This window comes from Microcebus murinus, unplaced genomic scaffold, assembly GCF_040939455.1.
Source record: "Microcebus murinus isolate Inina unplaced genomic scaffold, M.murinus_Inina_mat1.0 scaf006_hap2_Mmur4.0, whole genome shotgun sequence".
Classification (NCBI taxonomy): domain Eukaryota; kingdom Metazoa; phylum Chordata; class Mammalia; order Primates; family Cheirogaleidae; genus Microcebus; species Microcebus murinus.
The window spans coordinates 1-103,176 of record NW_027438952.1 but is presented as its reverse complement, the minus strand read 5'-3'; the positions used below and the strand labels follow the sequence as shown (position 1 = coordinate 103,176).

General features: G+C 63.2%; 26 non-coding genes across 26 annotated transcripts; all 26 read left to right on the top strand.

The window, feature by feature from the left end:
* Nucleotides 1-2,925: 2,925 nt before the first annotated feature.
* LOC142866543 (5S ribosomal RNA) lies at nt 2,926-3,044 on the top strand. Its single transcript, XR_012916505.1, has one exon. It is a non-coding gene; the product is annotated as a 5S ribosomal RNA (ribosomal RNA).
* Nucleotides 3,045-6,833: 3,789 nt separating this feature from the next.
* On the top strand, nt 6,834-6,952 carry LOC142866532 (5S ribosomal RNA). The gene has a single exon (XR_012916504.1). It is a non-coding gene; the product is annotated as a 5S ribosomal RNA (ribosomal RNA).
* Nucleotides 6,953-10,746: 3,794 nt separating this feature from the next.
* On the top strand, nt 10,747-10,865 carry LOC142866517 (5S ribosomal RNA). The gene has a single exon (XR_012916498.1). It is a non-coding gene; the product is annotated as a 5S ribosomal RNA (ribosomal RNA).
* A 3,795-nt stretch (nt 10,866-14,660) lies between these two features.
* Nucleotides 14,661-14,779, top strand: LOC142866520 (5S ribosomal RNA). Its single transcript, XR_012916501.1, has one exon. It is a non-coding gene; the product is annotated as a 5S ribosomal RNA (ribosomal RNA).
* A 3,795-nt stretch (nt 14,780-18,574) lies between these two features.
* On the top strand, nt 18,575-18,693 carry LOC142866509 (5S ribosomal RNA). Its single transcript, XR_012916490.1, has one exon. It is a non-coding gene; the product is annotated as a 5S ribosomal RNA (ribosomal RNA).
* Nucleotides 18,694-22,481: 3,788 nt separating this feature from the next.
* Nucleotides 22,482-22,600, top strand: LOC142866498 (5S ribosomal RNA). Its single transcript, XR_012916479.1, has one exon. It is a non-coding gene; the product is annotated as a 5S ribosomal RNA (ribosomal RNA).
* A 3,794-nt stretch (nt 22,601-26,394) lies between these two features.
* LOC142866487 (5S ribosomal RNA) lies at nt 26,395-26,513 on the top strand. Its single transcript, XR_012916468.1, has one exon. It is a non-coding gene; the product is annotated as a 5S ribosomal RNA (ribosomal RNA).
* Nucleotides 26,514-30,307: 3,794 nt separating this feature from the next.
* On the top strand, nt 30,308-30,426 carry LOC142866476 (5S ribosomal RNA). Its single transcript, XR_012916457.1, has one exon. It is a non-coding gene; the product is annotated as a 5S ribosomal RNA (ribosomal RNA).
* Nucleotides 30,427-34,214: 3,788 nt separating this feature from the next.
* LOC142866465 (5S ribosomal RNA) lies at nt 34,215-34,333 on the top strand. Its single transcript, XR_012916446.1, has one exon. It is a non-coding gene; the product is annotated as a 5S ribosomal RNA (ribosomal RNA).
* Nucleotides 34,334-38,106: 3,773 nt separating this feature from the next.
* Nucleotides 38,107-38,225, top strand: LOC142866434 (5S ribosomal RNA). The gene has a single exon (XR_012916415.1). It is a non-coding gene; the product is annotated as a 5S ribosomal RNA (ribosomal RNA).
* A 3,785-nt stretch (nt 38,226-42,010) lies between these two features.
* Nucleotides 42,011-42,129, top strand: LOC142866433 (5S ribosomal RNA). The gene has a single exon (XR_012916414.1). It is a non-coding gene; the product is annotated as a 5S ribosomal RNA (ribosomal RNA).
* A 3,791-nt stretch (nt 42,130-45,920) lies between these two features.
* LOC142866431 (5S ribosomal RNA) lies at nt 45,921-46,039 on the top strand. Its single transcript, XR_012916412.1, has one exon. It is a non-coding gene; the product is annotated as a 5S ribosomal RNA (ribosomal RNA).
* Nucleotides 46,040-49,833: 3,794 nt separating this feature from the next.
* On the top strand, nt 49,834-49,952 carry LOC142866454 (5S ribosomal RNA). The gene has a single exon (XR_012916435.1). It is a non-coding gene; the product is annotated as a 5S ribosomal RNA (ribosomal RNA).
* Nucleotides 49,953-53,738: 3,786 nt separating this feature from the next.
* Nucleotides 53,739-53,857, top strand: LOC142866516 (5S ribosomal RNA). The gene has a single exon (XR_012916497.1). It is a non-coding gene; the product is annotated as a 5S ribosomal RNA (ribosomal RNA).
* Nucleotides 53,858-57,647: 3,790 nt separating this feature from the next.
* LOC142866443 (5S ribosomal RNA) lies at nt 57,648-57,766 on the top strand. The gene has a single exon (XR_012916424.1). It is a non-coding gene; the product is annotated as a 5S ribosomal RNA (ribosomal RNA).
* Nucleotides 57,767-61,564: 3,798 nt separating this feature from the next.
* LOC142866432 (5S ribosomal RNA) lies at nt 61,565-61,683 on the top strand. The gene has a single exon (XR_012916413.1). It is a non-coding gene; the product is annotated as a 5S ribosomal RNA (ribosomal RNA).
* Nucleotides 61,684-65,475: 3,792 nt separating this feature from the next.
* Nucleotides 65,476-65,594, top strand: LOC142866430 (5S ribosomal RNA). Its single transcript, XR_012916411.1, has one exon. It is a non-coding gene; the product is annotated as a 5S ribosomal RNA (ribosomal RNA).
* Nucleotides 65,595-69,375: 3,781 nt separating this feature from the next.
* On the top strand, nt 69,376-69,494 carry LOC142866429 (5S ribosomal RNA). Its single transcript, XR_012916409.1, has one exon. It is a non-coding gene; the product is annotated as a 5S ribosomal RNA (ribosomal RNA).
* Nucleotides 69,495-73,275: 3,781 nt separating this feature from the next.
* LOC142866428 (5S ribosomal RNA) lies at nt 73,276-73,394 on the top strand. The gene has a single exon (XR_012916408.1). It is a non-coding gene; the product is annotated as a 5S ribosomal RNA (ribosomal RNA).
* Nucleotides 73,395-77,186: 3,792 nt separating this feature from the next.
* Nucleotides 77,187-77,305, top strand: LOC142866420 (5S ribosomal RNA). The gene has a single exon (XR_012916401.1). It is a non-coding gene; the product is annotated as a 5S ribosomal RNA (ribosomal RNA).
* A 3,786-nt stretch (nt 77,306-81,091) lies between these two features.
* Nucleotides 81,092-81,210, top strand: LOC142866515 (5S ribosomal RNA). Its single transcript, XR_012916496.1, has one exon. It is a non-coding gene; the product is annotated as a 5S ribosomal RNA (ribosomal RNA).
* Nucleotides 81,211-84,995: 3,785 nt separating this feature from the next.
* LOC142866712 (5S ribosomal RNA) lies at nt 84,996-85,114 on the top strand. The gene has a single exon (XR_012916540.1). It is a non-coding gene; the product is annotated as a 5S ribosomal RNA (ribosomal RNA).
* A 3,797-nt stretch (nt 85,115-88,911) lies between these two features.
* Nucleotides 88,912-89,030, top strand: LOC142866701 (5S ribosomal RNA). Its single transcript, XR_012916529.1, has one exon. It is a non-coding gene; the product is annotated as a 5S ribosomal RNA (ribosomal RNA).
* Nucleotides 89,031-92,816: 3,786 nt separating this feature from the next.
* On the top strand, nt 92,817-92,935 carry LOC142866639 (5S ribosomal RNA). The gene has a single exon (XR_012916516.1). It is a non-coding gene; the product is annotated as a 5S ribosomal RNA (ribosomal RNA).
* Nucleotides 92,936-96,728: 3,793 nt separating this feature from the next.
* LOC142866526 (5S ribosomal RNA) lies at nt 96,729-96,847 on the top strand. The gene has a single exon (XR_012916503.1). It is a non-coding gene; the product is annotated as a 5S ribosomal RNA (ribosomal RNA).
* A 3,779-nt stretch (nt 96,848-100,626) lies between these two features.
* Nucleotides 100,627-100,745, top strand: LOC142866414 (5S ribosomal RNA). Its single transcript, XR_012916395.1, has one exon. It is a non-coding gene; the product is annotated as a 5S ribosomal RNA (ribosomal RNA).
* Nucleotides 100,746-103,176: the final 2,431 nt, after the last annotated feature.

The following is a 103,176-nucleotide window of genomic DNA, read 5'->3' as shown; positions in this document are numbered from 1 at the left end:
GGCCTCCCAGAGAGCTAGGATTACAGGCGTGAGCCACCGCGCCCGGCCCCCCCTGTGTTCTTATTCATATACCTCTCATGTTGTTCCAGCGTATTGTGGGGGTACCAATGTTAAGGTCGGGTGCCTTGCCCTCTCCAAGCCTCCCCCCTCGGGTCAGAGCTTCAAGTGCGCCCATCCCCCAGTCGGTGCGCACCCACCCCATGCCTAATGGATGTGTATGCCCCTCCCCTCCCCCCACCCGCCCGCCCGACACCCACCCGATGAAGGTGATTCCTCTCTGTCCACTTAGGCGTCCATCCGTTCGTACCAATTTGCTGGTGAGCGCGCTCACGTGGTGCTCGTGTGTCCATTCTTGGGATACCTGGCCTACTGGAACGGGTTCCAGCTCTGGCCAGGAGAACACGAGAGGCGCCCTCTCACCGCTGCTCCTCACAGCCGAATGGCACTCCGTGGTGTCCACGCGCCACATTTTATTGATGCACTCCTGGATGGATGGGCACTCGGGTCGCTTCCACGTCTTTGGGATTGTGAATTGTGCCCTAACTGTAACCCTAACCCTTACCCAGCCCGTCTCCTCTGCCCCTGCCTGACGCACTCCTCCCCGGCCAGGCCCGTCACTGTCCTGGGCCCCCGCCTGACCGGCTCCTCCCCGCCCGGCCGGTCACCGTCCTCTGCCCCTGCCTGACACGCTCCTTCCCGCCCGGCCTCTCACCGTCCTCGGCCCCTGCCTGACCGGCTCCTCCGTCGCCTGGGCCTTCCAAGGGCTTGGTGTGGATGCTGCTTTCAGGAAGCCCTCCAGAAACCCGGCAGCAGGGTGGCCGCAGCAGTCTCCAGCAGCCGTCCCTAAGTCGCGTGAGTGCGGGGGACGTGCCCCCGCTGTGCCGCGGGGGCCCAGCCTGGTGTCTTCCCTGAGGCCCTGCGGCTGCCGGCTGGGCTGCGGCTCCCCGCAAGGGGAGAGCCGCGGAGGTGGGGACCGCCTCCTGATGGGGACGTACACGCAGCTCTCCACGTCGGATTCCGGGGCTCTCTGTCCTGCCCGAAGGCCCAGCTGGCCTGCGGGTCCTTAGAGTGGCAAAAACCTCCGAAAACTGAGACTGAGGGTCCGGTGGGTGTCTGCACTTTTGTGCTGGGCACCCCAGGGAGGCCCGGGGGCTGGCTGGACAACGCGGTCTGCTCGGCCAGGGGGGGGGGGTTGGAGGAGCAACTGATGCCCTTTGCACTTTGGGTAGCAAGAGTCTGAGGTGTCTCTGAGCCCTGTGCCCTGTGGGGGCGGGGCGGGGGGGAGGAGGAGGAGGAGGAGGAGGAGGAGGAGGTGGGAAGGGCCGGGGCCTGCAGTCCTGTTCCCGGGGTGGCACGGCAAGTGGCTTCTTCCACAGGCTGCTTGGCCTGGGCTCCCTGCACCTGGGCCTTTGGAGGACCGGCCCTGTGCTTGCCAACACTTCCTGCAGGGACCCAGAGCTGGGAGGTGGCATCTCTCAGCCCTGGGTCGGGCAGAGCCCCAGCGGGCCATGCCCACAACCTCTCTCAGCACCGGTCCCCCAGAAGGCTCCTTTGGGACCAGGATTCTCTTGGGGTGACTCTTTAAGGTCTGGCCCCTGGATGGAGGGGCACCAGGAGTAGAGGAGCAGGAAGGGGAAGGGGGTGGCCATGCGAGGGGACACTTTGAGGCCAAGTCCCAGCTTCAGCCTGATCCTCCTGGGAACCCCGCTCTGAGACAAGGAGCCGGGCTTCGCATTCCCACAGCAGCCAGTCGTGGGCTGAGGACACCTGGGGCGTTGGGAACTCCCTGGCTTCTCCTTGGTTTAACATCTAGAGCTGCTTGTGAATCGCGCCACCACACACACCCGAGCGCAGGTGTCTTCCGCACAGACTGCGGGCCTCGCTCTTCTGAATGCCGCTGGCTCGCCACCCACCCACGGGTGAACCTGGTCAGGGTGCTTTCTCTCAGGGGCAGACTCTTTTCCGGGCGGGCTACCGGTGTCTCTGTTTGCTCGTTTCTTTCTTCCATTTCGGGAAAGTCTTCCTTGCTGGGTGTGGAAATCTCCTATGCCTTCCCTCGCCTATTCTGTCAGCTTTAAAATTCTCTTTCAGTTGCCACCCTCACAGATGGATTAGGAAACTCTTTCCGGTGCACTCATTAGTGAAATGACCTCCAGGAAGCTGGAATCCAATATCTAATGGCCGATTTTTAGCGAGTCCACACGCCAGGGTGGTCGGGGTCCAATGCAGCCCCGGCCAGGCCCAGGCCCCTTGGACTGGGCCACAGGAGGACACGGAGGAGGGTCCCGGCCCCCACGAAGCGGTGCCGGCAGTTCTCCACGGGCTTGGGCGTTTTCCAGAGGTAGGAGATGGAGGGGACTGATTTCTTCAGCACCCCCCAAACCACGCCACCCCACCCCACCCATGGGACACATCCCCAGAGAGAGACGCCCCATACACTGGCTGTGCCCCAGCCCTGGCCCGGGGGAATAGGCGGCAGCCCACCCACAGGGCGAGGGGGGGGCACAGCTGAAAGGGGTTGTGGGGGAGGGCGGCCCCTGGCTGGGGTCAAAGGGCGAGCGTCCCGCGCGTGCGCAGTCAGCGGCAGCGACGCGCTGGGGGTGGGCAGCGGGTAGGTGAAGGAGGCCGGGCGAGGAGACGAGGGGGGCTGGGAGGGCTCCACCTTGGCGAGTCCAGCCGTGGAGGCGCATCTTGTGTGAGTGTGAGTGAGTGTGAGTGTGTGTGTGTGTGTATAGAGAGACAGCCCCCCACCCCGCCCCGCCCCGCCCCGCCCATCACCCCCGTCGCTGGGAGCCCGCGGGACCCGGCCGGCGAACTCAACCGGCCCGGCCCGGCCCGGCCCGGCGCGGGGCCTGGGGCGGGAGGCGGCGGCGGGGAAGCCCAGAGAGGCTCGGCTTCTCGAGCGGGGCAGGGGCGCCCTCCGCCGTCTAGGGCCACACCACCCTGAACGCGCCCGATCTCGTCTGGTCTCGGAAGCTAAGCAGGGTCGGGCCTGGTTAGTACTTGGATGGGAGACCGCCTGGGAATACCGGGTGCCACAGGCTGCTGCTTTTTTTTTTTTTTTTCTTGCCTCTTGTTCTGTCCCCTTTCTGGGAGCGAGGCGGCGGCCCGGGGTGGGGGTCACCCCCACCCTCAGCGCCCGCGCGGTGCCTGGCGCCCCAGCCCGCACCGGGGGGCCTCCTCTTGTCCCAAGCCGCGACACCGCGGCCACGCGGCAGCATGCGTGGCATCTGGACTGTCAGGTCTCAGACCAAAGGTCTGCTCTGTGGGAACCGACACGCTGGAGGAAACCTTGAGAGTCTGAGAGGGGAGGGAGTTCCAGAAGAAGGCCAGGATGTCATTTTGAGGGAGTATGTGACCAGAACTCGTCCCGTTGCTTTTGGGGTTCTATGGGCTACACGCAGGAATCTTTGGTGGTGGCACCTGATGTTGGGGGATCCGGAGTCACACCCAGACCTGCTCCACAGGCCTCCTTTTACTTTTCTCTTCGGATTCATTATTTTTAAAAAGTGTCTCTTACCTCTAGGATTGCATTTTCTTTTCTCTCTCTTTTCAAGCAGATGATGGGAGTACAAGTATTCAGGTGACATGTGTTGCCCGTGCCGCCCTCCCCCCTGTGTTCTTTTTTTTTTTTTTTTTTGAGACAGAGTCTCGTTTTGCTGCCCAGGCTAGAGTGAGTGCCATGGCGTCAGCCTAGCTCACAGCAACCTCAATCTCCGGGCTCAAGCAATCCTGCTGCCTCAGCCTCCCGAGTAGTTGGGACTACAGGCATGCACCACCATGCCCGGCTGTGTTTTTCTATATATATTAGTTGGCCAATTAATTTCTTTCTATTTTTAGTAGAGACGGGGTCTCGCTCTTGCTCAGGCTGGTTTCGAACTCCTGACCTGGAGCAATCCGCCCGCCTCGGCCTCCCAGAGAGCTAGGATTACAGGCGTGAGCCACCGCGCCCGGCCCCCCCTGTGTTCTTATTCATATACCTCTCATGTTGTTCCAGCGTATTGTGGGGGTACCAATGTTAAGGTCGGGTGCCTTGCCCTCTCCAAGCCTCCCCCCTCGGGTCAGAGCTTCAAGTGCGCCCATCCCCCAGTCGGTGCGCACCCACCCCATGCCTAATGGATGTGTATGCCCCTCCCCTCCCCCCACCCGCCCGCCCGACACCCACCCGATGAAGGTGATTCCTCTCTGTCCACTTAGGCGTCCATCCGTTCGTACCAATTTGCTGGTGAGCGCGCTCACGTGGTGCTCGTGTGTCCATTCTTGGGATACCTGGCCTACTGGAACGGGTTCCAGCTCTGGCCAGGAGAACACGAGAGGCGCCCTCTCACCGCTGCTCCTCACAGCCGAATGGCACTCCGTGGTGTCCACGCGCCACATTTTATTGATGCACTCCTGGATGGATGGGCACTCGGGTCGCTTCCACGTCTTTGGGATTGTGAATTGTGCCCTAACTGTAACCCTAACCCTTACCCAGCCCGTCTCCTCTGCCCCTGCCTGACGCACTCCTCCCCGGCCAGGCCCGTCACTGTCCTGGGCCCCCGCCTGACCGGCTCCTCCCCGCCCGGCCGGTCACCGTCCTCTGCCCCTGCCTGACACGCTCCTTCCCGCCCGGCCTCTCACCGTCCTCGGCCCCTGCCTGACCGGCTCCTCCGTCGCCTGGGCCTTCCAAGGGCTTGGTGTGGATGCTGCTTCCAGGAAGCCCTCCAGAAACCCGGCAGCAGGGTGGCCGCAGCAGTCTCCAGCAGCCGTCCCTAAGTCGCGTGAGTGCGGGGGACGTGCCCCCGCTGTGCCGCGGGGGCCCAGCCTGGTGTCTTCCCTGAGGCCCTGCGGCTGCCGGCTGGGCTGCGGCTCCCCGCAAGGGGAGAGCCGCGGAGGTGGGGACCGCCTCCTGATGGGGACGTACACGCAGCTCTCCACGTCGGATTCCGGGGCTCTCTGTCCTGCCCGAAGGCCCAGCTGGCCTGCGGGTCCTTAGAGTGGCAAAAACCTCCGAAAACTGAGACTGAGGGTCCGGTGGGTGTCTGCACTTTTGTGCTGGGCACCCCAGGGAGGCCCGGGGGCTGGCTGGACAACGCGGTCTGCTCGGCCAGGGGGGGGGGGTTGGAGGAGCAACTGATGCCCTTTGCACTTTGGGTAGCAAGAGTCTGAGGTGTCTCTGAGCCCTGTGCCCTGTGGGGGCGGGGCGGGGGGGAGGAGGAGGAGGAGGAGGAGGAGGAGGAGGTGGGAAGGGCCGGGGCCTGCAGTCCTGTTCCCGGGGTGGCACGGCAAGTGGCTTCTTCCACAGGCTGCTTGGCCTGGGCTCCCTGCACCTGGGCCTTTGGAGGACCGGCCCTGTGCTTGCCAACACTTCCTGCAGGGACCCAGAGCTGGGAGGTGGCATCTCTCAGCCCTGGGTCGGGCAGAGCCCCAGCGGGCCATGCCCACAACCTCTCTCAGCACCGGTCCCCCAGAAGGCTCCTTTGGGACCAGGATTCTCTTGGGGTGACTCTTTAAGGTCTGGCCCCTGGATGGAGGGGCACCAGGAGTAGAGGAGCAGGAAGGGGAAGGGGGTGGCCATGCGAGGGGACACTTTGAGGCCAAGTCCCAGCTTCAGCCTGATCCTCCTGGGAACCCCGCTCTGAGACAAGGAGCCGGGCTTCGCATTCCCACAGCAGCCAGTCGTGGGCTGAGGACACCTGGGGCGTTGGGAACTCCCTGGCTTCTCCTTGGTTTAACATCTAGAGCTGCTTGTGAATCGCGCCACCACACACACCCGAGCGCAGGTGTCTTCCGCACAGACTGCGGGCCTCGCTCTTCTGAATGCCGCTGGCTCGCCACCCACCCACGGGTGAACCTGGTCAGGGTGCTTTCTCTCAGGGGCAGACTCTTTTCCGGGCGGGCTACCGGTGTCTCTGTTTGCTCGTTTCTTTCTTCCATTTCGGGAAAGTCTTCCTTGCTGGGTGTGGAAATCTCCTATGCCTTCCCTCGCCTATTCTGTCAGCTTTAAAATTCTCTTTCAGTTGCCACCCTCACAGATGGATTAGGAAACTCTTTCCGGTGCACTCATTAGTGAAATGACCTCCAGGAAGCTGGAATCCAATATCTAATGGCCGATTTTTAGCGAGTCCACACGCCAGGGTGGTCGGGGTCCAATGCAGCCCCGGCCAGGCCCAGGCCCCTTGGACTGGGCCACAGGAGGACACGGAGGAGGGTCCCGGCCCCCACGAAGCGGTGCCGGCAGTTCTCCACGGGCTTGGGCGTTTTCCAGAGGTAGGAGATGGAGGGGACTGATTTCTTCAGCACCCCCCAAACCACGCCACCCCACCCCACCCATGGGACACATCCCCAGAGAGAGACGCCCCATACACTGGCTGTGCCCCAGCCCTGGCCCGGGGGAATAGGCGGCAGCCCACCCACAGGGCGAGGGGGGGGCACAGCTGAAAGGGGTTGTGGGGGAGGGCGGCCCCTGGCTGGGGTCAAAGGGCGAGCGTCCCGCGCGTGCGCAGTCAGCGGCAGCGACGCGCTGGGGGTGGGCAGCGGGTAGGTGAAGGAGGCCGGGCGAGGAGACGAGGGGGGCTGGGAGGGCTCCACCTTGGCGAGTCCAGCCGTGGAGGCGCATCTTGTGTGAGTGTGAGTGAGTGTGAGTGTGTGTGTGTGTGTATAGAGAGACAGCCCCCCACCCCGCCCCGCCCCGCCCCGCCCATCACCCCCGTCGCTGGGAGCCCGCGGGACCCGGCCGGCGAACTCAACCGGCCCGGCCCGGCCCGGCCCGGCGCGGGGCCTGGGGCGGGAGGCGGCGGCGGGGAAGCCCAGAGAGGCTCGGCTTCTCGAGCGGGGCAGGGGCGCCCTCCGCCGTCTAGGGCCACACCACCCTGAACGCGCCCGATCTCGTCTGGTCTCGGAAGCTAAGCAGGGTCGGGCCTGGTTAGTACTTGGATGGGAGACCGCCTGGGAATACCGGGTGCCACAGGCTGCTGCTTTTTTTTTTTTTTTTCTTGCCTCTTGTTCTGTCCCCTTTCTGGGAGCGAGGCGGCGGCCCGGGGTGGGGGTCACCCCCACCCTCAGCGCCCGCGCGGTGCCTGGCGCCCCAGCCCGCACCGGGGGGCCTCCTCTTGTCCCAAGCCGCGACACCGCGGCCACGCGGCAGCATGCGTGGCATCTGGACTGTCAGGTCTCAGACCAAAGGTCTGCTCTGTGGGAACCGACACGCTGGAGGAAACCTTGAGAGTCTGAGAGGGGAGGGAGTTCCAGAAGAAGGCCAGGATGTCATTTTGAGGGAGTATGTGACCAGAACTCGTCCCGTTGCTTTTGGGGTTCTATGGGCTACACGCAGGAATCTTTGGTGGTGGCACCTGATGTTGGGGGATCCGGAGTCACACCCAGACCTGCTCCACAGGCCTCCTTTTACTTTTCTCTTCGGATTCATTATTTTTAAAAAGTGTCTCTTACCTCTAGGATTGCATTTTCTTTTCTCTCTCTTTTGAAGCAGATGATGGGAGTACAAGTATTCAGGTGACATGTGTTGCCCGTGCCGCCCTCCCCCCTGTGTTCTTTTTTTTTTTTTTTTTTGAGACAGAGTCTCGTTTTGCTGCCCAGGCTAGAGTGAGTGCCATGGCGTCAGCCTAGCTCACAGCAACCTCAATCTCCGGGCTCAAGCAATCCTGCTGCCTCAGCCTCCCGAGTAGTTGGGACTACAGGCATGCACCACCACGCCCGGCTGTGTTTTTCTATATATATTAGTTGGCCAATTAATTTCTTTCTATTTTTAGTAGAGACGGGGTCTCGCTCTTGCTCAGGCTGGTTTCGAACTCCTGACCTGGAGCAATCCGCCCGCCTCGGCCTCCCAGAGAGCTAGGATTACAGGCGTGAGCCACCGCGCCCGGCCCCCCCTGTGTTCTTATTCATATACCTCTCATGTTGTTCCAGCGTATTGTGGGGGTACCAATGTTAAGGTCGGGTGCCTTGCCCTCTCCAAGCCTCCCCCCTCGGGTCAGAGCTTCAAGTGCGCCCATCCCCCAGTCGGTGCGCACCCACCCCATGCCTAATGGATGTGTATGCCCCTCCCCTCCCCCCACCCGCCCGCCCGACACCCACCCGATGAAGGTGATTCCTCTCTGTCCACTTAGGCGTCCATCCGTTCGTACCAATTTGCTGGTGAGCGCGCTCACGTGGTGCTCGTGTGTCCATTCTTGGGATACCTGGCCTACTGGAACGGGTTCCAGCTCTGGCCAGGAGAACACGAGAGGCGCCCTCTCACCGCTGCTCCTCACAGCCGAATGGCACTCCGTGGTGTCCACGCGCCACATTTTATTGATGCACTCCTGGATGGATGGGCACTCGGGTCGCTTCCACGTCTTTGGGATTGTGAATTGTGCCCTAACTGTAACCCTAACCCTTACCCAGCCCGTCTCCTCTGCCCCTGCCTGACGCACTCCTCCCCGGCCAGGCCCGTCACTGTCCTGGGCCCCCGCCTGACCGGCTCCTCCCCGCCCGGCCGGTCACCGTCCTCTGCCCCTGCCTGACACGCTCCTTCCCGCCCGGCCTCTCACCGTCCTCGGCCCCTGCCTGACCGGCTCCTCCGTCGCCTGGGCCTTCCAAGGGCTTGGTGTGGATGCTGCTTCCAGGAAGCCCTCCAGAAACCCGGCAGCAGGGTGGCCGCAGCAGTCTCCAGCAGCCGTCCCTAAGTCGCGTGAGTGCGGGGGACGTGCCCCCGCTGTGCCGCGGGGGCCCAGCCTGGTGTCTTCCCTGAGGCCCTGCGGCTGCCGGCTGGGCTGCGGCTCCCCGCAAGGGGAGAGCCGCGGAGGTGGGGACCGCCTCCTGATGGGGACGTACACGCAGCTCTCCACGTCGGATTCCGGGGCTCTCTGTCCTGCCCGAAGGCCCAGCTGGCCTGCGGGTCCTTAGAGTGGCAAAAACCTCCGAAAACTGAGACTGAGGGTCCGGTGGGTGTCTGCACTTTTGTGCTGGGCACCCCAGGGAGGCCCGGGGGCTGGCTGGACAACGCGGTCTGCTCGGCCGGGGGGGGGGGGTTGGAGGAGCAACTGATGCCCTTTGCACTTTGGGTAGCAAGAGTCTGAGGTGTCTCTGAGCCCTGTGCCCTGTGGGGGCGGGGCGGGGGGGAGGAGGAGGAGGAGGAGGAGGAGGAGGAGGTGGGAAGGGCCGGGGCCTGCAGTCCTGTTCCCGGGGTGGCACGGCAAGTGGCTTCTTCCACAGGCTGCTTGGCCTGGGCTCCCTGCACCTGGGCCTTTGGAGGACCGGCCCTGTGCTTGCCAACACTTCCTGCAGGGACCCAGAGCTGGGAGGTGGCATCTCTCAGCCCTGGGTCGGGCAGAGCCCCAGCGGGCCATGCCCACAACCTCTCTCAGCACCGGTCCCCCAGAAGGCTCCTTTGGGACCAGGATTCTCTTGGGGTGACTCTTTAAGGTCTGGCCCCTGGATGGAGGGGCACCAGGAGTAGAGGAGCAGGAAGGGGAAGGGGGTGGCCATGCGAGGGGACACTTTGAGGCCAAGTCCCAGCTTCAGCCTGATCCTCCTGGGAACCCCGCTCTGAGACAAGGAGCCGGGCTTCGCATTCCCACAGCAGCCAGTCGTGGGCTGAGGACACCTGGGGCGTTGGGAACTCCCTGGCTTCTCCTTGGTTTAACATCTAGAGCTGCTTGTGAATCGCGCCGCCACACACACCCGAGCGCAGGTGTCTTCCGCACAGACTGCGGGCCTCGCTCTTCTGAATGCCGCTGGCTCGCCACCCACCCACGGGTGAACCTGGTCAGGGTGCTTTCTCTCAGGGGCAGACTCTTTTCCGGGCGGGCTACCGGTGTCTCTGTTTGCTCGTTTCTTTCTTCCATTTCGGGAAAGTCTTCCTTGCTGGGTGTGGAAATCTCCTATGCCTTCCCTCGCCTATTCTGTCAGCTTTAAAATTCTCTTTCAGTTGCCACCCTCACAGATGGATTAGGAAACTCTTTCCGGTGCACTCATTAGTGAAATGACCTCCAGGAAGCTGGAATCCAATATCTAATGGCCGATTTTTAGCGAGTCCACACGCCAGGGTGGTCGGGGTCCAATGCAGCCCCGGCCAGGCCCAGGCCCCTTGGACTGGGCCACAGGAGGACACGGAGGAGGGTCCCGGCCCCCACGAAGCGGTGCCGGCAGTTCTCCACGGGCTTGGGCGTTTTCCAGAGGTAGGAGATGGAGGGGACTGATTTCTTCAGCACCCCCCAAACCATGCCACCCCACCCCACCCATGGGACACATCCCCAGAGAGAGACGCCCCATACACTGGCTGTGCCCCAGCCCTGGCCCGGGGGAATAGGCGGCAGCCCACCCACAGGGCGAGGGGGGGGCACAGCTGAAAGGGGTTGTGGGGGAGGGCGGCCCCTGGCTGGGGTCAAAGGGCGAGCGTCCCGCGCGTGCGCAGTCAGCGGCAGCGACGCGCTGGGGGTGGGCAGCGGGTAGGTGAAGGAGGCCGGGCGAGGAGACGAGGGGGGCTGGGAGGGCTCCACCTTGGCGAGTCCAGCCGTGGAGGCGCATCTTGTGTGAGTGTGAGTGAGTGTGAGTGTGTGTGTGTGTGTATAGAGAGACAGCCCCCCACCCCGCCCCGCCCCGCCCCGCCCCGCCCATCACCCCCGTCCCTGGGAGCCCGCGGGACCCGGCCGGCGAACTCAACCGGCCCGGCCCGGCCCGGCCCGGCGCGGGGCCTGGGGCGGGAGGCGGCGGCGGGGAAGCCCAGAGAGGCTCGGCTTCTCGAGCGGGGCAGGGGCGCCCTCCGCCTTCTAGGGCCACACCACCCTGAACGCGCCCGATCTCGTCTGGTCTCGGAAGCTAAGCAGGGTCGGGCCTGGTTAGTACTTGGATGGGAGACCGCCTGGGAATACCGGGTGCCACAGGCTGCTGCTTTTTTTTTTTTTTTTTCTTGCCTCTTGTTCTGTCCCCTTTCTGGGAGCGAGGCGGCGGCCCGGGGTGGGGGTCACCCCCACCCTCAGCGCCCGCGCGGTGCCTGGCGCCCCAGCCCGCACCGGGGGGCCTCCTCTTGTCCCAAGCCGCGACACCGCGGCCACGCGGCAGCATGCGTGGCATCTGGACTGTCAGGTCTCAGACCAAAGGTCTGCTCTGTGGGAACCGACACGCTGGAGGAAACCTTGAGAGTCTGAGAGGGGAGGGAGTTCCAGAAGAAGGCCAGGATGTCATTTTGAGGGAGTATGTGACCAGAACTCGTCCCGTTGCTTTTGGGGTTCTATGGGCTACACGCAGGAATCTTTGGTGGTGGCACCTGATGTTGGGGGATCCGGAGTCACACCCAGACCTGCTCCACAGGCCTCCTTTTACTTTTCTCTTCGGATTCATTATTTTTAAAAAGTGTCTCTTACCTCTAGGATTGCATTTTCTTTTCTCTCTCTTTTCAAGCAGATGATGGGAGTACAAGTATTCAGGTGACATGTGTTGCCCGTGCCGCCCTCCCCCCTGTGTTCTTTTTTTTTTTTTTTTTTGAGACAGAGTCTCGTTTTGCTGCCCAGGCTAGAGTGAGTGCCATGGCGTCAGCCTAGCTCACAGCAACCTCAATCTCCGGGCTCAAGCAATCCTGCTGCCTCAGCCTCCCGAGTAGTTGGGACTACAGGCATGCACCACCACGCCCGGCTGTGTTTTTCTATATATATTAGTTGGCCAATTAATTTCTTTCTATTTTTAGTAGAGACGGGGTCTCGCTCTTGCTCAGGCTGGTTTCGAACTCCTGACCTGGAGCAATCCGCCCGCCTCGGCCTCCCAGAGAGCTAGGATTACAGGCGTGAGCCACCGCGCCCGGCCCCCCCTGTGTTCTTATTCATATACCTCTCATGTTGTTCCAGCGTATTGTGGGGGTACCAATGTTAAGGTCGGGTGCCTTGCCCTCTCCAAGCCTCCCCCCTCGGGTCAGAGCTTCAAGTGCGCCCATCCCCCAGTCGGTGCGCACCCACCCCATGCCTAATGGATGTGTATGCCCCTCCCCTCCCCCCACCCGCCCGCCCGACACCCACCCGATGAAGGTGATTCCTCTCTGTCCACTTAGGCGTCCATCCGTTCGTACCAATTTGCTGGTGAGCGCGCTCACGTGGTGCTCGTGTGTCCATTCTTGGGATACCTGGCCTACTGGAACGGGTTCCAGCTCTGGCCAGGAGAACACGAGAGGCGCCCTCTCACCGCTGCTCCTCACAGCCGAATGGCACTCCGTGGTGTCCACGCGCCACATTTTATTGATGCACTCCTGGATGGATGGGCACTCGGGTCGCTTCCACGTCTTTGGGATTGTGAATTGTGCCCTAACTGTAACCCTAACCCTTACCCAGCCCGTCTCCTCTGCCCCTGCCTGACGCACTCCTCCCCGGCCAGGCCCGTCACTGTCCTGGGCCCCCGCCTGACCGGCTCCTCCCCGCCCGGCCGGTCACCGTCCTCTGCCCCTGCCTGACACGCTCCTTCCCGCCCGGCCTCTCACCGTCCTCGGCCCCTGCCTGACCGGCTCCTCCGTCGCCTGGGCCTTCCAAGGGCTTGGTGTGGATGCTGCTTCCAGGAAGCCCTCCAGAAACCCGGCAGCAGGGTGGCCGCAGCAGTCTCCAGCAGCCGTCCCTAAGTCGCGTGAGTGCGGGGGACGTGCCCCCGCTGTGCCGCGGGGGCCCAGCCTGGTGTCTTCCCTGAGGCCCTGCGGCTGCCGGCTGGGCTGCGGCTCCCCGCAAGGGGAGAGCCGCGGAGGTGGGGACCGCCTCCTGATGGGGACGTACACGCAGCTCTCCACGTCGGATTCCGGGGCTCTCTGTCCTGCCCGAAGGCCCAGCTGGCCTGCGGGTCCTTAGAGTGGCAAAAACCTCCGAAAACTGAGACTGAGGGTCCGGTGGGTGTCTGCACTTTTGTGCTGGGCACCCCAGGGAGGCCCGGGGGCTGGCTGGACAACGCGGTCTGCTCGGCCGGGGGGGGGGGGTTGGAGGAGCAACTGATGCCCTTTGCACTTTGGGTAGCAAGAGTCTGAGGTGTCTCTGAGCCCTGTGCCCTGTGGGGGCGGGGCGGGGGGGAGGAGGAGGAGGAGGAGGAGGAGGAGGAGGTGGGAAGGGCCGGGGCCTGCAGTCCTGTTCCCGGGGTGGCACGGCAAGTGGCTTCTTCCACAGGCTGCTTGGCCTGGGCTCCCTGCACCTGGGCCTTTGGAGGACCGGCCCTGTGCTTGCCAACACTTCCTGCAGGGACCCAGAGCTGGGAGGTGGCATCTCTCAGCCCTGGGTCGGGCAGAGCCCCAGCGGGCCATGCCCACAACCTCTCTCAGCACCGGTCCCCCAGAAGGCTCCTTTGGGACCAGGATTCTCTTGCGGTGACTCTTTAAGGTCTGGCCCCTGGATGGAGGGGCACCAGGAGTAGAGGAGCAGGAAGGGGAAGGGGGTGGCCATGCGAGGGGACACTTTGAGGCCAAGTCCCAGCTTCAGCCTGATCCTCCTGGGAACCCCGCTCTGAGACAAGGAGCCGGGCTTCGCATTCCCACAGCAGCCAGTCGTGGGCTGAGGACACCTGGGGCGTTGGGAACTCCCTGGCTTCTCCTTGGTTTAACATCTAGAGCTGCTTGTGAATCGCGCCGCCACACACACCCGAGCGCAGGTGTCTTCCGCACAGACTGCGGGCCTCGCTCTTCTGAATGCCGCTGGCTCGCCACCCACCCACGGGTGAACCTGGTCAGGGTGCTTTCTCTCAGGGGCAGACTCTTTTCCGGGCGGGCTACCGGTGTCTCTGTTTGCTCGTTTCTTTCTTCCATTTCGGGAAAGTCTTCCTTGCTGGGTGTGGAAATCTCCTATGCCTTCCCTCGCCTATTCTGTCAGCTTTAAAATTCTCTTTCAGTTGCCACCCTCACAGATGGATTAGGAAACTCTTTCCGGTGCACTCATTAGTGAAATGACCTCCAGGAAGCTGGAATCCAATATCTAATGGCCGATTTTTAGCGAGTCCACACGCCAGGGTGGTCGGGGTCCAATGCAGCCCCGGCCAGGCCCAGGCCCCTTGGACTGGGCCACAGGAGGACACGGAGGAGGGTCCCGGCCCCCACGAAGCGGTGCCGGCAGTTCTCCACGGGCTTGGGCGTTTTCCAGAGGTAGGAGATGGAGGGGACTGATTTCTTCAGCACCCCCCAAACCACGCCACCCCACCCCACCCATGGGACACATCCCCAGAGAGAGACGCCCCATACACTGGCTGTGCCCCAGCCCTGGCCCGGGGGAATAGGCGGCAGCCCACCCACAGGGCGAGGGGGGGGCACAGCTGAAAGGGGTTGTGGGGGAGGGCGGCCCCTGGCTGGGGTCAAAGGGCGAGCGTCCCGCGCGTGCGCAGTCAGCGGCAGCGACGCGCTGGGGGTGGGCAGCGGGTAGGTGAAGGAGGCCGGGCGAGGAGACGAGGGGGGCTGGGAGGGCTCCACCTTGGCGAGTCCAGCCGTGGAGGCGCATCTTGTGTGAGTGTGAGTGAGTGTGAGTGTGTGTGTGTGTGTATAGAGAGACAGCCCCCCACCCCGCCCCGCCCCGCCCCGCCCCGCCCATCACCCCCGTCCCTGGGAGCCCGCGGGACCCGGCCGGCGAACTCAACCGGCCCGGCCCGGCCCGGCCCGGCGCGGGGCCTGGGGCGGGAGGCGGCGGCGGGGAAGCCCAGAGAGGCTCGGCTTCTCGAGCGGGGCAGGGGCGCCCTCCGCCGTCTAGGGCCACACCACCCTGAACGCGCCCGATCTCGTCTGGTCTCGGAAGCTAAGCAGGGTCGGGCCTGGTTAGTACTTGGATGGGAGACCGCCTGGGAATACCGGGTGCCACAGGCTGCTGCTTTTTTTTTTTTTTTTCTTGCCTCTTGTTCTGTCCCCTTTCTGGGAGCGAGGCGGCGGCCCGGGGTGGGGGTCACCCCCACCCTCAGCGCCCGCGCGGTGCCTGGCGCCCCAGCCCGCACCGGGGGGCCTCCTCTTGTCCCAAGCCGCGACACCGCGGCCACGCGGCAGCATGCGTGGCATCTGGACTGTCAGGTCTCAGACCAAAGGTCTGCTCTGTGGGAACCGACACGCTGGAGGAAACCTTGAGAGTCTGAGAGGGGAGGGAGTTCCAGAAGAAGGCCAGGATGTCATTTTGAGGGAGTATGTGACCAGAACTCGTCCCGTTGCTTTTGGGGTTCTATGGGCTACACGCAGGAATCTTTGGTGGTGGCACCTGATGTTGGGGGATCCGGAGTCACACCCAGACCTGCTCCACAGGCCTCCTTTTACTTTTCTCTTCGGATTCATTATTTTTAAAAAGTGTCTCTTACCTCTAGGATTGCATTTTCTTTTCTCTCTCTTTTCAAGCAGATGATGGGAGTACAAGTATTCAGGTGACATGTGTTGCCCGTGCCGCCCTCCCCCCTGTGTTCTTTTTTTTTTTTTTTTTTGAGACAGAGTCTCGTTTTGCTGCCCAGGCTAGAGTGAGTGCCATGGCGTCAGCCTAGCTCACAGCAACCTCAATCTCCGGGCTCAAGCAATCCTGCTGCCTCAGCCTCCCGAGTAGTTGGGACTACAGGCATGCACCACCACGCCCGGCTGTGTTTTTCTATATATATTAGTTGGCCAATTAATTTCTTTCTATTTTTAGTAGAGACGGGGTCTCGCTCTTGCTCAGGCTGGTTTCGAACTCCTGACCTGGAGCAATCCGCCCGCCTCGGCCTCCCAGAGAGCTAGGATTACAGGCGTGAGCCACCGCGCCCGGCCCCCCCTGTGTTCTTATTCATATACCTCTCATGTTGTTCCAGCGTATTGTGGGGGTACCAATGTTAAGGTCGGGTGCCTTGCCCTCTCCAAGCCTCCCCCCTCGGGTCAGAGCTTCAAGTGCGCCCATCCCCCAGTCGGTGCGCACCCACCCCATGCCTAATGGATGTGTATGCCCCTCCCCTCCCCCCACCCGCCCGCCCGACACCCACCCGATGAAGGTGATTCCTCTCTGTCCACTTAGGCGTCCATCCGTTCGTACCAATTTGCTGGTGAGCGCGCTCACGTGGTGCTCGTGTGTCCATTCTTGGGATACCTGGCCTACTGGAACGGGTTCCAGCTCTGGCCAGGAGAACACGAGAGGCGCCCTCTCACCGCTGCTCCTCACAGCCGAATGGCACTCCGTGGTGTCCACGCGCCACATTTTATTGATGCACTCCTGGATGGATGGGCACTCGGGTCGCTTCCACGTCTTTGGGATTGTGAATTGTGCCCTAACTGTAACCCTAACCCTTACCCAGCCCGTCTCCTCTGCCCCTGCCTGACGCACTCCTCCCCGGCCAGGCCCGTCACTGTCCTGGGCCCCCGCCTGACCGGCTCCTCCCCGCCCGGCCGGTCACCGTCCTCTGCCCCTGCCTGACACGCTCCTTCCCGCCCGGCCTCTCACCGTCCTCGGCCCCTGCCTGACCGGCTCCTCCGTCGCCTGGGCCTTCCAAGGGCTTGGTGTGGATGCTGCTTCCAGGAAGCCCTCCAGAAACCCGGCAGCAGGGTGGCCGCAGCAGTCTCCAGCAGCCGTCCCTAAGTCGCGTGAGTGCGGGGGACGTGCCCCCGCTGTGCCGCGGGGGCCCAGCCTGGTGTCTTCCCTGAGGCCCTGCGGCTGCCGGCTGGGCTGCGGCTCCCCGCAAGGGGAGAGCCGCGGAGGTGGGGACCGCCTCCTGATGGGGACGTACACGCAGCTCTCCACGTCGGATTCCGGGGCTCTCTGTCCTGCCCGAAGGCCCAGCTGGCCTGCGGGTCCTTAGAGTGGCAAAAACCTCCGAAAACTGAGACTGAGGGTCCGGTGGGTGTCTGCACTTTTGTGCTGGGCACCCCAGGGAGGCCCGGGGGCTGGCTGGACAACGCGGTCTGCTCGGCCGGGGGGGGGGGGGTTGGAGGAGCAACTGATGCCCTTTGCACTTTGGGTAGCAAGAGTCTGAGGTGTCTCTGAGCCCTGTGCCCTGTGGGGGCGGGGCGGGGGGGAGGAGGAGGAGGAGGAGGAGGAGGAGGAGGTGGGAAGGGCCGGGGCCTGCAGTCCTGTTCCCGGGGTGGCACGGCAAGTGGCTTCTTCCACAGGCTGCTTGGCCTGGGCTCCCTGCACCTGGGCCTTTGGAGGACCGGCCCTGTGCTTGCCAACACTTCCTGCAGGGACCCAGAGCTGGGAGGTGGCATCTCTCAGCCCTGGGTCGGGCAGAGCCCCAGCGGGCCATGCCCACAACCTCTCTCAGCACCGGTCCCCCAGAAGGCTCCTTTGGGACCAGGATTCTCTTGCGGTGACTCTTTAAGGTCTGGCCCCTGGATGGAGGGGCACCAGGAGTAGAGGAGCAGGAAGGGGAAGGGGGTGGCCATGCGAGGGGACACTTTGAGGCCAAGTCCCAGCTTCAGCCTGATCCTCCTGGGAACCCCGCTCTGAGACAAGGAGCCGGGCTTCGCATTCCCACAGCAGCCAGTCGTGGGCTGAGGACACCTGGGGCGTTGGGAACTCCCTGGCTTCTCCTTGGTTTAACATCTAGAGCTGCTTGTGAATCGCGCCGCCACACACACCCGAGCGCAGGTGTCTTCCGCACAGACTGCGGGCCTCGCTCTTCTGAATGCCGCTGGCTCGCCACCCACCCACGGGTGAACCTGGTCAGGGTGCTTTCTCTCAGGGGCAGACTCTTTTCCGGGCGGGCTACCGGTGTCTCTGTTTGCTCGTTTCTTTCTTCCATTTCGGGAAAGTCTTCCTTGCTGGGTGTGGAAATCTCCTATGCCTTCCCTCGCCTATTCTGTCAGCTTTAAAATTCTCTTTCAGTTGCCACCCTCACAGATGGATTAGGAAACTCTTTCCGGTGCACTCATTAGTGAAATGACCTCCAGGAAGCTGGAATCCAATATCTAATGGCCGATTTTTAGCGAGTCCACACGCCAGGGTGGTCGGGGTCCAATGCAGCCCCGGCCAGGCCCAGGCCCCTTGGACTGGGCCACAGGAGGACACGGAGGAGGGTCCCGGCCCCCACGAAGCGGTGCCGGCAGTTCTCCACGGGCTTGGGCGTTTTCCAGAGGTAGGAGATGGAGGGGACTGATTTCTTCAGCACCCCCCAAACCACGCCACCCCACCCCACCCATGGGACACATCCCCAGAGAGAGACGCCCCATACACTGGCTGTGCCCCAGCCCTGGCCCGGGGGAATAGGCGGCAGCCCACCCACAGGGCGAGGGGGGGGCACAGCTGAAAGGGGTTGTGGGGGAGGGCGGCCCCTGGCTGGGGTCAAAGGGCGAGCGTCCCGCGCGTGCGCAGTCAGCGGCAGCGACGCGCTGGGGGTGGGCAGCGGGTAGGTGAAGGAGGCCGGGCGAGGAGACGAGGGGGGCTGGGAGGGCTCCACCTTGGCGAGTCCAGCCGTGGAGGCGCATCTTGTGTGAGTGTGAGTGAGTGTGAGTGTGTGTGTGTGTGTATAGAGAGACAGCCCCCCACCCCGCCCCGCCCCGCCCCGCCCCGCCCATCACCCCCGTCCCTGGGAGCCCGCGGGACCCGGCCGGCGAACTCAACCGGCCCGGCCCGGCCCGGCCCGGCGCGGGGCCTGGGGCGGGAGGCGGCGGCGGGGAAGCCCAGAGAGGCTCGGCTTCTCGAGCGGGGCAGGGGCGCCCTCCGCCGTCTAGGGCCACACCACCCTGAACGCGCCCGATCTCGTCTGGTCTCGGAAGCTAAGCAGGGTCGGGCCTGGTTAGTACTTGGATGGGAGACCGCCTGGGAATACCGGGTGCCACAGGCTGCTGCTTTTTTTTTTTTTTTTCTTGCCTCTTGTTCTGTCCCCTTTCTGGGAGCGAGGCGGCGGCCCGGGGTGGGGGTCACCCCCACCCTCAGCGCCCGCGCGGTGCCTGGCGCCCCAGCCCGCACCGGGGGGCCTCCTCTTGTCCCAAGCCGCGACACCGCGGCCACGCGGCAGCATGCGTGGCATCTGGACTGTCAGGTCTCAGACCAAAGGTCTGCTCTGTGGGAACCGACACGCTGGAGGAAACCTTGAGAGTCTGAGAGGGGAGGGAGTTCCAGAAGAAGGCCAGGATGTCATTTTGAGGGAGTATGTGACCAGAACTCGTCCCGTTGCTTTTGGGGTTCTATGGGCTACACGCAGGAATCTTTGGTGGTGGCACCTGATGTTGGGGGATCCGGAGTCACACCCAGACCTGCTCCACAGGCCTCCTTTTACTTTTCTCTTCGGATTCATTATTTTTAAAAAGTGTCTCTTACCTCTAGGATTGCATTTTCTTTTCTCTCTCTTTTCAAGCAGATGATGGGAGTACAAGTATTCAGGTGACATGTGTTGCCCGTGCCGCCCTCCCCCCTGTGTTCTTTTTTTTTTTTTTTTTTGAGACAGAGTCTCGTTTTGCTGCCCAGGCTAGAGTGAGTGCCATGGCGTCAGCCTAGCTCACAGCAACCTCAATCTCCGGGCTCAAGCAATCCTGCTGCCTCAGCCTCCCGAGTAGTTGGGACTACAGGCATGCACCACCACGCCCGGCTGTGTTTTTCTATATATATTAGTTGGCCAATTAATTTCTCTCTATTTTTAGTAGAGACGGGGTCTCGCTCTTGCTCAGGCTGGTTTCGAACTCCTGACCTGGAGCAATCCGCCCGCCTCGGCCTCCCAGAGAGCTAGGATTACAGGCGTGAGCCACCGCGCCCGGCCCCCCCTGTGTTCTTATTCATATACCTCTCATGTTGTTCCAGCGTATTGTGGGGGTACCAATGTTAAGGTCGGGTGCCTTGCCCTCTCCAAGCCTCCCCCCTCGGGTCAGAGCTTCAAGTGCGCCCATCCCCCAGTCGGTGCGCACCCACCCCATGCCTAATGGATGTGTATGCCCCTCCCCTCCCCCCACCCGCCCGCCCGACACCCACCCGATGAAGGTGATTCCTCTCTGTCCACTTAGGCGTCCATCCGTTCGTACCAATTTGCTGGTGAGCGCGCTCACGTGGTGCTCGTGTGTCCATTCTTGGGATACCTGGCCTACTGGAACGGGTTCCAGCTCTGGCCAGGAGAACACGAGAGGCGCCCTCTCACCGCTGCTCCTCACAGCCGAATGGCACTCCGTGGTGTCCACGCGCCACATTTTATTGATGCACTCCTGGATGGATGGGCACTCGGGTCGCTTCCACGTCTTTGGGATTGTGAATTGTGCCCTAACTGTAACCCTAACCCTTACCCAGCCCGTCTCCTCTGCCCCTGCCTGACGCACTCCTCCCCGGCCAGGCCCGTCACTGTCCTGGGCCCCCGCCTGACCGGCTCCTCCCCGCCCGGCCGGTCACCGTCCTCTGCCCCTGCCTGACACGCTCCTTCCCGCCCGGCCTCTCACCGTCCTCGGCCCCTGCCTGACCGGCTCCTCCGTCGCCTGGGCCTTCCAAGGGCTTGGTGTGGATGCTGCTTCCAGGAAGCCCTCCAGAAACCCGGCAGCAGGGTGGCCGCAGCAGTCTCCAGCAGCCGTCCCTAAGTCGCGTGAGTGCGGGGGACGTGCCCCCGCTGTGCCGCGGGGGCCCAGCCTGGTGTCTTCCCTGAGGCCCTGCGGCTGCCGGCTGGGCTGCGGCTCCCCGCAAGGGGAGAGCCGCGGAGGTGGGGACCGCCTCCTGATGGGGACTTACACGCAGCTCTCCACGTCGGATTCCGGGGCTCTCTGTCCTGCCCGAAGGCCCAGCTGGCCTGCGGGTCCTTAGAGTGGCAAAAACCTCCGAAAACTGAGACTGAGGGTCCGGTGGGTGTCTGCACTTTTGTGCTGGGCACCCCAGGGAGGCCCGGGGGCTGGCTGGACAACGCGGTCTGCTCGGCCGGGGGGGGGGGTTGGAGGAGCAACTGATGCCCTTTGCACTTTGGGTAGCAAGAGTCTGAGGTGTCTCTGAGCCCTGTGCCCTGTGGGGGCGGGGCGGGGGGGAGGAGGAGGAGGAGGAGGAGGAGGAGGAGGTGGGAAGGGCCGGGGCCTGCAGTCCTGTTCCCGGGGTGGCACGGCAAGTGGCTTCTTCCACAGGCTGCTTGGCCTGGGCTCCCTGCACCTGGGCCTTTGGAGGACCGGCCCTGTGCTTGCCAACACTTCCTGCAGGGACCCAGAGCTGGGAGGTGGCATCTCTCAGCCCTGGGTCGGGCAGAGCCCCAGCGGGCCATGCCCACAACCTCTCTCAGCACCGGTCCCCCAGAAGGCTCCTTTGGGACCAGGATTCTCTTGCGGTGACTCTTTAAGGTCTGGCCCCTGGATGGAGGGGCACCAGGAGTAGAGGAGCAGGAAGGGGAAGGGGGTGGCCATGCGAGGGGACACTTTGAGGCCAAGTCCCAGCTTCAGCCTGATCCTCCTGGGAACCCCGCTCTGAGACAAGGAGCCGGGCTTCGCATTCCCACAGCAGCCAGTCGTGGGCTGAGGACACCTGGGGCGTTGGGAACTCCCTGGCTTCTCCTTGGTTTAACATCTAGAGCTGCTTGTGAATCGCGCCGCCACACACACCCGAGCGCAGGTGTCTTCCGCACAGACTGCGGGCCTCGCTCTTCTGAATGCCGCTGGCTCGCCACCCACCCACGGGTGAACCTGGTCAGGGTGCTTTCTCTCAGGGGCAGACTCTTTTCCGGGCGGGCTACCGGTGTCTCTGTTTGCTCGTTTCTTTCTTCCATTTCGGGAAAGTCTTCCTTGCTGGGTGTGGAAATCTCCTATGCCTTCCCTCGCCTATTCTGTCAGCTTTAAAATTCTCTTTCAGTTGCCACCCTCACAGATGGATTAGGAAACTCTTTCCGGTGCACTCATTAGTGAAATGACCTCCAGGAAGCTGGAATCCAATATCTAATGGCCGATTTTTAGCGAGTCCACACGCCAGGGTGGTCGGGGTCCAATGCAGCCCCGGCCAGGCCCAGGCCCCTTGGACTGGGCCACAGGAGGACACGGAGGAGGGTCCCGGCCCCCACGAAGCGGTGCCGGCAGTTCTCCACGGGCTTGGGCGTTTTCCAGAGGTAGGAGATGGAGGGGACTGATTTCTTCAGCACCCCCCAAACCACGCCACCCCACCCCACCCATGGGACACATCCCCAGAGAGAGACGCCCCATACACTGGCTGTGCCCCAGCCCTGGCCCGGGGGAATAGGCGGCAGCCCACCCACAGGGCGAGGGGGGGGCACAGCTGAAAGGGGTTGTGGGGGAGGGCGGCCCCTGGCTGGGGTCAAAGGGCGAGCGTCCCGCGCGTGCGCAGTCAGCGGCAGCGACGCGCTGGGGGTGGGCAGCGGGTAGGTGAAGGAGGCCGGGCGAGGAGACGAGGGGGGCTGGGAGGGCTCCACCTTGGCGAGTCCAGCCGTGGAGGCGCATCTTGTGTGAGTGTGAGTGAGTGTGAGTGTGTGTGTGTGTGTATAGAGAGACAGCCCCCCACCCCGCCCCGCCCCGCCCCGCCCATCACCCCCGTCGCTGGGAGCCCGCGGGACCCGGCCGGCGAACTCAACCGGCCCGGCCCGGCCCGGCCCGGCGCGGGGCCTGGGGCGGGAGGCGGCGGCGGGGAAGCCCAGAGAGGCTCGGCTTCTCGAGCGGGGCAGGGGCGCCCTCCGCCGTCTAGGGCCACACCACCCTGAACGCGCCCGATCTCGTCTGGTCTCGGAAGCTAAGCAGGGTCGGGCCTGGTTAGTACTTGGATGGGAGACCGCCTGGGAATACCGGGTGCCACAGGCTGCTGCTTTTTTTTTTTTTTTTTCTTGCCTCTTGTTCTGTCCCCTTTCTGGGAGCGAGGCGGCGGCCCGGGGTGGGGGTCACCCCCACCCTCAGCGCCCGCGCGGTGCCTGGCGCCCCAGCCCGCACCGGGGGGCCTCCTCTTGTCCCAAGCCGCGACACCGCGGCCACGCGGCAGCATGCGTGGCATCTGGACTGTCAGGTCTCAGACCAAAGGTCTGCTCTGTGGGAACCGACACGCTGGAGGAAACCTTGAGAGTCTGAGAGGGGAGGGAGTTCCAGAAGAAGGCCAGGATGTCATTTTGAGGGAGTATGTGACCAGAACTCGTCCCGTTGCTTTTGGGGTTCTATGGGCTACACGCAGGAATCTTTGGTGGTGGCACCTGATGTTGGGGGATCCGGAGTCACACCCAGACCTGCTCCACAGGCCTCCTTTTACTTTTCTCTTCGGATTCATTATTTTTAAAAAGTGTCTCTTACCTCTAGGATTGCATTTTCTTTTCTCTCTCTTTTCAAGCAGATGATGGGAGTACAAGTATTCAGGTGACATGTGTTGCCCGTGCCGCCCTCCCCCCTGTGTTCTTTTTTTTTTTTTTTTTTGAGACAGAGTCTCGTTTTGCTGCCCAGGCTAGAGTGAGTGCCATGGCGTCAGCCTAGCTCACAGCAACCTCAATCTCCGGGCTCAAGCAATCCTGCTGCCTCAGCCTCCCGAGTAGTTGGGACTACAGGCATGCACCACCACGCCCGGCTGTGTTTTTCTATATATATTAGTTGGCCAATTAATTTCTTTCTATTTTTAGTAGAGACGGGGTCTCGCTCTTGCTCAGGCTGGTTTCGAACTCCTGACCTGGAGCAATCCGCCCGCCTCGGCCTCCCAGAGAGCTAGGATTACAGGCGTGAGCCACCGCGCCCGGCCCCCCCTGTGTTCTTATTCATATACCTCTCATGTTGTTCCAGCGTATTGTGGGGGTACCAATGTTAAGGTCGGGTGCCTTGCCCTCTCCAAGCCTCCCCCCTCGGGTCAGAGCTTCAAGTGCGCCCATCCCCCAGTCGGTGCGCACCCACCCCATGCCTAATGGATGTGTATGCCCCTCCCCTCCCCCCACCCGCCCGCCCGACACCCACCCGATGAAGGTGATTCCTCTCTGTCCACTTAGGCGTCCATCCGTTCGTACCAATTTGCTGGTGAGCGCGCTCACGTGGTGCTCGTGTGTCCATTCTTGGGATACCTGGCCTACTGGAACGGGTTCCAGCTCTGGCCAGGAGAACACGAGAGGCGCCCTCTCACCGCTGCTCCTCACAGCCGAATGGCACTCCGTGGTGTCCACGCGCCACATTTTATTGATGCACTCCTGGATGGATGGGCACTCGGGTCGCTTCCACGTCTTTGGGATTGTGAATTGTGCCCTAACTGTAACCCTAACCCTTACCCAGCCCGTCTCCTCTGCCCCTGCCTGACGCACTCCTCCCCGGCCAGGCCCGTCACTGTCCTGGGCCCCCGCCTGACCGGCTCCTCCCCGCCCGGCCGGTCACCGTCCTCTGCCCCTGCCTGACACGCTCCTTCCCGCCCGGCCTCTCACCGTCCTCGGCCCCTGCCTGACCGGCTCCTCCGTCGCCTGGGCCTTCCAAGGGCTTGGTGTGGATGCTGCTTCCAGGAAGCCCTCCAGAAACCCGGCAGCAGGGTGGCCGCAGCAGTCTCCAGCAGCCGTCCCTAAGTCGCGTGAGTGCGGGGGACGTGCCCCCGCTGTGCCGCGGGGGCCCAGCCTGGTGTCTTCCCTGAGGCCCTGCGGCTGCCGGCTGGGCTGCGGCTCCCCGCAAGGGGAGAGCCGCGGAGGTGGGGACCGCCTCCTGATGGGGACGTACACGCAGCTCTCCACGTCGGATTCCGGGGCTCTCTGTCCTGCCCGAAGGCCCAGCTGGCCTGCGGGTCCTTAGAGTGGCAAAAACCTCCGAAAACTGAGACTGAGGGTCCGGTGGGTGTCTGCACTTTTGTGCTGGGCACCCCAGGGAGGCCCGGGGGCTGGCTGGACAACGCGGTCTGCTCGGCCGGGGGGGGGGGTTGGAGGAGCAACTGATGCCCTTTGCACTTTGGGTAGCAAGAGTCTGAGGTGTCTCTGAGCCCTGTGCCCTGTGGGGGCGGGGCGGGGGGGAGGAGGAGGAGGAGGAGGAGGAGGAGGAGGTGGGAAGGGCCGGGGCCTGCAGTCCTGTTCCCGGGGTGGCACGGCAAGTGGCTTCTTCCACAGGCTGCTTGGCCTGGGCTCCCTGCACCTGGGCCTTTGGAGGACCGGCCCTGTGCTTGCCAACACTTCCTGCAGGGACCCAGAGCTGGGAGGTGGCATCTCTCAGCCCTGGGTCGGGCAGAGCCCCAGCGGGCCATGCCCACAACCTCTCTCAGCACCGGTCCCCCAGAAGGCTCCTTTGGGACCAGGATTCTCTTGCGGTGACTCTTTAAGGTCTGGCCCCTGGATGGAGGGGCACCAGGAGTAGAGGAGCAGGAAGGGGAAGGGGGTGGCCATGCGAGGGGACACTTTGAGGCCAAGTCCCAGCTTCAGCCTGATCCTCCTGGGAACCCCGCTCTGAGACAAGGAGCCGGGCTTCGCATTCCCACAGCAGCCAGTCGTGGGCTGAGGACACCTGGGGCGTTGGGAACTCCCTGGCTTCTCCTTGGTTTAACATCTAGAGCTGCTTGTGAATCGCGCCGCCACACACACCCGAGCGCAGGTGTCTTCCGCACAGACTGCGGGCCTCGCTCTTCTGAATGCCGCTGGCTCGCCACCCACCCACGGGTGAACCTGGTCAGGGTGCTTTCTCTCAGGGGCAGACTCTTTTCCGGGCGGGCTACCGGTGTCTCTGTTTGCTCGTTTCTTTCTTCCATTTCGGGAAAGTCTTCCTTGCTGGGTGTGGAAATCTCCTATGCCTTCCCTCGCCTATTCTGTCAGCTTTAAAATTCTCTTTCAGTTGCCACCCTCACAGATGGATTAGGAAACTCTTTCCGGTGCACTCATTAGTGAAATGACCTCCAGGAAGCTGGAATCCAATATCTAATGGCCGATTTTTAGCGAGTCCACACGCCAGGGTGGTCGGGGTCCAATGCAGCCCCGGCCAGGCCCAGGCCCCTTGGACTGGGCCACAGGAGGACACGGAGGAGGGTCCCGGCCCCCACGAAGCGGTGCCGGCAGTTCTCCACGGGCTTGGGCGTTTTCCAGAGGTAGGAGATGGAGGGGACTGATTTCTTCAGCACCCCCCAAACCACGCCACCCCACCCCACCCATGGGACACATCCCCAGAGAGAGACGCCCCATACACTGGCTGTGCCCCAGCCCTGGCCCGGGGGAATAGGCGGCAGCCCACCCACAGGGCGAGGGGGGGGCACAGCTGAAAGGGGTTGTGGGGGAGGGCGGCCCCTGGCTGGGGTCAAAGGGCGAGCGTCCCGCGCGTGCGCAGTCAGCGGCAGCGACGCGCTGGGGGTGGGCAGCGGGTAGGTGAAGGAGGCCGGGCGAGGAGACGAGGGGGGCTGGGAGGGCTCCACCTTGGCGAGTCCAGCCGTGGAGGCGCATCTTGTGTGAGTGTGAGTGAGTGTGAGTGTGTGTGTGTGTGTATAGAGAGACAGCCCCCCACCCCGCCCCGCCCCGCCCCGCCCCGCCCATCACCCCCGTCCCTGGGAGCCCGCGGGACCCGGCCGGCGAACTCAACCGGCCCGGCCCGGCCCGGCCCGGCGCGGGGCCTGGGGCGGGAGGCGGCGGCGGGGAAGCCCAGAGAGGCTCGGCTTCTCGAGCGGGGCAGGGGCGCCCTCCGCCGTCTAGGGCCACACCACCCTGAACGCGCCCGATCTCGTCTGGTCTCGGAAGCTAAGCAGGGTCGGGCCTGGTTAGTACTTGGATGGGAGACCGCCTGGGAATACCGGGTGCCACAGGCTGCTGCTTTTTTTTTTTTTTTTCTTGCCTCTTGTTCTGTCCCCTTTCTGGGAGCGAGGCGGCGGCCCGGGGTGGGGGTCACCCCCACCCTCAGCGCCCGCGCGGTGCCTGGCGCCCCAGCCCGCACCGGGGGGCCTCCTCTTGTCCCAAGCCGCGACACCGCGGCCACGCGGCAGCATGCGTGGCATCTGGACTGTCAGGTCTCAGACCAAAGGTCTGCTCTGTGGGAACCGACACGCTGGAGGAAACCTTGAGAGTCTGAGAGGGGAGGGAGTTCCAGAAGAAGGCCAGGATGTCATTTTGAGGGAGTATGTGACCAGAACTCGTCCCGTTGCTTTTGGGGTTCTATGGGCTACACGCAGGAATCTTTGGTGGTGGCACCTGATGTTGGGGGATCCGGAGTCACACCCAGACCTGCTCCACAGGCCTCCTTTTACTTTTCTCTTCGGATTCATTATTTTTAAAAAGTGTCTCTTACCTCTAGGATTGCATTTTCTTTTCTCTCTCTTTTCAAGCAGATGATGGGAGTACAAGTATTCAGGTGACATGTGTTGCCCGTGCCGCCCTCCCCCCTGTGTTCTTTTTTTTTTTTTTTTTTGAGACAGAGTCTCGTTTTGCTGCCCAGGCTAGAGTGAGTGCCATGGCGTCAGCCTAGCTCACAGCAACCTCAATCTCCGGGCTCAAGCAATCCTGCTGCCTCAGCCTCCCGAGTAGTTGGGACTACAGGCATGCACCACCACGCCCGGCTGTGTTTTTCTATATATATTAGTTGGCCAATTAATTTCTTTCTATTTTTAGTAGAGACGGGGTCTCGCTCTTGCTCAGGCTGGTTTCGAACTCCTGACCTGGAGCAATCCGCCCGCCTCGGCCTCCCAGAGAGCTAGGATTACAGGCGTGAGCCACCGCGCCCGGCCCCCCCTGTGTTCTTATTCATATACCTCTCATGTTGTTCCAGCGTATTGTGGGGGTACCAATGTTAAGGTCGGGTGCCTTGCCCTCTCCAAGCCTCCCCCCTCGGGTCAGAGCTTCAAGTGCGCCCATCCCCCAGTCGGTGCGCACCCACCCCATGCCTAATGGATGTGTATGCCCCTCCCCTCCCCCCACCCGCCCGCCCGACACCCACCCGATGAAGGTGATTCCTCTCTGTCCACTTAGGCGTCCATCCGTTCGTACCAATTTGCTGGTGAGCGCGCTCACGTGGTGCTCGTGTGTCCATTCTTGGGATACCTGGCCTACTGGAACGGGTTCCAGCTCTGGCCAGGAGAACACGAGAGGCGCCCTCTCACCGCTGCTCCTCACAGCCGAATGGCACTCCGTGGTGTCCACGCGCCACATTTTATTGATGCACTCCTGGATGGATGGGCACTCGGGTCGCTTCCACGTCTTTGGGATTGTGAATTGTGCCCTAACTGTAACCCTAACCCTTACCCAGCCCGTCTCCTCTGCCCCTGCCTGACGCACTCCTCCCCGGCCAGGCCCGTCACTGTCCTGGGCCCCCGCCTGACCGGCTCCTCCCCGCCCGGCCGGTCACCGTCCTCTGCCCCTGCCTGACACGCTCCTTCCCGCCCGGCCTCTCACCGTCCTCGGCCCCTGCCTGACCGGCTCCTCCGTCGCCTGGGCCTTCCAAGGGCTTGGTGTGGATGCTGCTTCCAGGAAGCCCTCCAGAAACCCGGCAGCAGGGTGGCCGCAGCAGTCTCCAGCAGCCGTCCCTAAGTCGCGTGAGTGCGGGGGACGTGCCCCCGCTGTGCCGCGGGGGCCCAGCCTGGTGTCTTCCCTGAGGCCCTGCGGCTGCCGGCTGGGCTGCGGCTCCCCGCAAGGGGAGAGCCGCGGAGGTGGGGACCGCCTCCTGATGGGGACGTACACGCAGCTCTCCACGTCGGATTCCGGGGCTCTCTGTCCTGCCCGAAGGCCCAGCTGGCCTGCGGGTCCTTAGAGTGGCAAAAACCTCCGAAAACTGAGACTGAGGGTCCGGTGGGTGTCTGCACTTTTGTGCTGGGCACCCCAGGGAGGCCCGGGGGCTGGCTGGACAACGCGGTCTGCTCGGCCGGGGGGGGGGGGTTGGAGGAGCAACTGATGCCCTTTGCACTTTGGGTAGGAAGAGTCTGAGGTGTCTCTGAGCCCTGTGCCCTGTGGGGGCGGGGCGGGGGGGAGGAGGAGGAGGAGGAGGAGGAGGAGGAGGTGGGAAGGGCCGGGGCCTGCAGTCCTGTTCCCGGGGTGGCACGGCAAGTGGCTTCTTCCACAGGCTGCTTGGCCTGGGCTCCCTGCACCTGGGCCTTTGGAGGACCGGCCCTGTGCTTGCCAACACTTCCTGCAGGGACCCAGAGCTGGGAGGTGGCATCTCTCAGCCCTGGGTCGGGCAGAGCCCCAGCGGGCCATGCCCACAACCTCTCTCAGCACCGGTCCCCCAGAAGGCTCCTTTGGGACCAGGATTCTCTTGCGGTGACTCTTTAAGGTCTGGCCCCTGGATGGAGGGGCACCAGGAGTAGAGGAGCAGGAAGGGGAAGGGGGTGGCCATGCGAGGGGACACTTTGAGGCCAAGTCCCAGCTTCAGCCTGATCCTCCTGGGAACCCCGCTCTGAGACAAGGAGCCGGGCTTCGCATTCCCACAGCAGCCAGTCGTGGGCTGAGGACACCTGGGGCGTTGGGAACTCCCTGGCTTCTCCTTGGTTTAACATCTAGAGCTGCTTGTGAATCGCGCCGCCACACACACCCGAGCGCAGGTGTCTTCCGCACAGACTGCGGGCCTCGCTCTTCTGAATGCCGCTGGCTCGCCACCCACCCACGGGTGAACCTGGTCAGGGTGCTTTCTCTCAGGGGCAGACTCTTTTCCGGGCGGGCTACCGGTGTCTCTGTTTGCTCGTTTCTTTCTTCCATTTCGGGAAAGTCTTCCTTGCTGGGTGTGGAAATCTCCTATGCCTTCCCTCGCCTATTCTGTCAGCTTTAAAATTCTCTTTCAGTTGCCACCCTCACAGATGGATTAGGAAACTCTTTCCGGTGCACTCATTAGTGAAATGACCTCCAGGAAGCTGGAATCCAATATCTAATGGCCGATTTTTAGCGAGTCCACACGCCAGGGTGGTCGGGGTCCAATGCAGCCCCGGCCAGGCCCAGGCCCCTTGGACTGGGCCACAGGAGGACACGGAGGAGGGTCCCGGCCCCCACGAAGCGGTGCCGGCAGTTCTCCACGGGCTTGGGCGTTTTCCAGAGGTAGGAGATGGAGGGGACTGATTTCTTCAGCACCCCCCAAACCACGCCACCCCACCCCACCCATGGGACACATCCCCAGAGAGAGACGCCCCATACACTGGCTGTGCCCCAGCCCTGGCCCGGGGGAATAGGCGGCAGCCCACCCACAGGGCGAGGGGGGGGCACAGCTGAAAGGGGTTGTGGGGGAGGGCGGCCCCTGGCTGGGGTCAAAGGGCGAGCGTCCCGCGCGTGCGCAGTCAGCGGCAGCGACGCGCTGGGGGTGGGCAGCGGGTAGGTGAAGGAGGCCGGGCGAGGAGACGAGGGGGGCTGGGAGGGCTCCACCTTGGCGAGTCCAGCCGTGGAGGCGCATCTTGTGTGAGTGTGAGTGAGTGTGAGTGTGTGTGTGTGTGTATAGAGAGACAGCCCCCCACCCCGCCCCGCCCCGCCCCGCCCCGCCCATCACCCCCGTCCCTGGGAGCCCGCGGGACCCGGCCGGCGAACTCAACCGGCCCGGCCCGGCCCGGCCCGGCGCGGGGCCTGGGGCGGGAGGCGGCGGCGGGGAAGCCCAGAGAGGCTCGGCTTCTCGAGCGGGGCAGGGGCGCCCTCCGCCGTCTAGGGCCACACCACCCTGAACGCGCCCGATCTCGTCTGGTCTCGGAAGCTAAGCAGGGTCGGGCCTGGTTAGTACTTGGATGGGAGACCGCCTGGGAATACCGGGTGCCACAGGCTGCTGCTTTTTTTTTTTTTTTTCTTGCCTCTTGTTCTGTCCCCTTTCTGGGAGCGAGGCGGCGGCCCGGGGTGGGGGTCACCCCCACCCTCAGCGCCCGCGCGGTGCCTGGCGCCCCAGCCCGCACCGGGGGGCCTCCTCTTGTCCCAAGCCGCGACACCGCGGCCACGCGGCAGCATGCGTGGCATCTGGACTGTCAGGTCTCAGACCAAAGGTCTGCTCTGTGGGAACCGACACGCTGGAGGAAACCTTGAGAGTCTGAGAGGGGAGGGAGTTCCAGAAGAAGGCCAGGATGTCATTTTGAGGGAGTATGTGACCAGAACTCGTCCCGTTGCTTTTGGGGTTCTATGGGCTACACGCAGGAATCTTTGGTGGTGGCACCTGATGTTGGGGGATCCGGAGTCACACCCAGACCTGCTCCACAGGCCTCCTTTTACTTTTCTCTTCGGATTCATTATTTTTAAAAAGTGTCTCTTACCTCTAGGATTGCATTTTCTTTTCTCTCTCTTTTCAAGCAGATGATGGGAGTACAAGTATTCAGGTGACATGTGTTGCCCGTGCCGCCCTCCCCCCTGTGTTCTTTTTTTTTTTTTTTTTTGAGACAGAGTCTCGTTTTGCTGCCCAGGCTAGAGTGAGTGCCATGGCGTCAGCCTAGCTCACAGCAACCTCAATCTCCGGGCTCAAGCAATCCTGCTGCCTCAGCCTCCCGAGTAGTTGGGACTACAGGCATGCACCACCACGCCCGGCTGTGTTTTTCTATATATATTAGTTGGCCAATTAATTTCTCTCTATTTTTAGTAGAGACGGGGTCTCGCTCTTGCTCAGGCTGGTTTCGAACTCCTGACCTGGAGCAATCCGCCCGCCTCGGCCTCCCAGAGAGCTAGGATTACAGGCGTGAGCCACCGCGCCCGGCCCCCCCTGTGTTCTTATTCATATACCTCTCATGTTGTTCCAGCGTATTGTGGGGGTACCAATGTTAAGGTCGGGTGCCTTGCCCTCTCCAAGCCTCCCCCCTCGGGTCAGAGCTTCAAGTGCGCCCATCCCCCAGTCGGTGCGCACCCACCCCATGCCTAATGGATGTGTATGCCCCTCCCCTCCCCCCACCCGCCCGCCCGACACCCACCCGATGAAGGTGATTCCTCTCTGTCCACTTAGGCGTCCATCCGTTCGTACCAATTTGCTGGTGAGCGCGCTCACGTGGTGCTCGTGTGTCCATTCTTGGGATACCTGGCCTACTGGAACGGGTTCCAGCTCTGGCCAGGAGAACACGAGAGGCGCCCTCTCACCGCTGCTCCTCACAGCCGAATGGCACTCCGTGGTGTCCACGCGCCACATTTTATTGATGCACTCCTGGATGGATGGGCACTCGGGTCGCTTCCACGTCTTTGGGATTGTGAATTGTGCCCTAACTGTAACCCTAACCCTTACCCAGCCCGTCTCCTCTGCCCCTGCCTGACGCACTCCTCCCCGGCCAGGCCCGTCACTGTCCTGGGCCCCCGCCTGACCGGCTCCTCCCCGCCCGGCCGGTCACCGTCCTCTGCCCCTGCCTGACACGCTCCTTCCCGCCCGGCCTCTCACCGTCCTCGGCCCCTGCCTGACCGGCTCCTCCGTCGCCTGGGCCTTCCAAGGGCTTGGTGTGGATGCTGCTTCCAGGAAGCCCTCCAGAAACCCGGCAGCAGGGTGGCCGCAGCAGTCTCCAGCAGCCGTCCCTAAGTCGCGTGAGTGCGGGGGACGTGCCCCCGCTGTGCCGCGGGGGCCCAGCCTGGTGTCTTCCCTGAGGCCCTGCGGCTGCCGGCTGGGCTGCGGCTCCCCGCAAGGGGAGAGCCGCGGAGGTGGGGACCGCCTCCTGATGGGGACTTACACGCAGCTCTCCACGTCGGATTCCGGGGCTCTCTGTCCTGCCCGAAGGCCCAGCTGGCCTGCGGGTCCTTAGAGTGGCAAAAACCTCCGAAAACTGAGACTGAGGGTCCGGTGGGTGTCTGCACTTTTGTGCTGGGCACCCCAGGGAGGCCCGGGGGCTGGCTGGACAACGCGGTCTGCTCGGCCAGGGGGGGGGGTTGGAGGAGCAACTGATGCCCTTTGCACTTTGGGTAGCAAGAGTCTGAGGTGTCTCTGAGCCCTGTGCCCTGTGGGGGCGGGGCGGGGGGGAGGAGGAGGAGGAGGAGGAGGAGGAGGAGGTGGGAAGGGCCGGGGCCTGCAGTCCTGTTCCCGGGGTGGCACGGCAAGTGGCTTCTTCCACAGGCTGCTTGGCCTGGGCTCCCTGCACCTGGGCCTTTGGAGGACCGGCCCTGTGCTTGCCAACACTTCCTGCAGGGACCCAGAGCTGGGAGGTGGCATCTCTCAGCCCTGGGTCGGGCAGAGCCCCAGCGGGCCATGCCCACAACCTCTCTCAGCACCGGTCCCCCAGAAGGCTCCTTTGGGACCAGGATTCTCTTGCGGTGACTCTTTAAGGTCTGGCCCCTGGATGGAGGGGCACCAGGAGTAGAGGAGCAGGAAGGGGAAGGGGGTGGCCATGCGAGGGGACACTTTGAGGCCAAGTCCCAGCTTCAGCCTGATCCTCCTGGGAACCCCGCTCTGAGACAAGGAGCCGGGCTTCGCATTCCCACAGCAGCCAGTCGTGGGCTGAGGACACCTGGGGCGTTGGGAACTCCCTGGCTTCTCCTTGGTTTAACATCTAGAGCTGCTTGTGAATCGCGCCGCCACACACACCCGAGCGCAGGTGTCTTCCGCACAGACTGCGGGCCTCGCTCTTCTGAATGCCGCTGGCTCGCCACCCACCCACGGGTGAACCTGGTCAGGGTGCTTTCTCTCAGGGGCAGACTCTTTTCCGGGCGGGCTACCGGTGTCTCTGTTTGCTCGTTTCTTTCTTCCATTTCGGGAAAGTCTTCCTTGCTGGGTGTGGAAATCTCCTATGCCTTCCCTCGCCTATTCTGTCAGCTTTAAAATTCTCTTTCAGTTGCCACCCTCACAGATGGATTAGGAAACTCTTTCCGGTGCACTCATTAGTGAAATGACCTCCAGGAAGCTGGAATCCAATATCTAATGGCCGATTTTTAGCGAGTCCACACGCCAGGGTGGTCGGGGTCCAATGCAGCCCCGGCCAGGCCCAGGCCCCTTGGACTGGGCCACAGGAGGACACGGAGGAGGGTCCCGGCCCCCACGAAGCGGTGCCGGCAGTTCTCCACGGGCTTGGGCGTTTTCCAGAGGTAGGAGATGGAGGGGACTGATTTCTTCAGCACCCCCCAAACCACGCCACCCCACCCCACCCATGGGACACATCCCCAGAGAGAGACGCCCCATACACTGGCTGTGCCCCAGCCCTGGCCCGGGGGAATAGGCGGCAGCCCACCCACAGGGCGAGGGGGGGGCACAGCTGAAAGGGGTTGTGGGGGAGGGCGGCCCCTGGCTGGGGTCAAAGGGCGAGCGTCCCGCGCGTGCGCAGTCAGCGGCAGCGACGCGCTGGGGGTGGGCAGCGGGTAGGTGAAGGAGGCCGGGCGAGGAGACGAGGGGGGCTGGGAGGGCTCCACCTTGGCGAGTCCAGCCGTGGAGGCGCATCTTGTGTGAGTGTGAGTGAGTGTGAGTGTGTGTGTGTGTGTATAGAGAGACAGCCCCCCACCCCGCCCCGCCCCGCCCCGCCCATCACCCCCGTCGCTGGGAGCCCGCGGGACCCGGCCGGCGAACTCAACCGGCCCGGCCCGGCCCGGCCCGGCGCGGGGCCTGGGGCGGGAGGCGGCGGCGGGGAAGCCCAGAGAGGCTCGGCTTCTCGAGCGGGGCAGGGGCGCCCTCCGCCGTCTAGGGCCACACCACCCTGAACGCGCCCGATCTCGTCTGGTCTCGGAAGCTAAGCAGGGTCGGGCCTGGTTAGTACTTGGATGGGAGACCGCCTGGGAATACCGGGTGCCACAGGCTGCTGCTTTTTTTTTTTTTTTTCTTGCCTCTTGTTCTGTCCCCTTTCTGGGAGCGAGGCGGCGGCCCGGGGTGGGGGTCACCCCCACCCTCAGCGCCCGCGCGGTGCCTGGCGCCCCAGCCCGCACCGGGGGGCCTCCTCTTGTCCCAAGCCGCGACACCGCGGCCACGCGGCAGCATGCGTGGCATCTGGACTGTCAGGTCTCAGACCAAAGGTCTGCTCTGTGGGAACCGACACGCTGGAGGAAACCTTGAGAGTCTGAGAGGGGAGGGAGTTCCAGAAGAAGGCCAGGATGTCATTTTGAGGGAGTATGTGACCAGAACTCGTCCCGTTGCTTTTGGGGTTCTATGGGCTACACGCAGGAATCTTTGGTGGTGGCACCTGATGTTGGGGGATCCGGAGTCACACCCAGACCTGCTCCACAGGCCTCCTTTTACTTTTCTCTTCGGATTCATTATTTTTAAAAAGTGTCTCTTACCTCTAGGATTGCATTTTCTTTTCTCTCTCTTTTCAAGCAGATGATGGGAGTACAAGTATTCAGGTGACATGTGTTGCCCGTGCCGCCCTCCCCCCTGTGTTCTTTTTTTTTTTTTTTTTTGAGACAGAGTCTCGTTTTGCTGCCCAGGCTAGAGTGAGTGCCATGGCGTCAGCCTAGCTCACAGCAACCTCAATCTCCGGGCTCAAGCAATCCTGCTGCCTCAGCCTCCCGAGTAGTTGGGACTACAGGCATGCACCACCACGCCCGGCTGTGTTTTTCTATATATATTAGTTGGCCAATTAATTTCTTTCTATTTTTAGTAGAGACGGGGTCTCGCTCTTGCTCAGGCTGGTTTCGAACTCCTGACCTGGAGCAATCCGCCCGCCTCGGCCTCCCAGAGAGCTAGGATTACAGGCGTGAGCCACCGCGCCCGGCCCCCCCTGTGTTCTTATTCATATACCTCTCATGTTGTTCCAGCGTATTGTGGGGGTACCAATGTTAAGGTCGGGTGCCTTGCCCTCTCCAAGCCTCCCCCCTCGGGTCAGAGCTTCAAGTGCGCCCATCCCCCAGTCGGTGCGCACCCACCCCATGCCTAATGGATGTGTATGCCCCTCCCCTCCCCCCACCCGCCCGCCCGACACCCACCCGATGAAGGTGATTCCTCTCTGTCCACTTAGGCGTCCATCCGTTCGTACCAATTTGCTGGTGAGCGCGCTCACGTGGTGCTCGTGTGTCCATTCTTGGGATACCTGGCCTACTGGAACGGGTTCCAGCTCTGGCCAGGAGAACACGAGAGGCGCCCTCTCACCGCTGCTCCTCACAGCCGAATGGCACTCCGTGGTGTCCACGCGCCACATTTTATTGATGCACTCCTGGATGGATGGGCACTCGGGTCGCTTCCACGTCTTTGGGATTGTGAATTGTGCCCTAACTGTAACCCTAACCCTTACCCAGCCCGTCTCCTCTGCCCCTGCCTGACGCACTCCTCCCCGGCCAGGCCCGTCACTGTCCTGGGCCCCCGCCTGACCGGCTCCTCCCCGCCCGGCCGGTCACCGTCCTCTGCCCCTGCCTGACACGCTCCTTCCCGCCCGGCCTCTCACCGTCCTCGGCCCCTGCCTGACCGGCTCCTCCGTCGCCTGGGCCTTCCAAGGGCTTGGTGTGGATGCTGCTTCCAGGAAGCCCTCCAGAAACCCGGCAGCAGGGTGGCCGCAGCAGTCTCCAGCAGCCGTCCCTAAGTCGCGTGAGTGCGGGGGACGTGCCCCCGCTGTGCCGCGGGGGCCCAGCCTGGTGTCTTCCCTGAGGCCCTGCGGCTGCCGGCTGGGCTGCGGCTCCCCGCAAGGGGAGAGCCGCGGAGGTGGGGACCGCCTCCTGATGGGGACGTACACGCAGCTCTCCACGTCGGATTCCGGGGCTCTCTGTCCTGCCCGAAGGCCCAGCTGGCCTGCGGGTCCTTAGAGTGGCAAAAACCTCCGAAAACTGAGACTGAGGGTCCGGTGGGTGTCTGCACTTTTGTGCTGGGCACCCCAGGGAGGCCCGGGGGCTGGCTGGACAACGCGGTCTGCTCGGCCGGGGGGGGGGGTTGGAGGAGCAACTGATGCCCTTTGCACTTTGGGTAGCAAGAGTCTGAGGTGTCTCTGAGCCCTGTGCCCTGTGGGGGCGGGGCGGGGGGGAGGAGGAGGAGGAGGAGGAGGAGGAGGAGGTGGGAAGGGCCGGGGCCTGCAGTCCTGTTCCCGGGGTGGCACGGCAAGTGGCTTCTTCCACAGGCTGCTTGGCCTGGGCTCCCTGCACCTGGGCCTTTGGAGGACCGGCCCTGTGCTTGCCAACACTTCCTGCAGGGACCCAGAGCTGGGAGGTGGCATCTCTCAGCCCTGGGTCGGGCAGAGCCCCAGCGGGCCATGCCCACAACCTCTCTCAGCACCGGTCCCCCAGAAGGCTCCTTTGGGACCAGGATTCTCTTGCGGTGACTCTTTAAGGTCTGGCCCCTGGATGGAGGGGCACCAGGAGTAGAGGAGCAGGAAGGGGAAGGGGGTGGCCATGCGAGGGGACACTTTGAGGCCAAGTCCCAGCTTCAGCCTGATCCTCCTGGGAACCCCGCTCTGAGACAAGGAGCCGGGCTTCGCATTCCCACAGCAGCCAGTCGTGGGCTGAGGACACCTGGGGCGTTGGGAACTCCCTGGCTTCTCCTTGGTTTAACATCTAGAGCTGCTTGTGAATCGCGCCGCCACACACACCCGAGCGCAGGTGTCTTCCGCACAGACTGCGGGCCTCGCTCTTCTGAATGCCGCTGGCTCGCCACCCACCCACGGGTGAACCTGGTCAGGGTGCTTTCTCTCAGGGGCAGACTCTTTTCCGGGCGGGCTACCGGTGTCTCTGTTTGCTCGTTTCTTTCTTCCATTTCGGGAAAGTCTTCCTTGCTGGGTGTGGAAATCTCCTATGCCTTCCCTCGCCTATTCTGTCAGCTTTAAAATTCTCTTTCAGTTGCCACCCTCACAGATGGATTAGGAAACTCTTTCCGGTGCACTCATTAGTGAAATGACCTCCAGGAAGCTGGAATCCAATATCTAATGGCCGATTTTTAGCGAGTCCACACGCCAGGGTGGTCGGGGTCCAATGCAGCCCCGGCCAGGCCCAGGCCCCTTGGACTGGGCCACAGGAGGACACGGAGGAGGGTCCCGGCCCCCACGAAGCGGTGCCGGCAGTTCTCCACGGGCTTGGGCGTTTTCCAGAGGTAGGAGATGGAGGGGACTGATTTCTTCAGCACCCCCCAAACCACGCCACCCCACCCCACCCATGGGACACATCCCCAGAGAGAGACGCCCCATACACTGGCTGTGCCCCAGCCCTGGCCCGGGGGAATAGGCGGCAGCCCACCCACAGGGCGAGGGGGGGGCACAGCTGAAAGGGGTTGTGGGGGAGGGCGGCCCCTGGCTGGGGTCAAAGGGCGAGCGTCCCGCGCGTGCGCAGTCAGCGGCAGCGACGCGCTGGGGGTGGGCAGCGGGTAGGTGAAGGAGGCCGGGCGAGGAGACGAGGGGGGCTGGGAGGGCTCCACCTTGGCGAGTCCAGCCGTGGAGGCGCATCTTGTGTGAGTGTGAGTGTGTGTGTGTGTGTATAGAGAGACAGCCCCCCGCCCCGCCCCGCCCCGCCCATCACCCCCGTCCCTGGGAGCCCGCGGGACCCGGCCGGCGAACTCAACCGGCCCGGCCCGGCCCGGCCCGGCGCGGGGCCTGGGGCGGGAGGCGGCGGCGGGGAAGCCCAGAGAGGCTCGGCTTCTCGAGCGGGGCAGGGGCGCCCTCCGCCGTCTAGGGCCACACCACCCTGAACGCCCCCGATCTCGTCTGGTCTCGGAAGCTAAGCAGGGTCGGGCCTGGTTAGTACTTGGATGGGAGACCGCCTGGGAATACCGGGTGCCACAGGCTGCTGCTTTTTTTTTTTTTTTTTTTCTTGCCTCTTGTTCTGTCCCCTTTCTGGGAGCGAGGCGGCGGCCCGGGGTGGGGGTCACCCCCACCCTCAGCGCCCGCGCGGTGCCTGGCGCCCCAGCCCGCACCGGGGGGCCTCCTCTTGTCCCAAGCCGCGACACCGCGGCCACGCGGCAGCATGCGTGGCATCTGGACTGTCAGGTCTCAGACCAAAGGTCTGCTCTGTGGGAACCGACACGCTGGAGGAAACCTTGAGAGTCTGAGAGGGGAGGGAGTTCCAGAAGAAGGCCAGGATGTCATTTTGAGGGAGTATGTGACCAGAACTCGTCCCGTTGCTTTTGGGGTTCTATGGGCTACACGCAGGAATCTTTGGTGGTGGCACCTGATGTTGGGGGATCCGGAGTCACACCCAGACCTGCTCCACAGGCCTCCTTTTACTTTTCTCTTCGGATTCATTATTTTTAAAAAGTGTCTCTTACCTCTAGGATTGCATTTTCTTTTCTCTCTCTTTTCAAGCAGATGATGGGAGTACAAGTATTCAGGTGACATGTGTTGCCCGTGCCGCCCTCCCCCCTGTGTTCTTTTTTTTTTTTTTTTTGAGACAGAGTCTCGTTTTGCTGCCCAGGCTAGAGTGAGTGCCATGGCGTCAGCCTAGCTCACAGCAACCTCAATCTCCGGGCTCAAGCAATCCTGCTGCCTCAGCCTCCCGAGTAGTTGGGACTACAGGCATGCACCACCACGCCCGGCTGTGTTTTTCTATATATATTAGTTGGCCAATTAATTTCTTTCTATTTTTAGTAGAGACGGGGTCTCGCTCTTGCTCAGGCTGGTTTCGAACTCCTGACCTGGAGCAATCCGCCCGCCTCGGCCTCCCAGAGAGCTAGGATTACAGGCGTGAGCCACCGCGCCCGGCCCCCCCTGTGTTCTTATTCATATACCTCTCATGTTGTTCCAGCGTATTGTGGGGGTACCAATGTTAAGGTCGGGTGCCTTGCCCTCTCCAAGCCTCCCCCCTCGGGTCAGAGCTTCAAGTGCGCCCATCCCCCAGTCGGTGCGCACCCACCCCATGCCTAATGGATGTGTATGCCCCTCCCCTCCCCCCACCCGCCCGCCCGACACCCACCCGATGAAGGTGATTCCTCTCTGTCCACTTAGGCGTCCATCCGTTCGTACCAATTTGCTGGTGAGCGCGCTCACGTGGTGCTCGTGTGTCCATTCTTGGGATACCTGGCCTACTGGAACGGGTTCCAGCTCTGGCCAGGAGAACACGAGAGGCGCCCTCTCACCGCTGCTCCTCACAGCCGAATGGCACTCCGTGGTGTCCACGCGCCACATTTTATTGATGCACTCCTGGATGGATGGGCACTCGGGTCGCTTCCACGTCTTTGGGATTGTGAATTGTGCCCTAACTGTAACCCTAACCCTTACCCAGCCCGTCTCCTCTGCCCCTGCCTGACGCACTCCTCCCCGGCCAGGCCCGTCACTGTCCTGGGCCCCCGCCTGACCGGCTCCTCCCCGCCCGGCCGGTCACCGTCCTCTGCCCCTGCCTGACACGCTCCTTCCCGCCCGGCCTCTCACCGTCCTCGGCCCCTGCCTGACCGGCTCCTCCGTCGCCTGGGCCTTCCAAGGGCTTGGTGTGGATGCTGCTTCCAGGAAGCCCTCCAGAAACCCGGCAGCAGGGTGGCCGCAGCAGTCTCCAGCAGCCGTCCCTAAGTCGCGTGAGTGCGGGGGACGTGCCCCCGCTGTGCCGCGGGGGCCCAGCCTGGTGTCTTCCCTGAGGCCCTGCGGCTGCCGGCTGGGCTGCGGCTCCCCGCAAGGGGAGAGCCGCGGAGGTGGGGACCGCCTCCTGATGGGGACGTACACGCAGCTCTCCACGTCGGATTCCGGGGCTCTCTGTCCTGCCCGAAGGCCCAGCTGGCCTGCGGGTCCTTAGAGTGGCAAAAACCTCCGAAAACTGAGACTGAGGGTCCGGTGGGTGTCTGCACTTTTGTGCTGGGCACCCCAGGGAGGCCCGGGGGCTGGCTGGACAACGCGGTCTGCTCGGCCGGGGGGGGGGGTTGGAGGAGCAACTGATGCCCTTTGCACTTTGGGTAGCAAGAGTCTGAGGTGTCTCTGAGCCCTGTGCCCTGTGGGGGCGGGGCGGGGGGGAGGAGGAGGAGGAGGAGGAGGAGGAGGAGGTGGGAAGGGCCGGGGCCTGCAGTCCTGTTCCCGGGGTGGCACGGCAAGTGGCTTCTTCCACAGGCTGCTTGGCCTGGGCTCCCTGCACCTGGGCCTTTGGAGGACCGGCCCTGTGCTTGCCAACACTTCCTGCAGGGACCCAGAGCTGGGAGGTGGCATCTCTCAGCCCTGGGTCGGGCAGAGCCCCAGCGGGCCATGCCCACAACCTCTCTCAGCACCGGTCCCCCAGAAGGCTCCTTTGGGACCAGGATTCTCTTGCGGTGACTCTTTAAGGTCTGGCCCCTGGATGGAGGGGCACCAGGAGTAGAGGAGCAGGAAGGGGAAGGGGGTGGCCATGCGAGGGGACACTTTGAGGCCAAGTCCCAGCTTCAGCCTGATCCTCCTGGGAACCCCGCTCTGAGACAAGGAGCCGGGCTTCGCATTCCCACAGCAGCCAGTCGTGGGCTGAGGACACCTGGGGCGTTGGGAACTCCCTGGCTTCTCCTTGGTTTAACATCTAGAGCTGCTTGTGAATCGCGCCGCCACACACACCCGAGCGCAGGTGTCTTCCGCACAGACTGCGGGCCTCGCTCTTCTGAATGCCGCTGGCTCGCCACCCACCCACGGGTGAACCTGGTCAGGGTGCTTTCTCTCAGGGGCAGACTCTTTTCCGGGCGGGCTACCGGTGTCTCTGTTTGCTCGTTTCTTTCTTCCATTTCGGGAAAGTCTTCCTTGCTGGGTGTGGAAATCTCCTATGCCTTCCCTCGCCTATTCTGTCAGCTTTAAAATTCTCTTTCAGTTGCCACCCTCACAGATGGATTAGGAAACTCTTTCCGGTGCACTCATTAGTGAAATGACCTCCAGGAAGCTGGAATCCAATATCTAATGGCCGATTTTTAGCGAGTCCACACGCCAGGGTGGTCGGGGTCCAATGCAGCCCCGGCCAGGCCCAGGCCCCTTGGACTGGGCCACAGGAGGACACGGAGGAGGGTCCCGGCCCCCACGAAGCGGTGCCGGCAGTTCTCCACGGGCTTGGGCGTTTTCCAGAGGTAGGAGATGGAGGGGACTGATTTCTTCAGCACCCCCCAAACCACGCCACCCCACCCCACCCATGGGACACATCCCCAGAGAGAGACGCCCCATACACTGGCTGTGCCCCAGCCCTGGCCCGGGGGAATAGGCGGCAGCCCACCCACAGGGCGAGGGGGGGGCACAGCTGAAAGGGGTTGTGGGGGAGGGCGGCCCCTGGCTGGGGTCAAAGGGCGAGCGTCCCGCGCGTGCGCAGTCAGCGGCAGCGACGCGCTGGGGGTGGGCAGCGGGTAGGTGAAGGAGGCCGGGCGAGGAGACGAGGGGGGCTGGGAGGGCTCCACCTTGGCGAGTCCAGCCGTGGAGGCGCATCTTGTGTGAGTGTGAGTGTGTGTGTGTGTGTATAGAGAGACAGCCCCCCACCCCGCCCCGCCCCGCCCCGCCCCGCCCATCACCCCCGTCCCTGGGAGCCCGCGGGACCCGGCCGGCGAACTCAACCGGCCCGGCCCGGCCCGGCCCGGCGCGGGGCCTGGGGCGGGAGGCGGCGGCGGGGAAGCCCAGAGAGGCTCGGCTTCTCGAGCGGGGCAGGGGCGCCCTCCGCCGTCTAGGGCCACACCACCCTGAACGCCCCCGATCTCGTCTGGTCTCGGAAGCTAAGCAGGGTCGGGCCTGGTTAGTACTTGGATGGGAGACCGCCTGGGAATACCGGGTGCCACAGGCTGCTGCTTTTTTTTTTTTTTTTTTTCTTGCCTCTTGTTCTGTCCCCTTTCTGGGAGCGAGGCGGCGGCCCGGGGTGGGGGTCACCCCCACCCTCAGCGCCCGCGCGGTGCCTGGCGCCCCAGCCCGCACCGGGGGGCCTCCTCTTGTCCCAAGCCGCGACACCGCGGCCACGCGGCAGCATGCGTGGCATCTGGACTGTCAGGTCTCAGACCAAAGGTCTGCTCTGTGGGAACCGACACGCTGGAGGAAACCTTGAGAGTCTGAGAGGGGAGGGAGTTCCAGAAGAAGGCCAGGATGTCATTTTGAGGGAGTATGTGACCAGAACTCGTCCCGTTGCTTTTGGGGTTCTATGGGCTACACGCAGGAATCTTTGGTGGTGGCACCTGATGTTGGGGGATCCGGAGTCACACCCAGACCTGCTCCACAGGCCTCCTTTTACTTTTCTCTTCGGATTCATTATTTTTAAAAAGTGTCTCTTACCTCTAGGATTGCATTTTCTTTTCTCTCTCTTTTCAAGCAGATGATGGGAGTACAAGTATTCAGGTGACATGTGTTGCCCGTGCCGCCCTCCCCCCTGTGTTCTTTTTTTTTTTTTTTTTGAGACAGAGTCTCGTTTTGCTGCCCAGGCTAGAGTGAGTGCCATGGCGTCAGCCTAGCTCACAGCAACCTCAATCTCCGGGCTCAAGCAATCCTGCTGCCTCAGCCTCCCGAGTAGTTGGGACTACAGGCATGCACCACCACGCCCGGCTGTGTTTTTCTATATATATTAGTTGGCCAATTAATTTCTTTCTATTTTTAGTAGAGACGGGGTCTCGCTCTTGCTCAGGCTGGTTTCGAACTCCTGACCTGGAGCAATCCGCCCGCCTCGGCCTCCCAGAGAGCTAGGATTACAGGCGTGAGCCACCGCGCCCGGCCCCCCCTGTGTTCTTATTCATATACCTCTCATGTTGTTCCAGCGTATTGTGGGGGTACCAATGTTAAGGTCGGGTGCCTTGCCCTCTCCAAGCCTCCCCCCTCGGGTCAGAGCTTCAAGTGCGCCCATCCCCCAGTCGGTGCGCACCCACCCCATGCCTAATGGATGTGTATGCCCCTCCCCTCCCCCCACCCGCCCGCCCGACACCCACCCGATGAAGGTGACTCCTCTCTGTCCACTTAGGCGTCCATCCGTTCGTACCAATTTGCTGGTGAGCGCGCTCACGTGGTGCTCGTGTGTCCATTCTTGGGATACCTGGCCTACTGGAACGGGTTCCAGCTCTGGCCAGGAGAACACGAGAGGCGCCCTCTCACCGCTGCTCCTCACAGCCGAATGGCACTCCGTGGTGTCCACGCGCCACATTTTATTGATGCACTCCTGGATGGATGGGCACTCGGGTCGCTTCCACGTCTTTGGGATTGTGAATTGTGCCCTAACTGTAACCCTAACCCTTACCCAGCCCGTCTCCTCTGCCCCTGCCTGACGCACTCCTCCCCGGCCAGGCCCGTCACTGTCCTGGGCCCCCGCCTGACCGGCTCCTCCCCGCCCGGCCGGTCACCGTCCTCTGCCCCTGCCTGACACGCTCCTTCCCGCCCGGCCTCTCACCGTCCTCGGCCCCTGCCTGACCGGCTCCTCCGTCGCCTGGGCCTTCCAAGGGCTTGGTGTGGATGCTGCTTCCAGGAAGCCCTCCAGAAACCCGGCAGCAGGGTGGCCGCAGCAGTCTCCAGCAGCCGTCCCTAAGTCGCGTGAGTGCGGGGGACGTGCCCCCGCTGTGCCGCGGGGGCCCAGCCTGGTGTCTTCCCTGAGGCCCTGCGGCTGCCGGCTGGGCTGCGGCTCCCCGCAAGGGGAGAGCCGCGGAGGTGGGGACCGCCTCCTGATGGGGACGTACACGCAGCTCTCCACGTCGGATTCCGGGGCTCTCTGTCCTGCCCGAAGGCCCAGCTGGCCTGCGGGTCCTTAGAGTGGCAAAAACCTCCGAAAACTGAGACTGAGGGTCCGGTGGGCGTCTGCACTTTTGTGCTGGGCACCCCAGGGAGGCCCGGGGGCTGGCTGGACAACGCGGTCTACTGGGCCGGGGGGGGGGGGGGTTGGAGGAGCAACTGATGCCCTTTGCACTTTGGGTAGCAAGAGTCTGAGGTGTCTCTGAGCCCTGTGCCCTGTGGGGGCGGGGCGGGGGGGAGGAGGAGGAGGAGGAGGAGGAGGAGGTGGGAAGGGCCGGGGCCTGCAGTCCTGTTCCCGGGGTGGCACGGCAAGTGGCTTCTTCCACAGGCTGCTTGGCCTGGGCTCCCTGCACCTGGGCCTTTGGAGGACCGGCCCTGTGCTTGCCAACACTTCCTGCAGGGACCCAGAGCTGGGAGGTGGCATCTCTCAGCCCTGGGTCGGGCAGAGCCCCAGCGGGCCATGCCCACAACCTCTCTCAGCACCGGTCCCCCAGAAGGCTCCTTTGGGACCAGGATTCTCTTGCGGTGACTCTTTAAGGTCTGGCCCCTGGATGGAGGGGCACCAGGAGTAGAGGAGCAGGAAGGGGAAGGGGGTGGCCATGCGAGGGGACACTTTGAGGCCAAGTCCCAGCTTCAGCCTGATCCTCCTGGGAACCCCGCTCTGAGACAAGGAGCCGGGCTTCGCATTCCCACAGCAGCCAGTCGTGGGCTGAGGACACCTGGGGCGTTGGGAACTCCCTGGCTTCTCCTTGGTTTAACATCTAGAGCTGCTTGTGAATCGCGCCGCCACACACACCCGAGCGCAGGTGTCTTCCGCACAGACTGCGGGCCTCGCTCTTCTGAATGCCGCTGGCTCGCCACCCACCCACGGGTGAACCTGGTCAGGGTGCTTTCTCTCAGGGGCAGACTCTTTTCCGGGCGGGCTACCGGTGTCTCTGCTCGTTTCTTTCTTCCATTTCGGGAAAGTCTTCCTTGCTGGGTGTGGAAATCTCCTATGCCTTCCCTCGCCTATTCTGTCAGCTTTAAAATTCTCTTTCAGTTGCCACCCTCACAGATGGATTAGGAAACTCTTTCCGGTGCACTCATTAGTGAAATGACCTCCAGGAAGCTGGAATCCAATATCTAATGGCCGATTTTTAGCGAGTCCACACGCCAGGGTGGTCGGGGTCCAATGCAGCCCCGGCCAGGCCCAGGCCCCTTGGACTGGGCCACAGGAGGACACGGAGGAGGGTCCCGGCCCCCACGAAGCGGTGCCGGCAGTTCTCCACGGGCTTGGGCGTTTTCCAGAGGTAGGAGATGGAGGGGACTGATTTCTTCAGCGCCCCCCAAACCACGCCACCCCACCCCACCCATGGGACACATCCCCAGAGAGAGACGCCCCATACACTGGCTGTGCCCCAGCCCTGGCCCGGGGGAATAGGCGGCAGCCCACCCACAGGGCGAGGGGGGGGCACAGCTGAAAGGGGTTGTGGGGGAGGGCGGCCCCTGGCTGGGGTCAAAGGGCGAGCGTCCCGCGCGTGCGCAGTCAGCGGCAGCGACGCGCTGGGGGTGGGCAGCGGGTAGGTGAAGGAGGCCGGGCGAGGAGACGAGGGGGGCTGGGAGGGCTCCACCTTGGCGAGTCCAGCCGTGGAGGCGCATCTTGTGTGAGTGTGAGTGAGTGTGAGTGTGTGTGTGTGTGTATAGAGAGACAGCCCCCCACCCCGCCCCGCCCCGCCCCGCCCCGCCCATCACCCCCGTCGCTGGGAGCCCGCGGGACCCGGCCGGCGAACTCAACCGGCCCGGCCCGGCCCGGCCCGGCGCGGGGCCTGGGGCGGGAGGCGGCGGCGGGGAAGCCCAGAGAGGCTCGGCTTCTCGAGCGGGGCAGGGGCGCCCTCCGCCGTCTAGGGCCACACCACCCTGAACGCCCCCGATCTCGTCTGGTCTCGGAAGCTAAGCAGGGTCGGGCCTGGTTAGTACTTGGATGGGAGACCGCCTGGGAATACCGGGTGCCACAGGCTGCTGCTTTTTTTTTTTTTTTTTTTCTTGCCTCTTGTTCTGTCCCCTTTCTGGGAGCGAGGCGGCGGCCCGGGGTGGGGGTCACCCCCACCCTCAGCGCCCGCGCGGTGCCTGGCGCCCCAGCCCGCACCGGGGGGCCTCCTCTTGTCCCAAGCCGCGACACCGCGGCCACGCGGCAGCATGCGTGGCATCTGGACTGTCAGGTCTCAGACCAAAGGTCTGCTCTGTGGGAACCGACACGCTGGAGGAAACCTTGAGAGTCTGAGAGGGGAGGGAGTTCCAGAAGAAGGCCAGGATGTCATTTTGAGGGAGTATGTGACCAGAACTCATCCCGTTGCTTTTGGGGTTCTATGGGCTACACGCAGGAATCTTTGGTGGTGGCACCTGATGTTGGGGGATCCGGAGTCACACCCAGACCTGCTCCACAGGCCTCCTTTTACTTTTCTCTTCGGATTCATTATTTTTAAAAAGTGTCTCTTACCTCTAGGATTGCATTTTCTTTTCTCTCTCTTTTCAAGCAGATGATGGGAGTACAAGTATTCAGGTGACATGTGTTGCCCGTGCCGCCCTCCCCCCTGTGTTCTTTTTTTTTTTTTTTTTGAGACAGAGTCTCGTTTTGCTGCCCAGGCTAGAGTGAGTGCCATGGCGTCAGCCTAGCTCACAGCAACCTCAATCTCCGGGCTCAAGCAATCCTGCTGCCTCAGCCTCCCGAGTAGTTGGGACTACAGGCATGCACCACCACGCCCGGCTGTGTTTTTCTATATATATTAGTTGGCCAATTAATTTCTTTCTATTTTTAGTAGAGACGGGGTCTCGCTCTTGCTCAGGCTGGTTTCGAACTCCTGACCTGGAGCAATCCGCCCGCCTCGGCCTCCCAGAGAGCTAGGATTACAGGCGTGAGCCACCGCGCCCGGCCCCCCCTGTGTTCTTATTCATATACCTCTCATGTTGTTCCAGCGTATTGTGGGGGTACCAATGTTAAGGTCGGGTGCCTTGCCCTCTCCAAGCCTCCCCCCTCGGGTCAGAGCTTCAAGTGCGCCCATCCCCCAGTCGGTGCGCACCCACCCCATGCCTAATGGATGTGTATGCCCCTCCCCTCCCCCCACCCGCCCGCCCGACACCCACCCGATGAAGGTGATTCCTCTCTGTCCACTTAGGCGTCCATCCGTTCGTACCAATTTGCTGGTGAGCGCGCTCACGTGGTGCTCGTGTGTCCATTCTTGGGATACCTGGCCTACTGGAACGGGTTCCAGCTCTGGCCAGGAGAACACGAGAGGCGCCCTCTCACCGCTGCTCCTCACAGCCGAATGGCACTCCGTGGTGTCCACGCGCCACATTTTATTGATGCACTCCTGGATGGATGGGCACTCGGGTCGCTTCCACGTCTTTGGGATTGTGAATTGTGCCCTAACTGTAACCCTAACCCTTACCCAGCCCGTCTCCTCTGCCCCTGCCTGACGCACTCCTCCCCGGCCAGGCCCGTCACTGTCCTGGGCCCCCGCCTGACCGGCTCCTCCCCGCCCGGCCGGTCACCGTCCTCTGCCCCTGCCTGACACGCTCCTTCCCGCCCGGCCTCTCACCGTCCTCGGCCCCTGCCTGACCGGCTCCTCCGTCGCCTGGGCCTTCCAAGGGCTTGGTGTGGATGCTGCTTCCAGGAAGCCCTCCAGAAACCCGGCAGCAGGGTGGCCGCAGCAGTCTCCAGCAGCCGTCCCTAAGTCGCGTGAGTGCGGGGGACGTGCCCCCGCTGTGCCGCGGGGGCCCAGCCTGGTGTCTTCCCTGAGGCCCTGCGGCTGCCGGCTGGGCTGCGGCTCCCCGCAAGGGGAGAGCCGCGGAGGTGGGGACCGCCTCCTGATGGGGACGTACACGCAGCTCTCCACGTCGGATTCCGGGGCTCTCTGTCCTGCCCGAAGGCCCAGCTGGCCTGCGGGTCCTTAGAGTGGCAAAAACCTCCGAAAACTGAGACTGAGGGTCCGGTGGGTGTCTGCACTTTTGTGCTGGGCACCCCAGGGAGGCCCGGGGGCTGGCTGGACAACGCGGTCTACTGGGCCGGGGGGGGGGGGGGGGGTTGGAGGAGCAACTGATGCCCTTTGCACTTTGGGTAGCAAGAGTCTGAGGTGTCTCTGAGCCCTGTGCCCTGTGGGGGCGGGGCGGGGGGGAGGAGGAGGAGGAGGAGGAGGAGGAGGTGGGAAGGGCCGGGGCCTGCAGTCCTGTTCCCGGGGTGGCACGGCAAGTGGCTTCTTCCACAGGCTGCTTGGCCTGGGCTCCCTGCACCTGGGCCTTTGGAGGACCGGCCCTGTGCTTGCCAACACTTCCTGCAGGGACCCAGAGCTGGGAGGTGGCATCTCTCAGCCCTGGGTCGGGCAGAGCCCCAGCGGGCCATGCCCACAACCTCTCTCAGCACCGGTCCCCCAGAAGGCTCCTTTGGGACCAGGATTCTCTTGCGGTGACTCTTTAAGGTCTGGCCCCTGGATGGAGGGGCACCAGGAGTAGAGGAGCAGGAAGGGGAAGGGGGTGGCCATGCGAGGGGACACTTTGAGGCCAAGTCCCAGCTTCAGCCTGATCCTCCTGGGAACCCCGCTCTGAGACAAGGAGCCGGGCTTCGCATTCCCACAGCAGCCAGTCGTGGGCTGAGGACACCTGGGGCGTTGGGAACTCCCTGGCTTCTCCTTGGTTTAACATCTAGAGCTGCTTGTGAATCGCGCCGCCACACACACCCGAGCGCAGGTGTCTTCCGCACAGACTGCGGGCCTCGCTCTTCTGAATGCCGCTGGCTCGCCACCCACCCACGGGTGAACCTGGTCAGGGTGCTTTCTCTCAGGGGCAGACTCTTTTCCGGGCGGGCTACCGGTGTCTCTGCTCGTTTCTTTCTTCCATTTCGGGAAAGTCTTCCTTGCTGGGTGTGGAAATCTCCTATGCCTTCCCTCGCCTATTCTGTCAGCTTTAAAATTCTCTTTCAGTTGCCACCCTCACAGATGGATTAGGAAACTCTTTCCGGTGCACTCATTAGTGAAATGACCTCCAGGAAGCTGGAATCCAATATCTAATGGCCGATTTTTAGCGAGTCCACACGCCAGGGTGGTCGGGGTCCAATGCAGCCCCGGCCAGGCCCAGGCCCCTTGGACTGGGCCACAGGAGGACACGGAGGAGGGTCCCGGCCCCCACGAAGCGGTGCCGGCAGTTCTCCACGGGCTTGGGCGTTTTCCAGAGGTAGGAGATGGAGGGGACTGATTTCTTCAGCACCCCCCAAACCACGCCACCCCACCCCACCCATGGGACACATCCCCAGAGAGAGACGCCCCATACACTGGCTGTGCCCCAGCCCTGGCCCGGGGGAATAGGCGGCAGCCCACCCACAGGGCGAGGGGGGGGCACAGCTGAAAGGGGTTGTGGGGGAGGGCGGCCCCTGGCTGGGGTCAAAGGGCGAGCGTCCCGCGCGTGCGCAGTCAGCGGCAGCGACGCGCTGGGGGTGGGCAGCGGGTAGGTGAAGGAGGCCGGGCGAGGAGACGAGGGGGGCTGGGAGGGCTCCACCTTGGCGAGTCCAGCCGTGGAGGCGCATCTTGTGTGAGTGTGAGTGAGTGTGAGTGTGTGTGTGTGTGTATAGAGAGACAGCCCCCCACCCCGCCCCGCCCCGCCCCGCCCCGCCCATCACCCCCGTCGCTGGGAGCCCGCGGGACCCGGCCGGCGAACTCAACCGGCCCGGCCCGGCCCGGCCCGGCGCGGGGCCTGGGGCGGGAGGCGGCGGCGGGGAAGCCCAGAGAGGCTCGGCTTCTCGAGCGGGGCAGGGGCGCCCTCCGCCGTCTAGGGCCACACCACCCTGAACGCGCCCGATCTCGTCTGGTCTCGGAAGCTAAGCAGGGTCGGGCCTGGTTAGTACTTGGATGGGAGACCGCCTGGGAATACCGGGTGCCACAGGCTGCTGCTTTTTTTTTTTTTTTTTTCTTGCCTCTTGTTCTGTCCCCTTTCTGGGAGCGAGGCGGCGGCCCGGGGTGGGGGTCACCCCCACCCTCAGCGCCCGCGCGGTGCCTGGCGCCCCAGCCCGCACCGGGGGGCCTCCTCTTGTCCCAAGCCGCGACACCGCGGCCACGCGGCAGCATGCGTGGCATCTGGACTGTCAGGTCTCAGACCAAAGGTCTGCTCTGTGGGAACCGACACGCTGGAGGAAACCTTGAGAGTCTGAGAGGGGAGGGAGTTCCAGAAGAAGGCCAGGATGTCATTTTGAGGGAGTATGTGACCAGAACTCGTCCCGTTGCTTTTGGGGTTCTATGGGCTACACGCAGGAATCTTTGGTGGTGGCACCTGATGTTGGGGGATCCGGAGTCACACCCAGACCTGCTCCACAGGCCTCCTTTTACTTTTCTCTTCGGATTCATTATTTTTAAAAAGTGTCTCTTACCTCTAGGATTGCATTTTCTTTTCTCTCTCTTTTCAAGCAGATGATGGGAGTACAAGTATTCAGGTGACATGTGTTGCCCGTGCCGCCCTCCCCCCTGTGTTCTTTTTTTTTTTTTTTTTGAGACAGAGTCTCGTTTTGCTGCCCAGGCTAGAGTGAGTGCCATGGCGTCAGCCTAGCTCACAGCAACCTCAATCTCCGGGCTCAAGCAATCCTGCTGCCTCAGCCTCCCGAGTAGTTGGGACTACAGGCATGCACCACCACGCCCGGCTGTGTTTTTCTATATATATTAGTTGGCCAATTAATTTCTTTCTATTTTTAGTAGAGACGGGGTCTCGCTCTTGCTCAGGCTGGTTTCGAACTCCTGACCTGGAGCAATCCGCCCGCCTCGGCCTCCCAGAGAGCTAGGATTACAGGCGTGAGCCACCGCGCCCGGCCCCCCCTGTGTTCTTATTCATATACCTCTCATGTTGTTCCAGCGTATTGTGGGGGTACCAATGTTAAGGTCGGGTGCCTTGCCCTCTCCAAGCCTCCCCCCTCGGGTCAGAGCTTCAAGTGCGCCCATCCCCCAGTCGGTGCGCACCCACCCCATGCCTAATGGATGTGTATGCCCCTCCCCTCATCCCACCCGCCCGCCCGACACCCACCCGATGAAGGTGATTCCTCTCTGTCCACTTAGGCGTCCATCCGTTCGTACCAATTTGCTGGTGAGCGCGCTCACGTGGTGCTCGTGTGTCCATTCTTGGGATACCTGGCCTACTGGAACGGGTTCCAGCTCTGGCCAGGAGAACACGAGAGGCGCCCTCTCACCGCTGCTCCTCACAGCCGAATGGCACTCCGTGGTGTCCACGCGCCACATTTTATTGATGCACTCCTGGATGGATGGGCACTCGGGTCGCTTCCACGTCTTTGGGATTGTGAATTGTGCCCTAACTGTAACCCTAACCCTTACCCAGCCCGTCTCCTCTGCCCCTGCCTGACGCACTCCTCCCCGGCCAGGCCCGTCACTGTCCTGGGCCCCCGCCTGACCGGCTCCTCCCCGCCCGGCCGGTCACCGTCCTCTGCCCCTGCCTGACACGCTCCTTCCCGCCCGGCCTCTCACCGTCCTCGGCCCCTGCCTGACCGGCTCCTCCGTCGCCTGGGCCTTCCAAGGGCTTGGTGTGGATGCTGCTTTCAGGAAGCCCTCCAGAAACCCGGCAGCAGGGTGGCCGCAGCAGTCTCCAGCAGCCGTCCCTAAGTCGCGTGAGTGCGGGGGACGTGCCCCCGCTGTGCCGCGGGGGCCCAGCCTGGTGTCTTCCCTGAGGCCCTGCGGCTGCCGGCTGGGCTGCGGCTCCCCGCAAGGGGAGAGCCGCGGAGGTGGGGACCGCCTCCTGATGGGGACGTACACGCAGCTCTCCACGTCGGATTCCGGGGCTCTCTGTCCTGCCCGAAGGCCCAGCTGGCCTGCGGGTCCTTAGAGTGGCAAAAACCTCCGAAAACTGAGACTGAGGGTCCGGTGGGTGTCTGCACTTTTGTGCTGGGCACCCCAGGGAGGCCCGGGGGCTGGCTGGACAACGCGGTCTGCTCGGCCAGGGGGGGGGGTTGGAGGAGCAACTGATGCCCTTTGCACTTTGGGTAGCAAGAGTCTGAGGTGTCTCTGAGCCCTGTGCCCTGTGGGGGCGGGGCGGGGGGGAGGAGGAGGAGGAGGAGGAGGAGGAGGTGGGAAGGGCCGGGGCCTGCAGTCCTGTTCCCGGGGTGGCACGGCAAGTGGCTTCTTCCACAGGCTGCTTGGCCTGGGCTCCCTGCACCTGGGCCTTTGGAGGACCGGCCCTGTGCTTGCCAACACTTCCTGCAGGGACCCAGAGCTGGGAGGTGGCATCTCTCAGCCCTGGGTCGGGCAGAGCCCCAGCGGGCCATGCCCACAACCTCTCTCAGCACCGGTCCCCCAGAAGGCTCCTTTGGGACCAGGATTCTCTTGCGGTGACTCTTTAAGGTCTGGCCCCTGGATGGAGGGGCACCAGGAGTAGAGGAGCAGGAAGGGGAAGGGGGTGGCCATGCGAGGGGACACTTTGAGGCCAAGTCCCAGCTTCAGCCTGATCCTCCTGGGAACCCCGCTCTGAGACAAGGAGCCGGGCTTCGCATTCCCACAGCAGCCAGTCGTGGGCTGAGGACACCTGGGGCGTTGGGAACTCCCTGGCTTCTCCTTGGTTTAACATCTAGAGCTGCTTGTGAATCGCGCCACCACACACACCCGAGCGCAGGTGTCTTCCGCACAGACTGCGGGCCTCGCTCTTCTGAATGCCGCTGGCTCGCCACCCACCCACGGGTGAACCTGGTCAGGGTGCTTTCTCTCAGGGGCAGACTCTTTTCCGGGCGGGCTACCGGTGTCTCTGTTTGCTCGTTTCTTTCTTCCATTTCGGGAAAGTCTTCCTTGCTGGGTGTGGAAATCTCCTATGCCTTCCCTCGCCTATTCTGTCAGCTTTAAAATTCTCTTTCAGTTGCCACCCTCACAGATGGATTAGGAAACTCTTTCCGGTGCACTCATTAGTGAAATGACCTCCAGGAAGCTGGAATCCAATATCTAATGGCCGATTTTTAGCGAGTCCACACGCCAGGGTGGTCGGGGTCCAATGCAGCCCCGGCCAGGCCCAGGCCCCTTGGACTGGGCCACAGGAGGACACGGAGGAGGGTCCCGGCCCCCACGAAGCGGTGCCGGCAGTTCTCCACGGGCTTGGGCGTTTTCCAGAGGTAGGAGATGGAGGGGACTGATTTCTTCAGCACCCCCCAAACCACGCCACCCCACCCCACCCATGGGACACATCCCCAGAGAGAGACGCCCCATACACTGGCTGTGCCCCAGCCCTGGCCCGGGGGAATAGGCGGCAGCCCACCCACAGGGCGAGGGGGGGGCACAGCTGAAAGGGGTTGTGGGGGAGGGCGGCCCCTGGCTGGGGTCAAAGGGCGAGCGTCCCGCGCGTGCGCAGTCAGCGGCAGCGACGCGCTGGGGGTGGGCAGCGGGTAGGTGAAGGAGGCCGGGCGAGGAGACGAGGGGGGCTGGGAGGGCTCCACCTTGGCGAGTCCAGCCGTGGAGGCGCATCTTGTGTGAGTGTGAGTGAGTGTGAGTGTGTGTGTGTGTGTATAGAGAGACAGCCCCCCACCCCGCCCCGCCCCGCCCCGCCCATCACCCCCGTCGCTGGGAGCCCGCGGGACCCGGCCGGCGAACTCAACCGGCCCGGCCCGGCCCGGCCCGGCGCGGGGCCTGGGGCGGGAGGCGGCGGCGGGGAAGCCCAGAGAGGCTCGGCTTCTCGAGCGGGGCAGGGGCGCCCTCCGCCTTCTAGGGCCACACCACCCTGAACGCGCCCGATCTCGTCTGGTCTCGGAAGCTAAGCAGGGTCGGGCCTGGTTAGTACTTGGATGGGAGACCGCCTGGGAATACCGGGTGCCACAGGCTGCTGCTTTTTTTTTTTTTTTTTCTTGCCTCTTGTTCTGTCCCCTTTCTGGGAGCGAGGCGGCGGCCCGGGGTGGGGGTCACCCCCACCCTCAGCGCCCGCGCGGTGCCTGGCGCCCCAGCCCGCACCGGGGGGCCTCCTCTTGTCCCAAGCCGCGACACCGCGGCCACGCGGCAGCATGCGTGGCATCTGGACTGTCAGGTCTCAGACCAAAGGTCTGCTCTGTGGGAACCGACACGCTGGAGGAAACCTTGAGAGTCTGAGAGGGGAGGGAGTTCCAGAAGAAGGCCAGGATGTCATTTTGAGGGAGTATGTGACCAGAACTCGTCCCGTTGCTTTTGGGGTTCTATGGGCTACACGCAGGAATCTTTGGTGGTGGCACCTGATGTTGGGGGATCCGGAGTCACACCCAGACCTGCTCCACAGGCCTCCTTTTACTTTTCTCTTCGGATTCATTATTTTTAAAAAGTGTCTCTTACCTCTAGGATTGCATTTTCTTTTCTCTCTCTTTTCAAGCAGATGATGGGAGTACAAGTATTCAGGTGACATGTGTTGCCCGTGCCGCCCTCCCCCCTGTGTTCTTTTTTTTTTTTTTTTTTGAGACAGAGTCTCGTTTTGCTGCCCAGGCTAGAGTGAGTGCCATGGCGTCAGCCTAGCTCACAGCAACCTCAATCTCCGGGCTCAAGCAATCCTGCTGCCTCAGCCTCCCGAGTAGTTGGGACTACAGGCATGCACCACCACGCCCGGCTGTGTTTTTCTATATATATTAGTTGGCCAATTAATTTCTTTCTATTTTTAGTAGAGACGGGGTCTCGCTCTTGCTCAGGCTGGTTTCGAACTCCTGACCTGGAGCAATCCGCCCGCCTCGGCCTCCCAGAGAGCTAGGATTACAGGCGTGAGCCACCGCGCCCGGCCCCCCCTGTGTTCTTATTCATATACCTCTCATGTTGTTCCAGCGTATTGTGGGGGTACCAATGTTAAGGTCGGGTGCCTTGCCCTCTCCAAGCCTCCCCCCTCGGGTCAGAGCTTCAAGTGCGCCCATCCCCCAGTCGGTGCGCACCCACCCCATGCCTAATGGATGTGTATGCCCCTCCCCTCCCCCCACCCGCCCGCCCGACACCCACCCGATGAAGGTGATTCCTCTCTGTCCACTTAGGCGTCCATCCGTTCGTACCAATTTGCTGGTGAGCGCGCTCACGTGGTGCTCGTGTGTCCATTCTTGGGATACCTGGCCTACTGGAACGGGTTCCAGCTCTGGCCAGGAGAACACGAGAGGCGCCCTCTCACCGCTGCTCCTCACAGCCGAATGGCACTCCGTGGTGTCCACGCGCCACATTTTATTGATGCACTCCTGGATGGATGGGCACTCGGGTCGCTTCCACGTCTTTGGGATTGTGAATTGTGCCCTAACTGTAACCCTAACCCTTACCCAGCCCGTCTCCTCTGCCCCTGCCTGACGCACTCCTCCCCGGCCAGGCCCGTCACTGTCCTGGGCCCCCGCCTGACCGGCTCCTCCCCGCCCGGCCGGTCACCGTCCTCTGCCCCTGCCTGACACGCTCCTTCCCGCCCGGCCTCTCACCGTCCTCGGCCCCTGCCTGACCGGCTCCTCCGTCGCCTGGGCCTTCCAAGGGCTTGGTGTGGATGCTGCTTCCAGGAAGCCCTCCAGAAACCCGGCAGCAGGGTGGCCGCAGCAGTCTCCAGCAGCCGTCCCTAAGTCGCGTGAGTGCGGGGGACGTGCCCCCGCTGTGCCGCGGGGGCCCAGCCTGGTGTCTTCCCTGAGGCCCTGCGGCTGCCGGCTGGGCTGCGGCTCCCCGCAAGGGGAGAGCCGCGGAGGTGGGGACCGCCTCCTGATGGGGACGTACACGCAGCTCTCCACGTCGGATTCCGGGGCTCTCTGTCCTGCCCGAAGGCCCAGCTGGCCTGCGGGTCCTTAGAGTGGCAAAAACCTCCGAAAACTGAGACTGAGGGTCCGGTGGGTGTCTGCACTTTTGTGCTGGGCACCCCAGGGAGGCCCGGGGGCTGGCTGGACAACGCGGTCTGCTCGGCCGGGGGGGGGGGGGGGGGGGGTTGGAGGAGCAACTGATGCCCTTTGCACTTTGGGTAGCAAGAGTCTGAGGTGTCTCTGAGCCCTGTGCCCTGTGGGGGCGGGGCGGGGGGGAGGAGGAGGAGGAGGAGGAGGAGGAGGAGGTGGGAAGGGCCGGGGCCTGCAGTCCTGTTCCCGGGGTGGCACGGCAAGTGGCTTCTTCCACAGGCTGCTTGGCCTGGGCTCCCTGCACCTGGGCCTTTGGAGGACCGGCCCTGTGCTTGCCAACACTTCCTGCAGGGACCCAGAGCTGGGAGGTGGCATCTCTCAGCCCTGGGTCGGGCAGAGCCCCAGCGGGCCATGCCCACAACCTCTCTCAGCACCGGTCCCCCAGAAGGCTCCTTTGGGACCAGGATTCTCTTGCGGTGACTCTTTAAGGTCTGGCCCCTGGATGGAGGGGCACCAGGAGTAGAGGAGCAGGAAGGGGAAGGGGGTGGCCATGCGAGGGGACACTTTGAGGCCAAGTCCCAGCTTCAGCCTGATCCTCCTGGGAACCCCGCTCTGAGACAAGGAGCCGGGCTTCGCATTCCCACAGCAGCCAGTCGTGGGCTGAGGACACCTGGGGCGTTGGGAACTCCCTGGCTTCTCCTTGGTTTAACATCTAGAGCTGCTTGTGAATCGCGCCGCCACACACACCCGAGCGCAGGTGTCTTCCGCACAGACTGCGGGCCTCGCTCTTCTGAATGCCGCTGGCTCGCCACCCACCCACGGGTGAACCTGGTCAGGGTGCTTTCTCTCAGGGGCAGACTCTTTTCCGGGCGGGCTACCGGTGTCTCTGTTTGCTCGTTTCTTTCTTCCATTTCGGGAAAGTCTTCCTTGCTGGGTGTGGAAATCTCCTATGCCTTCCCTCGCCTATTCTGTCAGCTTTAAAATTCTCTTTCAGTTGCCACCCTCACAGATGGATTAGGAAACTCTTTCCGGTGCACTCATTAGTGAAATGACCTCCAGGAAGCTGGAATCCAATATCTAATGGCCGATTTTTAGCGAGTCCACACGCCAGGGTGGTCGGGGTCCAATGCAGCCCCGGCCAGGCCCAGGCCCCTTGGACTGGGCCACAGGAGGACACGGAGGAGGGTCCCGGCCCCCACGAAGCGGTGCCGGCAGTTCTCCACGGGCTTGGGCGTTTTCCAGAGGTAGGAGATGGAGGGGACTGATTTCTTCAGCACCCCCCAAACCACGCCACCCCACCCCACCCATGGGACACATCCCCAGAGAGAGACGCCCCATACACTGGCTGTGCCCCAGCCCTGGCCCGGGGGAATAGGCGGCAGCCCACCCACAGGGCGAGGGGGGGGCACAGCTGAAAGGGGTTGTGGGGGAGGGCGGCCCCTGGCTGGGGTCAAAGGGCGAGCGTCCCGCGCGTGCGCAGTCAGCGGCAGCGACGCGCTGGGGGTGGGCAGCGGGTAGGTGAAGGAGGCCGGGCGAGGAGACGAGGGGGGCTGGGAGGGCTCCACCTTGGCGAGTCCAGCCGTGGAGGCGCATCTTGTGTGAGTGTGAGTGAGTGTGAGTGTGTGTGTGTGTGTGTATAGAGAGACAGCCCCCCGCCCCGCCCCGCCCCGCCCCGCCCATCACCCCCGTCCCTGGGAGCCCGCGGGACCCGGCCGGCGAACTCAACCGGCCCGGCCCGGCGCGGGGCCTGGGGCGGGAGGCGGCGGCGGGGAAGCCCAGAGAGGCTCGGCTTCTCGAGCGGGGCAGGGGCGCCCTCCGCCGTCTAGGGCCACACCACCCTGAACGCGCCCGATCTCGTCTGGTCTCGGAAGCTAAGCAGGGTCGGGCCTGGTTAGTACTTGGATGGGAGACCGCCTGGGAATACCGGGTGCCACAGGCTGCTGCTTTTTTTTTTTTTTTTTCTTGCCTCTTGTTCTGTCCCCTTTCTGGGAGCGAGGTGGCGGCCCGGGGTGGGGGTCACCCCCACCCTCAGCGCCCGCGCGGTGCCTGGCGCCCCAGCCCGCACCGGGGGGCCTCCTCTTGTCCCAAGCCGCGACACCGCGGCCACGCGGCAGCATGCGTGGCATCTGGACTGTCAGGTCTCAGACCAAAGGTCTGCTCTGTGGGAACCGACACGCTGGAGGAAACCTTGAGAGTCTGAGAGGGGAGGGAGTTCCAGAAGAAGGCCAGGATGTCATTTTGAGGGAGTATGTGACCAGAACTCGTCCCGTTGCTTTTGGGGTTCTATGGGCTACACGCAGGAATCTTTGGTGGTGGCACCTGATGTTGGGGGATCCGGAGTCACACCCAGACCTGCTCCACAGGCCTCCTTTTACTTTTCTCTTCGGATTCATTATTTTTAAAAAGTGTCTCTTACCTCTAGGATTGCATTTTCTTTTCTCTCTCTTTTCAAGCAGATGATGGGAGTACAAGTATTCAGGTGACATGTGTTGCCCGTGCCGCCCTCCCCCCTGTGTTCTTTTTTTTTTTTTTTTTTGAGACAGAGTCTCGTTTTGCTGCCCAGGCTAGAGTGAGTGCCATGGCGTCAGCCTAGCTCACAGCAACCTCAATCTCCGGGCTCAAGCAATCCTGCTGCCTCAGCCTCCCGAGTAGTTGGGACTACAGGCATGCACCACCACGCCCGGCTGTGTTTTTCTATATATATTAGTTGGCCAATTAATTTCTTTCTATTTTTAGTAGAGACGGGGTCTCGCTCTTGCTCAGGCTGGTTTCGAACTCCTGACCTGGAGCAATCCGCCCGCCTCGGCCTCCCAGAGAGCTAGGATTACAGGCGTGAGCCACCGCGCCCGGCCCCCCCTGTGTTCTTATTCATATACCTCTCATGTTGTTCCAGCGTATTGTGGGGGTACCAATGTTAAGGTCGGGTGCCTTGCCCTCTCCAAGCCTCCCCCCTCGGGTCAGAGCTTCAAGTGCGCCCATCCCCCAGTCGGTGCGCACCCACCCCATGCCTAATGGATGTGTATGCCCCTCCCCTCCCCCCACCCGCCCGCCCGACACCCACCCGATGAAGGTGATTCCTCTCTGTCCACTTAGGCGTCCATCCGTTCGTACCAATTTGCTGGTGAGCGCGCTCACGTGGTGCTCGTGTGTCCATTCTTGGGATACCTGGCCTACTGGAACGGGTTCCAGCTCTGGCCAGGAGAACACGAGAGGCGCCCTCTCACCGCTGCTCCTCACAGCCGAATGGCACTCCGTGGTGTCCACGCGCCACATTTTATTGATGCACTCCTGGATGGATGGGCACTCGGGTCGCTTCCACGTCTTTGGGATTGTGAATTGTGCCCTAACTGTAACCCTAACCCTTACCCAGCCCGTCTCCTCTGCCCCTGCCTGACGCACTCCTCCCCGGCCAGGCCCGTCACTGTCCTGGGCCCCCGCCTGACCGGCTCCTCCCCGCCCGGCCGGTCACCGTCCTCTGCCCCTGCCTGACACGCTCCTTCCCGCCCGGCCTCTCACCGTCCTCGGCCCCTGCCTGACCGGCTCCTCCGTCGCCTGGGCCTTCCAAGGGCTTGGTGTGGATGCTGCTTTCAGGAAGCCCTCCAGAAACCCGGCAGCAGGGTGGCCGCAGCAGTCTCCAGCAGCCGTCCCTAAGTCGCGTGAGTGCGGGGGACGTGCCCCCGCTGTGCCGCGGGGGCCCAGCCTGGTGTCTTCCCTGAGGCCCTGCGGCTGCCGGCTGGGCTGCGGCTCCCCGCAAGGGGAGAGCCGCGGAGGTGGGGACCGCCTCCTGATGGGGACGTACACGCAGCTCTCCACGTCGGATTCCGGGGCTCTCTGTCCTGCCCGAAGGCCCAGCTGGCCTGCGGGTCCTTAGAGTGGCAAAAACCTCCGAAAACTGAGACTGAGGGTCCGGTGGGTGTCTGCACTTTTGTGCTGGGCACCCCAGGGAGGCCCGGGGGCTGGCTGGACAACGCGGTCTGCTCGGCCAGGGGGGGGGGTTGGAGGAGCAACTGATGCCCTTTGCACTTTGGGTAGCAAGAGTCTGAGGTGTCTCTGAGCCCTGTGCCCTGTGGGGGCGGGGCGGGGGGGAGGAGGAGGAGGAGGAGGAGGAGGAGGAGGTGGGAAGGGCCGGGGCCTGCAGTCCTGTTCCCGGGGTGGCACGGCAAGTGGCTTCTTCCACAGGCTGCTTGGCCTGGGCTCCCTGCACCTGGGCCTTTGGAGGACCGGCCCTGTGCTTGCCAACACTTCCTGCAGGGACCCAGAGCTGGGAGGTGGCATCTCTCAGCCCTGGGTCGGGCAGAGCCCCAGCGGGCCATGCCCACAACCTCTCTCAGCACCGGTCCCCCAGAAGGCTCCTTTGGGACCAGGATTCTCTTGGGGTGACTCTTTAAGGTCTGGCCCCTGGATGGAGGGGCACCAGGAGTAGAGGAGCAGGAAGGGGAAGGGGGTGGCCATGCGAGGGGACACTTTGAGGCCAAGTCCCAGCTTCAGCCTGATCCTCCTGGGAACCCCGCTCTGAGACAAGGAGCCGGGCTTCGCATTCCCACAGCAGCCAGTCGTGGGCTGAGGACACCTGGGGCGTTGGGAACTCCCTGGCTTCTCCTTGGTTTAACATCTAGAGCTGCTTGTGAATCGCGCCACCACACACACCCGAGCGCAGGTGTCTTCCGCACAGACTGCGGGCCTCGCTCTTCTGAATGCCGCTGGCTCGCCACCCACCCACGGGTGAACCTGGTCAGGGTGCTTTCTCTCAGGGGCAGACTCTTTTCCGGGCGGGCTACCGGTGTCTCTGTTTGCTCGTTTCTTTCTTCCATTTCGGGAAAGTCTTCCTTGCTGGGTGTGGAAATCTCCTATGCCTTCCCTCGCCTATTCTGTCAGCTTTAAAATTCTCTTTCAGTTGCCACCCTCACAGATGGATTAGGAAACTCTTTCCGGTGCACTCATTAGTGAAATGACCTCCAGGAAGCTGGAATCCAATATCTAATGGCCGATTTTTAGCGAGTCCACACGCCAGGGTGGTCGGGGTCCAATGCAGCCCCGGCCAGGCCCAGGCCCCTTGGACTGGGCCACAGGAGGACACGGAGGAGGGTCCCGGCCCCCACGAAGCGGTGCCGGCAGTTCTCCACGGGCTTGGGCGTTTTCCAGAGGTAGGAGATGGAGGGGACTGATTTCTTCAGCACCCCCCAAACCACGCCACCCCACCCCACCCATGGGACACATCCCCAGAGAGAGACGCCCCATACACTGGCTGTGCCCCAGCCCTGGCCCGGGGGAATAGGCGGCAGCCCACCCACAGGGCGAGGGGGGGGCACAGCTGAAAGGGGTTGTGGGGGAGGGCGGCCCCTGGCTGGGGTCAAAGGGCGAGCGTCCCGCGCGTGCGCAGTCAGCGGCAGGCAGCGACGCGCTGGGGGTGGGCAGCGGGTAGGTGAAGGAGGCCGGGCGAGGAGACGAGGGGGGCTGGGAGGGCTCCACCTTGGCGAGTCCAGCCGTGGAGGCGCATCTTGTGTGAGTGTGAGTGAGTGTGAGTGTGTGTGTGTGTGTATAGAGAGACAGCCCCCCACCCCGCCCCGCCCCGCCCCGCCCCGCCCATCACCCCCGTCCCTGGGAGCCCGCGGGACCCGGCCGGCGAACTCAACCGGCCCGGCCCGGCCCGGCCCGGCGCGGGGCCTGGGGCGGGAGGCGGCGGCGGGGAAGCCCAGAGAGGCTCGGCTTCTCGAGCGGGGCAGGGGCGCCCTCCGCCGTCTAGGGCCACACCACCCTGAACGCGCCCGATCTCGTCTGGTCTCGGAAGCTAAGCAGGGTCGGGCCTGGTTAGTACTTGGATGGGAGACCGCCTGGGAATACCGGGTGCCACAGGCTGCTGCTTTTTTTTTTTTTTTTTCTTGCCTCTTGTTCTGTCCCCTTTCTGGGAGCGAGGCGGCGGCCCGGGGTGGGGGTCACCCCCACCCTCAGCGCCCGCGCGGTGCCTGGCGCCCCAGCCCGCACCGGGGGGCCTCCTCTTGTCCCAAGCCGCGACACCGCGGCCACGCGGCAGCATGCGTGGCATCTGGACTGTCAGGTCTCAGACCAAAGGTCTGCTCTGTGGGAACCGACACGCTGGAGGAAACCTTGAGAGTCTGAGAGGGGAGGGAGTTCCAGAAGAAGGCCAGGATGTCATTTTGAGGGAGTATGTGACCAGAACTCGTCCCGTTGCTTTTGGGGTTCTATGGGCTACACGCAGGAATCTTTGGTGGTGGCACCTGATGTTGGGGGATCCGGAGTCACACCCAGACCTGCTCCACAGGCCTCCTTTTACTTTTCTCTTCGGATTCATTATTTTTAAAAAGTGTCTCTTACCTCTAGGATTGCATTTTCTTTTCTCTCTCTTTTCAAGCAGATGATGGGAGTACAAGTATTCAGGTGACATGTGTTGCCCGTGCCGCCCTCCCCCCTGTGTTCTTTTTTTTTTTTTTTTTTTTGAGACAGAGTCTCGTTTTGCTGCCCAGGCTAGAGTGAGTGCCATGGCGTCAGCCTAGCTCACAGCAACCTCAATCTCCGGGCTCAAGCAATCCTGCTGCCTCAGCCTCCCGAGTAGTTGGGACTACAGGCATGCACCACCACGCCCGGCTGTGTTTTTCTATATATATTAGTTGGCCAATTAATTTCTTTCTATTTTTAGTAGAGACGGGGTCTCGCTCTTGCTCAGGCTGGTTTCGAACTCCTGACCTGGAGCAATCCGCCCGCCTCGGCCTCCCAGAGAGCTAGGATTACAGGCGTGAGCCACCGCGCCCGGCCCCCCCTGTGTTCTTATTCATATACCTCTCATGTTGTTCCAGCGTATTGTGGGGGTACCAATGTTAAGGTCGGGTGCCTTGCCCTCTCCAAGCCTCCCCCCTCGGGTCAGATCTTCAAGTGCGCCCATCCCCCAGTCGGTGCGCACCCACCCCATGCCTAATGGATGTGTATGCCCCTCCCCTCCCCCCACCCGCCCGCCCGACACCCACCCGATGAAGGTGATTCCTCTCTGTCCACTTAGGCGTCCATCCGTTCGTACCAATTTGCTGGTGAGCGCGCTCACGTGGTGCTCGTGTGTCCATTCTTGGGATACCTGGCCTACTGGAACGGGTTCCAGCTCTGGCCAGGAGAACACGAGAGGCGCCCTCTCACCGCTGCTCCTCACAGCCGAATGGCACTCCGTGGTGTCCACGCGCCACATTTTATTGATGCACTCCTGGATGGATGGGCACTCGGGTCGCTTCCACGTCTTTGGGATTGTGAATTGTGCCCTAACTGTAACCCTAACCCTTACCCAGCCCGTCTCCTCTGCCCCTGCCTGACGCACTCCTCCCCGGCCAGGCCCGTCACTGTCCTGGGCCCCCGCCTGACCGGCTCCTCCCCGCCCGGCCGGTCACCGTCCTCTGCCCCTGCCTGACACGCTCCTTCCCGCCCGGCCTCTCACCGTCCTCGGCCCCTGCCTGACCGGCTCCTCCGTCGCCTGGGCCTTCCAAGGGCTTGGTGTGGATGCTGCTTCCAGGAAGCCCTCCAGAAACCCGGCAGCAGGGTGGCCGCAGCAGTCTCCAGCAGCCGTCCCTAAGTCGCGTGAGTGCGGGGGACGTGCCCCCGCTGTGCCGCGGGGGCCCAGCCTGGTGTCTTCCCTGAGGCCCTGCGGCTGCCGGCTGGGCTGCGGCTCCCCGCAAGGGGAGAGCCGCGGAGGTGGGGACCGCCTCCTGATGGGGACGTACACGCAGCTCTCCACGTCGGATTCCGGGGCTCTCTGTCCTGCCCGAAGGCCCAGCTGGCCTGCGGGTCCTTAGAGTGGCAAAAACCTCCGAAAACTGAGACTGAGGGTCCGGTGGGTGTCTGCACTTTTGTGCTGGGCACCCCAGGGAGGCCCGGGGGCTGGCTGGACAACGCGGTCTGCTCGGCCAGGGGGGGGGGTTGGAGGAGCAACTGATGCCCTTTGCACTTTGGGTAGCAAGAGTCTGAGGTGTCTCTGAGCCCTGTGCCCTGTGGGGGCGGGGCGGGGGGGAGGAGGAGGAGGAGGAGGAGGAGGAGGAGGAGGAGGTGGGAAGGGCCGGGGCCTGCAGTCCTGTTCCCGGGGTGGCACGGCAAGTGGCTTCTTCCACAGGCTGCTTGGCCTGGGCTCCCTGCACCTGGGCCTTTGGAGGACCGGCCCTGTGCTTGCCAACACTTCCTGCAGGGACCCAGAGCTGGGAGGTGGCATCTCTCAGCCCTGGGTCGGGCAGAGCCCCAGCGGGCCATGCCCACAACCTCTCTCAGCACCGGTCCCCCAGAAGGCTCCTTTGGGACCAGGATTCTCTTGCGGTGACTCTTTAAGGTCTGGCCCCTGGATGGAGGGGCACCAGGAGTAGAGGAGCAGGAAGGGGAAGGGGGTGGCCATGCGAGGGGACACTTTGAGGCCAAGTCCCAGCTTCAGCCTGATCCTCCTGGGAACCCCGCTCTGAGACAAGGAGCCGGGCTTCGCATTCCCACAGCAGCCAGTCGTGGGCTGAGGACACCTGGGGCGTTGGGAACTCCCTGGCTTCTCCTTGGTTTAACATCTAGAGCTGCTTGTGAATCGCGCCGCCACACACACCCGAGCGCAGGTGTCTTCCGCACAGACTGCGGGCCTCGCTCTTCTGAATGCCGCTGGCTCGCCACCCACCCACGGGTGAACCTGGTCAGGGTGCTTTCTCTCAGGGGCAGACTCTTTTCCGGGCGGGCTACCGGTGTCTCTGTTTGCTCGTTTCTTTCTTCCATTTCGGGAAAGTCTTCCTTGCTGGGTGTGGAAATCTCCTATGCCTTCCCTCGCCTATTCTGTCAGCTTTAAAATTCTCTTTCAGTTGCCACCCTCACAGATGGATTAGGAAACTCTTTCCGGTGCACTCATTAGTGAAATGACCTCCAGGAAGCTGGAATCCAATATCTAATGGCCGATTTTTAGCGAGTCCACACGCCAGGGTGGTCGGGGTCCAATGCAGCCCCGGCCAGGCCCAGGCCCCTTGGACTGGGCCACAGGAGGACACGGAGGAGGGTCCCGGCCCCCACGAAGCGGTGCCGGCAGTTCTCCACGGGCTTGGGCGTTTTCCAGAGGTAGGAGATGGAGGGGACTGATTTCTTCAGCACCCCCCAAACCACGCCACCCCACCCCACCCATGGGACACATCCCCAGAGAGAGACGCCCCATACACTGGCTGTGCCCCAGCCCTGGCCCGGGGGAATAGGCGGCAGCCCACCCACAGGGCGAGGGGGGGGCACAGCTGAAAGGGGTTGTGGGGGAGGGCGGCCCCTGGCTGGGGTCAAAGGGCGAGCGTCCCGCGCGTGCGCAGTCAGCGGCAGCGACGCGCTGGGGGTGGGCAGCGGGTAGGTGAAGGAGGCCGGGCGAGGAGACGAGGGGGGCTGGGAGGGCTCCACCTTGGCGAGTCCAGCCGTGGAGGCGCATCTTGTGTGAGTGTGAGTGTGTGTGTGTGTGTATAGAGAGACAGCCCCCCACCCCGCCCCGCCCCGCCCCGCCCCGCCCATCACCCCCGTCCCTGGGAGCCCGCGGGACCCGGCCGGCGAACTCAACCGGCCCGGCCCGGCCCGGCCCGGCGCGGGGCCTGGGGCGGGAGGCGGCGGCGGGGAAGCCCAGAGAGGCTCGGCTTCTCGAGCGGGGCAGGGGCGCCCTCCGCCGTCTAGGGCCACACCACCCTGAACGCCCCCGATCTCGTCTGGTCTCGGAAGCTAAGCAGGGTCGGGCCTGGTTAGTACTTGGATGGGAGACCGCCTGGGAATACCGGGTGCCACAGGCTGCTGCTTTTTTTTTTTTTTTTTTTCTTGCCTCTTGTTCTGTCCCCTTTCTGGGAGCGAGGCGGCGGCCCGGGGTGGGGGTCACCCCCACCCTCAGCGCCCGCGCGGTGCCTGGCGCCCCAGCCCGCACCGGGGGGCCTCCTCTTGTCCCAAGCCGCGACACCGCGGCCACGCGGCAGCATGCGTGGCATCTGGACTGTCAGGTCTCAGACCAAAGGTCTGCTCTGTGGGAACCGACACGCTGGAGGAAACCTTGAGAGTCTGAGAGGGGAGGGAGTTCCAGAAGAAGGCCAGGATGTCATTTTGAGGGAGTATGTGACCAGAACTCGTCCCGTTGCTTTTGGGGTTCTATGGGCTACACGCAGGAATCTTTGGTGGTGGCACCTGATGTTGGGGGATCCGGAGTCACACCCAGACCTGCTCCACAGGCCTCCTTTTACTTTTCTCTTCGGATTCATTATTTTTAAAAAGTGTCTCTTACCTCTAGGATTGCATTTTCTTTTCTCTCTCTTTTCAAGCAGATGATGGGAGTACAAGTATTCAGGTGACATGTGTTGCCCGTGCCGCCCTCCCCCCTGTGTTCTTTTTTTTTTTTTTTTTGAGACAGAGTCTCGTTTTGCTGCCCAGGCTAGAGTGAGTGCCATGGCGTCAGCCTAGCTCACAGCAACCTCAATCTCCGGGCTCAAGCAATCCTGCTGCCTCAGCCTCCCGAGTAGTTGGGACTACAGGCATGCACCACCACGCCCGGCTGTGTTTTTCTATATATATTAGTTGGCCAATTAATTTCTTTCTATTTTTAGTAGAGACGGGGTCTCGCTCTTGCTCAGGCTGGTTTCGAACTCCTGACCTGGAGCAATCCGCCCGCCTCGGCCTCCCAGAGAGCTAGGATTACAGGCGTGAGCCACCGCGCCCGGCCCCCCCTGTGTTCTTATTCATATACCTCTCATGTTGTTCCAGCGTATTGTGGGGGTACCAATGTTAAGGTCGGGTGCCTTGCCCTCTCCAAGCCTCCCCCCTCGGGTCAGAGCTTCAAGTGCGCCCATCCCCCAGTCGGTGCGCACCCACCCCATGCCTAATGGATGTGTATGCCCCTCCCCTCCCCCCACCCGCCCGCCCGACACCCACCCGATGAAGGTGATTCCTCTCTGTCCACTTAGGCGTCCATCCGTTCGTACCAATTTGCTGGTGAGCGCGCTCACGTGGTGCTCGTGTGTCCATTCTTGGGATACCTGGCCTACTGGAACGGGTTCCAGCTCTGGCCAGGAGAACACGAGTGGCGCCCTCTCACCGCTGCTCCTCACAGCCGAATGGCACTCCGTGGTGTCCACGCGCCACATTTTATTGATGCACTCCTGGATGGATGGGCACTCGGGTCGCTTCCACGTCTTTGGGATTGTGAATTGTGCCCTAACTGTAACCCTAACCCTTACCCAGCCCGTCTCCTCTGCCCCTGGCTGACGCACTCCTCCCCGGCCAGGCCCGTCACTGTCCTGGGCCCCCGCCTGACCGGCTCCTCCCCGCCCGGCCGGTCACCGTCCTCTGCCCCTGCCTGACACGCTCCTTCCCGCCCGGCCTCTCACCGTCCTCGGCCCCTGCCTGACCGGCTCCTCCGTCGCCTGGGCCTTCCAAGGGCTTGGTGTGGATGCTGCTTCCAGGAAGCCCTCCAGAAACCCGGCAGCAGGGTGGCCGCAGCAGTCTCCAGCAGCCGTCCCTAAGTCGCGTGAGTGCGGGGGACGTGCCCCCGCTGTGCCGCGGGGGCCCAGCCTGGTGTCTTCCCTGAGGCCCTGCGGCTGCCGGCTGGGCTGCGGCTCCCCGCAAGGGGAGAGCCGCGGAGGTGGGGACCGCCTCCTGATGGGGACGTACACGCAGCTCTCCACGTCGGATTCCGGGGCTCTCTGTCCTGCCCGAAGGCCCAGCTGGCCTGCGGGTCCTTAGAGTGGCAAAAACCTCCGAAAACTGAGACTGAGGGTCCGGTGGGTGTCTGCACTTTTGTGCTGGGCACCCCAGGGAGGCCCGGGGGCTGGCTGGACAACGCGGTCTGCTCGGCCGGGGGGGGGGGTTGGAGGAGCAACTGATGCCCTTTGCACTTTGGGTAGCAAGAGTCTGAGGTGTCTCTGAGCCCTGTGCCCTGTGGGGGCGGGGCGGGGGGGAGGAGGAGGAGGAGGAGGAGGAGGAGGAGGTGGGAAGGGCCGGGGCCTGCAGTCCTGTTCCCGGGGTGGCACGGCAAGTGGCTTCTTCCACAGGCTGCTTGGCCTGGGCTCCCTGCACCTGGGCCTTTGGAGGACCGGCCCTGTGCTTGCCAACACTTCCTGCAGGGACCCAGAGCTGGGAGGTGGCATCTCTCAGCCCTGGGTCGGGCAGAGCCCCAGCGGGCCATGCCCACAACCTCTCTCAGCACCGGTCCCCCAGAAGGCTCCTTTGGGACCAGGATTCTCTTGCGGTGACTCTTTAAGGTCTGGCCCCTGGATGGAGGGGCACCAGGAGTAGAGGAGCAGGAAGGGGAAGGGGGTGGCCATGCGAGGGGACACTTTGAGGCCAAGTCCCAGCTTCAGCCTGATCCTCCTGGGAACCCCGCTCTGAGACAAGGAGCCGGGCTTCGCATTCCCACAGCAGCCAGTCGTGGGCTGAGGACACCTGGGGCGTTGGGAACTCCCTGGCTTCTCCTTGGTTTAACATCTAGAGCTGCTTGTGAATCGCGCCGCCACACACACCCGAGCGCAGGTGTCTTCCGCACAGACTGCGGGCCTCGCTCTTCTGAATGCCGCTGGCTCGCCACCCACCCACGGGTGAACCTGGTCAGGGTGCTTTCTCTCAGGGGCAGACTCTTTTCCGGGCGGGCTACCGGTGTCTCTGCTCGTTTCTTTCTTCCATTTCGGGAAAGTCTTCCTTGCTGGGTGTGGAAATCTCCTATGCCTTCCCTCGCCTATTCTGTCAGCTTTAAAATTCTCTTTCAGTTGCCACCCTCACAGATGGATTAGGAAACTCTTTCCGGTGCACTCATTAGTGAAATGACCTCCAGGAAGCTGGAATCCAATATCTAATGGCCGATTTTTAGCGAGTCCACACGCCAGGGTGGTCGGGGTCCAATGCAGCCCCGGCCAGGCCCAGGCCCCTTGGACTGGGCCACAGGAGGACACGGAGGAGGGTCCCGGCCCCCACGAAGCGGTGCCGGCAGTTCTCCACGGGCTTGGGCGTTTTCCAGAGGTAGGAGATGGAGGGGACTGATTTCTTCAGCACCCCCCAAACCACGCCACCCCACCCCACCCATGGGACACATCCCCAGAGAGAGACGCCCCATACACTGGCTGTGCCCCAGCCCTGGCCCGGGGGAATAGGCGGCAGCCCACCCACAGGGCGAGGGGGGGGCACAGCTGAAAGGGGTTGTGGGGGAGGGCGGCCCCTGGCTGGGGTCAAAGGGCGAGCGTCCCGCGCGTGCGCAGTCAGCGGCAGCGACGCGCTGGGGGTGGGCAGCGGGTAGGTGAAGGAGGCCGGGCGAGGAGACGAGGGGGGCTGGGAGGGCTCCACCTTGGCGAGTCCAGCCGTGGAGGCGCATCTTGTGTGAGTGTGAGTGTGTGTGTGTGTGTATAGAGAGACAGCCCCCCACCCCGCCCCGCCCCGCCCCGCCCCGCCCATCACCCCCGTCCCTGGGAGCCCGCGGGACCCGGCCGGCGAACTCAACCGGCCCGGCCCGGCCCGGCCCGGCGCGGGGCCTGGGGCGGGAGGCGGCGGCGGGGAAGCCCAGAGAGGCTCGGCTTCTCGAGCGGGGCAGGGGCGCCCTCCGCCGTCTAGGGCCACACCACCCTGAACGCCCCCGATCTCGTCTGGTCTCGGAAGCTAAGCAGGGTCGGGCCTGGTTAGTACTTGGATGGGAGACCGCCTGGGAATACCGGGTGCCACAGGCTGCTGCTTTTTTTTTTTTTTTTTTTCTTGCCTCTTGTTCTGTCCCCTTTCTGGGAGCGAGGCGGCGGCCCGGGGTGGGGGTCACCCCCACCCTCAGCGCCCGCGCGGTGCCTGGCGCCCCAGCCCGCACCGGGGGGCCTCCTCTTGTCCCAAGCCGCGACACCGCGGCCACGCGGCAGCATGCGTGGCATCTGGACTGTCAGGTCTCAGACCAAAGGTCTGCTCTGTGGGAACCGACACGCTGGAGGAAACCTTGAGAGTCTGAGAGGGGAGGGAGTTCCAGAAGAAGGCCAGGATGTCATTTTGAGGGAGTATGTGACCAGAACTCGTCCCGTTGCTTTTGGGGTTCTATGGGCTACACGCAGGAATCTTTGGTGGTGGCACCTGATGTTGGGGGATCCGGAGTCACACCCAGACCTGCTCCACAGGCCTCCTTTTACTTTTCTCTTCGGATTCATTATTTTTAAAAAGTGTCTCTTACCTCTAGGATTGCATTTTCTTTTCTCTCTCTTTTCAAGCAGATGATGGGAGTACAAGTATTCAGGTGACATGTGTTGCCCGTGCCGCCCTCCCCCCTGTGTTCTTTTTTTTTTTTTTTTTGAGACAGAGTCTCGTTTTGCTGCCCAGGCTAGAGTGAGTGCCATGGCGTCAGCCTAGCTCACAGCAACCTCAATCTCCGGGCTCAAGCAATCCTGCTGCCTCAGCCTCCCGAGTAGTTGGGACTACAGGCATGCACCACCACGCCCGGCTGTGTTTTTCTATATATATTAGTTGGCCAATTAATTTCTTTCTATTTTTAGTAGAGACGGGGTCTCGCTCTTGCTCAGGCTGGTTTCGAACTCCTGACCTGGAGCAATCCGCCCGCCTCGGCCTCCCAGAGAGCTAGGATTACAGGCGTGAGCCACCGCGCCCGGCCCCCCCTGTGTTCTTATTCATATACCTCTCATGTTGTTCCAGCGTATTGTGGGGGTACCAATGTTAAGGTCGGGTGCCTTGCCCTCTCCAAGCCTCCCCCCTCGGGTCAGAGCTTCAAGTGCGCCCATCCCCCAGTCGGTGCGCACCCACCCCATGCCTAATGGATGTGTATGCCCCTCCCCTCCCCCCACCCGCCCGCCCGACACCCACCCGATGAAGGTGACTCCTCTCTGTCCACTTAGGCGTCCATCCGTTCGTACCAATTTGCTGGTGAGCGCGCTCACGTGGTGCTCGTGTGTCCATTCTTGGGATACCTGGCCTACTGGAACGGGTTCCAGCTCTGGCCAGGAGAACACGAGAGGCGCCCTCTCACCGCTGCTCCTCACAGCCGAATGGCACTCCGTGGTGTCCACGCGCCACATTTTATTGATGCACTCCTGGATGGATGGGCACTCGGGTCGCTTCCACGTCTTTGGGATTGTGAATTGTGCCCTAACTGTAACCCTAACCCTTACCCAGCCCGTCTCCTCTGCCCCTGCCTGACGCACTCCTCCCCGGCCAGGCCCGTCACTGTCCTGGGCCCCCGCCTGACCGGCTCCTCCCCGCCCGGCCGGTCACCGTCCTCTGCCCCTGCCTGACACGCTCCTTCCCGCCCGGCCTCTCACCGTCCTCGGCCCCTGCCTGACCGGCTCCTCCGTCGCCTGGGCCTTCCAAGGGCTTGGTGTGGATGCTGCTTCCAGGAAGCCCTCCAGAAACCCGGCAGCAGGGTGGCCGCAGCAGTCTCCAGCAGCCGTCCCTAAGTCGCGTGAGTGCGGGGGACGTGCCCCCGCTGTGCCGCGGGGGCCCAGCCTGGTGTCTTCCCTGAGGCCCTGCGGCTGCCGGCTGGGCTGCGGCTCCCCGCAAGGGGAGAGCCGCGGAGGTGGGGACCGCCTCCTGATGGGGACGTACACGCAGCTCTCCACGTCGGATTCCGGGGCTCTCTGTCCTGCCCGAAGGCCCAGCTGGCCTGCGGGTCCTTAGAGTGGCAAAAACCTCCGAAAACTGAGACTGAGGGTCCGGTGGGTGTCTGCACTTTTGTGCTGGGCACCCCAGGGAGGCCCGGGGGCTGGCTGGACAACGCGGTCTGCTCGGCCAGGGGGGGGGGTTGGAGGAGCAACTGATGCCCTTTGCACTTTGGGTAGCAAGAGTCTGAGGTGTCTCTGAGCCCTGTGCCCTGTGGGGGCGGGGCGGGGGGGAGGAGGAGGAGGAGGAGGAGGAGGAGGAGGTGGGAAGGGCCGGGGCCTGCAGTCCTGTTCCCGGGGTGGCACGGCAAGTGGCTTCTTCCACAGGCTGCTTGGCCTGGGCTCCCTGCACCTGGGCCTTTGGAGGACCGGCCCTGTGCTTGCCAACACTTCCTGCAGGGACCCAGAGCTGGGAGGTGGCATCTCTCAGCCCTGGGTCGGGCAGAGCCCCAGCGGGCCATGCCCACAACCTCTCTCAGCACCGGTCCCCCAGAAGGCTCCTTTGGGACCAGGATTCTCTTGCGGTGACTCTTTAAGGTCTGGCCCCTGGATGGAGGGGCACCAGGAGTAGAGGAGCAGGAAGGGGAAGGGGGTGGCCATGCGAGGGGACACTTTGAGGCCAAGTCCCAGCTTCAGCCTGATCCTCCTGGGAACCCCGCTCTGAGACAAGGAGCCGGGCTTCGCATTCCCACAGCAGCCAGTCGTGGGCTGAGGACACCTGGGGCGTTGGGAACTCCCTGGCTTCTCCTTGGTTTAACATCTAGAGCTGCTTGTGAATCGCGCCGCCACACACACCCGAGCGCAGGTGTCTTCCGCACAGACTGCGGGCCTCGCTCTTCTGAATGCCGCTGGCTCGCCACCCACCCACGGGTGAACCTGGTCAGGGTGCTTTCTCTCAGGGGCAGACTCTTTTCCGGGCGGGCTACCGGTGTCTCTGCTCGTTTCTTTCTTCCATTTCGGGAAAGTCTTCCTTGCTGGGTGTGGAAATCTCCTATGCCTTCCCTCGCCTATTCTGTCAGCTTTAAAATTCTCTTTCAGTTGCCACCCTCACAGATGGATTAGGAAACTCTTTCCGGTGCACTCATTAGTGAAATGACCTCCAGGAAGCTGGAATCCAATATCTAATGGCCGATTTTTAGCGAGTCCACACGCCAGGGTGGTCGGGGTCCAATGCAGCCCCGGCCAGGCCCAGGCCCCTTGGACTGGGCCACAGGAGGACACGGAGGAGGGTCCCGGCCCCCACGAAGCGGTGCCGGCAGTTCTCCACGGGCTTGGGCGTTTTCCAGAGGTAGGAGATGGAGGGGACTGATTTCTTCAGCGCCCCCCAAACCACGCCACCCCACCCCACCCATGGGACACATCCCCAGAGAGAGACGCCCCATACACTGGCTGTGCCCCAGCCCTGGCCCGGGGGAATAGGCGGCAGCCCACCCACAGGGCGAGGGGGGGGCACAGCTGAAAGGGGTTGTGGGGGAGGGCGGCCCCTGGCTGGGGTCAAAGGGCGAGCGTCCCGCGCGTGCGCAGTCAGCGGCAGCGACGCGCTGGGGGTGGGCAGCGGGTAGGTGAAGGAGGCCGGGCGAGGAGACGAGGGGGGCTGGGAGGGCTCCACCTTGGCGAGTCCAGCCGTGGAGGCGCATCTTGTGTGAGTGTGAGTGTGTGTGTGTGTGTATAGAGAGACAGCCCCCCACCCCGCCCCGCCCCGCCCCGCCCCGCCCATCACCCCCGTCCCTGGGAGCCCGCGGGACCCGGCCGGCGAACTCAACCGGCCCGGCCCGGCCCGGCCCGGCGCGGGGCCTGGGGCGGGAGGCGGCGGCGGGGAAGCCCAGAGAGGCTCGGCTTCTCGAGCGGGGCAGGGGCGCCCTCCGCCGTCTAGGGCCACACCACCCTGAACGCCCCCGATCTCGTCTGGTCTCGGAAGCTAAGCAGGGTCGGGCCTGGTTAGTACTTGGATGGGAGACCGCCTGGGAATACCGGGTGCCACAGGCTGCTGCTTTTTTTTTTTTTTTTTTTCTTGCCTCTTGTTCTGTCCCCTTTCTGGGAGCGAGGCGGCGGCCCGGGGTGGGGGTCACCCCCACCCTCAGCGCCCGCGCGGTGCCTGGCGCCCCAGCCCGCACCGGGGGGCCTCCTCTTGTCCCAAGCCGCGACACCGCGGCCACGCGGCAGCATGCGTGGCATCTGGACTGTCAGGTCTCAGACCAAAGGTCTGCTCTGTGGGAACCGACACGCTGGAGGAAACCTTGAGAGTCTGAGAGGGGAGGGAGTTCCAGAAGAAGGCCAGGATGTCATTTTGAGGGAGTATGTGACCAGAACTCATCCCGTTGCTTTTGGGGTTCTATGGGCTACACGCAGGAATCTTTGGTGGTGGCACCTGATGTTGGGGGATCCGGAGTCACACCCAGACCTGCTCCACAGGCCTCCTTTTACTTTTCTCTTCGGATTCATTATTTTTAAAAAGTGTCTCTTACCTCTAGGATTGCATTTTCTTTTCTCTCTCTTTTCAAGCAGATGATGGGAGTACAAGTATTCAGGTGACATGTGTTGCCCGTGCCGCCCTCCCCCCTGTGTTCTTTTTTTTTTTTTTTTTGAGACAGAGTCTCGTTTTGCTGCCCAGGCTAGAGTGAGTGCCATGGCGTCAGCCTAGCTCACAGCAACCTCAATCTCCGGGCTCAAGCAATCCTGCTGCCTCAGCCTCCCGAGTAGTTGGGACTACAGGCATGCACCACCACGCCCGGCTGTGTTTTTCTATATATATTAGTTGGCCAATTAATTTCTTTCTATTTTTAGTAGAGACGGGGTCTCGCTCTTGCTCAGGCTGGTTTCGAACTCCTGACCTGGAGCAATCCGCCCGCCTCGGCCTCCCAGAGAGCTAGGATTACAGGCGTGAGCCACCGCGCCCGGCCCCCCCTGTGTTCTTATTCATATACCTCTCATGTTGTTCCAGCGTATTGTGGGGGTACCAATGTTAAGGTCGGGTGCCTTGCCCTCTCCAAGCCTCCCCCCTCGGGTCAGAGCTTCAAGTGCGCCCATCCCCCAGTCGGTGCGCACCCACCCCATGCCTAATGGATGTGTATGCCCCTCCCCTCCCCCCACCCGCCCGCCCGACACCCACCCGATGAAGGTGATTCCTCTCTGTCCACTTAGGCGTCCATCCGTTCGTACCAATTTGCTGGTGAGCGCGCTCACGTGGTGCTCGTGTGTCCATTCTTGGGATACCTGGCCTACTGGAACGGGTTCCAGCTCTGGCCAGGAGAACACGAGAGGCGCCCTCTCACCGCTGCTCCTCACAGCCGAATGGCACTCCGTGGTGTCCACGCGCCACATTTTATTGATGCACTCCTGGATGGATGGGCACTCGGGTCGCTTCCACGTCTTTGGGATTGTGAATTGTGCCCTAACTGTAACCCTAACCCTTACCCAGCCCGTCTCCTCTGCCCCTGCCTGACGCACTCCTCCCCGGCCAGGCCCGTCACTGTCCTGGGCCCCCGCCTGACCGGCTCCTCCCCGCCCGGCCGGTCACCGTCCTCTGCCCCTGCCTGACACGCTCCTTCCCGCCCGGCCTCTCACCGTCCTCGGCCCCTGCCTGACCGGCTCCTCCGTCGCCTGGGCCTTCCAAGGGCTTGGTGTGGATGCTGCTTCCAGGAAGCCCTCCAGAAACCCGGCAGCAGGGTGGCCGCAGCAGTCTCCAGCAGCCGTCCCTAAGTCGCGTGAGTGCGGGGGACGTGCCCCCGCTGTGCCGCGGGGGCCCAGCCTGGTGTCTTCCCTGAGGCCCTGCGGCTGCCGGCTGGGCTGCGGCTCCCCGCAAGGGGAGAGCCGCGGAGGTGGGGACCGCCTCCTGATGGGGACGTACACGCAGCTCTCCACGTCGGATTCCGGGGCTCTCTGTCCTGCCCGAAGGCCCAGCTGGCCTGCGGGTCCTTAGAGTGGCAAAAACCTCCGAAAACTGAGACTGAGGGTCCGGTGGGTGTCTGCACTTTTGTGCTGGGCACCCCAGGGAGGCCCGGGGGCTGGCTGGACAACGCGGTCTACTGGGCCGGGGGGGGGGGGGGGTTGGAGGAGCAACTGATGCCCTTTGCACTTTGGGTAGCAAGAGTCTGAGGTGTCTCTGAGCCCTGTGCCCTGTGGGGGCGGGGCGGGGGGGAGGAGGAGGAGGAGGAGGAGGAGGAGGTGGGAAGGGCCGGGGCCTGCAGTCCTGTTCCCGGGGTGGCACGGCAAGTGGCTTCTTCCACAGGCTGCTTGGCCTGGGCTCCCTGCACCTGGGCCTTTGGAGGACCGGCCCTGTGCTTGCCAACACTTCCTGCAGGGACCCAGAGCTGGGAGGTGGCATCTCTCAGCCCTGGGTCGGGCAGAGCCCCAGCGGGCCATGCCCACAACCTCTCTCAGCACCGGTCCCCCAGAAGGCTCCTTTGGGACCAGGATTCTCTTGCGGTGACTCTTTAAGGTCTGGCCCCTGGATGGAGGGGCACCAGGAGTAGAGGAGCAGGAAGGGGAAGGGGGTGGCCATGCGAGGGGACACTTTGAGGCCAAGTCCCAGCTTCAGCCTGATCCTCCTGGGAACCCCGCTCTGAGACAAGGAGCCGGGCTTCGCATTCCCACAGCAGCCAGTCGTGGGCTGAGGACACCTGGGGCGTTGGGAACTCCCTGGCTTCTCCTTGGTTTAACATCTAGAGCTGCTTGTGAATCGCGCCGCCACACACACCCGAGCGCAGGTGTCTTCCGCACAGACTGCGGGCCTCGCTCTTCTGAATGCCGCTGGCTCGCCACCCACCCACGGGTGAACCTGGTCAGGGTGCTTTCTCTCAGGGGCAGACTCTTTTCCGGGCGGGCTACCGGTGTCTCTGCTCGTTTCTTTCTTCCATTTCGGGAAAGTCTTCCTTGCTGGGTGTGGAAATCTCCTATGCCTTCCCTCGCCTATTCTGTCAGCTTTAAAATTCTCTTTCAGTTGCCACCCTCACAGATGGATTAGGAAACTCTTTCCGGTGCACTCATTAGTGAAATGACCTCCAGGAAGCTGGAATCCAATATCTAATGGCCGATTTTTAGCGAGTCCACACGCCAGGGTGGTCGGGGTCCAATGCAGCCCCGGCCAGGCCCAGGCCCCTTGGACTGGGCCACAGGAGGACACGGAGGAGGGTCCCGGCCCCCACGAAGCGGTGCCGGCAGTTCTCCACGGGCTTGGGCGTTTTCCAGAGGTAGGAGATGGAGGGGACTGATTTCTTCAGCACCCCCCAAACCACGCCACCCCACCCCACCCATGGGACACATCCCCAGAGAGAGACGCCCCATACACTGGCTGTGCCCCAGCCCTGGCCCGGGGGAATAGGCGGCAGCCCACCCACAGGGCGAGGGGGGGGCACAGCTGAAAGGGGTTGTGGGGGAGGGCGGCCCCTGGCTGGGGTCAAAGGGCGAGCGTCCCGCGCGTGCGCAGTCAGCGGCAGCGACGCGCTGGGGGTGGGCAGCGGGTAGGTGAAGGAGGCCGGGCGAGGAGACGAGGGGGGCTGGGAGGGCTCCACCTTGGCGAGTCCAGCCGTGGAGGCGCATCTTGTGTGAGTGTGAGTGAGTGTGAGTGTGTGTGTGTGTGTATAGAGAGACAGCCCCCCACCCCGCCCCGCCCCGCCCCGCCCCGCCCATCACCCCCGTCGCTGGGAGCCCGCGGGACCCGGCCGGCGAACTCAACCGGCCCGGCCCGGCCCGGCCCGGCGCGGGGCCTGGGGCGGGAGGCGGCGGCGGGGAAGCCCAGAGAGGCTCGGCTTCTCGAGCGGGGCAGGGGCGCCCTCCGCCGTCTAGGGCCACACCACCCTGAACGCGCCCGATCTCGTCTGGTCTCGGAAGCTAAGCAGGGTCGGGCCTGGTTAGTACTTGGATGGGAGACCGCCTGGGAATACCGGGTGCCACAGGCTGCTGCTTTTTTTTTTTTTTTTTTCTTGCCTCTTGTTCTGTCCCCTTTCTGGGAGCGAGGCGGCGGCCCGGGGTGGGGGTCACCCCCACCCTCAGCGCCCGCGCGGTGCCTGGCGCCCCAGCCCGCACCGGGGGGCCTCCTCTTGTCCCAAGCCGCGACACCGCGGCCACGCGGCAGCATGCGTGGCATCTGGACTGTCAGGTCTCAGACCAAAGGTCTGCTCTGTGGGAACCGACACGCTGGAGGAAACCTTGAGAGTCTGAGAGGGGAGGGAGTTCCAGAAGAAGGCCAGGATGTCATTTTGAGGGAGTATGTGACCAGAACTCGTCCCGTTGCTTTTGGGGTTCTATGGGCTACACGCAGGAATCTTTGGTGGTGGCACCTGATGTTGGGGGATCCGGAGTCACACCCAGACCTGCTCCACAGGCCTCCTTTTACTTTTCTCTTCGGATTCATTATTTTTAAAAAGTGTCTCTTACCTCTAGGATTGCATTTTCTTTTCTCTCTCTTTTCAAGCAGATGATGGGAGTACAAGTATTCAGGTGACATGTGTTGCCCGTGCCGCCCTCCCCCCTGTGTTCTTTTTTTTTTTTTTTTTGAGACAGAGTCTCGTTTTGCTGCCCAGGCTAGAGTGAGTGCCATGGCGTCAGCCTAGCTCACAGCAACCTCAATCTCCGGGCTCAAGCAATCCTGCTGCCTCAGCCTCCCGAGTAGTTGGGACTACAGGCATGCACCACCACGCCCGGCTGTGTTTTTCTATATATATTAGTTGGCCAATTAATTTCTTTCTATTTTTAGTAGAGACGGGGTCTCGCTCTTGCTCAGGCTGGTTTCGAACTCCTGACCTGGAGCAATCCGCCCGCCTCGGCCTCCCAGAGAGCTAGGATTACAGGCGTGAGCCACCGCGCCCGGCCCCCCCTGTGTTCTTATTCATATACCTCTCATGTTGTTCCAGCGTATTGTGGGGGTACCAATGTTAAGGTCGGGTGCCTTGCCCTCTCCAAGCCTCCCCCCTCGGGTCAGAGCTTCAAGTGCGCCCATCCCCCAGTCGGTGCGCACCCACCCCATGCCTAATGGATGTGTATGCCCCTCCCCTCATCCCACCCGCCCGCCCGACACCCACCCGATGAAGGTGATTCCTCTCTGTCCACTTAGGCGTCCATCCGTTCGTACCAATTTGCTGGTGAGCGCGCTCACGTGGTGCTCGTGTGTCCATTCTTGGGATACCTGGCCTACTGGAACGGGTTCCAGCTCTGGCCAGGAGAACACGAGAGGCGCCCTCTCACCGCTGCTCCTCACAGCCGAATGGCACTCCGTGGTGTCCACGCGCCACATTTTATTGATGCACTCCTGGATGGATGGGCACTCGGGTCGCTTCCACGTCTTTGGGATTGTGAATTGTGCCCTAACTGTAACCCTAACCCTTACCCAGCCCGTCTCCTCTGCCCCTGCCTGACGCACTCCTCCCCGGCCAGGCCCGTCACTGTCCTGGGCCCCCGCCTGACCGGCTCCTCCCCGCCCGGCCGGTCACCGTCCTCTGCCCCTGCCTGACACGCTCCTTCCCGCCCGGCCTCTCACCGTCCTCGGCCCCTGCCTGACCGGCTCCTCCGTCGCCTGGGCCTTCCAAGGGCTTGGTGTGGATGCTGCTTTCAGGAAGCCCTCCAGAAACCCGGCAGCAGGGTGGCCGCAGCAGTCTCCAGCAGCCGTCCCTAAGTCGCGTGAGTGCGGGGGACGTGCCCCCGCTGTGCCGCGGGGGCCCAGCCTGGTGTCTTCCCTGAGGCCCTGCGGCTGCCGGCTGGGCTGCGGCTCCCCGCAAGGGGAGAGCCGCGGAGGTGGGGACCGCCTCCTGATGGGGACGTACACGCAGCTCTCCACGTCGGATTCCGGGGCTCTCTGTCCTGCCCGAAGGCCCAGCTGGCCTGCGGGTCCTTAGAGTGGCAAAAACCTCCGAAAACTGAGACTGAGGGTCCGGTGGGTGTCTGCACTTTTGTGCTGGGCACCCCAGGGAGGCCCGGGGGCTGGCTGGACAACGCGGTCTGCTCGGCCAGGGGGGGGGGTTGGAGGAGCAACTGATGCCCTTTGCACTTTGGGTAGCAAGAGTCTGAGGTGTCTCTGAGCCCTGTGCCCTGTGGGGGCGGGGCGGGGGGGAGGAGGAGGAGGAGGAGGAGGAGGAGGTGGGAAGGGCCGGGGCCTGCAGTCCTGTTCCCGGGGTGGCACGGCAAGTGGCTTCTTCCACAGGCTGCTTGGCCTGGGCTCCCTGCACCTGGGCCTTTGGAGGACCGGCCCTGTGCTTGCCAACACTTCCTGCAGGGACCCAGAGCTGGGAGGTGGCATCTCTCAGCCCTGGGTCGGGCAGAGCCCCAGCGGGCCATGCCCACAACCTCTCTCAGCACCGGTCCCCCAGAAGGCTCCTTTGGGACCAGGATTCTCTTGCGGTGACTCTTTAAGGTCTGGCCCCTGGATGGAGGGGCACCAGGAGTAGAGGAGCAGGAAGGGGAAGGGGGTGGCCATGCGAGGGGACACTTTGAGGCCAAGTCCCAGCTTCAGCCTGATCCTCCTGGGAACCCCGCTCTGAGACAAGGAGCCGGGCTTCGCATTCCCACAGCAGCCAGTCGTGGGCTGAGGACACCTGGGGCGTTGGGAACTCCCTGGCTTCTCCTTGGTTTAACATCTAGAGCTGCTTGTGAATCGCGCCACCACACACACCCGAGCGCAGGTGTCTTCCGCACAGACTGCGGGCCTCGCTCTTCTGAATGCCGCTGGCTCGCCACCCACCCACGGGTGAACCTGGTCAGGGTGCTTTCTCTCAGGGGCAGACTCTTTTCCGGGCGGGCTACCGGTGTCTCTGTTTGCTCGTTTCTTTCTTCCATTTCGGGAAAGTCTTCCTTGCTGGGTGTGGAAATCTCCTATGCCTTCCCTCGCCTATTCTGTCAGCTTTAAAATTCTCTTTCAGTTGCCACCCTCACAGATGGATTAGGAAACTCTTTCCGGTGCACTCATTAGTGAAATGACCTCCAGGAAGCTGGAATCCAATATCTAATGGCCGATTTTTAGCGAGTCCACACGCCAGGGTGGTCGGGGTCCAATGCAGCCCCGGCCAGGCCCAGGCCCCTTGGACTGGGCCACAGGAGGACACGGAGGAGGGTCCCGGCCCCCACGAAGCGGTGCCGGCAGTTCTCCACGGGCTTGGGCGTTTTCCAGAGGTAGGAGATGGAGGGGACTGATTTCTTCAGCACCCCCCAAACCACGCCACCCCACCCCACCCATGGGACACATCCCCAGAGAGAGACGCCCCATACACTGGCTGTGCCCCAGCCCTGGCCCGGGGGAATAGGCGGCAGCCCACCCACAGGGCGAGGGGGGGGCACAGCTGAAAGGGGTTGTGGGGGAGGGCGGCCCCTGGCTGGGGTCAAAGGGCGAGCGTCCCGCGCGTGCGCAGTCAGCGGCAGCGACGCGCTGGGGGTGGGCAGCGGGTAGGTGAAGGAGGCCGGGCGAGGAGACGAGGGGGGCTGGGAGGGCTCCACCTTGGCGAGTCCAGCCGTGGAGGCGCATCTTGTGTGAGTGTGAGTGAGTGTGAGTGTGTGTGTGTGTGTATAGAGAGACAGCCCCCCACCCCGCCCCGCCCCGCCCCGCCCATCACCCCCGTCGCTGGGAGCCCGCGGGACCCGGCCGGCGAACTCAACCGGCCCGGCCCGGCCCGGCCCGGCGCGGGGCCTGGGGCGGGAGGCGGCGGCGGGGAAGCCCAGAGAGGCTCGGCTTCTCGAGCGGGGCAGGGGCGCCCTCCGCCTTCTAGGGCCACACCACCCTGAACGCGCCCGATCTCGTCTGGTCTCGGAAGCTAAGCAGGGTCGGGCCTGGTTAGTACTTGGATGGGAGACCGCCTGGGAATACCGGGTGCCACAGGCTGCTGCTTTTTTTTTTTTTTTTTCTTGCCTCTTGTTCTGTCCCCTTTCTGGGAGCGAGGCGGCGGCCCGGGGTGGGGGTCACCCCCACCCTCAGCGCCCGCGCGGTGCCTGGCGCCCCAGCCCGCACCGGGGGGCCTCCTCTTGTCCCAAGCCGCGACACCGCGGCCACGCGGCAGCATGCGTGGCATCTGGACTGTCAGGTCTCAGACCAAAGGTCTGCTCTGTGGGAACCGACACGCTGGAGGAAACCTTGAGAGTCTGAGAGGGGAGGGAGTTCCAGAAGAAGGCCAGGATGTCATTTTGAGGGAGTATGTGACCAGAACTCGTCCCGTTGCTTTTGGGGTTCTATGGGCTACACGCAGGAATCTTTGGTGGTGGCACCTGATGTTGGGGGATCCGGAGTCACACCCAGACCTGCTCCACAGGCCTCCTTTTACTTTTCTCTTCGGATTCATTATTTTTAAAAAGTGTCTCTTACCTCTAGGATTGCATTTTCTTTTCTCTCTCTTTTCAAGCAGATGATGGGAGTACAAGTATTCAGGTGACATGTGTTGCCCGTGCCGCCCTCCCCCCTGTGTTCTTTTTTTTTTTTTTTTTTGAGACAGAGTCTCGTTTTGCTGCCCAGGCTAGAGTGAGTGCCATGGCGTCAGCCTAGCTCACAGCAACCTCAATCTCCGGGCTCAAGCAATCCTGCTGCCTCAGCCTCCCGAGTAGTTGGGACTACAGGCATGCACCACCACGCCCGGCTGTGTTTTTCTATATATATTAGTTGGCCAATTAATTTCTTTCTATTTTTAGTAGAGACGGGGTCTCGCTCTTGCTCAGGCTGGTTTCGAACTCCTGACCTGGAGCAATCCGCCCGCCTCGGCCTCCCAGAGAGCTAGGATTACAGGCGTGAGCCACCGCGCCCGGCCCCCCCTGTGTTCTTATTCATATACCTCTCATGTTGTTCCAGCGTATTGTGGGGGTACCAATGTTAAGGTCGGGTGCCTTGCCCTCTCCAAGCCTCCCCCCTCGGGTCAGAGCTTCAAGTGCGCCCATCCCCCAGTCGGTGCGCACCCACCCCATGCCTAATGGATGTGTATGCCCCTCCCCTCCCCCCACCCGCCCGCCCGACACCCACCCGATGAAGGTGATTCCTCTCTGTCCACTTAGGCGTCCATCCGTTCGTACCAATTTGCTGGTGAGCGCGCTCACGTGGTGCTCGTGTGTCCATTCTTGGGATACCTGGCCTACTGGAACGGGTTCCAGCTCTGGCCAGGAGAACACGAGAGGCGCCCTCTCACCGCTGCTCCTCACAGCCGAATGGCACTCCGTGGTGTCCACGCGCCACATTTTATTGATGCACTCCTGGATGGATGGGCACTCGGGTCGCTTCCACGTCTTTGGGATTGTGAATTGTGCCCTAACTGTAACCCTAACCCTTACCCAGCCCGTCTCCTCTGCCCCTGCCTGACGCACTCCTCCCCGGCCAGGCCCGTCACTGTCCTGGGCCCCCGCCTGACCGGCTCCTCCCCGCCCGGCCGGTCACCGTCCTCTGCCCCTGCCTGACACGCTCCTTCCCGCCCGGCCTCTCACCGTCCTCGGCCCCTGCCTGACCGGCTCCTCCGTCGCCTGGGCCTTCCAAGGGCTTGGTGTGGATGCTGCTTTCAGGAAGCCCTCCAGAAACCCGGCAGCAGGGTGGCCGCAGCAGTCTCCAGCAGCCGTCCCTAAGTCGCGTGAGTGCGGGGGACGTGCCCCCGCTGTGCCGCGGGGGCCCAGCCTGGTGTCTTCCCTGAGGCCCTGCGGCTGCCGGCTGGGCTGCGGCTCCCCGCAAGGGGAGAGCCGCGGAGGTGGGGACCGCCTCCTGATGGGGACGTACACGCAGCTCTCCACGTCGGATTCCGGGGCTCTCTGTCCTGCCCGAAGGCCCAGCTGGCCTGCGGGTCCTTAGAGTGGCAAAAACCTCCGAAAACTGAGACTGAGGGTCCGGTGGGTGTCTGCACTTTTGTGCTGGGCACCCCAGGGAGGCCCGGGGGCTGGCTGGACAACGCGGTCTGCTCGGCCAGGGGGGGGGGGTTGGAGGAGCAACTGATGCCCTTTGCACTTTGGGTAGCAAGAGTCTGAGGTGTCTCTGAGCCCTGTGCCCTGTGGGGGCGGGGCGGGGGGGAGGAGGAGGAGGAGGAGGAGGAGGAGGAGGTGGGAAGGGCCGGGGCCTGCAGTCCTGTTCCCGGGGTGGCACGGCAAGTGGCTTCTTCCACAGGCTGCTTGGCCTGGGCTCCCTGCACCTGGGCCTTTGGAGGACCGGCCCTGTGCTTGCCAACACTTCCTGCAGGGACCCAGAGCTGGGAGGTGGCATCTCTCAGCCCTGGGTCGGGCAGAGCCCCAGCGGGCCATGCCCACAACCTCTCTCAGCACCGGTCCCCCAGAAGGCTCCTTTGGGACCAGGATTCTCTTGGGGTGACTCTTTAAGGTCTGGCCCCTGGATGGAGGGGCACCAGGAGTAGAGGAGCAGGAAGGGGAAGGGGGTGGCCATGCGAGGGGACACTTTGAGGCCAAGTCCCAGCTTCAGCCTGATCCTCCTGGGAACCCCGCTCTGAGACAAGGAGCCGGGCTTCGCATTCCCACAGCAGCCAGTCGTGGGCTGAGGACACCTGGGGCGTTGGGAACTCCCTGGCTTCTCCTTGGTTTAACATCTAGAGCTGCTTGTGAATCGCGCCGCCACACACACCCGAGCGCAGGTGTCTTCCGCACAGACTGCGGGCCTCGCTCTTCTGAATGCCGCTGGCTCGCCACCCACCCACGGGTGAACCTGGTCAGGGTGCTTTCTCTCAGGGGCAGACTCTTTTCCGGGCGGGCTACCGGTGTCTCTGTTTGCTCGTTTCTTTCTTCCATTTCGGGAAAGTCTTCCTTGCTGGGTGTGGAAATCTCCTATGCCTTCCCTCGCCTATTCTGTCAGCTTTAAAATTCTCTTTCAGTTGCCACCCTCACAGATGGATTAGGAAACTCTTTCCGGTGCACTCATTAGTGAAATGACCTCCAGGAAGCTGGAATCCAATATCTAATGGCCGATTTTTAGCGAGTCCACACGCCAGGGTGGTCGGGGTCCAATGCAGCCCCGGCCAGGCCCAGGCCCCTTGGACTGGGCCACAGGAGGACACGGAGGAGGGTCCCGGCCCCCACGAAGCGGTGCCGGCAGTTCTCCACGGGCTTGGGCGTTTTCCAGAGGTAGGAGATGGAGGGGACTGATTTCTTCAGCACCCCCCAAACCACGCCACCCCACCCCACCCATGGGACACATCCCCAGAGAGAGACGCCCCATACACTGGCTGTGCCCCAGCCCTGGCCCGGGGGAATAGGCGGCAGCCCACCCACAGGGCGAGGGGGGGGCACAGCTGAAAGGGGTTGTGGGGGAGGGCGGCCCCTGGCTGGGGTCAAAGGGCGAGCGTCCCGCGCGTGCGCAGTCAGCGGCAGCGACGCGCTGGGGGTGGGCAGCGGGTAGGTGAAGGAGGCCGGGCGAGGAGACGAGGGGGGCTGGGAGGGCTCCACCTTGGCGAGTCCAGCCGTGGAGGCGCATCTTGTGTGAGTGTGAGTGAGTGTGAGTGTGTGTGTGTGTGTGTATAGAGAGACAGCCCCCCCCCGCCCCGCCCCGCCCCGCCCCGCCCATCACCCCCGTCCCTGGGAGCCCGCGGGACCCGGCCGGCGAACTCAACCGGCCCGGCCCGGCGCGGGGCCTGGGGCGGGAGGCGGCGGCGGGGAAGCCCAGAGAGGCTCGGCTTCTCGAGCGGGGCAGGGGCGCCCTCCGCCGTCTAGGGCCACACCACCCTGAACGCGCCCGATCTCGTCTGGTCTCGGAAGCTAAGCAGGGTCGGGCCTGGTTAGTACTTGGATGGGAGACCGCCTGGGAATACCGGGTGCCACAGGCTGCTGCTTTTTTTTTTTTTTTTTCTTGCCTCTTGTTCTGTCCCCTTTCTGGGAGCGAGGCGGCGGCCCGGGGTGGGGGTCACCCCCACCCTCAGCGCCCGCGCGGTGCCTGGCGCCCCAGCCCGCACCGGGGGGCCTCCTCTTGTCCCAAGCCGCGACACCGCGGCCACGCGGCAGCATGCGTGGCATCTGGACTGTCAGGTCTCAGACCAAAGGTCTGCTCTGTGGGAACCGACACGCTGGAGGAAACCTTGAGAGTCTGAGAGGGGAGGGAGTTCCAGAAGAAGGCCAGGATGTCATTTTGAGGGAGTATGTGACCAGAACTCGTCCCGTTGCTTTTGGGGTTCTATGGGCTACACGCAGGAATCTTTGGTGGTGGCACCTGATGTTGGGGGATCCGGAGTCACACCCAGACCTGCTCCACAGGCCTCCTTTTACTTTTCTCTTCGGATTCATTATTTTTAAAAAGTGTCTCTTACCTCTAGGATTGCATTTTCTTTTCTCTCTCTTTTCAAGCAGATGATGGGAGTACAAGTATTCAGGTGACATGTGTTGCCCGTGCCGCCCTCCCCCCTGTGTTCTTTTTTTTTTTTTTTTTTTTGAGACAGAGTCTCGTTTTGCTGCCCAGGCTAGAGTGAGTGCCATGGCGTCAGCCTAGCTCACAGCAACCTCAATCTCCGGGCTCAAGCAATCCTGCTGCCTCAGCCTCCCGAGTAGTTGGGACTACAGGCATGCACCACCACGCCCGGCTGTGTTTTTCTATATATATTAGTTGGCCAATTAATTTCTTTCTATTTTTAGTAGAGACGGGGTCTCGCTCTTGCTCAGGCTGGTTTCGAACTCCTGACCTGGAGCAATCCGCCCGCCTCGGCCTCCCAGAGAGCTAGGATTACAGGCGTGAGCCACCGCGCCCGGCCCCCCCTGTGTTCTTATTCATATACCTCTCATGTTGTTCCAGCGTATTGTGGGGGTACCAATGTTAAGGTCGGGTGCCTTGCCCTCTCCAAGCCTCCCCCCTCGGGTCAGAGCTTCAAGTGCGCCCATCCCCCAGTCGGTGCGCACCCACCCCATGCCTAATGGATGTGTATGCCCCTCCCCTCCCCCCACCCGCCCGCCCGACACCCACCCGATGAAGGTGATTCCTCTCTGTCCACTTAGGCGTCCATCCGTTCGTACCAATTTGCTGGTGAGCGCGCTCACGTGGTGCTCGTGTGTCCATTCTTGGGATACCTGGCCTACTGGAACGGGTTCCAGCTCTGGCCAGGAGAACACGAGAGGCGCCCTCTCACCGCTGCTCCTCACAGCCGAATGGCACTCCGTGGTGTCCACGCGCCACATTTTATTGATGCACTCCTGGATGGATGGGCACTCGGGTCGCTTCCACGTCTTTGGGATTGTGAATTGTGCCCTAACTGTAACCCTAACCCTTACCCAGCCCGTCTCCTCTGCCCCTGCCTGACGCACTCCTCCCCGGCCAGGCCCGTCACTGTCCTGGGCCCCCGCCTGACCGGCTCCTCCCCGCCCGGCCGGTCACCGTCCTCTGCCCCTGCCTGACACGCTCCTTCCCGCCCGGCCTCTCACCGTCCTCGGCCCCTGCCTGACCGGCTCCTCCGTCGCCTGGGCCTTCCAAGGGCTTGGTGTGGATGCTGCTTCCAGGAAGCCCTCCAGAAACCCGGCAGCAGGGTGGCCGCAGCAGTCTCCAGCAGCCGTCCCTAAGTCGCGTGAGTGCGGGGGACGTGCCCCCGCTGTGCCGCGGGGGCCCAGCCTGGTGTCTTCCCTGAGGCCCTGCGGCTGCCGGCTGGGCTGCGGCTCCCCGCAAGGGGAGAGCCGCGGAGGTGGGGACCGCCTCCTGATGGGGACGTACACGCAGCTCTCCACGTCGGATTCCGGGGCTCTCTGTCCTGCCCGAAGGCCCAGCTGGCCTGCGGGTCCTTAGAGTGGCAAAAACCTCCGAAAACTGAGACTGAGGGTCCGGTGGGTGTCTGCACTTTTGTGCTGGGCACCCCAGGGAGGCCCGGGGGCTGGCTGGACAACGCGGTCTGCTCGGCCAGGGGGGGGGGTTGGAGGAGCAACTGATGCCCTTTGCACTTTGGGTAGCAAGAGTCTGAGGTGTCTCTGAGCCCTGTGCCCTGTGGGGGCGGGGCGGGGGGGAGGAGGAGGAGGAGGAGGAGGAGGAGGTGGGAAGGGCCGGGGCCTGCAGTCCTGTTCCCGGGGTGGCACGGCAAGTGGCTTCTTCCACAGGCTGCTTGGCCTGGGCTCCCTGCACCTGGGCCTTTGGAGGACCGGCCCTGTGCTTGCCAACACTTCCTGCAGGGACCCAGAGCTGGGAGGTGGCATCTCTCAGCCCTGGGTCGGGCAGAGCCCCAGCGGGCCATGCCCACAACCTCTCTCAGCACCGGTCCCCCAGAAGGCTCCTTTGGGACCAGGATTCTCTTGCGGTGACTCTTTAAGGTCTGGCCCCTGGATGGAGGGGCACCAGGAGTAGAGGAGCAGGAAGGGGAAGGGGGTGGCCATGCGAGGGGACACTTTGAGGCCAAGTCCCAGCTTCAGCCTGATCCTCCTGGGAACCCCGCTCTGAGACAAGGAGCCGGGCTTCGCATTCCCACAGCAGCCAGTCGTGGGCTGAGGACACCTGGGGCGTTGGGAACTCCCTGGCTTCTCCTTGGTTTAACATCTAGAGCTGCTTGTGAATCGCGCCGCCACACACACCCGAGCGCAGGTGTCTTCCGCACAGACTGCGGGCCTCGCTCTTCTGAATGCCGCTGGCTCGCCACCCACCCACGGGTGAACCTGGTCAGGGTGCTTTCTCTCAGGGGCAGACTCTTTTCCGGGCGGGCTACCGGTGTCTCTGTTTGCTCGTTTCTTTCTTCCATTTCGGGAAAGTCTTCCTTGCTGGGTGTGGAAATCTCCTATGCCTTCCCTCGCCTATTCTGTCAGCTTTAAAATTCTCTTTCAGTTGCCACCCTCACAGATGGATTAGGAAACTCTTTCCGGTGCACTCATTAGTGAAATGACCTCCAGGAAGCTGGAATCCAATATCTAATGGCCGATTTTTAGCGAGTCCACACGCCAGGGTGGTCGGGGTCCAATGCAGCCCCGGCCAGGCCCAGGCCCCTTGGACTGGGCCACAGGAGGACACGGAGGAGGGTCCCGGCCCCCACGAAGCGGTGCCGGCAGTTCTCCACGGGCTTGGGCGTTTTCCAGAGGTAGGAGATGGAGGGGACTGATTTCTTCAGCACCCCCCAAACCACGCCACCCCACCCCACCCATGGGACACATCCCCAGAGAGAGACGCCCCATACACTGGCTGTGCCCCAGCCCTGGCCCGGGGGAATAGGCGGCAGCCCACCCACAGGGCGAGGGGGGGGCACAGCTGAAAGGGGTTGTGGGGGAGGGCGGCCCCTGGCTGGGGTCAAAGGGCGAGCGTCCCGCGCGTGCGCAGTCAGCGGCAGGCAGCGACGCGCTGGGGGTGGGCAGCGGGTAGGTGAAGGAGGCCGGGCGAGGAGACGAGGGGGGCTGGGAGGGCTCCACCTTGGCGAGTCCAGCCGTGGAGGCGCATCTTGTGTGAGTGTGAGTGAGTGTGAGTGTGTGTGTGTGTGTATAGAGAGACAGCCCCCCACCCCGCCCCGCCCCGCCCCGCCCCGCCCATCACCCCCGTCCCTGGGAGCCCGCGGGACCCGGCCGGCGAACTCAACCGGCCCGGCCCGGCCCGGCCCGGCGCGGGGCCTGGGGCGGGAGGCGGCGGCGGGGAAGCCCAGAGAGGCTCGGCTTCTCGAGCGGGGCAGGGGCGCCCTCCGCCGTCTAGGGCCACACCACCCTGAACGCGCCCGATCTCGTCTGGTCTCGGAAGCTAAGCAGGGTCGGGCCTGGTTAGTACTTGGATGGGAGACCGCCTGGGAATACCGGGTGCCACAGGCTGCTGCTTTTTTTTTTTTTTTTTCTTGCCTCTTGTTCTGTCCCCTTTCTGGGAGCGAGGCGGCGGCCCGGGGTGGGGGTCACCCCCACCCTCAGCGCCCGCGCGGTGCCTGGCGCCCCAGCCCGCACCGGGGGGCCTCCTCTTGTCCCAAGCCGCGACACCGCGGCCACGCGGCAGCATGCGTGGCATCTGGACTGTCAGGTCTCAGACCAAAGGTCTGCTCTGTGGGAACCGACACGCTGGAGGAAACCTTGAGAGTCTGAGAGGGGAGGGAGTTCCAGAAGAAGGCCAGGATGTCATTTTGAGGGAGTATGTGACCAGAACTCGTCCCGTTGCTTTTGGGGTTCTATGGGCTACACGCAGGAATCTTTGGTGGTGGCACCTGATGTTGGGGGATCCGGAGTCACACCCAGACCTGCTCCACAGGCCTCCTTTTACTTTTCTCTTCGGATTCATTATTTTTAAAAAGTGTCTCTTACCTCTAGGATTGCATTTTCTTTTCTCTCTCTTTTCAAGCAGATGATGGGAGTACAAGTATTCAGGTGACATGTGTTGCCCGTGCCGCCCTCCCCCCTGTGTTCTTTTTTTTTTTTTTTTTTTTGAGACAGAGTCTCGTTTTGCTGCCCAGGCTAGAGTGAGTGCCATGGCGTCAGCCTAGCTCACAGCAACCTCAATCTCCGGGCTCAAGCAATCCTGCTGCCTCAGCCTCCCGAGTAGTTGGGACTACAGGCATGCACCACCACGCCCGGCTGTGTTTTTCTATATATATTAGTTGGCCAATTAATTTCTTTCTATTTTTAGTAGAGACGGGGTCTCGCTCTTGCTCAGGCTGGTTTCGAACTCCTGACCTGGAGCAATCCGCCCGCCTCGGCCTCCCAGAGAGCTAGGATTACAGGCGTGAGCCACCGCGCCCGGCCCCCCCTGTGTTCTTATTCATATACCTCTCATGTTGTTCCAGCGTATTGTGGGGGTACCAATGTTAAGGTCGGGTGCCTTGCCCTCTCCAAGCCTCCCCCCTCGGGTCAGAGCTTCAAGTGCGCCCATCCCCCAGTCGGTGCGCACCCACCCCATGCCTAATGGATGTGTATGCCCCTCCCCTCCCCCCACCCGCCCGCCCGACACCCACCCGATGAAGGTGATTCCTCTCTGTCCACTTAGGCGTCCATCCGTTCGTACCAATTTGCTGGTGAGCGCGCTCACGTGGTGCTCGTGTGTCCATTCTTGGGATACCTGGCCTACTGGAACGGGTTCCAGCTCTGGCCAGGAGAACACGAGAGGCGCCCTCTCACCGCTGCTCCTCACAGCCGAATGGCACTCCGTGGTGTCCACGCGCCACATTTTATTGATGCACTCCTGGATGGATGGGCACTCGGGTCGCTTCCACGTCTTTGGGATTGTGAATTGTGCCCTAACTGTAACCCTAACCCTTACCCAGCCCGTCTCCTCTGCCCCTGCCTGACGCACTCCTCCCCGGCCAGGCCCGTCACTGTCCTGGGCCCCCGCCTGACCGGCTCCTCCCCGCCCGGCCGGTCACCGTCCTCTGCCCCTGCCTGACACGCTCCTTCCCGCCCGGCCTCTCACCGTCCTCGGCCCCTGCCTGACCGGCTCCTCCGTCGCCTGGGCCTTCCAAGGGCTTGGTGTGGATGCTGCTTCCAGGAAGCCCTCCAGAAACCCGGCAGCAGGGTGGCCGCAGCAGTCTCCAGCAGCCGTCCCTAAGTCGCGTGAGTGCGGGGGACGTGCCCCCGCTGTGCCGCGGGGGCCCAGCCTGGTGTCTTCCCTGAGGCCCTGCGGCTGCCGGCTGGGCTGCGGCTCCCCGCAAGGGGAGAGCCGCGGAGGTGGGGACCGCCTCCTGATGGGGACGTACACGCAGCTCTCCACGTCGGATTCCGGGGCTCTCTGTCCTGCCCGAAGGCCCAGCTGGCCTGCGGGTCCTTAGAGTGGCAAAAACCTCCGAAAACTGAGACTGAGGGTCCGGTGGGTGTCTGCACTTTTGTGCTGGGCACCCCAGGGAGGCCCGGGGGCTGGCTGGACAACGCGGTCTGCTCGGCCAGGGGGGGGGGTTGGAGGAGCAACTGATGCCCTTTGCACTTTGGGTAGCAAGAGTCTGAGGTGTCTCTGAGCCCTGTGCCCTGTGGGGGCGGGGCGGGGGGGAGGAGGAGGAGGAGGAGGAGGAGGAGGAGGTGGGAAGGGCCGGGGCCTGCAGTCCTGTTCCCGGGGTGGCACGGCAAGTGGCTTCTTCCACAGGCTGCTTGGCCTGGGCTCCCTGCACCTGGGCCTTTGGAGGACCGGCCCTGTGCTTGCCAACACTTCCTGCAGGGACCCAGAGCTGGGAGGTGGCATCTCTCAGCCCTGGGTCGGGCAGAGCCCCAGCGGGCCATGCCCACAACCTCTCTCAGCACCGGTCCCCCAGAAGGCTCCTTTGGGACCAGGATTCTCTTGCGGTGACTCTTTAAGGTCTGGCCCCTGGATGGAGGGGCACCAGGAGTAGAGGAGCAGGAAGGGGAAGGGGGTGGCCATGCGAGGGGACACTTTGAGGCCAAGTCCCAGCTTCAGCCTGATCCTCCTGGGAACCCCGCTCTGAGACAAGGAGCCGGGCTTCGCATTCCCACAGCAGCCAGTCGTGGGCTGAGGACACCTGGGGCGTTGGGAACTCCCTGGCTTCTCCTTGGTTTAACATCTAGAGCTGCTTGTGAATCGCGCCGCCACACACACCCGAGCGCAGGTGTCTTCCGCACAGACTGCGGGCCTCGCTCTTCTGAATGCCGCTGGCTCGCCACCCACCCACGGGTGAACCTGGTCAGGGTGCTTTCTCTCAGGGGCAGACTCTTTTCCGGGCGGGCTACCGGTGTCTCTGTTTGCTCGTTTCTTTCTTCCATTTCGGGAAAGTCTTCCTTGCTGGGTGTGGAAATCTCCTATGCCTTCCCTCGCCTATTCTGTCAGCTTTAAAATTCTCTTTCAGTTGCCACCCTCACAGATGGATTAGGAAACTCTTTCCGGTGCACTCATTAGTGAAATGACCTCCAGGAAGCTGGAATCCAATATCTAATGGCCGATTTTTAGCGAGTCCACACGCCAGGGTGGTCGGGGTCCAATGCAGCCCCGGCCAGGCCCAGGCCCCTTGGACTAGGACACGGAGGAGGGTCCCGGCCCCCACGAAGCGGTGCCGGCAGTTCTCCACGGGCTTGGGCGTTTTCCAGAGGTAGGAGATGGAGGGGACTGATTTCTTCAGCACCCCCCAAACCACGCCACCCCACCCCACCCATGGGACACATCCCCAGAGAGAGACGCCCCATACACTGGCTGTGCCCCAGCCCTGGCCCGGGGGAATAGGCGGCAGCCCACCCACAGGGCGAGGGGGGGGCACAGCTGAAAGGGGTTGTGGGGGAGGGCGGCCCCTGGCTGGGGTCAAAGGGCGAGCGTCCCGCGCGTGCGCAGTCAGCGGCAGCGACGCGCTGGGGGTGGGCAGCGGGTAGGTGAAGGAGGCCGGGCGAGGAGACGAGGGGGGCTGGGAGGGCTCCACCTTGGCGAGTCCAGCCGTGGAGGCGCATCTTGTGTGAGTGTGAGTGAGTGTGAGTGTGTGTGTGTGTGTATAGAGAGACAGCCCCCCACCCCGCCCCGCCCCGCCCCGCCCCGCCCATCACCCCCGTCGCTGGGAGCCCGCGGGACCCGGCCGGCGAACTCAACCGGCCCGGCCCGGCCCGGCCCGGCGCGGGGCCTGGGGCGGGAGGCGGCGGCGGGGAAGCCCAGAGAGGCTCGGCTTCTCGAGCGGGGCAGGGGCGCCCTCCGCCGTCTAGGGCCACACCACCCTGAACGCGCCCGATCTCGTCTGGTCTCGGAAGCTAAGCAGGGTCGGGCCTGGTTAGTACTTGGATGGGAGACCGCCTGGGAATACCGGGTGCCACAGGCTGCTGCTTTTTTTTTTTTTTTTTCTTGCCTCTTGTTCTGTCCCCTTTCTGGGAGCGAGGCGGCGGCCCGGGGTGGGGGTCACCCCCACCCTCAGCGCCCGCGCGGTGCCTGGCGCCCCAGCCCGCACCGGGGGGCCTCCTCTTGTCCCAAGCCGCGACACCGCGGCCACGCGGCAGCATGCGTGGCATCTGGACTGTCAGGTCTCAGACCAAAGGTCTGCTCTGTGGGAACCGACACGCTGGAGGAAACCTTGAGAGTCTGAGAGGGGAGGGAGTTCCAGAAGAAGGCCAGGATGTCATTTTGAGGGAGTATGTGACCAGAACTCGTCCCGTTGCTTTTGGGGTTCTATGGGCTACACGCAGGAATCTTTGGTGGTGGCACCTGATGTTGGGGGATCCGGAGTCACACCCAGACCTGCTCCACAGGCCTCCTTTTACTTTTCTCTTCGGATTCATTATTTTTAAAAAGTGTCTCTTACCTCTAGGATTGCATTTTCTTTTCTCTCTCTTTTCAAGCAGATGATGGGAGTACAAGTATTCAGGTGACATGTGTTGCCCGTGCCGCCCTCCCCCCTGTGTTCTTTTTTTTTTTTTTTTTGAGACAGAGTCTCGTTTTGCTGCCCAGGCTAGAGTGAGTGCCATGGCGTCAGCCTAGCTCACAGCAACCTCAATCTCCGGGCTCAAGCAATCCTGCTGCCTCAGCCTCCCGAGTAGTTGGGACTACAGGCATGCACCACCACGCCCGGCTGTGTTTTTCTATATATATTAGTTGGCCAATTAATTTCTTTCTATTTTTAGTAGAGACGGGGTCTCGCTCTTGCTCAGGCTGGTTTCGAACTCCTGACCTGGAGCAATCCGCCCGCCTCGGCCTCCCAGAGAGCTAGGATTACAGGCGTGAGCCACCGCGCCCGGCCCCCCCTGTGTTCTTATTCATATACCTCTCATGTTGTTCCAGCGTATTGTGGGGGTACCAATGTTAAGGTCGGGTGCCTTGCCCTCTCCAAGCCTCCCCCCTCGGGTCAGAGCTTCAAGTGCGCCCATCCCCCAGTCGGTGCGCACCCACCCCATGCCTAATGGATGTGTATGCCCCTCCCCTCCCCCCACCCGCCCGCCCGACACCCACCCGATGAAGGTGATTCCTCTCTGTCCACTTAGGCGTCCATCCGTTCGTACCAATTTGCTGGTGAGCGCGCTCACGTGGTGCTCGTGTGTCCATTCTTGGGATACCTGGCCTACTGGAACGGGTTCCAGCTCTGGCCAGGAGAACACGAGAGGCGCCCTCTCACCGCTGCTCCTCACAGCCGAATGGCACTCCGTGGTGTCCACGCGCCACATTTTATTGATGCACTCCTGGATGGATGGGCACTCGGGTCGCTTCCACGTCTTTGGGATTGTGAATTGTGCCCTAACTGTAACCCTAACCCTTACCCAGCCCGTCTCCTCTGCCCCTGCCTGACGCACTCCTCCCCGGCCAGGCCCGTCACTGTCCTGGGCCCCCGCCTGACCGGCTCCTCCCCGCCCGGCCGGTCACCGTCCTCTGCCCCTGCCTGACACGCTCCTTCCCGCCCGGCCTCTCACCGTCCTCGGCCCCTGCCTGACCGGCTCCTCCGTCGCCTGGGCCTTCCAAGGGCTTGGTGTGGATGCTGCTTTCAGGAAGCCCTCCAGAAACCCGGCAGCAGGGTGGCCGCAGCAGTCTCCAGCAGCCGTCCCTAAGTCGCGTGAGTGCGGGGGACGTGCCCCCGCTGTGCCGCGGGGGCCCAGCCTGGTGTCTTCCCTGAGGCCCTGCGGCTGCCGGCTGGGCTGCGGCTCCCCGCAAGGGGAGAGCCGCGGAGGTGGGGACCGCCTCCTGATGGGGACGTACACGCAGCTCTCCACGTCGGATTCCGGGGCTCTCTGTCCTGCCCGAAGGCCCAGCTGGCCTGCGGGTCCTTAGAGTGGCAAAAACCTCCGAAAACTGAGACTGAGGGTCCGGTGGGTGTCTGCACTTTTGTGCTGGGCACCCCAGGGAGGCCCGGGGGCTGGCTGGACAACGCGGTCTGCTCGGCCAGGGGGGGGGGGTTGGAGGAGCAACTGATGCCCTTTGCACTTTGGGTAGCAAGAGTCTGAGGTGTCTCTGAGCCCTGTGCCCTGTGGGGGCGGGGCGGGGGGGAGGAGGAGGAGGAGGAGGAGGAGGAGGAGGTGGGAAGGGCCGGGGCCTGCAGTCCTGTTCCCGGGGTGGCACGGCAAGTGGCTTCTTCCACAGGCTGCTTGGCCTGGGCTCCCTGCACCTGGGCCTTTGGAGGACCGGCCCTGTGCTTGCCAACACTTCCTGCAGGGACCCAGAGCTGGGAGGTGGCATCTCTCAGCCCTGGGTCGGGCAGAGCCCCAGCGGGCCATGCCCACAACCTCTCTCAGCACCGGTCCCCCAGAAGGCTCCTTTGGGACCAGGATTCTCTTGGGGTGACTCTTTAAGGTCTGGCCCCTGGATGGAGGGGCACCAGGAGTAGAGGAGCAGGAAGGGGAAGGGGGTGGCCATGCGAGGGGACACTTTGAGGCCAAGTCCCAGCTTCAGCCTGATCCTCCTGGGAACCCCGCTCTGAGACAAGGAGCCGGGCTTCGCATTCCCACAGCAGCCAGTCGTGGGCTGAGGACACCTGGGGCGTTGGGAACTCCCTGGCTTCTCCTTGGTTTAACATCTAGAGCTGCTTGTGAATCGCGCCACCACACACACCCGAGCGCAGGTGTCTTCCGCACAGACTGCGGGCCTCGCTCTTCTGAATGCCGCTGGCTCGCCACCCACCCACGGGTGAACCTGGTCAGGGTGCTTTCTCTCAGGGGCAGACTCTTTTCCGGGCGGGCTACCGGTGTCTCTGTTTGCTCGTTTCTTTCTTCCATTTCGGGAAAGTCTTCCTTGCTGGGTGTGGAAATCTCCTATGCCTTCCCTCGCCTATTCTGTCAGCTTTAAAATTCTCTTTCAGTTGCCACCCTCACAGATGGATTAGGAAACTCTTTCCGGTGCACTCATTAGTGAAATGACCTCCAGGAAGCTGGAATCCAATATCTAATGGCCGATTTTTAGCGAGTCCACACGCCAGGGTGGTCGGGGTCCAATGCAGCCCCGGCCAGGCCCAGGCCCCTTGGACTGGGCCACAGGAGGACACGGAGGAGGGTCCCGGCCCCCACGAAGCGGTGCCGGCAGTTCTCCACGGGCTTGGGCGTTTTCCAGAGGTAGGAGATGGAGGGGACTGATTTCTTCAGCACCCCCCAAACCACGCCACCCCACCCCACCCATGGGACACATCCCCAGAGAGAGACGCCCCATACACTGGCTGTGCCCCAGCCCTGGCCCGGGGGAATAGGCGGCAGCCCACCCACAGGGCGAGGGGGGGGCACAGCTGAAAGGGGTTGTGGGGGAGGGCGGCCCCTGGCTGGGGTCAAAGGGCGAGCGTCCCGCGCGTGCGCAGTCAGCGGCAGGCAGCGACGCGCTGGGGGTGGGCAGCGGGTAGGTGAAGGAGGCCGGGCGAGGAGACGAGGGGGGCTGGGAGGGCTCCACCTTGGCGAGTCCAGCCGTGGAGGCGCATCTTGTGTGAGTGTGAGTGAGTGTGAGTGTGTGTGTGTGTGTATAGAGAGACAGCCCCCCACCCCGCCCCGCCCCGCCCCGCCCATCACCCCCGTCCCTGGGAGCCCGCGGGACCCGGCCGGCGAACTCAACCGGCCCGGCCCGGCCCGGCCCGGCGCGGGGCCTGGGGCGGGAGGCGGCGGCGGGGAAGCCCAGAGAGGCTCGGCTTCTCGAGCGGGGCAGGGGCGCCCTCCGCCGTCTAGGGCCACACCACCCTGAACGCGCCCGATCTCGTCTGGTCTCGGAAGCTAAGCAGGGTCGGGCCTGGTTAGTACTTGGATGGGAGACCGCCTGGGAATACCGGGTGCCACAGGCTGCTGCTTTTTTTTTTTTTTTTTCTTGCCTCTTGTTCTGTCCCCTTTCTGGGAGCGAGGCGGCGGCCCGGGGTGGGGGTCACCCCCACCCTCAGCGCCCGCGCGGTGCCTGGCGCCCCAGCCCGCACCGGGGGGCCTCCTCTTGTCCCAAGCCGCGACACCGCGGCCACGCGGCAGCATGCGTGGCATCTGGACTGTCAGGTCTCAGACCAAAGGTCTGCTCTGTGGGAACCGACACGCTGGAGGAAACCTTGAGAGTCTGAGAGGGGAGGGAGTTCCAGAAGAAGGCCAGGATGTCATTTTGAGGGAGTATGTGACCAGAACTCGTCCCGTTGCTTTTGGGGTTCTATGGGCTACACGCAGGAATCTTTGGTGGTGGCACCTGATGTTGGGGGATCCGGAGTCACACCCAGACCTGCTCCACAGGCCTCCTTTTACTTTTCTCTTCGGATTCATTATTTTTAAAAAGTGTCTCTTACCTCTAGGATTGCATTTTCTTTTCTCTCTCTTTTCAAGCAGATGATGGGAGTACAAGTATTCAGGTGACATGTGTTGCCCGTGCCGCCCTCCCCCCTGTGTTCTTTTTTTTTTTTTTTTTTTTGAGACAGAGTCTCGTTTTGCTGCCCAGGCTAGAGTGAGTGCCATGGCGTCAGCCTAGCTCACAGCAACCTCAATCTCCGGGCTCAAGCAATCCTGCTGCCTCAGCCTCCCGAGTAGTTGGGACTACAGGCATGCACCACCACGCCCGGCTGTGTTTTTCTATATATATTAGTTGGCCAATTAATTTCTTTCTATTTTTAGTAGAGACGGGGTCTCGCTCTTGCTCAGGCTGGTTTCGAACTCCTGACCTGGAGCAATCCGCCCGCCTCGGCCTCCCAGAGAGCTAGGATTACAGGCGTGAGCCACCGCGCCCGGCCCCCCCTGTGTTCTTATTCATATACCTCTCATGTTGTTCCAGCGTATTGTGGGGGTACCAATGTTAAGGTCGGGTGCCTTGCCCTCTCCAAGCCTCCCCCCTCGGGTCAGAGCTTCAAGTGCGCCCATCCCCCAGTCGGTGCGCACCCACCCCATGCCTAATGGATGTGTATGCCCCTCCCCTCCCCCCACCCGCCCGCCCGACACCCACCCGATGAAGGTGATTCCTCTCTGTCCACTTAGGCGTCCATCCGTTCGTACCAATTTGCTGGTGAGCGCGCTCACGTGGTGCTCGTGTGTCCATTCTTGGGATACCTGGCCTACTGGAACGGGTTCCAGCTCTGGCCAGGAGAACACGAGAGGCGCCCTCTCACCGCTGCTCCTCACAGCCGAATGGCACTCCGTGGTGTCCACGCGCCACATTTTATTGATGCACTCCTGGATGGATGGGCACTCGGGTCGCTTCCACGTCTTTGGGATTGTGAATTGTGCCCTAACTGTAACCCTAACCCTTACCCAGCCCGTCTCCTCTGCCCCTGCCTGACGCACTCCTCCCCGGCCAGGCCCGTCACTGTCCTGGGCCCCCGCCTGACCGGCTCCTCCCCGCCCGGCCGGTCACCGTCCTCTGCCCCTGCCTGACACGCTCCTTCCCGCCCGGCCTCTCACCGTCCTCGGCCCCTGCCTGACCGGCTCCTCCGTCGCCTGGGCCTTCCAAGGGCTTGGTGTGGATGCTGCTTCCAGGAAGCCCTCCAGAAACCCGGCAGCAGGGTGGCCGCAGCAGTCTCCAGCAGCCGTCCCTAAGTCGCGTGAGTGCGGGGGACGTGCCCCCGCTGTGCCGCGGGGGCCCAGCCTGGTGTCTTCCCTGAGGCCCTGCGGCTGCCGGCTGGGCTGCGGCTCCCCGCAAGGGGAGAGCCGCGGAGGTGGGGACCGCCTCCTGATGGGGACGTACACGCAGCTCTCCCCGTCGGATTCCGGGGCTCTCTGTCCTGCCCGAAGGCCCAGCTGGCCTGCGGGTCCTTAGAGTGGCAAAAACCTCCGAAAACTGAGACTGAGGGTCCGGTGGGTGTCTGCACTTTTGTGCTGGGCACCCCAGGGAGGCCCGGGGGCTGGCTGGACAACGTGGTCTGCTGGGCGGGGGGGGGGGTTGGAGGAGCAACTGATGCCCTTTGCACTTTGGGTAGCAAGAGTCTGAGGTGTCTCTGAGCCCTGTGCCCTGTGGGGGCGGGGCGGGGGGAGGAGGAGGAGGAGGAGGAGGAGGAGGAGGTGGGAAGGGCCGGGGCCTGCAGTCCTGTTCCCGGGGTGGCACGGCAAGTGGCTTCTTCCACAGGCTGCTTGGCCTGGGCTCCCTGCACCTGGGCCTTTGGAGGACCGGCCCTGTGCTTGCCAACACTTCCTGCAGGGACCCAGAGCTGGGAGGTGGCATCTCTCAGCCCTGGGTCGGGCAGAGCCCCAGCGGGCCATGCCCACAACCTCTCTCAGCACCGGTCCCCCAGAAGGCTCCTTTGGGACCAGGATTCTCTTGCGGTGACTCTTTAAGGTCTGGCCCCTGGATGGAGGGGCACCAGGAGTAGAGGAGCAGGAAGGGGAAGGGGGTGGCCATGTGAGGGGACACTTTGAGGCCAAGTCCCAGCTTCAGCCTGATCCTCCTGGGAACCCCGCTCTGAGACAAGGAGCCGGGCTTCGCATTCCCACAGCAGCCAGTCGTGGGCTGAGGACACCTGGGGCGTTGGGAACTCCCTGGCTTCTCCTTGGTTTAACATCTAGAGCTGCTTGTGAATCGCGCCGCCACACACACCCGAGCGCAGGTGTCTTCCGCACAGACTGCGGGCCTCGCTCTTCTGAATGCCGCTGGCTCGCCACCCACCCACGGGTGAACCTGGTCAGGGTGCTTTCTCTCAGGGGCAGACTCTTTTCCGGGCGGGCTACCGGTGTCTCTGTTTGCTCGTTTCTTTCTTCCATTTCGGGAAAGTCTTCCTTGCTGGGTGTGGAAATCTCCTATGCCTTCCCTCGCCTATTCTGTCAGCTTTAAAATTCTCTTTCAGTTGCCACCCTCACAGATGGATTAGGAAACTCTTTCCGGTGCACTCATTAGTGAAATGACCTCCAGGAAGCTGGAATCCAATATCTAATGGCCGATTTTTAGCGAGTCCACACGCCAGGGTGGTCGGGGTCCAATGCAGCCCCGGCCAGGCCCAGGCCCCTTGGACTAGGACACGGAGGAGGGTCCCGGCCCCCACGAAGCGGTGCCGGCAGTTCTCCACGGGCTTGGGCGTTTTCCAGAGGTAGGAGATGGAGGGGACTGATTTCTTCAGCACCCCCCAAACCACGCCACCCCACCCCACCCATGGGACACATCCCCAGAGAGAGACGCCCCATACACTGGCTGTGCCCCAGCCCTGGCCCGGGGGAATAGGCGGCAGCCCACCCACAGGGCGAGGGGGGGGCACAGCTGAAAGGGGTTGTGGGGGAGGGCGGCCCCTGGCTGGGGTCAAAGGGCGAGCGTCCCGCGCGTGCGCAGTCAGCGGCAGCGACGCGCTGGGGGTGGGCAGCGGGTAGGTGAAGGAGGCCGGGCGAGGAGACGAGGGGGGCTGGGAGGGCTCCACCTTGGCGAGTCCAGCCGTGGAGGCGCATCTTGTGTGAGTGTGAGTGAGTGTGAGTGTGTGTGTGTGTGTATAGAGAGACAGCCCCCCACCCCGCCCCGCCCCGCCCCGCCCATCACCCCCGTCGCTGGGAGCCCGCGGGACCCGGCCGGCGAACTCAACCGGCCCGGCCCGGCCCGGCCCGGCGCGGGGCCTGGGGCGGGAGGCGGCGGCGGGGAAGCCCAGAGAGGCTCGGCTTCTCGAGCGGGGCAGGGGCGCCCTCCGCCGTCTAGGGCCACACCACCCTGAACGCGCCCGATCTCGTCTGGTCTCGGAAGCTAAGCAGGGTCGGGCCTGGTTAGTACTTGGATGGGAGACCGCCTGGGAATACCGGGTGCCACAGGCTGCTGCTTTTTTTTTTTTTTTTTTCTTGCCTCTTGTTCTGTCCCCTTTCTGGGAGCGAGGCGGCGGCCCGGGGTGGGGGTCACCCCCACCCTCAGCGCCCGCGCGGTGCCTGGCGCCCCAGCCCGCACCGGGGGGCCTCCTCTTGTCCCAAGCCGCGACACCGCGGCCACGCGGCAGCATGCGTGGCATCTGGACTGTCAGGTCTCAGACCAAAGGTCTGCTCTGTGGGAACCGACACGCTGGAGGAAACCTTGAGAGTCTGAGAGGGGAGGGAGTTCCAGAAGAAGGCCAGGATGTCATTTTGAGGGAGTATGTGACCAGAACTCGTCCCGTTGCTTTTGGGGTTCTATGGGCTACACGCAGGAATCTTTGGTGGTGGCACCTGATGTTGGGGGATCCGGAGTCACACCCAGACCTGCTCCACAGGCCTCCTTTTACTTTTCTCTTCGGATTCATTATTTTTAAAAAGTGTCTCTTACCTCTAGGATTGCATTTTCTTTTCTCTCTCTTTTCAAGCAGATGATGGGAGTACAAGTATTCAGGTGACATGTGTTGCCCGTGCCGCCCTCCCCCCTGTGTTCTTTTTTTTTTTTTTTTTTTGAGACAGAGTCTCGTTTTGCTGCCCAGGCTAGAGTGAGTGCCATGGCGTCAGCCTAGCTCACAGCAACCTCAATCTCCGGGCTCAAGCAATCCTGCTGCCTCAGCCTCCCGAGTAGTTGGGACTACAGGCATGCACCACCACGCCCGGCTGTGTTTTTCTATATATATTAGTTGGCCAATTAATTTCTTTCTATTTTTAGTAGAGACGGGGTCTCGCTCTTGCTCAGGCTGGTTTCGAACTCCTGACCTGGAGCAATCCGCCCGCCTCGGCCTCCCAGAGAGCTAGGATTACAGGCGTGAGCCACCGCGCCCGGCCCCCCCTGTGTTCTTATTCATATACCTCTCATGTTGTTCCAGCGTATTGTGGGGGTACCAATGTTAAGGTCGGGTGCCTTGCCCTCTCCAAGCCTCCCCCCTCGGGTCAGAGCTTCAAGTGCGCCCATCCCCCAGTCGGTGCGCACCCACCCCATGCCTAATGGATGTGTATGCCCCTCCCCTCCCCCCACCCGCCCGCCCGACACCCACCCGATGAAGGTGATTCCTCTCTGTCCACTTAGGCGTCCATCCGTTCGTACCAATTTGCTGGTGAGCGCGCTCACGTGGTGCTCGTGTGTCCATTCTTGGGATACCTGGCCTACTGGAACGGGTTCCAGCTCTGGCCAGGAGAACACGAGAGGCGCCCTCTCACCGCTGCTCCTCACAGCCGAATGGCACTCCGTGGTGTCCACGCGCCACATTTTATTGATGCACTCCTGGATGGATGGGCACTCGGGTCGCTTCCACGTCTTTGGGATTGTGAATTGTGCCCTAACTGTAACCCTAACCCTTACCCAGCCCGTCTCCTCTGCCCCTGCCTGACGCACTCCTCCCCGGCCAGGCCCGTCACTGTCCTGGGCCCCCGCCTGACCGGCTCCTCCCCGCCCGGCCGGTCACCGTCCTCTGCCCCTGCCTGACACGCTCCTTCCCGCCCGGCCTCTCACCGTCCTCGGCCCCTGCCTGACCGGCTCCTCCGTCGCCTGGGCCTTCCAAGGGCTTGGTGTGGATGCTGCTTTCAGGAAGCCCTCCAGAAACCCGGCAGCAGGGTGGCCGCAGCAGTCTCCAGCAGCCGTCCCTAAGTCGCGTGAGTGCGGGGGACGTGCCCCCGCTGTGCCGCGGGGGCCCAGCCTGGTGTCTTCCCTGAGGCCCTGCGGCTGCCGGCTGGGCTGCGGCTCCCCGCAAGGGGAGAGCCGCGGAGGTGGGGACCGCCTCCTGATGGGGACGTACACGCAGCTCTCCACGTCGGATTCCGGGGCTCTCTGTCCTGCCCGAAGGCCCAGCTGGCCTGCGGGTCCTTAGAGTGGCAAAAACCTCCGAAAACTGAGACTGAGGGTCCGGTGGGTGTCTGCACTTTTGTGCTGGGCACCCCAGGGAGGCCCGGGGGCTGGCTGGACAACGCGGTCTGCTCGGCCAGGGGGGGGGGGTTGGAGGAGCAACTGATGCCCTTTGCACTTTGGGTAGCAAGAGTCTGAGGTGTCTCTGAGCCCTGTGCCCTGTGGGGGCGGGGCGGGGGGGAGGAGGAGGAGGAGGAGGAGGAGGAGGAGGTGGGAAGGGCCGGGGCCTGCAGTCCTGTTCCCGGGGTGGCACGGCAAGTGGCTTCTTCCACAGGCTGCTTGGCCTGGGCTCCCTGCACCTGGGCCTTTGGAGGACCGGCCCTGTGCTTGCCAACACTTCCTGCAGGGACCCAGAGCTGGGAGGTGGCATCTCTCAGCCCTGGGTCGGGCAGAGCCCCAGCGGGCCATGCCCACAACCTCTCTCAGCACCGGTCCCCCAGAAGGCTCCTTTGGGACCAGGAT